We start from the raw sequence: 144,179 nt of genomic DNA, 5'->3' as shown, positions 1-144,179 counted from the left end.
CATTGGGTTCAAAAATATGGTGAAAAACATGTCCCGTGACCTTTCACTCATGAAAGATTTAAAATAGTCAAGAAACCCCATTTAAAATGCATAATTCTACAACCCAAACATTTATTAAAGGGATAGTTCACCCAAAAATGAAAATTCTCTAATTATTTACTCACCCTCATGCCATCCCAGATGTGAATGACTTACTTTCTTCTGCAGAAAACAAATTAAGATTTTATGAGAATATCTCAGCTCTGTAGGTAAGTGAATGGATGCCAAAATGTTGACGCTCCAAAAAGCACATAAAGGCAGAATAAAAGTAATCCATAAGACTCCAGTGGTTAAATCCATATCTTCAGAAGGGATATGAGACAGTAGGTGTGGGTGAGAAACAGATCAATATTTAAGTCAATTTTTGCTAGAAATTTCTCTCCCTGCCCAGTAGGGGGCGTATACATAAAGAATGTGAATCACCAAAAACACAAGAAGAAGTGGAGATTTACTGACCAGGGAGGAGAATTTTTAGTAAACATTGACTTTAATATTGATCCGTTTCTCACCCACAACTATCAATTCACTTCTGAAGACACTGATTTAACCACTGGAGTCATATGGATTACTTTTATGCACACTTTTTGGAGCTACAGAATTTTGACACCCATTCACTTTCATTATATGGACCGCTGAGATATTCTTCTTTCAAAATTCTTTATGTTCTGCTGAAGAAAGAAAGTCATACACATCCTGGATGGCATGAGGGTGAGTAAATTATGAGAATTTTCATTTTTGGCTTAACTATTATTTAAATAATATGAAATAGTTTTACAAACTTTTATTTATTTATGTTTTTTAGAAAATATATTTGAATTTGACAATTTTCTGAAGAAAAAAAAAAATGTTCCCCTTCTTCTGGTACACCATTTCTATAACATTTACAGTTGTGTATCTGTTTATTTTTTTTTCCTAATTTTGTTTTCTCAGGTAAAGCATTAGTGCAACGCCTACCAAGTGTGCAAAAACACAAAACAAATTAAGTAGATAATAATTTAAGTAATTTAAAAAGAATGTTCGTCCCTTGATTTCATGTCATTGGTGTTATCAATGTTAAAAACTTGTATTTTGAAAATACAAAAAGTTGTGGAAAAGAACTTCCAAGGTCAAAGATCAGAGGAAGAAGAGTTTGCTCAAATGTGCATATAGTGGTTTCCCCACCATGTTAAAAAAGTTATTAATTTACATTTAACTGTAATTTTTTTCCATTGATTCATTCATATCTGTCATTGGTGATACATTGTTTATTGTTCATGTGAAAGATTTATTTTTTTTATTTTTTGGTGAAAAAAAAAATCAAATAAATACAATGATATTGTCTTTGTACTGAACTGTAATTCCAAACTCGGTTCAAGTAAATCAGCTATTCCGCATTTATTATTATTAATTATTATTTATCTATCTTTCATACACATTACATAAACAGTGTTCTCTCAGGATTCAATCTGTTAACATTTTCAGTGCATATTGTCAACATTAAAAAGCCACTTTTAATGTTACTGGTCAGAATTTTAAGTACTCTTAAAGGGACAATTCACTCAAAAATATAAATTCTGTCATTACTAACTCACCTTTGTGTTGTTGCAAACCTGTATGACTTTCTTCCGTGGAGTAATGACTACAGAAATTTCAGTTTTGGGTGAACTGCCCTTTACCTGTTGAAATATTTGTTAAAGGTATCTGCCAAGAACAAAAACAGAAATGTAAGGGAGAAATCCGTTTGATTTTCAGAAATTAATTTTAGGCCCTGTCGTATGATTTATTGATTTTAGTCTGATCAGTGGTGTACGTTTTGTGATTCTATTGACACAATCTATTGAAAATTGATCTTTTAAGAGAATTTGTAACTGATGTTTGTTACAACCTCATTCGTGAAACAAAATAAAGAACAAAAGTCAAGTCCTTTAAGGATAATTTTTTTTACCTCAGCTTTTAAGGGCGAAAAACTGAATTGAATATTTAAATATTTTAGAAGTCATAAAGTCAAAATGTTTGAGAATTCCGCCATTAAACTTACTACTGGCAGATTTTTAATGTGGAAAAACTCCATCGATGACTCTAATCATAACTCGAAGTAGCAGACTATCAGGACAATAGCAGTTTGAAGACATAAAAATAATACATTGAAGAAATTATGATTTATAAACACTGACCACTTACTTTTATAAAGAGTCGTAATGCGTACAATGGCAGCAGAACACACTTAACACAATGCCATCTATTTGATCAACACCGACTGTTTCCCATTTGTTTTTAGTCTCATTCCTGTCAGTTATTATAAGAGCTTATACCTGGTTCGTCTGAGTCTGGGTCTGGGTCTGAATCTTGCTCTGAATCGTCTCCATAAGCCGCGAGAGAAGACAGAAGCGCACTCCTTTTACTACTCGTCATGATCCGCTCTCGCTTGCGCACACCGATGACGCTGCTTTCAATTCCGTGTGCGCATGCTCGAAGTTCTGATATTCGCGTCGCGTAAAGTACGTAAGCGTGTGGGGTTGCCATAGGTTACCGCAACGCTTTTGGAAACTTTGGCTGGACATCAAACTTTGGTTGGAGTGAACTCTCTGAAAATAATAAAACACAGCTTATTGGCAGGATTTATGAGTGACGACGCCACATTGACTGTGTAATAAGTGAGAATTCAAGAGAAAATGCCCCCCAAGCGCACCAAAAGTATTACTCCATCTGCTGTTGCTCCAACTGGGGCAGCTGCTGTTAATAAGGGCTGGGAGACAGCTCTTACCGCTGCTGTATTTGAGGAGGTAATTTATTAATTATGTAAAAGTTGTTTATCTAAAACTTTTAGCTTTATCTAGTTTATCTCTGGTTTTTACCAGAGAGAAAATAATATTTCTCATTTGAATCATTTGTGACTCCAGGTTAACTGGAGGGCCAGTGTGTCTTTGGTGCAGGTAGAGAAAGCAGAGGACGAACAGCTCATCTCTGCTCTCCTGCAAGCCGTTCAGCAACCCCTGCGCAAGCTTTTCAGTGTGCTGTCCTGGGAGAACACTCTGGAAAAGGTCTGAAATATGGTTTCGGTTCACAAGGCTGAGACTGTAGTGACAACTTAATATATGATCTTTTATTGACATAAAAAAGAAATATCATAACCAGTTACTGTAAATAAACCAGTATTCTGTGTTGCCACAGATCAATGAACTGGGAAATCCAAAGACCAGAAAGACCAAGGATGTTCCCATGTTTTTTGAGGTGAGCATTGTTATTCACGACATTTAGAAATCTATAGGTAATATGTATAGTTGTGGAACCGTTTTTGAGAAGAGTTTGGTTGCAAACATATTTACAAGTTTGGATTAATTTCAGAATCGTCATTATACCTTTTAAGACATTTAACCAGTTTGAAAGTTGTAATTTAAGCAAGATCTGGTTAAAGGGTTAGTTCACCCAAAAATGAAAATTCTCTCATCATTTACTCACCTTCATGCCATCCCAGATGTGCATGACTTTCTTTCCTCTGCTGAACACAAACAAAGATTTTTAGAAGAATTTCTCAGCTCTGTAGGTCCATACAATCCAAGTGAATGAGTACCAAACTATGAAACTTCAAAAGCACATAAAGGCAGCATAAAAGTAATTCATATGACTGCAGTGGTTAAATCCATATTTTCAGAAGCGATATGATAAGTGTGGGTTAAGTTATTATAAGTTAAGTTCTTTCTTATTATCAATCTCCACTATCACTTTCTTCTTCCTTTTTTTTTTTTTTTCCTTCTTCATGCATATCGCCACCTACTGGGCAGGGAGGAGAATGTATAGGAAAAATGGACTTAAATATTGATCTGTTTCTCACTCATACCTACCATATCGCTTCTTAAGATATGGATTTAATCACTGGAGTCTATGGATTACGTTTATGCTGCCTTTATGTGCTTTTTGGAGCTTCAAAGATTTGATTATCGTTCACTTGCATTGTATGAACCAACAGAGCTGAAATATTCTTCTAGAATTCTTAGTTTTTGTTCAGCAGAAGAAAGAAAGTCTTAGACATCTGGGATGGCATGAGGGTGAGTAAATGATGAGATAATTTTTATTTTTGGGTGAACTTTCCCTTTAATTGTGTCTGTACAAAATACAAAGATTATGTTTTCTATCTGTAATAACAATATTCTATGGTTTGTGCTCCTCTAGGTGACTGAAGTTGCAAAGTCTCTGATGGATGCTGGAGAGGAAATTACTTTAGATCTGATGGCAAAATTAATAAAGTTTCAGCTTCTGGCCATCAAAAACAATGACATTCAAAGGAGGGCTGCTGAACAGAAGGTGATTGCTCTTTAGCTGAAGTACAATAACAGTGGCTCAGAACAAATTGCACACTTAAAGTGATAGTTAACCCAAAATGAATATTCTTTCATTATTTACCCACCCTCATGTTGTTCCAAACTAGTATGACTTTCTTTCTTCAGTGGAACACAAAAGGTGATGCTGTGCAGAATGATAGGGACTGACAGCCTCAGTCACCATTTACTTTCATTGTATTTTTTTCTTCCATATAATGAAAGTGAATGGTTACTGAGGCTGAGAGTGCAAAACATCTGCTTTTGAAAAAGATGATAACAATGTTATGCAGGGGAGAATCACATTTACACCTTATATATAGATGTACTGTGTCTAAAATAATTTTGAATCAAATATGCATACAGTAGATTTGTACACAACCACATGTGTCTGATAAACACTAACACAGTGTATGTATCTCTCAGGCTTTAGAGGAAAATACTTGTGTTAAAGTCAATTCTGCCAGCAAAGATCAGGGAGGTAAAGGAGCAACAAAAGGGAAAAAAGCTGAGCTTCCGGTTCCAACCAAAGACACCAAACTCAAACGCAGAGGAGAGGAGGAGAGCACAATCAAATATATAGGTGAAACATGATTAGAGTTATCTAAAAGGTTAAAAGTACAAATTCAGATTAGTGGAACCAACTGTACTGTGCATAGAAATGTGCAAGAAATTGAAGTAAATATGAAATCAAAATTATCCTGTTTGTTTTCTTAATGCACGTTCCTGGTGTTATTGTACACTATACGGTGCATGTTTTTTTTTTTTTTTAAATGGACATTTTGTCTTTATAATTTCTCATCAAAATGTGTAACTGCCTCTGAAATGAATTATCTAAAATTAGATTGCCAGAGTAAAATAGATTGCGAACAGCCTTCTGTTCAAAATGCATGCTATGTAAAATGAGAATAAGTGTTATTATGATTACCAAACTTTAAAGCATACACTAAGCAGATTTTTTTTACCTCTGACCTGCCCTATCTGTGCAGATGATGAGCCAGACGATGGGCCACAGCACTACATCCTGATGGTGGGCTTCTACCAGCCCCATCTTATCCCTGCATTGGACTATCTTGGTATCCATGTGTCCAATGTTATTAAATTGGGCTTAGAGAGAGAAGAAGAGGAGACTCCAGAGGAAACAGAGGCAATGGAGAATAGCCACTCACCTGAAGATCAAGGCAAAATGCTTATGATTATATTGGGCTTATACTTTTAAAGCAGATGAGACAATGCATGCAGAATATGCTGGAATTAAAATCAACCAATTTTATCTTATCTGTGTTCAGAAGTTTGGACTCTGAATCAGAGGAGGCAGCAAGAGCTAGATGTGTTCTGGAAGCAGTTGGAACCAGTCTTGAATAGTGGCAGTATGGGATCCAGACTCTATGATGTGGCCAGGCTGAGCTACAGCGTAAAGACGCATTTGCTGCACCAGGACATAGGCAACACTGATGCCATGGTGAATGGAGAATAAGTGTACTTGCATGTACCACATAAGGCTACTGATTCAGATTTGTGTGATTTTATGCTTTTTGTTTTTATTATTTTTTATTTTTTTTTAATTCGGTTATGATTTCTGGTAAATTAATTAAAAAAAACATGCACTACCATTCAAACATTTGGACAAACCTACTGGTACTCATTCTTTATTTTTTACTATTTCCCACACTTTAGAATAATAGTGAGTAAAGTAATCAAAACTGTGAAATAACACAGATGGAAGTATAGGAATTATGTATTAATTATTGAAGAAGATTCCATGTATGCAGAGCACTTGTTGGCTGCTTTTCCTTCACTATCTGGTCCAACTTATCCATTTTGGGGGGGAAAAGGAAAATTAAAATGCTAGAGTAAGACTCCATTTGTTAACATTAGTTAATGCATAAGGTATCAAGAACAAACAATGAACAATATATTTTTTACAGCATTTATTCATCAATTGTTCATTGTTAGTTCATGTTAGTTCATAGTGCATAAACTAATGTTAACATATGCAACTTTTGATTTTAAAAATGTATTACTATATGTTGAAATTAACATTAACAAAGATTAATAAATGCTGTAAAATTATTGTTCATTGTTAGTTCATGTTAACTAATGTTAACAAATGGAACCTTATTGTAAAGTGTTACCAATGCAAGTTTTGTTAAGAAATTCACACATAGGCACAATGTATATTTGTCCACAAAACTAATTTCAAGAATTTAAGCATAAGCCTTGAGATCAAAAGGTTTTTAAGATCACAAGAATCATAAATTCAGTGAAGTGTGTCCAAACTTTTGACTGGTAGCACAGTAAAAGTAAGCATTTCTGATGCTCTCTTCTTATTGGGCTATCTGTCATTGTCTAGCTGGCTTTTGGAGCTGCTATATTTGAGGGTGTGGCATGTCTGCTGTATGACAGTCTTGACTGGAAGAGACAGTACTGTCATTATCTCAACTGCATGAGGCTGATCCAAGTGCCATTGGCCTGCAGACCCAATCAGTATTCCCGACAGAGCTCCTCTGAGGTACATGACTGCTCTCACAATAGTACTGCTGCTGCTAAAATGTCAGATAAAGCAACAAGTGCTTTACATATGCATTTTTTTCCAGATCAGCACTCATTATGGTTTTATATAATGAGTGTTATTTGTAATAGAGCTGATATTGGTCATGTTATATGTTTTAGGTTGTACAAACTGAAAGGAAGAAAGCAGTGACAGAGGAAGAGGAAGGTACAAGAAAAAACACACTGATTCTGCAGAAATTTTGCAGAGCTTTTGCACTTTTATTTATTTTTGTAATTTTGCCTTTGTGTACAGCTCATAATGTGTCATTTATTATAAGAGCACAAAATACTTTTCTCATTCAAATATTGTTTGCTCTATTATTTCAGCATTTGCTAAGTTTGTGCTTTAAATCCAAAACGCCCAATTTCTGGATGTAAAGTAGCATTAAACTAAATCATTATGTTTGCGCTGCAGAGTTGCAACCTAATTCTTTGGGTGCAGAGGTTGATATGAGATACTATTGTGACCTACTGGACAAGATTCCTCCTGAAATTACATCTGTACCTCTCGTACTGCACTGCATGCTGGAGCAGGTGAGCACATTTCTGACCTTAGCAATTTACATGTCTTACATTTATAAACCATTTTGACTCTGATGTACTTTTAGGGCTAAAATATGTGGTTACTACTGCTTTTGCATGCATAAATTCCTGATATACATATATTGTATGTACATGCTTTGGATGGGATTTTGTTACTTGTTTTTTTCATTGCATGCTTCTAAATAGGTGGATAGGTTGTCATTTCTTTGAAAATGTGGCTGCTTAACTCTTCCCATCACTTCCTGTGTGCTGTCTAGGTGGTTGCCTCAGAACAGGAAGTTAAGACAGGAACAGCTGATTCAGCAGAGCAGACCTTTGATAGAACAAACCAAGATCTAATCCATTACATGCTCTCATCTGTGCTGAGGCTGCCACACCCAGAAGAAGACAAGGAGGTAAATGTCTTTATCAGACCAATGCAAGAACAGAGGCTAAACTAAACTTCTAAACTCTAAACTTCTAAATTAAAATTTACACAATTGTGTGTGTGTTATGACAGAGGCTGATAAAGGATCTTGGGGTCCAGGACAGCCTGCTCAATACTGATCAGAAACCCCCACTCCTGATCAATCACCATGATGAGAGAGCGAGGAGACTCCTGCAGCTTCCTGTGAGCGTGCAAATCTACACACTCACATTCATGAAGCTGGTGATGGCCTAAAATGTCACAATCAATGGCTGCAAACACAAAGTATCTCTCATAAGGGTTTTTTTTATTTTTTATTTTTTTATTCTATGCATTTGCCCTATTGGTCCTGAAATGTTTCTACATTTCATAAGATGAATGTTGTTCAAACAAGCACATTTGATCCCTTGATCCCAAATTGTTCCCTTGTAAATTGAACATTTGTAGAAAATTCCATTTGGATGTTATTGACACAGTCATGTGAATGATATAAATATACATGAAAATAATAAACATTAATATCATATAAACCTTTTGCTAATGTTTGAGGTCCGGGGTGGCTTTGATGCAATCAGAATTGAAGCTGAAATAATGAGTCAAAGTCTTCTGTGGACCAGCCTGATGTCCAGACGCATTGAGAGTACTACTGATAGACTGGCCAGATCTCAAGAGCTTATGCACTTCTGCACTGATGGTGAGAAGGAAACCACAAACTCTTAAAGAAACTGATAAAATAACATGCATTTGCTTTTAGTGTGTTTGCAGTGTTCTCTCGGGTGTTGCTTCCACATTAGAACAACATGTGTCCCCAGTTTTGCCAAAGTACTATGTGTTTATTATTCAGTTGAAGTCAGAAAATCATAGAAAACATTCCCAGTCTTAGGTCAGTTAGGACCACTACTTTATTTTAAGAATGTGAAATGTCAGAATAATAGTAGAGAGAATTATTTATTTCAGCTTTTATTTCTTTCATCACATTCCCAGTGGGTCAGAAATTTACAAACACTTTGTTAGTATTTGGTAGCATTGGCTTTAATTTGTTTAACTTGGGTCAAACATTTTGGGTAGCCTTCCACAAGATTCTCACAATAAGTTGCTGGAATTTTGGCCCATTCCTCCAGACAGAACTGGTGTAACTGAGTCAGGTTTGTAGGCCTCCTTGCTCGCACACGCTTTTTCAGTTCTGCCCACAAATTTTCTATCGGACTGAGGTCAGGGCTTTGTGATGGCCACTCCAATACCTTGACTTTGTTGTCCTTAAGCCATTTTGACACAGCTTTCTAGGTATGCTTGGGGTCATTGTCCATTTGGAAGACCCATTTGCGACCGAGCTTCCTGGCTGATGTCTTGAGATGCTGCTTCAATATATCCACATAAATGTCCTTCCTCATGATGCCATCTATTTTGAGAAGTGCACCAGTCCCTCCAGCAGCAAAGCACCCCCACAACATGATGCTGCCACCCCTGCGCTTCACGGTTGGGATGGTGTTCTTCGGCTTGCAAGCCTCACCCTTTTTCCTCCAAACATAACGATGGTCATTATGGCCAAACAGTTCCATTTTTGTTTCATTAGACAGAGGACATTTCTCCAAAAAGTAAGATCTTTGTCCCATGTGCACTTGTAAACTGTAGTCTAGCTTTTTACGGTGGTTTTGGAGCAGTGGCTTCTTGCTTGCTGAGCAGCCTTTCAGGTTATGTCGATATGGGACTCGATTTACTGTGGATATAGATACTTGTCTACCTGTTTCCTCCAGCATCTTCACAAGGTCCTTTGCTGTTGTTCTGGGATTGATTTGCACTTTTTGCACCAAACTACATTCATCTCTATGACACAGAATGCGTCTCCTTCCTGAGAAGTTTGATGGCTGCATGGTTCCATGGTGGTTATACTTGCGTACTATTGTTTGTACAGATGAACGTGGTACCTTCAGGCATTTGGACATTGCTCCCAATGATGAACCAGATTTGTGGAGGTCCACAATTTTTTTTCTGAGGTCTTGGCTGATTTCTTTTGATTTTCCCATGATGTCAAGCAAAGAGGCACTAAGTTTGAAGGTAGGCCATAAAATACATCCACAGGTACACCTCCAATTCAGTACACCTCCTATCAGAAGCTAACTGGCTAATTGTCTAAAGGCTTGACATCATTTTTCCAAGAATTTTCCAAGCTGCTTAAGGGCACAGTTAACTTAGTGTATGTACACTTCAGACCCACTGGAATTGTGATATAGTCAATTAAAAGTGAAACAATCTGTCAGTAAACAATTGTTGGAAAAATTACTTGTGTCATGCACAAAGTAGATGTCCTAAATGACTTGCCAAAACTATAGTTTGCTAATGTTAAAACTGTGGAGTGGTTAAAAAATGTGTTTTGATGACTTCAACCTAAGTGTATGTAAACTTCTGACTTCAACTGTATGTATCTGCAGACTCTCTGAGCTGGTCTGAGCTACAGAGGCTTCTTCAGGTCTTTGTGTTTGAGAGTATGCCATTGACCTCAGTGGATGAGAACGGCTGTATTAGAGGATCACAATCAGGCCCTCCGAGCCCCACACCGTGGGACAACCCTGTCACCTTCGCCAAGAACCTTTATTGGAACAGCAGCATGGCAGCAGGTGTGACAAGAGCACAAGAGCAGACATGACAATTTTATATCTACTGTACATACAGCATTACAATTTGACTTTACAGATAAACACAAATACATATAAATTCAAAATAATTATTTGTATATCTTTAAAGAAGTGTAAACATTTTCATCTTGTACAAATCAGTTGTTTTATTGTCAAAGGATCTGCAGAAAGCTGTGTTGGGACAGAGGACCAAAAGGTATTGCTATTGTCATGTGAAAACAAGAACAAGTTGAATGTTTAAATTGAACATTTTGTGCAAACTCTTAACATACACTTACACTATCATGGGCTTTGTAAGAATTAGATTTTTAATATTCCAATGAATTGCATTAAACAGGGGAATGAAGTTACTATAACATATCTCCAAAAGACAATGATTCGGAAGCTAGAAGACTGGAACTGTGTAGAGAAGCACAGTGCGGAGGTCTTCCCTCAGGTATCCACATTTAAAATGTATTATGTCCTCTATCATTATACTGAATCATTATAAATATGGAGTGACTATTTGCACTAGGTGTAAATAGCACCTGCCACACAGTGTGGCTATTTGCACTCAAATAGTCTGGTGGAAACACAGAAATTGAAGACAAACTGCATCCCCGGTGTTGCTACAGTGGCAAAGTGTGTTAAGATGGTGAGAATGTGCTTTTTTTCCATGCGGACGACCCGGGTTCAATTCCCCCCTTTTCCCATTTTGTTTTCTGTTTCCATTCTTAATATTTCCTTTTAATACTGCTTATAATAATAAGTAAAACAAATTAATAGAACATTAATATAAAGGTTGACTGCCTCGTAGTGACTCGGTCATTGTGACAGTTGGGGAGTTGAGAGAAATCTTTGATCTGGGTAAAATTAACCATGGTTTTACTATAGTAATATTGTAGTGACCGTGTTTTTAGTGGAAGCCATAGTTTTAATGCAGTTAACCATGGTGTTACTACAGTAATATTCTGTTAATATGCAGTAGTAGCCATGTTTAATTTTTTGGTTACTATGATTTTACTACAAAATACCATAGTGATACTATGTTTACTGTAGTAAAACCATGGTATATTTTTGTAAGGTTAGGTTTAGGGAAGGAGTTGGAACTCTAAATAAACACAATAAACACACTGCAGTGATACTGTATGTTAGTATTTAATTAGGGTGCAAATAGCATCTAACACTACTTGCACTTAATGCAAAGAAGATGCTTTTTTTTTTTTTTTTTTGCTATTTACATTTAGTGTAAGTAGCATCTGTCTTATATCATTATATAGAAAGCCTATAAAATGTAAAAAAAAAAAATAATAAAAAAAAATATATATATATATATATATATATATCTGCATATCTCTCAGGTCCTCCAGTCTGCATCTGAGACCTACAGATATATAGACACATTTTACTGTAGCCGAGATAGTGCCATATATGTCATCTGCCATAATCCCATGAGCCCTCACAGGAGTTTCAGAGAATTCTGGAATGCGTCACTTCACACAGATGTTGGATTCAGGTACTTTGTCTCTTTTAAAAACTATTAGGCTACATAATTTTTTGGGGGGCAAAATTCAGTAATCACTTAGCACATGACCGATTTGTAATTTAGAGATTTAACATGATCACACAATTACTGTCTTCCCATAATGCTGAAAGATATCAGAAATACACTGCAAAAAATTATTGACAAAATCATTTATGTCTTATTTTTCAGAAGGAAATCTAAACATCCTTAAACTTAGATATATCTACTGGATAAACTAATACTGTTATCCTGTATAAACAAAAAATAATATATCTTGAATTACGTTTTTTTAGCCCATTGGCAAATAGTTTTTTTCTTGTTTTAAGTACAAATCTTATTAATTACATTTTATTAGATTCATGCTTAAATGAGTATTCCGGGTTCAATCAAAAATTTTGATTACTACAAAGGTTAATTTTGACTTGCCCATTCTTTTCTTTAAAGAAAGCAAAAATATTGGTTACAGTGAGGCACTTACAATGGAAGTGAATGGGGCCAATCCATAAATGTTAAAAAACTCACTGGTTCAAAAGTATAGTCACAAGACATGAATGTTAACATGATTTTAGTGTGGCAAAATCGCTTAATAACCTTTTCTGTGTAAAGTTATAGCCAATTTTACAGCTTCGTTGCCATGACAATGTAATGTCAACAAAGCTTAAAACCCTAAAATTACTATAAAAATGACAATTTAAACAACTTTACAGCTCACATAATACATGATTTTTAACAGAATAATTAATATAAGTGCTTTTATAAAATTATAAGCTTCACATTTCTGCCTTCAAACCCTCCAAAAATTGGCCCCATTCACTTCCATTGTACGTGCCTCACTGTAACTTAAATATTTGCTTTTTTTTTTTTTTTTTTAAAGAAAAGGAGGGACGAGTCTAAATAATTTTTTGTGGTAATCAACACTACACCACAAATGCGATTAATCTTAACTTGTATTGAACTCAGAATATTCCTTTAAAAAAAGAAACAATATGACAATGGGGTAAGAAAAATATGCAAAATTCAATTATATATTCTCTGAAAAAGTCAACAAGACAAGACAAAACATTAAAATAAACTGAATAAGAAAAACTATAAGAAAATAGTTTTTGCAGCCTACTGGAAATACGCAATATGCACTGTTCTGTACATTTTTGCTTAATTTACAGTAATGTATCTAAATAAGTCTGTAAATCAATTTGAAAATGTTGATTTTGGTTACAAAGATTAACACAGTGACATTTATATTGTTATAGGAACTACCTGGAATATGTAGCAGACTCCATTAGTGAATGGACCAGACAGGAAGAGGAAAAGTGGCAGATTGAACAGCAGAGGAAGGAGGCAGAGAGAAATATCATCCAAACCCCTTCAGAGTCCGACAGGAAAAGAGGCAAAACAGCCATTCATATCTGTTGTCTAATACATGAGTCTCTGAACATGTAGATAACAAATCAATACATCCAATTTTATATACATTTTTTTGGAAAAAGTTCAAGGTGCTATGAATGGGATATTTGAGCAATTGTTAATATTGAGTTTAACACTTTCTCACTCTCTTTTAGACTCACCAATAGAGTCTCCAATGTCAGACACAGCAGAGCCATACATAAGAGAGGACTCTCTCAAAGTGAGTTTAAAAACATCCTTTTTAATGAATGCTAGTGAAATAATGTGCAAATATATTGTGTAGTCTACAAATCTGCTCTTGGAAAAGCCTCACTTCTTATATTGATTGGAGTATTCTTATGTTTGGCCTGTCGTTTACTTGTTTACTGTAGGCCTGGAAAATTGAGCAGGATAGATTGATAGAGGAGGAGCAGTTAAAAAAGATGAAGAAGGAGAAAGGAGGAAAAGCAACACCAAAAGTAGCAGAGACAACAGACTCTGCAAAGGACAACAAGAAAACCCCACAGTCCTCAAGAAAGAGCAGAGTTTCCGAAACATCCAACTCAGCAACACAAGCTAAAGACAAGACCAGAGACACTCCAGAGACACCTCAAGAACTAGCCAATGAGAGAAGAACAAATGTCTGAAATTGATATTGCATTATATAATTGTTTGTCAAATAATTTTTAATAGTATTTAATTGTTATGAGTGTGAAGTTATTCGCCCTAAATAGATTCAGACTAACAGTATTAAATCGGTTCTTTGTAATTAAATGGAAATATATATTTTGTGCAGGTATTCACAGGCTACTGTTTAAATGGGAAATTGGCACAGGTCACCGGTAGTGTTCAGTCTGTTTATCCCTGTGACGGAGGACAAATAGACGTGGAGAGTTTTCACTTCATACAAGGTTTGAGAAACTAAAATTGCAAAATAAAATGTACATGCACACATACTGTGTATACACAGACATTTTTGTTGTGTTAGAGCTTGTATACCTTAATTATATAGGTTTGGTTTCCATCTTCAGGGTTGAGACAAGTGAAATTATGTGTGAAAAAGGATGGCCATCACTTTTACACACACATTTCAGAGCGTAAAACAGAACAGGACAAACTGATTGACATCAGTATGCTGGATAAACAAGGTATGTGAATCTGTGCAGTTCAATATTTGGTTACTTTGGTCATTTAGTGTGAGCTACTTGAAGGGACAGTTCACCCAAAAATTTAAATTCTCTCATTATTTACTCACCCTTATGCCATCCCAGATGTGTATGACTTTCTTCTGCTGAACCCAAATGAAGAATATCTCAGCTCTGTAGGTCCATACAATACAGGTGAATGGTGACCAGACCTTTCAAGCTCCAAAGATCACGTAAAGGCAGCATAAAAGTAATTCATATGACTCCAGTGGTTTAATATATGTCTTCTGAAGCGATGCAATCATTTTGGATGAGAAACAGATCAATATTTCTATCCTTTTTTACTAAAAATCTCCACTTTCACTTTCAGAACGTGAAAGTGAAAGTTTATAATGTATTGTAGAAAAGGACTTAAATATTGATCTGTTTCTCACCCACACCTATCATATCCCTTCTGAAGACATAGATTGTGCCTCTGGAGTCATATGGATTACATTTATGTTGCCTTTATGTGATTTTTGGAGCTTGAAAGGTCTGATTACCATTCACTTGTATTGTATGGACCTACAGAGCTGAGATATTCTTCTAAACATCTTCATTTGTGTTTAGAAGCAGACAGAAAGTCTGAGAACGATGAGAGAATTTTCATTTTTGGGTGAACTATCCCTTTAAACTGTCTTGCTCAAGAGCAAAAAACCCAGTTCTTGGATTTAACCTGATTTTGTATTATCAGCCCTGATTCATGACCATAATTGTACAAAACACTCAAGTTCATTTGTGAATTAAATTTCCTGTGAACACAATGGAATTTAGGAATTGTTTATAACTTTGTTTATACATTTATGTAACTAATATTTATCAATATTGTTTTGCCAACTCCAGCTTCTCCAGGAGTCAAATCAGATTGTGAGACAGAGAAATGTGTCTCTTTCTATGCTGTCCTGGCCAATGGCATTCAGATCTCCTGCAGTCAGAGCAGCCCAAACAAAACAGGAGCTCAAACTAAACAAAATGAAGCCACCAGCTTTTCTACACACCAACAATTACAGGAACAGGTGACTGCACAAAGAATAGTGATAGTACAATTTTATTATTTGGTTGTTAGTTAAGTTAGTTAGTTGCCATTAGTTAAAGGAATGTTTTGGGTTCAATACAAGTTAAGCTCAATCGACAGCATTTGTGGCATAATGTTGATTACCACAAACAATATTTTCGACTCGTCCATCCTTTACTTTAAAAAAAGAAAAAATTTAAAGTTACAGTGAGGCACTTACAATGGAAGTGAATCGAGCCATTTTTTGGAGGGTTTAACGCAGAAATGTGGAGCTTATTATTTATAAAAGCACTTACATGAATTCTTCTGTAAAAACGTGTGTATTATATGAACTATAAAGTTTTTTAAATCTTAATTTTTACAGTAATTTTAGGATTTTAATGTTTGTTGACATTACATCATCATGGCAAAAAAGTTGTAAATTTGGCTATAACTTTACACAGAAAAGGTTAGTAAGCGATTTTATTACATTAAAATCATGCTAACATAGATATTGTTTAAATCTTGTGTCTATACTTTTGAAATAGTGAGTATTTTAATGTTCATAGATTGACTTCCATTGTAAGTGCCTCATTGTAGCCCAGATTTTTGCTTTTTTTAAAAAAAATGAGGGGCAAGTCAAATTGGATTTTTTTGGTAATCAATATTATGCCACAAATGCTGTCGATTGAGCTCAACTTGTTTTGAACCCAGAATATTCCTTTAAAGGAGGATCTGTCTATATTATTTACATAAACATTGGCTTATGATCAGTATATAACTGATAACCTCTATTTTTCCTCTATTGTATCATTTTAGCACAGAAGTAGTCAAACAATATATTACACTGATCTTGATGTTTTTCTTCTTTGCCTTCCCAGCCAGCAGGTGCTGAGGTCGAGTCTGAGTCAACAGACAGTTCCGCTCCTCCTCCGGTTCTAAATCTACATGTGTCAGTGCCCAATGGACTCATCCTGCACTTTGATTTTGAAGATTCAGCAGGTGAGCTGTTTAAATTCAATTACACAATGTCTTTGGCAGCATGCATCATATACAGGGCATCACTTTTTTATATAAATTGTCTTTTTTTATATATATATATAATATATATATACAAAATAGGTCTGACTGAACAATTTATTGATTTCTATGTATGTATAAGGTGATATCTTTGTTTGCAGATGGAGATGCCAATGGTCGGTCTCTGCTAGTACGGCAGAGGTTCTACAGTGTTGAGTCCAATACAGTTCTCACTCCAGACATCAGCATACACACTGAGGTCTCCAGGGTCATCACGAGCAAAGGCACTGTCATAAAACACATGAGAGATAGATCTACTGAGGTATTCATACATATATGTGTGTATTAGGGTTTATCTGGTATACACACTGTGCAAGTACATAGTTTCAGAGAAACAAAACATGCACAAGTCCTGAGGGTACAATCAGGGCTGGATCTAGGGGAGTGCTGGCGTGGGCTTTGCCCCCCAAATGCAAGTGAAGCAAAGGGTCGAATTGTATCGTCATGTCGCTAACCCTAACAAAATGTGCTGGAACTCAAAACACATGAACTGGGTTCATCCCCAGTGCCGGCTATTGTAGCTTAAAAGGTACAGTTTAGTACTTTTTTTTTTCTAAAGGTGTATGGGTCTACACCACACACAATATGCATGAAAAAAGAATTAGTAAGTAAAGGTAATATTGCATAATAAGCACACTCCGTATGAAACCAAGACTCAAGTCCCTAACAAAGATAGTTTGTGGGGGGGGGGGGGGCAGGTTTATGTGGTTTACTAGGACTTTTTTAGGTTACAAACTGGTAATTACAAGGGTATTATGCTATAAATGTGGTTTATGAGGACATTTCTAGAAATGTTCTAAATTATGTTTTTAGGAAAATGTAAAAATGCAGTTTTTTTGTGAGGGTTAGGTTTAGGGGTAGGGTTAGGGGATAGAATCTATAGTTCGTACAGTATAAAAATCATTATGTCTATGGAGAGTCCTCATAATGATAGCTGCACCAACTTGTGTTGTGTGTGTGTGTGTGTGTGTGTTTTAGGTCTTGTTTGCAGACAGTACAGTCAGTAGAAGCCCAGACTCTGGACCAGTATGTGTGCTGGTTCCTCACTTACCAACAAAGGAGGCGGAGCCTAACAAAGAGCTGACTGTGGACAACAAAGATACTAAAGACAAGAAAGGTAACAAACTTCAGAGAAGAACAAAGAAATACATTAATAAGCCCTATTAATCTCTATTCACACTGACAGCTATTAAATCACTAGAGTTCGCAAAGTCTCTGTGCTGTTGGTTGCTAGTTGGCATCCTTACCCGACTGCAGTATCCAACTCTATTAGGTGGCGGATCACTCTCTGCATTCCCATCACCAACAGTAGCCATCGCTCTTGTTGCTAGAAATCAACAACCCTCATCTAAAATGAATGACTTCCTATTGTTTTGTCGCTGCAAATCACTGTCAGGGTGAACGCCTTTTTAGGGTTATCTTTTATTTGTCCACACAATGTTTAATATAAATTAAAAGAATAGACTGTGGGAGGTAACAAGTGCATAGCTAAAAATAAATATGCAGCTTCTGTCATTCACAGGCAAGGTTAACTCTAAGGTGAATGTGGAAGTTCTTCCAGAGCCAACAGTAAATGAAAAGCAAAACTGGTGTCTTGAGGTTACTGGAGGTTCCTGGACCACCACCACCCCCTCTGGCCTCAGGATCGCCTCTGTAGGAAAAAAGGAAGTAGATGTGCAGCCCATATTGACCTATCATGCTACAGACCCCTTTAGTGGGACAGTGAGTGCTTTGTTAGTCAAAACTACACCTTCTTTTGTGTCCATAGCAAATTAGTCAACCAAAGAATGGACCACTGCAATGTCAGTTTCAGCCAATATTTAATGTATTTTTTAAGACTCACATATTGCTGTAATGAAATGTGTAGGTTGTGGTCACAAGGGAGGACAAAGTGCTGTCTGTGTTGAGGACTGATGGAACAGTGATAGTGGATCATGCAGATAGAACACGTATTACCACCTTCTACCAGCAGAGGGAGCCACAACATCTGAACTCAGGTACAAAGTAGGGATGGATGATACCAATTATTTTCTTTTCAATTTGATACCAAGTACTATCAAGGCCAATATCGCTGACATTGGTTCAGTACCGATACCTCTATGTAAATGATTTATTTTTTGCAATTTCTCGTGATAAAAATGGGTAATTTTAGCCATTTGACATTATATTTTAAGCCATTATTATTTCTTTTTTTGCAAATTATAAGACTCCATTTTTAATCTATTTTCAACTATCAATAAATTATATAAAAACAACAGAACATTTTCAATATTTAAATTTTTTTTTAATCAAAATTAATTTTAATTTTAATACATTTATAACAAACGAACATTTGCTCTGTTCGTTCTGAGCAGAAACTGTATTTTTTCTTTCTTTTTTCTGGTTCCAGCATTCCCCAGCCTCCTTTACAATTGGTGACCGGTTAGAACGAAATAAAAAACGTTTAATAACTTTCTTTTTAAAATGACAGTACTCTGTGCTAGGGGTGAGTGATATACCAGTTGCAGTGTTGCCAGATTTCACAAGAGAAACAAGTGACCTGGTCTGGAAAAACATGCTCAAAATAAGGGACTTGCCTCAACCAAAATATGCAATAATTAGCATTTAGGCAAAGAAATGTGTGATGCAGCAGTTTCCTTCAGGATCAAAGCACATGCTTATCATGTTCCAATTAAAAGAGTGAAGCCCCATTTCTTGGGCACCAGAAAGTGGTGTAATCCTGAAAATGTACTGTGATAAATCCTTTGGTCTTCAGTTATATGGAAAAAAAATTATCTGAATGAAATTAACCAGTTATTAACAGGTTACCAGCATTTAAAAATAAAGTTTCCGCACAGTTTTCGGTTACGTTCTGCAAAATAAATAGTTTGTTTTGTTTCCTTGAATCGTTTTTAGTCCCTTGATCAATATCGTAAGTATCAATACTTTATTATCAATCTGTCCATTGCTTGTACAAAGACATAAATATGGTATGAATAAGGTATTACCTTATTTATAAATAAGGTAATGCTGTAAAATTACAAATAGGTCTTACCACATATGCAGTTTTGATAGCAAATATATGAAAATACTTAACAAGATGGGCCTGATGCTAAAAAAAGTAATTTTTTTTACACTCTAACTATAGTTTAACCATTATTTCCCTGTTTTAAGCAAAGTAGACTATCAGTGTAAAGGCCTTCTCCATCCCTCACTCTGTAAAATCTGATTTCAGGAGACAAGCTGGTTAGGGTGGAGAAAGCTGAATTTGCCACAGTAATAATGGACTATGAGAGAAGAACTTGTGATGTTCTCTTTGGGGATGGCACTTCCATTAGTGCTACTGCTCATGGATCATATAAAGTAAGAGGATGGATGGATGAATGGATGGATGGATGGATGGATGGATGAAAATAATTGTCAGCCTGTCTCACTCTCTGTTTAATGTAGATTTATCCTTGCGGAGGTGGTGTCCTTTACATTGATAAGGATGGTGGAGCAGTGTATTCATCTCAACAGACTAAAGAAGGACCAGAGAGTGAACATCTAAGCCAATATGTGATGAACCATAGTGCAGATCTTCTCTGCCACATGACGGACCCAGAGGGGAACCAGTTTCAAGTACTGTTCATGATATGTTTATAGTAAACAAAATTTCTCAAACGCTGATACCATTCATAATAATTAATTTAAACTTTAGCAAACAAAGTTCTATGGGTACTGTAAATGATGTTACAAAGTTGCAATTGTTAAATACAGCTAAATGTAATATTTATTTATTTTTACATTTAAGATCAAGTAAATACATTATTGCCAAGTAGAACAGACTCTTTTATCTAAGTCACTGTGAAAATGTTAATGCTGTGTGCAGGTTAATAAAGATGGGCAGATCAATGTCATGGTTAATGGATCAGAACAACAGTCAATGAGAGAGCTAGCAGAGCTTCAACAGAATGCTGACTTTAAAACACACCCACCCAGGTAAGTCCCTCTCTGCCTGTATAGTACTGAACTACCTCCCAAGAAAAATCTATAGGGTAGGATAAAAATATCCAAGAAAAACCAACAGCAACTGAAAAAAAAAAAATTACAGCTAAATGCCAAAGCATTTTTTATGCATTCAAAGGGAAGCTAGGAAATCAACTAAAATAAATATGTTGCTTTTTCTTTTTTGTGTCTTTGAGGTTGTTTGTGGTGCATGAGGATGTATCAGCCTCAGAGTTGCTGAGAGCTCAGGATGTTGAAGTTCTGCTGCAGAATGTTTATTGTGACTCCTCCATCGCTGTTCTGACAGATCCACTACCAGATTCACAAGGTGAGGACACAGTTTCCATTCATCTGGTGCATTATGTTACTGGCATTTATTCTGCCAGCTTAAAAACACTATGAAAAGGCTTGATGAGTGCAGTTTTCTCTTTTGTGTTTATGTACACTCACTGAGCACTTTATTAAGAACACCTGTACACCTACTTATTCATGCAGTTATCTAATCAGCCAGTCGAGTGGCAGCAAGGCAATGCATAAAATCATGCAAATACAGGTCAGGAGCTTCAGTTAATGTTCACATAAACCATCAGAATGGGGAAAATATGTGATCTCAGTGATTTTGACCGTGGCATGATTTTTGGTGCCAGAAGGGCTGGTTTGAGAATTTCTGCAACTGCTGATCTCCTGGGATTTTTACGCACAACAGTCACTAGAGTTTACTCAGAATGGTGCCAAAAACAAAAAACATCCAGTGAGCAGCAGATCTGCGGGCGGAAACACCTTGTTGATGAGAGGGGTCAACGGAGAATGGCCAGACTAGTTCGAGCTGACAGAAAGGCTGCCATAACTCAGATAACTACTCTGTACAATTGTAGTGAGCAGAATAGCATCTCAGAATGCACAACATGTTGAACCTTGGATAGAACCTCAGAAGACCAGGCACTTTTTTAGGACCATAGTGTTCAGTGATTGTATTTGATATTGAAACATTTTAAAATAGCCAATAGGCTTTAGTTTACATCACAGCCCTGAACCATGATTTGCTGCATGCTATTGCTTGTCGGTGTAATATGGTATTGAGGGGAGGGACATTCACATTCTAGAAAGCATTTTTCCCAGAAGAAAAATACGTAAAAAGTGAGAAGTAAAATTTTAAATGCATACAACTGCTTAAAGTTTACTTTGTCAACTTTTAGGAGTACACTTGCATACAGACGCCCTCAACACTACTTTACTTGAAGTACTTTTTAAAGTAATAATTTTAAGTCATGTATTTTTATCAAACCCAATATGGAATGACCATTTTTGCACAAGTTCAGGCAGCAAGAATAATATGTGGTGTTTAAATTTATTTTAAACCAATCTGTATTAATTCTAAACTTCTTTATCCAGAATCACTTGGTATTACTCTGCTAAGGCCCTGCCCTCAAGACATCAGCTCTCATTGGCTCTTACCCATGCAAGATGATGACATCATTCCCACCCACCTCAAATCCAGGAAATGGGACTCATTCTCTGCATTTGAGGTAATACATAATCTATAGGTAATCCATCTCAAATGGAAATTTTCTGTTAGTATTAACAGCAGTTTGCACAAGTTTTCTTTGGAACTGCTTGGAAGGCTTTTATTTTTTCAAAACAAATCTCAAATTGCATACCCCAGTTGTTTTGTCATTAAAAAAAAAATTATTTTTATTTTTTATGGCTTTGCCAAGGAGTCTTTATATGTATATAAAATGCCTATAAATGAATGACATGTCTATAAGGCCTATTCTTGTATGACAAATTTGTTGCCTATATCTGGCCCTTAGAAGAAGACTCCAGGCCCCCCTTTTGGAACCACCCTTGGTTGTGGTCTTGAGTTCAAGGAGAAACCCAAGTCTAGTGCTATCCGAGTCCAGGCAGTTTTAGAGTGCCCTGATGTGCTACTGGTTCATCAGATTACCCAGCATCCACCTGTCACTGAATCACTGCGCAGAAAAATCAAGGAGAAAGTCAAGGTGCTCTTCTTCCCATTGCAGCAAACGTGTTTCTTTTTAAATTTAAAGGGATAGTTCACCCAAAAAAACAAAAAAAAACAACAACAATCTGTCATCATTTACTTAACCTCATGTTGTTCCAAACCCATGTGATTTTCTTTCCTCCTTGAACACAATATAAGATGTTAGGTAGAATGTTAGCCTCAGTCACCAATCACTTTCATTGCATCTTTTTTCCATACAATGAAAGAGAATGGTGACTGAGGCTGACATTCTGCCTAGTATCTCCTTTTGTGTTCCATAGATGAATCTCATACAGGCTTGGAACAACAAGAAGGTGAGTAAATGATGACAAAATTTCCATGTTTGAATATCATCCCTTTAACCTACTTAACCCTCCTACGATAACATAAAATGTCAGTGAAAACCTTCACGTTGCTCTCACTTCCCTTCGAAAATGTTTGTTCTGCAATTGACAAGTTACTAGGTATATTTACAAAACTGGGGATCCACCCAATGAATTGCATATAAACATGGAATATTTAATTCAACAGGCATATTTGGACCAGCTGCTACAGAGAGAGAATCAGTGGGAGAAGATGCAGTTGAAAGATCCACGTACAGCAGAGGAACGAGTTCATCAGACTGATCTACTTCAGCTTGTACTGGTCTGACAAGATCCAACATCATATTTTTTTAAAGGCATAGATCACCCACAAATGAACATTCTGTCATCATTTACTCACCCGTATGTTGTTCCAAATCTGTATGCTGGTATCTTTTTTAGAATGGAACATAAAAAGTGATTTTATGAATGTACTGGTTGTTCTTTGCCATGCAATTACAATGAATGGGGAGCTAAACTTTTAAATTCAAAGAGGATGCCCCCTAAATATATTCTTAAAGTAGTCCATATGACTTGTGCTGCTGTATTCCAAGCAGTGTTGGATACTTAAAAAATAGTAATCCTCTACAAATTACTAATTATTTCTCTAAAATTGTAATCAGATTACTTTAATGATTACATAATTGAAAAGTAATCACAATACTAATTACTTTACTTTTAAGTTACTTTCTAAAACACTTTTCCGCTTTAAAAAATTAAATATTTCTAACTTCATTGTTACACACAAGTCATACTGTACACTCAGCACCTCACATTTCTCCTTCACTGCATTACCACCATCGGGCCAGTAACTCCACAGCATTGCCCAAAATCCTGCCCTTAATACACCGCTGCGGTGCCAACATCACACACATTTCACAAGCAAGAAAGAAGCTCAAGCTAATGTATAATATTATCTAGTACAACCCCAATTCTGAAAAAAGTTGGGACAGTATGAAAAATGCTAATAAAAACAAAAAGGAGTGATTTGTAAATTATATTCACTCTTTGCTATATTGAAAGCACTACAACTACACATTATATGTTTTAACCTGTGAATTTCATTGTTTTTTTATGTAATTTCAAATCAGATGATTGCAACACGCTCCAAAAAAGTTGGGACAGTCGAGTGTTTTCCACTGTGAAACATCACCATTTGTTCTAATTAAGCATTTGGGCACCGAAGACACAAGTTTGTTAAGTTTAGAAAGTGGAATTTTCTCCCATTCATCCATTATGTAGGTCTTTAGCTCCACAATTGTACGGGGTCTTCGTTGTCATATGGTGTGCTTCATAATGTGCCACACATTCTCAATTGGAGACAGGTCCCAACTTTTTTGGAATTGGATTGTATCTAGAATATTGAGTTTATATCAAAACTAAACAGCAAGAAAAGTTAGCGTTGACAACTCACAGAGTGTAACTGCAATGGTGTCCCGAGTGGTCTCTCCAAACTGACCAAACCATGGAAAGTAATTTCTCTGGACATCGCTTTGTCCATTGGCCATTTTAATGGATTTGTTGTGTGCCCACATTTTTTTATTTCTTTTTTCCCAAACCTGTACTATTGTGCGCTGGATACACAACCTGGGATGTCTAGTGAAACTCTGCCTTTGACATTGAACCCGCCTGAGTCCCTGGTTGGCCATTGGCCCCGAGAAAGCCCAGAGGAGGCACAATGAAGCCTCGGAATTGACAGTGGGAACGCAACTGGCCCTGGCACGCACTAGCACGCCCTCATTTGGCCCAATAGTGGAAACATGGCTATTGGCTCGTTATGGGCCATAATTTATGTATTCTACATAAATAATACAGTATATTAGAAATAAGCATAACCTTATAATGTACTTTAAAGTAATTAAATTAACTGAAAATCAATAGCTGTAATCTGATTACAAGAATTTAAATGTAATGCATTACACTACATTTTTGACTAAAAACTAATTAGATTATAGTAACTAATTAATTTGTAATTGGATTAGACCCAGTACTGATTCCAAGACTTCTGAAGGCATATGAAAGCTTTGGGTAAGTTTATTAAATTTAAGGAGTTTCATTTTAGGGTGAACTATTCCCTTAATATAGCTTTTAGAATATGTTAATGCCTATTATTTAACATTTCGTCATTCAGAGGTGATATTTTACTTTATGTCTTCAATACTAGCTTGGCTTAAGCTAATATAAATTTAAACCTTACTTTTGTTTTAGTCCCTTCCTGATACTGAAGGTCCTCCAGTTGCCGTGGGGATAAGGCCTCTGTCAGGTGAGAACATTTATATGAGTAATGTTAATAAAAATTAGAAATTTCTAAGTTAACAAACTGCATAATAATGCCAAAAATGTTTAATCAGGAAGTTTTAACATTTTTAGAATAAAACTTAATTTGAAAAGTAATTTGTGTCTGCACAATTAATTGACAATAAAATAAGCATTTTTGATGTTTTAAATGTACTTGTTTAACAACTCACTGATGTCCCTTAGACATTTTCTAAAAACAATTTCTAAACAAAAATATATTCCCCTAAAAACCTACATATAGTATAAATCAGCTCAGTTCCCTCTTTCAAGTCTATTTTTATTTTCATAAAGTTTTATATGCTGCACCTATACTGCCTTTGTACACCTCAAGTCTTTAAGATCCTCCTAGTCTGCTAAGTTGACTGAAAGCTGAACTGTCATAAACAGTGAAGATCTCATATTAAGGTTTATTTGTGTTTTTGCTCTTTTCCCAGCTGATGTGGCATCTCTTTATACTCAAGCAGTAAGAGCAGCCCAACATCCTGACAAGCTAGAGGAAAAGACAGAAGGGAAATTTCCTGAGTGGTATTGCATATTTACTCGTCTTCTCCATGGTGCATCTGTCTGTGCCTCTGTACACATTACAAAGAAGTTTTTTTGTTGCATTAGTAGACCAGAAAAAGAGATATCAAAAGCAGCCCTCTGATAAGCAATGTGCATATCACATCAGCAAATGTACTGGAATTTATAAATAGAAAACAAACCACAGGTAAAATGTTACTGAAAAGTGAGAGTTTGTGGTTATTAATAGCTTTTATATCATTACTCTCACTTCTGCCTTTACAGCGTCAGTAAACAGAAGCAAAACTCTTTGTGGGAAAAAAGAATTAACCAGCGCAGGTAAATAGTTATTCTGTTTGAAAGGTTTGGGTTTCAAAAGTTCAAAGAGGGTGATGCATAAACTGGTTTTTTATTATTATTCAACATTCAGGCAAGAACTCCAAAAGCAGAGAAGTCAAAGAAATGCAATCAGACACCAGATCGTTACTCCATACTTTCATCCTGAGCTGAAGGAGCTGAACTCATTCTTCAAAACTGTCTGTATATTTCATTAAGACCTTGCTATTCTCCAAATAAGTGCAATGAGGTCAATTTTTTCATAGTTTATAGCTTATTTAGAGTATTTTTATGAATGCAAATTCTCAGATTGAAATCTGTAATGTTTAGACTCTTGTTCTAGATCAGAGAGATGTGTTAATGATTTAAATGTTATTGTTTTCTGTTAGGATCTAGACTTGAACTCTCTCTCCATGGATCTTCCACCGTTCCCTCATAAAAGAGACTCCAGGGTGCACAGTTTTTCCAAGAACTCTTCATCAGGCAGAAGTAGTTCAATTTCCTTTTAGCATTAGAGAAAAACAATGATACTTAAGTGATTTTTTTTTTTTTTTAATGAAAAGATCCTAAACTGATTTTGGGTAACTTTTGGTATTGATTTTAACAATGCAGATGTTTTTAAAAACATTTAATAGCTTTGCCATTTCTTTCTTCTTTCAAGTTTCCTTGCATCTTTCTATGCATAAAAGGTATAATGTTTAATTACCACTTCCTGGAAACATCCCACTCCAACCTGTTCTCTTAGTCATACAGAAATTCTTAATTTCTGACCATATCAGAAATAAATGCCTAAAATAACTATTTTTTACTTATTTTATTAGGTGTACAAACAACCAGTTTTGTATCCATTCTTAAGAATTTATGTGCACATATATTTTTTACAAATACAAAGGCTAACGTAGAGTAACAGAACATTTTGCGATTTTCAGGCTGATTACCTGACACACCTTTACACAGTATTTTATTAATGGAAGGAGAAAATAATTACAACACCTTCATTAAAAAATACTAAGAGAGAATTGATAATGAAGGTGATAATGAAATATATATTGTATATAATGATAATGAAATCAGCAAGTTTCACTTTAAAATTTTTCTTTGAAAAATTCTTAGCAATAAACTTGAAGGTGTGTGGGTGGAAATGCTTAGTGAGCAACATGTGGTAAAGAATGATTCAGCAAATGTCACATAAAAACTGCCCTTATTATGTTTTATGAACCAGTCTGTGTGCTTTGAAAAGACTTCGGTGCACAACCAGCTTTTTTTTTTTAAATATTGCAATTAAAACCAAAATTTGTCTTTCTCAAATTTAAACCATGGCACAATATTTGTATACTGTCATTGAACAAACTTTGGTACAGATTTGCTACAGTAAACATATCTGACTGACACTATCAGCCTCATGTCCTTAGTAAAGCTTCATCTGTACACTGAAAACCCTAATAAGTTAACTTTACTGAATTGATTGAGTAAACTTGTTTCTCAATTGAACAGAGTAATGGCGTCTCCAAAACGTGTGCACTTAAGTTCACCTAACTTGGTATTCATAAAGAATGAACTTAACTATTTAAGTTAAGGTAACTAAATGCAAGTAGACTAAACTCAGATTTGCTATTTAAATATTGTTGTTTCTACTTAATTTAATTGACTCAGATTTAGATCATACAATAACACAGCTCAAATTAAGATTATAACTGATTCTAGGTGAATCATAAAATATACTCAATTCTCCACAAATACATACATGCCTGTACTTCAGTTGCACATGTACAAGGAGAACTGAGTGTTAACAAGGTCCAAAATGTCCAAAGGGGACACAGATCACTCGAATGGGACATCATACGAAACAACTATTTGGACTAAATAAATAAACGAAAAAACAAAACTAAAATAATACTGCAAAAGAGCTAAAACCTCTATTAATTTTTAATAACAATTATTTAAATGCCCCCATATGTTCCCTTTGACCAAGGAAACAATTAAATATTTCAAGTGCAAGGGATTATGGGTATTCCCATAGCTTCAGTTTTTTTCTCAACTGTTTGAGTTATTAACACTTAAAATCGAGCTGAGAGCCCAAAACTTGACATTTCAAGTGATATTTAATTAAAATGCTCATTTTTATATATATATAGTTTTATTATCTTCCCTAAGGTCCACTGATAATGTTAGTAAAGTTTTCTTTTGTACCAAAACAGTCATAATTTAGTAATATATGATAATTTTGCACCCTGTCTCTGGCCCTTTGTGTGAAATGCTCAGTTTTGGCCTAAGCACCTCCTTTAAACTTCAGCGTAAACGCCCACTGTTATGATTGGCTAACATCATGCAGCCCCTTGAAAATACAGCCATATTTGAAACTCAGTCGGAAGAGAATGAACAACCCCGGCCCACAGTATTATAAAACTACATTTCAGGGTTTACACATAATGCACATCCAACACATTGCATCCAAATATATTAAACTGTTCATTTCAAGCACAACTGTTAAAACTCAGCACCATAAAATATCAAACAGTCATGACATTTGAAATATTCATGAATGGAACTGTTTACTTACTGTTTTGCATTGAGTCCAAGTGTTTTTAACTCCCCCATCCTTCAATAACAGTTCCTTTGAATCGTTTTATGACTGTTCACAAGCAATCCACGAGGATATGAGCCGAAAAACATACAATCCACGCTGAAATACGCAGAAGACACATCCACATGACGCAAACACATAGTCCAAAGCACGGTGAAATAAGACGCACACATATAGAGTATCATCCTGAACTGATGCACACATCACTGGAAAAGCATCAAAAAGGTTAAAGACGTCCATCCAGTCTATGTTTACATACACAAACAATTAAAAATAGCGCAGATGGGCGAAAGAACGCATCCAGGACCAGATGGGTCCCCTTTGGTATTCAGGAATAGTTAGGCCAAGCCTGTTTGTTCTGCTCTCGCGCCAGTGTGCAGGGCCAAGGGTGCAGTGATGTAAAAGTAGGCGTTGATGTTTTTGAGCTGTAGAGGCCGTCATGAATGAATGTACACCTAGTGACGTAGGGTAGTCACGGAAGTAGAGAACAAGGCATTTTTGCAGCTTTGTTGTTATTGCATTGGGGATTAAGTTTTGACTTCTGAAATTTACAGTATGTTTTTACAGTAGAAAGACCTCTTATAGCTCAAAATATCAAGGAAAATTTTATTTCTCATGACATGACACCTTTAAGACAACTTGATTTTTTTCAGGAATGACAACATTAGGGTTTACAGTGTAGATGATACACCTGTAGCAGAGAAGGCTTTTAAGCATCAGTATGTCAAATGAGGAAGCCCCCTCTTACGCTAAGTTTGCTTCACTTCTCCTGAATGCTTCCTCTAATGAAAGCAGAAGCAGGAAAGCAATTCAAGACTCATAATTTGAAACAAACACACAGTGTGCATTTGCATAGTGACAGAAGGAGGGCAAAGACTGAATACAAGCAGTTTAAAAAGAATCAAAGGCAAAGTAGTGAGTGACTAGCTGCAGGTGGGTTAGAGCAAAGTAAATACTAGAAACAGGTTGATCAGGTATACAGGGATGTTACAACAGTGCTATTGTCGACCGATTTTTGACTCAGCGAGGTGATGTGGTGAATATTTAGACAAATCAAATCAAATTGAAGTTTGACGACTTTCTTAATCTACAACAAAGAGGGACGCAAGACTTTGCACTGTGGTAAGTCACCAGTTTGTGTTTCTGTACTACAAAATGCATAGCAGTGAGTGACATCCTTTGATGTCTCATGATGCATACTTTCACTTCATAGAGACACCTGTTAGCACACTTTCAATTCGCTGTACTGGCTGTATTTGAATCTGATAAAGATGTTGAGAACAGGAAACTTTAAGGAAATATGAGCAGTTGCACAGTTTTTGAATATAAGACAAACAGGTGTACAACATGTTTGATTCATTTGAATTTGCTCAAAATGCAGAGGTAGGAATTGTACTTAAACTTGCATGAGCATTTTCATTTGTATATGATGTCTCAATATGCAAGTTATATTAAGTATAAAAATGCATCATCAATATATAGATATAAAGAAAGGAAATGTGGGTAGCATTTGAATTTCAATCTAAACAATTTTTCATCTGAACAAAAAATTAGATAAAAGGCTTAAGGGCAAGTTAGGAAAATGGAAATGTTACCCTTAGTGTAAAATGGAGACAAATATTTGTATCTTTTAAGTCTCGCTGCACTTACGGAGAAAAAGTCTGTTGAAAGACTTGAGTTTCCTGCTTTTGGTCAAATCAAACAAGTAAAATTGACTTATGCAACAGTTTCATAAAAGAAAACGCATAATAACTTGTGGTTGTAAACATGGGTGAATCTTAACACTGTGGTGAGAACAGTGCATACTCACACCTAAAGAGCTTCCTTATAAGACTAAACATTTTAGTGTTGATCTATAGTATTCTTGTTGTGAACTGAGATAGTGATTTGCACAAAATTGCGTCTTTATTTCTCAATAATATGCTTGCTTTGCAATATATATTCACATTATTACTTTATATCATTCAAAAGCACTAAAAATTAAGTAAACAAAAATTAACTCTGTTATATGGTGCTAAACTGCCTTCTAGAGGGCGCACCAATGTCAATGACAACTTAAGAGCACCATGTTGATAGTGTTTAGGGAAGTGGTCTTAAAAATGACAGTCATTTCAGACGTCTTCTTGTTCCGAAAGGTTAATAAGAGCTTTTTGTAAAGAATTTACTAGCCTGGTCATTTTATGACTCTAGTGGCAAAGAAAAATTGCACTGGAGTGTGATGAAAGAATCATGTTCTGGTACAAGCATGAATAAACAAGTGCTTTTAAAAGCTTCAGTTAGCTAATAACTGTACAAAAGTAGCACACAAACTGACTTTTACTTGATTTCTTCCCTGTCTTGTCGAAAAATGCAACCCCTCTAGTACAGTACAGGAGAAACTGTCATTAAATAATGACCTGCTTTGAAGGGAAGGGTGTGTACTTCACTCGTGTTCATGCTTGTGTGTTGGCAGATGACAGATTAAGTCATTTTATAGCTGTTATCAAATTCCAAGTGAGTTTGTCTTGATTTTACAGTTCTCGCTAAATCTCTACGATCAGGCTTAAAGGTGCATTTAGTCATTTTTCCTCATTAAAATGTTTTCACTACCAAAGAAATGAATGGTAATTTTGAAGCATATGTATAAAATCATGACCACTCACATGAGATTTAGAATCAGGTCATCATCAGTAAGATGTTTTTTTCTACATGGAGAGGGTCCCCTCATGGGGGCAGCCATGTTAGGATCCCATGGCCAGGGGCGCATTAACACGCAGGCTTATATAGGCTGAAGGACAAGTGCCTACAACTCCCATGGGGCCCAGCAGGAGGAGCACGTTTAAACGCTTTTTTGTTGACATGGTAACTGTGCCCCCCCCCCCCCAAACAAAACCTTAAAGGGTGCCTTAGTGGACCAGCGAGCCCCTATGTCCAGAGGCACCCCTGCACATGACCAGACAAATACTACTCACTCAATCTCAGTAACCACACTGTTGATTAACACTTGAACTCATGGATTAAATTAATCATAGCTAACTGTGTATAGTGAATTTTTACAATGGTATCAGTAACCAAAATCTCTTGGTTTTGAATTATGCAACATCCACACCTCTAGGTGTCAGTGTAAGTCAAAAACAACATATGAAAAAATTACTAAGTGCACCTTTAAAACTCACTTCAACTTTTAGGAAATCTGTTGCATTTGTCAATCACCCTCATGTTATTTGAAACACTTTCTTTCCATTTTTTTATTTAGAAGAGATATTTAGCAGAATGTCCAGAGTGCAATTTACCATTAAATGATAATGGCTGGCAATTCAGACTGTCCAAAAAGAACAAAAAAGCACTCTAAATGTAGTTTGTACTGCTTGTTTGTGAAGTTCTAATCTATATAAAAGAAGAGACGCTGTTTTCTAACTTGATTCCCATAGAAAGTTAAAATACTTTCTCCTATCCCAGCTAAATACCCATGTATAGATGACTGCAGTCCAATGAATGCCCATCTCAGTTTCTTTCAAAATCTTATTATCAAAAAGACCAAACTGGGATTCTTTGGGTTCTTTTTATTTGTCTAACATCTTTATTTACTTTAAGAGATTCAACAAAGATCCAAATTCTACTATAATAAAAGCCCTAAGACAACTATAAGGGAACAAGACAAAAAAATGCCTCCAACCTCTAAACTACACCAAAATGAAGGCACTCAACATCAACATCAATACATGTGCAACTAAATGGATACATTTAGCTCTGAATCTTTACTAGGTTAAAACAGCTGCCCCATAAAAAGTTATGAAGTGCATCGTCCAAATATTCCCACATAACTGCTGAGACGGAGTCACTGGGGCAACAGGAAGACCTACTGCTGACCTGAGGTCATCCTGTAGGGAATATATTATGCTATAAAAAGACTCAGAGTACACTACGACCACGTCTTTCACGAAAACATGGCAATAAATGTATGTGAGAGGATGGAGATTCCTGTTTAAAATCGTTTAAAGGCAATCTTTCAGGCATGGCGTTTCAGTGTTTGGTGCATGCCCATCATACTACATTTCATACAGAACATTAACAATATTTTACGGTAAAAGTATATTGTTCAAATATATTTTCAATGTAAATTACAAAGTAATTCATAATTTTACTTAAAACATATTTATGTACTATATTTTAGAGTAAAATTACTTTTATATTTTTTTTCATTTATTCAGATACAAATATTTTTTAAATATAATATACAATAAATTCTTTATATACATATACACCAATGAGCTAAAACATTATGACTAACTTTGATCATCTCCTAACAAGGCCACATGTCTGAGTCAGAGCATCTCTGAAACAGCAAGGCTTGTGGAGTGCTCCCGGTCAGCAGTGGTGAGTACCTACCAACAGTGGTCCGAGGAGCAACAAACCACAAACTGGCGACAGGGTGTTGGGCGCCCTAGGCAAGTCTAACCCATCTGGTCCGAACCAACAGAATGTCTACTGTGGCACAAGTCACATAAAATCATAATGATGGTTAAGGGAGGAATGTGGCACAACACACAGTGCATCACACCCTGCTGCATATGGGGCTGTGTAGCCGTAGACCGGTCAGAGTGCCCAGAGTGATGGATGACCCCTGTCCACCATCGAAAGCGCCTTAAATGGGCACGCGAGCATCGGAGCTGGACCTTGGAGCAGTGGAAGAAGGTCGCCTGGTTCCGGTGAGTCCAGTTTTCTTTAACATCACGTGAACGGCCGTGTACGTGTGCGCTGCTTACCTGGGGAAGTGATGGCACCAGGATGCACTGTAAGAAGACGACAAGCCGGTGGAGGAAGTGTGATGCTCTGGGCAATGTTCTGCTGGGAAACCCTGGGTCCGGCCATTCATGTGGACGTCAATTTGACACGTGCCACTTACCTAAACATCATTGCAGACCAGGTACACCCCATCATGGCAATGGTATTTCCAGAATACCATTTCAGAAGGATAATGTGCCCTGCCACACTACACACATTGTTTGGGAATGGTTTGAGGAACATGATGAAGTGTTCAAGGTGTTGCCCTGGCCTCCAAATTCCCCAGATCTCAATCCAATTGAGCATCTGCGGGATGTGCTGGACCAACAAGTCTGATCCACGCCGGCTCCACCTCACAACTTACAGGACTTGAAGGATCTGCTACTAATGTCTTGGTGCCAGATACACTTTTAATGTGACAATATCATACAGTATAGTCCATATACTTCTCTTTCATGCATATTGTTTTAACATTTTATATGGCATCATAATACCATCATAACAAGATAAGAATATATTGCCATCTCTGCTAAAAAAATAAAACTGTTTGTTGTAAAAAATAAATGACTTTTTCAAACTATGAGCTCTGATTCTGGCTTAACTATAAGCACTAACCGCATTTGACGCAACTGTTATTTGACCTCACAACAAAACAACCAAAATTCTGATACTTCCTGTTGTTGTGTGGCATCTGATGTTTGAGGCTAAAAGGAGCCTAAAAGTTCATGTCTCTACAGCTGTGCAAAGGCACTGCCACTGTTCATGCAGTATTTGTCAAAATACCATCTCTAGATCTGTTTTGGACACATATCTGTATATATTAAAGTTATTTAGTAATGTGTTTTCATAAATCAACAGAATACAATATCATATGAATGTGATAGCAGGTGTCTATGTCTATGTACAACACAAAAGCTAATGGGAAAATATACAATAATTGTATTGCTCACTTGGAATACAATTGACATTTATAGCATAACTGACCAACATGGGAATAATGGAGCGGGTCTGAGCTTACTCACGCCTGTGATCTCTGATTACCTGAGTCCTTTGCTCAAACAAGACTTCTTACCTGTCTGTGATTTAATATTTACTTAAGGAGTCAAAGGACTATGACCTTGTACTTGGTGAAAAAAGATTCAAGTTTCTCAGATTTAAGAAACAATGGCAACCTTAACATATAGGGCCCAGTTCTCTCCGATATAATTTTAGCCAACTGTTGTAATTGAACCTGAGACTCAAATATTTAAGAGATATTATCAATATGATCATGATGGAAGTCGACTGTGTACAGTGACTTACAGTATGTTTTCTTGTAGACTGAACATTATGACATCACCGAGGAGAACCTGGACTTTCTCATCCATGCGATTTAGGTGTAAGTATACTAAATAAATTCAAATGCATTTTGATAGATTAACATTGTTGTTATTTTTTTAAGAATAAATATTGTACTCTAAGGTGTTCCAAATCATTATACTGTAAAACAGACATATTCAAACTTATCCCAAAACTTCTAATCAATTGTTTCTTTGACTACTGTAGCTAGACCATCACAGGATGAAGGGGAAAATTATTTCAGAAGGCGATTATTTTCCTCTTTCAGAGGTGAATGGCATGAACCTGCATCACACAGATTTCACACCTCTCTTTACATTAGCCAAGTTTACTTTGTAAATAAACTGAAAGGCGTACAGATGAATTACACAGTAGACTGTCTTTAGACTGTAGCTCAAAGTTCTATTCTCTGCCCTGGCCTACAGAAAGGTCTAAAGGACCAGAAGAAGATGTTTCCAGTGATGTAGATATGAGACGAGCTTTCTCAGATGGAGGGATTGAAACCAACAAAGGTAGGACTTTCTACTGAGGTGAAACAGGCAGTTTTCCCACCAATGCATTTGTTTGGACTTATCAGTTTTGGGTAATTTTTTTTTATATGTGCAACAAATGAATACTTTCAGATTCTGAATACAAAGCTATTTTCAGACGTCGGTGTTCAGTGTGTCCTGTGTATTGACCAACGCTGTGTCTGGTTCATTCTGAGGTAAAGCTCTTGTGGTCAATAGTGCATAAATAAAATTAGTCTATAATTTCTATGCCGATGCTGAGGGGATGAAAAAACACATAGTACTCGACATCTCTCCCCCTGTTAATGTTTTTATGCAATTGAACTGAAACCAAGTTTAACTGAAGCCAGCAGTTAAATCATCACAGATGTATTATCCACAAGCAGTGTTGGGTAAGTTACTCTAAAAAAGTAATTAATAAATAGCTACTAATTACATCTTCTACAGTGTAATTAGATTACTGTGCTAATTACTCTGTCTCTAAAATAATTGCATTACTTATTACTAATTACTTTTTAAAACCCATATCAACCTCGACCAGATGAAAAATACAAGGATAGACATGAAACTCTTCTTTTAATTCTTTCAAATAAATCATATAAAATCACATAAATTATTCTTGAACTGGCCAAAGAATTTAAGGGGGCAGCGTTAAATTAAAAAACATAAATTTTAACATCAGAATTTACATTTTAAATTCGCTATTGTTTTATATAGAATTGTTCTATAGTCTATATAGTATTTCACGCAATTTCATCAGAAGTAACAGTAATTAAATTACTGAAAAAAGAAGAGTAATCCCTTACTTCAATTTTTTCAAGGAAAAAGTAATTTAATTACTGTAATTAATTACTTAGTAATGCATTACACCCAACACTATCCACAAGTAACTGCAGTTATATGTTAAATATACATTAACCTTGAATGACATTTCTATATTCTCATGTCAAGTCTGTTTGGTAAGTCAGCATTTTATATTCATACACAAACTTTGCACATTCAGTTCTTACATTGTGAACTTCTTAAATTATAGATATTTTATTCAATATTTTTTATAATGTAAGGTTATATAAAATTTACATTTTAGCATGGCATGTTCTCAAATGAACTTTTTGTCTTGCATAATTGATTGTTATTGTACGGAAGCCCTGAACCGCAAGGTGGAAAAAAAATTCCATTCCTGAATCTCAGTTCCTTCCTGAGCCTAAGTCTTACATTTTTTTCTCTCTTCCTACATTTTTTTTCTCTCTTCAAATTATTATTTTTTCTCTTCATAAATTGTTTTTCTCTCTTCAAAATTTTTGAAGAGCATTCGTAGAACACATTAACAGTGGCCACCTAAACCTCGAGTTCAAGATTACCCCGAAGTCGCAAATAACCCCTCCCTATTTACTCACGGCGTTTTCGCAATAACAGCCAGCCAAATATTTGGATATTTATTTGACATTCCTCATCTGGAACTCCTCACTTCTGCAGTAGACAAGTGTGTTTCAAAAGCATAGACAACTTGTTATATTAAAATATATTATTATAATTAAATTCCACCAAGAAAGTCTGCACATGACATCCCAGTTCAGTTGCGAGGATTTAATTTATAAATTATCTTTTTGTTTAGAAATTAGATTACTTACAACAATATTAACATTACCAGATGTACCCCTAACACTTCAAAAGGACAGACATAATAATTGTTTCCCGTTTTTGAAGAGAGAAAAAAACTTTTTTTGAAGAGAGAAAAAAAATTTGAAGAGAGAAAAAAAATTTGAAGAGAGAAAAAAAAATGTTAGGAAGAGAGAAAAAAATTTAAGACTTAGGCTCAGGAAGGAACTGAGACACAATTTTTTTTTTTTTTTTTTTTTACCTTGCGGTTCAGGGTTTCCGTATTATTGCAATATTGTTAAGAAAGAAAGATGGCATGAGAGTGAGTATATGATGAGAGAATTTTCATTTTGGGGGGTGAACTATCCCTTTAACAGGTCGGATCATTTGAATCCTTAGTGTGAATTCTCTTTGAACCTGTCCTGCAATACAGCAAAGCAAGTGCTCAGGGAAATATACAGTATTTAAATTATACGCAGTTGTTGCTAGAATTGGAAAGTCCGATTCATTTTTGCGACTCGGTTCGTTCGAACAGTTCATTTCAATGAATCATCTTATGAAAATCGGAATCATCGATCATGGTTCAAAGTCCAACAATATTGACTTTGAACTATTTGTATGTATACTTATCGTATATATATGTATACATGTCGATTTCATTTCAAATATCCCGTAAAATCCCCGATTTTGAAGTGAAATCGATATGTATACATACTTTCACATATATGTGTTCGATAAGGTAAAATAAATTAGGGTGTTTTTAGTTTGAATCTATGCATATTTATGTCTTCATGTATGATGCTGTCACCATCGAGGAGGAGATTCTGGTCGTAATTGTTTATGCTGTTTATAAGCCCCGTCTGAAGAACATTTGTCAAATGTTGCATAGTTCGTAGTTCTAATTAGTCACCCACCTTCAGTACCCTGCTAAAAACAGCCTTATAAGCCTAGTTTTAACTGTTAAGTGTGAATTCAGCTGGGTAAACAAAGTTCTCTCCCCACAGTCGAGTGATTCACGAACGTTTTACTTCGAATCGGTTCGACTGAATCACCAAAAGGAACCATTTCAAACGAGCGATTCGTCCTGACTTCATCCTCGCAGTTCTCAACCTTATTTTCGATGAATGCTGTGATCTTTCGCCGTCGTGGGAAAGACAGCCATTAGATCTCGACATACGGTAATTATCACATGAATTCACAACATTTAGAAAGCTAACAGTAAGATACTCGAGCATGAACGGAATTACTCTCTCTGGTGTCAAAGGAAGAGGGACGAAGACAAAATCTTATAAACACAAGAGTAAATTGCATAGTGTGTTTGTACATATCGATTCTATGTAACGGGTACATTTTGAAAATTGCGCAATTGTTAATGTTCTTGTGGTATGTAGAGCTTGAGCTTTTTTTCTTTCTTTTTTTTTTTTTCTATAAACCTTTTTTCTTTCACATTTATGTGTCTTAGTATTAGAAAAACTCTTAAAATATTTTTAAAGTCTAAACTGATGGAACAAACAGTCATATACATAAAATATATGTAGATCATGCGTAATGATAGTCTTATTCCAGCATATACTGTTATATAAAAGACTTTTGTATTAAAATCAAAAAGATTTTTCACTGTTACTGGCATGTTGTAATGCACTTTAATAGCATACAATGCAGGTTAAGATATCATCTTGATGGTTTTGGTGATCTAGACTTAAGCTTACCAGGAGTAACTCCTGAAAACATTGTCACGAGAGAACATTAAGAGAGCAGAATTTGATTTCTATTTCAACTTTTAAAACTAACTTTTTTGGCTGAGAAATGGAACTTACAGTGGGGCTCAAAATTCTGGGTCCACATTGAAATTCTAAATCTAATTGAAAGCAATTAAAATACCTTTTCATTATGCAGTTTGATCAACTATTAAAATGTAAACATTTTGTGCACTATATGCAAGTGGTTCCTCTGCTGTAGGTATTTCGGTGAACAATGCATTCTTGAGCAACTTTATCTGATAAATTGATTGTTCTGTTTGAACTTTTATTGCTCAGGTGCCTTCCTTCCAGTTGAAGATGAAGACCAAGAGATGGGAGCCATGAAGAGGTTCAGTACCTTTTTTACGTCCTTCCGTGGGAAAAACAGCAGAGACAGTGAGAAAACGTTATTTAAGTATTGCTTTATAACCTTTACAAGCAGATAACTTGCTACTTGAATAATCTATTCAGACAATTATTTTCCCATATTCTTAAAAATTCTGTTGCATTATAAACCGCACTGAATATACTGTATGTTTATGTTTGTTTTAAGTGGCAGAAAGCATCTAAACATGTCTTTTAATAAGTACTTTAATGAATGCAAAAAATTTTGGTGTATCACAACATTTTGGTGGGTAAATTAAACTTTATAATCTTTAGCTGTGGTCATTGGCTTTATAGTGCATATAACAGAAGTTCACTTAAAACATTTCACCATTAATGTCACGAATGAGTCTTCAGTCGTGCAATATTTTTCTTACTTAAAGGAATATTCTGGGTTCACTAAGTTAAGCTCAATCGACAGCATTTATGGCATAATGTTGATTACCACAAAAATGTATTTAGACCCGTCCCTACTTTTCTTTAAAAAAAGCAAAAATCGAGGTTATAATGAGGCACATACAATGGAAGTGGATGGGGCCAGTTTTTTGGAGGGTTTCAAGGCAGAAATGTGTAGCTCATAATTTTATAAAAGCACTTAAATTAATTCTTCTGTTAAAACTCATGTATTATTTGAGCTGTAAAGTTGTTTAAATCGTCATTTTTACAGTTGTGTTAGGATTTTAGGTTTTGTTGGCATTACATCGTCACAGCAAAGAAGTTGTTACATTGGCAATAACTTAACACAGAAAACGTTAGCAAGTAATTTTATCACACTAAAATCATGTTAACATGCATATTGTGTATATCTTTTGGCTATACTTTTGAAACAGTGAGTATTTTAAAGTTTACAGATGTCCTCATTCACTTGCATTGTAAGTGCCTCACTGTAATCCAGATTTTTGCTTTTTTTTTTTTTTAAGAAGAAAGAGGACAGGGGCCTGGGTAGCTCAGTGAGTATTGACACTGATTATCACCCCTGGAGTCGTGAGTTTGAATCCAGGGTGTGCTGAGTGACTCCAGCCAGGTCTCCTAAGCAGCCAAATTGGCCAAGGTGGCTAGGGAGGGTAGAGTCACGTGGAGTAACCTCCTCATGGTCGCGATTAGTGGTTCTTGCTCTCAATGGGGCGTAGCATGAGCCTCCACATGCGGAGTCTCCGCGGTGTCATGCACAGCGAGCCATGTGATAAGATGCGTGGATTGACGGTCTCAGAAGCGGAGGCAACTGAGACTTGTCCTCCGCCACCCGGATTGAGGTGAGTAACCGCGCCACCACGAGGACCTACTAAGTAGTGGGAATTGGGCATTCCAAATTGGGAGAAAAGGGGAGAAAAAATGAAAGAAAGAAAAAAGAAAGAAAATGAGGGTAGAGTCAAAATCATTTTTTTTTTGTGTGGTAATCAATATTATGCCACAAAAGCTGACGATTGATCTTAACTTACATTGAACCCGGAATAGTCCTTTAAGGCAAAAAAGGCTAAATGAATATCTTTTACCTCTAAATTTCAACTTAGTGCTTAAATATTGTATTTCAAGATGAATTTAGAATTCATTTATGAAGTCACAAGGAGGTTCACAAAAGTGTGTCAAAGCACTTAATTTGCATCTGTTCTTTAGTGCATTTCTTGTCTTTTCAGTTACAAGCAGCAGTAATTGTTCTGTCGTTTATAGAAAGGCACATTGTGGGGTTACCATGGTGAGGCAAGTCAAGCTAGAACAAGACTTTGTGACTTAGTGGAGTCCTGGTATTCCTTTCAATTTGTTTGCTCTGTGTTGGGGGAGGCTGCCAAAAAAGCAGGCTCAAAAGGAAATTTTAAGGAAACACACAGATGAGCTCAGATTTTCTGGACTGTAATTTGTTTGTACTTGTTCATGGTTTGTATTTGAGCGTAGCTCGGTTTTCCTTGTTTGATCAGAGTTTCAGCTTTCAAAAGGTTTGATATTACGCCCTTTATAAAGAGAAATTTCCTAAACATTAAAGAATGTAACATTTATATACAGTTGGTTTGGTAGCATATCCTCTGAATTAAAAAGAAAAGACTCTATCCCTTAAAGGTGAAGTGCAATTGGTAAGACTTTACAATAAGTTTCCCTTCTCTAACATTAGTAAATGTATTATGTATCATGAAGAAACAATCAACAATATATTTTTCACAGCATTTATTAATCTTTGTCAATGCTAGTTAATAAAAATACAATTTTTGATTATTAGTTCATGTTAGTTTAAAGTGCATTAACTAATGGTAACAAATACAACCTTTGATTTAAAAGTATATTACTATAATCAAATTAACATTAACTAAGATTAACAAATGCTGCAAAAGTATTGTTCATTGTTCATGTTAACTAATGTTGTTTACCAATGTCAACAAATGGAACTTTATTGTAAAGTGTTACCGTGCAATTATAATTTGTTTTTTACATACTGCAGTACTTTTTCTTATCCAAGCTTAATATGCAGACTTTAAGTACAGTAGGTCATTCATAGGTTTATTCCACTGAAAAGTGTAAACACTGTGACGCTATTAAAGCATTGCTTGTACTAACCCAACATAGCAACAATGGATCAACCAATGGAGTTTGGGATATCTGTTTCTGTTTGGGTGACCAGTGGCAGATGGTTTTGTGTTGTTCTCTTCTTTAAGAAGAGGCAAACATATCATGGAAGCTGATATGTGTTTGTTTTTTTAGGAGCATCTAAGGAACCAGACCTACCTGTTAGCACAGAGCTTTCTCCTGTGGAAGAGAAGTCCAAGGATCAACGCTACACTAGCGGACAGTTTTTCTTCGAGTATCTGGTGGTGGTGAGGCCTAAGCAGACCAAAGATAAGACATATGAACCACAGATCATCTATCAGTTTCCCAAGGTGATACAGACAGACCATGTACTCTGCATGATGGCACATGTAGAAAAAAACACATTTGATCATATTGTTTGATCGTTACAATGTTTTGAAAATCTCGCTGTGTTCCCCATTCACTTACAATTAAACACATTTATGGACAAAAAACAACAAAAAACAGGCAGGTGGTATTACGAGGAGGGACATTCTCATTTTTGACCGAGGTTTTCATTTTCACATTTTCAAAAGCTCAAAATTCCAATATTTATTTAATAAGGTCTTTAAAAACATTAATTGTAACATTTACAACAGAATTTTTTTTAAGTGCTGTAATACAGAAGGGATAATGTACAGTAATGTACTGATCACTTGGGGTGCTGATCACCCAATCGGGGTTTATTGTGCTGACTTCACATTATCCTGCTTGTTACATGGCTACTAACCAATTGAATAGATGCATAGAAATAAAATATTGCTTTGCGTTGAAATTATGTAATTTAAGAAGAAAGAAATGGCTGAACCGCTGAAATCCACCTCCGGTTGGTTGGTATTTCTGTCTGTATTTATTTTGTGAAAATGACCGTTCAACTCCTCATTACAAGACTACTTGCCAAATAAACAAATAGATGGGCATGAAACATTGATTCGCATTGAAATTGTGTAATTATGTGAGAAGAAATAAATCGCTGAAAAGCTGAAATTCCACCTCTGGTTTGGAGTTCGGTTGTTTATTTTTTAATTATTGAGCACCTGACTGCTTAGTATGCATCTTATAACAAGACTACTTGCCAAATAAATAAATTCACATGAAACATTGATTTGAGTTTATTTTATTAGCTTACTTGTAGAGATCACAGAGTGATACGAGAAGCAGGAAAGGTGGCTCAGATACCCATGTTAACAGGTTAGAGCATTCATATCGGAAGTGTCAGCAGCGTGTCAGAGTGGTGCGTGAGCTGCAGTGCAGCGGGAGTTTCGGCTCCAAGTCTATTTTTGCAGCGCTGCTCACACTCAATTAAAGTGAAAGTGCACCTTTGATGGACAACATGAATGTAATTTGACAGAAAAAAGTACTAATTGCACAGAATAAGCATAAGTATATTTGTAGTCTAGTGTGTGTTTTACATCGCTATAATTACATTATATCGCTATATAATGGTTGTATAAATGTATTTCTGTCTATAAAGCCGAGTGATTGATCCAATCCGAGTGATCGTGTTAACATTCAAAGGCTCATCCTCTCCCCCTCCCCCTCATGAACAAGTCTAGTTTCTCCACTGAATGATGATGTATGTAAGGATCAGGGCTGATAGTGTTGGCTGCCACTAAATGAAATTATTCCACAAGAGCACGTTCGGTTACACCAGTATTATGTAAATAAGATTTTATGATGATCGACTTTTTTATACTTATAAGTCACCCACTCCTGATAACCATTTTATGAGTTATGATGATTATGTAAGGAAATTACATAGAAATCACTTTATTTTTCTGTATAGAGCCTCTGCTGTGACGCTTTAAAAATGTTTCCAGTGTGAAAGTCCTGGCGAGTCTGCTGCTATAGTTACGAAACAAACGTATAGATATGAAGGTGTGTCATAGCAACATCTTTTTGTGGGTTTAATAGGAAGTATAGTAGGTAGATCAAATGCTATTAAAATAGTTGTGTCTTCGTGCGTTTCTTGAAGATTGTGAGGGTGGAGTTTCATTTCTCCACATTTAAAGATTTAGGCTTTTTTTTGGTTAAAACAGAGGAGATAGATTATAGTTTTATTAGATTATAGATTTTAGTTTGATAGGTTATAGTTTTAACCTAATTCTAGTAAAGCTATACTTAGAAACCAAGACAAAAATTACTGTATAATACCCAACATGGTATGAGCAGAACATAGTTCAATTTATTTGGATTAGATGGGTTTATTACAATGGTAATCTCTACGGGTAATCTCAGCATACTTACTGTAAACACATGATTTATATGGTAAATTGTACATTGTGATATAAAATTATTTTTTTAATTGCAGCCAAAGATTAAATGATGAAGTTGAGGAAGAAATGAGTGGGGGAAAAAATACATATTAGATTTATTTAGATATTAGTTATTGTCTGTATTATATTGATCAGTGTGGTAACTTTAGGAAACTATAGTACAGTTCTAATAAAGAGATGATTGCTGAAATAAGAATTCATCACATTTAACACTTTACAATAAGGTTCCATTTGTTAACATCAGTTAACAACATTAGTTAACATGAACTGACAATGAACAATATGTTTACAGCATTTATTAATCTTGGTTTATGTTCATTTCAACATATAGTAATACATTTTTAAAATCAAAAGGTTTATATGTGAACATTAGTTAATGCACTATGAACTAACATGAACCATCTAACATGGCATCATTTTGAAAACATCCTCACTGCAAAACATTTTGTCTTATTATCTGTTTCTTTATTTGTCTCTAATGACCACAGAAGGATGGAATGGTGCGATTTCAGAAAGAGGAGGAAGAGAAGACATTGAAGGCGCTCACACTCTTTTGCTTTCCCGAGGGTGTTAACTGGGCTCCCTTAACAGAATATCGCAGGTATTGTTCCAATAGAACACTTCTTCATTTCTCCCAGCATGATGTGTGTGCACAGAAACCGTATTTTTATGTTCTCTCTCTTTCTCCTACTTCACAGTGAAACATTCTCTTTCGTGCTTACAGATGTTGATGGAACCAGGAAGAATGGATACTGTAGGAGGCTGTTGGTAAATTTTGACTGGGTTTATTAATGCAACTTGATAAAGCAATCATCGCTATTACTTTTTTCCCTATTCGTATGTCTGTAATGGTTACCGTCGATTCACACTGGATAAGATGTAAAATGTCTGTAAAAATCACAGTGATGGGTGTGTCTATTGCATTTATACACTGTTGTCACTGACTTATTAGAAAATGTATACTGTGCTGATTAATTATACAGGAAATGCTACACATGATCATATACTGTATCTGTGATTATAGGACACAGATACAGTATATTAATATACAGTATACTGTAGATAATTGGAATATCACAGAACTAGTGACATTAACAAGCCTTTTATCTTATATTACACTCTTGAATTAAAAAAAAGGACAATCCAGTCACATTATGTAATTTTATTTGCGTGCACAGAGGGACAAATTACGTGCATGTGTACCTTTCTAATTATCCTAACTAAAGAAAACACGCTAGCTTCTTTCTCTTTAACATGGGTAAAACAACATGTCCCCACATAAAACTAATCCTGTCCGAATAGAGCTTTACTTAGGGTTAGGGTTTTTTCAAAAGACATGAATGAAATCTTACATTTTGTGTCTTGTTGAGGAGGGGTGTGCTATTACTTTTTTAAGTGGCTGAATTTACAATTTTAATGAAAATATAAATCCCATAGACTTGCATTAAAGGAGGGACTGAGACCATAGAGGGGCAGGAATATCATAGAAACATGGCGGTGGCCTCTTTTGACTTGGCCTAGTAAGTAACCACCTAACAACCCCCTAGAACACCCTAGCATCATGTCAGAAAGTTTTGCGTGGGCAAGCACCAGGAACCTAGTTATTCTCAAAGGCATAAAAAGACAAAAAAAATTGTCATAACTTACTAAGTATCATGCATATAGAATTTTAGTTGTTTGTGTTTCTGAAGTCAAGTCATTTTTATTTGTATAGCACATTGTTTCAAAGCAGCTTTACAGAAGATCACGCATTAACAGAAAATGAAACTGAAATATCTATAAAGTCTTAGAGTCATCATTGTATAGTTTGATTAAATATGATTGTAAATTGTGTATACAAATAAATAATTAAATAATTAAATAATAATTGTATTTAGAACCCCAGTGAGCAAGCTGAAGGCGACTGTGGCAAGGAACACAAAACTCCATAAGATGTTGGTTAATGGAGAAAAATAACCTTGGGAGAAACCAGGCTCACTGTGGGGGCCAGTTCCCCTCTGGCTAACAGCATGAATATAATGCTAATATTACTTATTTATGTGCAGTGCAAGTCATGGTTTAAAATTAGTAAACTAAGTAAGTGTTAAGGGCCAGTGTTTAAACAAAGATTTTGTAAGAACTGTAAGATTAATTACTAATGTCTTTGAAGTTCATTCTGTATTAACTGCAGAAGTTCACATTGATGCATTGTCCTTTGTTAGTTGGCTGACGAAGGCTTTTGTTGGCAATTAACTGATAGTCTATGTATTACATTTTAAGAGTGTAGTCCATCATTAGACCGAGGTGATGTAGGCAGAGATCAGTTAGGTGCATCGCAGTTCAACCGGCCGGTAATTTTGGTGAGGTCTATCCTAAGTCCAAGGTTCAGGCAGTGGCATATGAAGTATCCCGTCTTATGGTTGGTGCTGGCATCAGTTCATCCTCTGAAGTCCATCGTAATAGACTGAAGTGATGTCTGGCTGGCACCGGCTGCATTTAGTTGTCATCACTCAGACACATGTAGCATTGGAGTCTAACACCAAGCATAAACGGAGCTGGATCTGGCCGGCTCTGGTAACCTCAGTATATGAATCCCGAGGTTGAGACAGGGAAACAAATAGAATAATATTAGCGTAGATGCCATTACATTTTTTGCAGAGTGATAGATCATGATACATTTTTCTGGTTCCAGCAGACCTAACTAAAGCAGCCTAATTGTGAGCTGAAGGATAAATTAGGTGTATGTCTAGCTAAATAGATGAGTCTTTAGTCTAGACTTAAACTGAATGAGTGTGTCTGCATCCCAAACAGTGTTAGGGAGACTATTCCATAGTTTAGGAGCCAAATAGGAAAATGATCTACCTCCTTTTGTGGATTTTGATATTCTAGGAACTATTAACAGGCCAGAATTTTGCGATCGTAATGAACTTGATGGAATATAGCGTGGTAGAAGGTCACTTAAGTACTGCGGAGCTAGACCATTCAAAGCTTTGTATGTAGTTAACAAAATTTTAAAATTAATATGAAATTTAACAGGTAGCCAATGTAATGACGATAAAATGGGGCTAATATGATCATATTTCTTGGTTCTAGTCAGCACTCTGGCTGCTGCATTTTGAACCAATTGAAGTTTATTTATTGAACTTGCTGGACATCCTCCCAGTAATCCATTATAATAATCTATTAAAGAACTTCTGTTGTTCTGTCTATTTTCTTGTCTAGCCGGATGGAAAGGGTGCTCGTCCTCCTGAAGCCTATTGTATCATCAGTAATTTAGCCTGCTTTGGACTCTTTTCCAAGGTAAAATATCCTCAGTCGTTTCCTGGCTCATGGACGTTTCTTTTGTGCTATGTATGTCAACTGTAACTGCCTCTGCACTTTATGTCTTGTTTTGCAAATATATAACTGTGCATTTATGAAATTTACCTTTGGTTTTGCTGGCATAGTTTTAATTCACATACATACAGACAGACAAACAGACAGAGTTTGTTGTCTTTGCAAATATAAGTAATTTATGAGTTTTGTGAAATGTGTGTTTCTTAGTTTTCCAAATTATAAGATGCACTGAGTTGAGCTGTCTGTAGATACATTTACCATTCACTGTGCGCTAAAATGCTACATTTGTGGGTGAATGATTTGTTTGTTTGAGTTGAACTTTGAGCAGGTACTTTTTTCAGTGTGTGCTTGTTTGTTCAGGACAAACACCAAAAACAAGCTAATGTTACCTTGAAGAAATGAACTCATTCAAAATTGAATGCTTATTTTTTGTATAATAATAATATATTATTCAAAAAGCTGATATATCAAATTTTTATTGCTCAGAGGTTACTCCATAGTTTAGGAGTCTTAATAGAGTTCTCATTTAAGTATGAGTTTATATTGAAATGTATTTATTGATTTATGAGGTCTCTTCTGAAACTCTAAAAGAGACAAACTAGGGCTTGTTTCAAAGTCTCCCTGTATTTCCATTGCTGTCTCAGAGAACAACTGAGAAGTTTAATAGATCTCGTGTGTTATTTTTATTTCCTGTCGGTTTAAACAAATCAGTTGAAAAATTTTTAATAATCAAAGTGATTTCTCTCAGTGATCTTCACTCCTTGTCTGTTGAGAATACCATGTGCTTCCAGCATTGCTTAACTTATCTGTTTGCTATTTTAGATCTTTGATGAGGTTGAGCAACGGAGGAAGATGTCCATGGCAATGATCTACCCATTTATGCAGAGCCTGAGGGAGGCTCCATTTCCTGCCCCGGGACACACTGTTAATATCAAGAGCTTTATTCCAGAAAGAGGCACTGAAGTAAGAACCATTTTTGTGTGCAGTATAACACCAATGTGTTTAGAGCGGAACATCAGTGAATTACAGAGGCAGCGTTGAGCAAGCCAGCAACTGTTACACTTTCCATTTACAGCAGGTCAACTCAAGTCAGCTGATTACAGCAAAACACAGGTCAAACATAAGTTCTGAAGAACAGATATTAGTCAATCAGTTTCCTTCAAAAAAATAAAAATAAAGAGGAAGAGGAAATCAAATGTGGGTGTAAACTGTTAAAGAGAATAAAGGCTGGTTTTGTATATTTCCCAGTAATTATAAACCATAGAGCAGTAAAATTGACAGTACATTTTAGGGTGTAAGGTAATCTGTTGCAAGCGTACAGGCAGGCAGAGACATGCGATCCACAAAACAGTAGGCACTTGAGCAGAGCTAATAGCTCAGGGGAGAAGGTCAGACTTTTATGCAGGCTTGTTCTTGTGCTGTGTAAAAACTTGACTCAGTTCTGGTTGAATTTCTCCTCCAGCATATTTTTGTACTGTATGTAACATTCCATTCAAGTGATCTCCTCACATCAGTCATATCTATATATCTATCTGTCTGTCAGTCCTATCTATATGCCTGTTTTTCCTATCTATCTATCTATCTATCTATCTGTCTCTGTCTGTCTGTCTGCCCTATCTATCTATCTATCTATCTATCTATCATCATCTAGCTGTCTGTCTGTCTGTCCTATCTGTCTGTCTGTCTGTCTATCTATCTATCTATCTATCTATCTCTGTCTGTCTGTCTGTCTGTCTGTCTGCCGTATCTATCTATCTATCTATCATCATCTAGCTGTCTGTCTATCTGTCCTATCTATCTATCTATCTATATATCTATCTGTCTGTCAGTCCTATCTATATGCCTGTTTTTCCTATCTATCTGTCTCTGTCTGTCTGTCTGTCTGCCCTATCTATCTATCTAGCTATCATCATCTAGCTGTCTGTCTATCTATCTATTTATCTATCTGTCTGTCTGTCTGTCTATCTATCTATCTATCTATCTATCTCTGTCTGTCTGTCTGTCTGCCCTATCTGTCTATCTATCATCATCTAGCTGTCTGTCTGTCCTATCTATCTATCTATCTATCTATCTATCTAGCTCTCTATCTGTCTGTCTGTCTCTCTGTCTATCTATCTATCTATCATCATCTAGCTGTCTGTCTATCTGTCTATCTATCTATCTGCAGAGATCTGTTACAAAACCAATGAGGTTCTCAGTTAGGGTGAAAGTATCTAACATGAACACTTTACGCTAAAAACAACTAATGAAAAAAACTGCCTACTTTACAATAAAAAACATAATGATAAACATAATATTTTTCTAAATATCTTTATTTATATAATATCTATAAACAATAACATCTGTTTTTCTACATGTAGATCATCAGTTTGACTCGGCCAACAGACTCGTGGCTAGAACACGTGGATTTCCGTACATTGTTCAGTTGTCTGTCGGATGAGGAGGTGCTCCAGGTGTTTGCTGCTACAGTGCTAGAACGAAGGATCATCTTCATCGCTGAGGAGCTTGGGTAATTACCTGCACATTCACCAGTGTTACCTGCACCACTATTATTGAATCTACAAGGCAAAAGAGTTGTCAGCTTACAAACGGAGTTTGTTAACTAAACTTTAATAATAAAACTTGTTAATAAAACTTGGCACCGCAAAATAATACAAAGACAGTTTTAAAATTATTGTGTTTTTTTCGCTGGCTGCATACAAAAAAAATATACAGTTTGACCAGTGTGGTACAATTCACAGACAGTGACTTATGAGCCAGTTCTTTTAATGAATCACTCCAAATGTTTGAATCAGTCTAACAAATCCCTTGTTACTTTCAGTGATGTCCGAATTAAACAATTAATAAATAAACCTTGCAGACCTGAAAGATTATTGATTATTGGTAGGTGTAAGACATCAGCTATTATAAAAAAAAATATATTATAAAAATGTAATGTAATTGGAACATTTCAGACACACAATGCATTTATAGTAAACATCAAACGTGGCTCATTCAATCAGAATTTAGAGTCAGAACTATCCATTTTATAATAGTATTTTTAATATGTGGAATGATGGAACCTCAAAGAAATGTCTAGATTACATGTCGATTTCAGTTCCCTACCTGTCACTCACTCGACGTTGTGTCGAAATAGTGACACTAGAGATCACTCTTGGGAGCCCCAAACACCTTTGCTTTTTTTAAAAAAGGCCAATGAGAATTGGCGAGTGGAATTTGCATGCCACTCCCCCGGACATATGGGTATAAAAGGAGCTTGTATGCAACCACTCATTCAGATTTTCTCTTCGGAGCCGAGTGGTTGTATTCAGTGCACTGAATTCAATTCCCTCCAAAGATGCACCTCAAAACTGCTGGATTTACGGCGCATTTCAGCGGCTTCTCCCCCTCTGCACCCATGGAGTACAGAGAACGCCCCTGGGCGCTTCAGCAGAGTGAAAATAAGAGAGTATATTCTAAATGTAAATTCAGTGGCGGCCACACCGCTCGGGTTGATGCATTTGAGACTGGCTTCAGATTCGAGTCTGAGATGGGCATGGCGCCATGGGACACATCGCGTTACCATCACGTTGATCTGTCACCGCCCCTTCAGCCCTTGGACCGACTTTGCATTTCTACGGGGGTTCCCCTAGAGCAGGTCTCCAGGCGCGTCGTGGTTACAACAGATGCTTCCAAGACGGGCTGGGGCGCCGGATGCAACGGGCACACAGCCGCCGGCTCCTGGACTGGCCCGCGGCTGTGTTAGCACATCAACTGCCTGGAGTTGGGCAGTCGACTTGTTCCTGATGGACCGTTCGACACTCATAAGAGCGTTGGGGGAGGTTACGTGATGGCCTGGTGTGCTGGCTACGAGGCACACAGCGGTCTGCCCGTCACACACTGCCAGTTCACGTAACACAGTTCAGATAGTTGTGGCGTTTTGTATAGGGACCCCTAGTGTCACTACATTGACACAACATCGAGTGAGTGACAGATAGGGAACGTCCTGGTTACTTTCGTAACCTCCGTTCCCTGATGGAGGGAACGAGACGTTGTGTCCCTCTTGCCACAACGCTGAACTACCCGCTGAAATGGCCGGGACCTGGTCTCAGCTCCCCAGCACAAAACTTGAATGAGTGGTTGCATACCAGCTCCTTTTATACCCGTATGTCTGGGGGAGTGGCATGCAAATTCCACTTGCCAGTTCTCATTGGCCTTTTTTCAAAAAAGCAGAGGTGTTTGGGGCTCCCAAGAGTGACCCCTAGTGTCACTACATCGACACAACGTCTCATTCCCTCCATCAGGGACGGAGGTTACACAAGTAACCAGGACGTTTTGATTCGGGAACGTGCCACTTACAGAAGTTCTCGGATGACTCCTCCATTGTCGGCTGTATTACAGATGATAAGGATGAGGAGTACAGAGATCTGATTGAGACCTTTATAAGATGGTGCGAAAGAAATCATCTTCAGCACAACACTGGGAAAACCAGGGAGCTGGTGGTGGACTTTCGACATAGTAAGAGTCCCCTCATTCCTGTTACCATAAGAGGAGATGGAATGGAGGTAGTGGATACCTACAGTTCCTTGGGGTGCAACTTAACAACAAATTGGACTGGTCAGACTATACCGAGGCCTTATATAGGAAAGGGAAAGCAGGATGTTCTTTTTGAGGAGTGTATCTTTTAATGTGTGTACTAGGCTACTAAGGATGTTTTATATGTCTGTAGTGGCCAGTGTTATCTTTTTTGCTGTGGTGTGTTGGGGGGGTGGCATTTGGACTTGTGGTGCCTTTTGACCTAATATTGACCTTAAGACATGCCAGTCTATTGCGTACTGTGGCAACTCAAAAACAAACACAAAGACAATGTTAAGCTTCATTTAACGAACCAAATAGCTTTCAGCAGTGTTTGATATAATGGCAAGTGATTTTCTAGTAACAAATTAGCAATTTAGCGTGATTATTCAAGGATAAGGTGTTGGAGTGATGGCTGCTGGAAATGGGGCCTGTCTAGATTTGATCAAAAATAACTTTTTTCAAATAGTGATGGTGCTGTTTTTTACATCAGCAATGTCCTGACTATACTTTGTGATCAGTTGAATGCCACTTTGGTGAATTAAAGTACCAATTTCCTTCTGAAACAGCAAAGTCTGTACATTATTCCAAACTTTTGGCCACCGATGTATATATTCTTTTTATTGATTTTTTTAATGTTATAGTTTTATTATTTTATTTATCTCATATTTTGATTTTACATTTGTATAGGTATTTATGGAAATTTTTTATCCATTCTGTTATATGCTCATACTTATGCTGCTACTGTGTCAAACAAAATTTCTCCTATGGGGGATCAATTAAGATACATCTATCTATCTAGTTTATAACAATGATCAAACCCATACTGTATAATCTCTCTCTCTCTTTCTTTTTAGTACATTATCACAGGTGATTCATGCAGTGACAGTTCTCCTCTCTCCATTCATCTGGCAGCACACACTCATCTCCATCGTACCAGAGATCCTGATCGACGTTGTCATGGCACCTACGCCATACCTTCTGGGTGTCCAGAAACGGCTTGCTGATCAGGTCACTGACCAGACTGATGTGAGTGCCTTATGACACCTCAAAGGGCTAGTTCACCTAAAAATGAAAATTCTGTCAGCATTTACTCACCCTCATGTTGTTTCAAACCCATATGACTTTCTTTGTGGAACACAAAAGGAAATGTTAGACGGAATGTTAGCCTCAGGGTGCTTTCACACTGGCAGTTTAGTTCGAAACAGAGCACAGTTTGCATGAAAAACTGGTAATGTGAAAGCTGTCATGCGGACCGGGGAGCGCACCGCAGTACCAAACACGAGACTACGTGTAGGAGGTGGTCTGAGTTCGGTTGCAATGGAACTGTAACACGATTCGTGTGAATGTGAAACTCGGATTCGGGTGCGCACTCATTCAGGAAGTAAAGTAACCTGCGCATGTGTTTTAGCCGATGACGACATCATTAGTTTCGACTAATAAATATAGGGTATAATAGGAGATGATAGTGGTGATAACTTCACCTTGGACATAAGCGTAAGCGTGCAGTGTAAACAAAGATGCAAATGAATTCCTTGCAATCAGCTGTCTCCTCAAAAAACACCGTTTGCGAGCAGCAGCAAGCCGCATTCCCCTGGACATCTGATGAGTTACACCATGAAGCACACATATACGCGGTTGTCGTTCACTTTGCTGTGCCTAATGGCACCAAAAAAAAAAAAAAAAAAATTTATGATGAGTCACGTTGTGTTCTCCATGCGTGTTTGTGATGATGTAAGATGAACGCAAATGGACCGGGGTTCGATAGAATGAAGTGAGTGTTAAACCAGACCAAAGCTGCGGGGGGCCCCGGGAACAATCGCACTCGGAATCGGACCGCAGCAAACGTGCCCACTATGAAAGCCCCCTCAATCACCGTTCACCTTTATTATATTTTTTCCATACAATGAATGTGAATGGTGACTGAGCCTGTCAGTCCCTACCATTCTGCGCAAGATTTCTTTTTATGTTCCACTGAAAAAAGAAAGTCATGCGGGTTTGGAACATGAGGGTCAGTAAATGACAGAATTTTTTAGTTTTAAATGAATTAAACATTTCAAACATTACATGCAATCTACATTTCAAACATTGTAAACTGACATTTACATTTATCCACTCGCCCAGCTGCTTATTGTTGACTTGTCAGAAGGCAGAAAGGAGACATTTATCAAGAGGGTAAGTTTGAGCATCCAAGTTCATATCATAGAGAATGTTCATTTTGAAATGTGTTGTCATGAAAAGGGACTGATGCGTACTGGGGTTAAAATGTTTCTCCAAACAGATGGGAGATGAGGACACAATATTACCTCACAAACTCAAAGACGAAATCAAGCAGGCTCTCAGTGCCAAAAATGAGAAATCAAGTAAGCAACAATTCTGTAGCCTAAAGCCGTGTGCACACTGTATGAAGATTTCTGTTATCCCAGGCAGTGTTATTATAGTTTTGGATTTTTAATTTAGTTTTTATTTCTATTTTATATTCAATTTGTCATTACAATTTAGTTTAGTTTCCGTTACATTTCAGTTTGTCTGTTAGTTTTAGTTTTCTCAGTGAATTGTAGTTTCAGTTTAGTTAGTTTTTATTTTAGTTTTTGTATTTTTGTGGCTGCCAAAGCTGTGTTTACTGGTATAATTTAAAAAGTCTAACATCATTACATTTCTCAGGGCAGTCTTGTGTTACCTCTACCTAGCTGTATTTTCATGTTTAATGTGGATTGTAAATGTTGCAAATTTTATAATATATGATGAATATAGGTAAAGTGACAAAGGACATTTAAACTTGATCCACAGTGTATCCATTTGCATTTCCTTAAATGATTATAATTTATTAGTAAACTAATCTTTGGGGAGTAAACAAAACAAAGGGATTGTTCACCCAAAAATGAAAGTTCTCTAATCATTTACTCACACAGATATGAATGACTTTCTTACTTTTGCTGAAAACAAAGATTTTAGAAAAAAAATTCAGCTCTGTAGGTCCATACAATGCATGCCAATAGGGGCCAAAATGTTGAAGCTCAAAAAAAGCACATAAAGGTAGCATAAAAGTAATGCTTACAACTCCAGTTGTTAAATCCATGTCTATGATAGGTGTGGATGAGAAACAGATCATTATTTAAGTCCTTTTTTACTGTAAACCTTGACATCACCAGTCTCCTTGGCAATCATGATTTCAAGCTCAATTATATTTCCCAGCGCCATTTAGCGCTCTGCGAACTGTACTAGTAAGTGTAATAAAGCTTGAAATCATGATCGTTCCTGTACACTGTAATTGCAAAATGTACAGTTAAAAAGGAGTTACATTTTGGTCTGTTCTCACCCAAAACAGATTAGATCACTTCAAAAGACATGGATTAAACCACTTATAGATGACTTTTATGCTGCCTTTGTGTGCTTTCTGGAGCTTCAAAGTTTTGGACCCTGTTGACTTGTACTGTATGGACCTACAGAGCTGAGATATTCTTCTGAAAACCGTTGTTTGTGTTCAGCAGATGAAAGAAAGTCATACACATCTGGGATGGTATGAGGGTGGGTAAATGATAAGAGACTTTTCATTTTTGGGTGAACTATCCCTTTGTTTTTTTGAGGTTTAAAATTAATGATTTTATTTTGGGATGTGTGGCAGAGCTCATTTCATGACCAATAGTGGTAAAAGCAATGGTAAAGAAAATTACAAAGGTTGAAGGTTATAAAAAATAAACTTAATGTTAACTTAATGTTGTAAAATTAATTCCAAATACTTTGTAGATATTTTATAGAGAATCATAATCTCTGTCCCACTTTACCAGTACTGATAAAAACAAATCTGGGATTTTATCAAAAGGAGGGTGTTCAAAAGATCTACTTCCCAGTATTGAATATTTCTTAATTGTTTATTTTGACTAAGGTAGAACACATCCTAAGCTTTTTTCAAAGGTATAATGTTAGGTTATGTGGCGTTTGGATAATAATTCAAAAGTACAATTTCCAACAGTCCCACTTTCCCCATATTGCCCATATTATATCAAAAACTAAAACTAAAATGTATTCAAGATTTTATTTTAGTTAGTTTTGGAGTTATGAAGAGGTATTTTAGTTTAGTTTCAGTTTTTTCCAGCAATTTCAGTTTTTATTTTAATTTTAGATTTTGATGATTTTAGTTAGTTTTCGTTAACTATAATAACACTGATCCCAGGTCAAAATCATTGATCGCTTATATCATTTCTCATCACTTCAGGTCTTGAGGAGTTGAACCGGGTTGTCCCAGAAGCATTTTTGCCATTCTTTATTAAGACTGTCGGCCACTTTTCTAAGTACATTGTACAAAATGGCCAAAACAAGCAGGTCGAGTTCCAGCAAAGGAGTTTCTGTAAAGCTATAGAATCAAAGAGCACACGGCGGTTTGTAAAGAAATTTGTTCAGACACAGATGTTTGACCTCTTCATTCAGGAGGTCGAACAGAGACCAGCCTCTCAGGATGGCACAGGTAAGGAACACCCCCATTCTATTACTGCTAAGACCAGGAGCTTGGAATCTTCCTAATTGTTAACGTACAATCATTTCCTAAATGTATTTATTTAAAAATCATTCGCTCTGTTATACACTGCACATTTTGGAAAATGTAGCATGTCCTCCAGGTATACCATGCATGCAGAACATTTGTATACTAGGTACAGCAGACGTACTGCAGAAATAGTATGGGTAGTATGTTAGTATGCTATTCCAAATATAGCCTTTTTAAATATAGAGTTTTCATCTTTTCTGCCCGTTTGAGATATTAAAGGGAGACTCTACCCTTTTTTATTTCTTTTTTCCAGTATGCACGAACAAAACTAAATACATTCCATTTTAACAATAATCACAAAATCTTGTGCATGGACTCCACCTACAGGACAGAATGCAATATAAAGAGCATGTGAGAAGTTTCATAATTAATGTTCATAATGTGCAGTTAGCAAGGTCAACAATTTAGAAACAATGTTCATTATTGGTCACACATACATGCACACCATTTTCCTATTTAGGAAGCATTTATTCCCAAAAAAAGAATGCTTGAGTATTGGAATATTCTAATGTATTTATCGAACCAACTACGGGGCCGTTCACACAGGATGCGTTGTTGTGTCCGTCTGAACTTTTTAAAATTGTTTTACTATGTAAACATGTACTAGATGGACGTCTTTGACCGTTGTGCTGCATCTTGCTTTTTTAATGCAAAAACGTGTTTTGTGTGAACACGCCACAAAGATGTGTGCATTCTTTCATTCATTATGCTACATTTGAAGTAATTTGGTCATTCTCAATTCAGTCTCTTCTAACACAATGATGCGTGCATGATTTCATTTGCTGTACACAATAACACTTTAAAAAAACAAATAAATCTGGGTTACAGTCAGGCACTTACAATGGAAGTGAATGGGGCCAATTTTTTAAGGGTTAAAGACAGAAATGTGAAACATTTTTTATAAAAGCACTAAAATATATGTATTATTTGAGTTGTATAGTTGTTTAAATCATAATTCTATCATGTTAACACGCATATTGTTTATGTCTTCTGGCTATACTTTTGAAAAGTGTGTATTTTAACGTTTACGGATTGGCCCCATTCACTTCCATTGTAAGTGCCTCACTGGAACCCAGATTGGTGCTTTTTTTTTTAAAGAAAAGGAGGAGCAAGTCAAAATTTTGTTGTAATCAATATTATGCCACAAATGCTGTCGATGGAGCTTAACTTGTATTGAAACCGGAATATTCCTTTAAGATCTTAATTTAAATTTGAAATCAGCAAACTAGAATCAGAATCCTTCTTGCTTTAAGATACACTTAATATTTTGTACTACAGAATTGTATTTTGCCTCTTGCTTGACAAGAGGATTGTTTCTATGTTCCCATAAACATCTTGATAGATAGTGTTCTCTCTATTTTTTCTTTTCCAGGGTTTTTTGAGAGAAAGATCGCTGAATACCAGAAAAAGATGAGAGAGAAGGCAAAGAAACACTAGTGGCAATGCTCACTAACGGGGCTGATTGTAAATCTTGTGTGAAATAAATGAAATGGTAGTAAAATAATTTTAAAGAATGTAGATAGGATTATATTTATGATTTTCTTTAGTTAGTTTTGATAGACTTTTACTGCTGTTTTTCATTGTTGGGTCATTGGGTGTCGGGGTGTTTGTATTGTGATGAGCTGCTGTATTTAATGTAAGGCTTGTTTCAGATAGACACGCTGGACAGTGATTTTGACCATACGGTTCAATGTCGCAGAAGCTGAGCCAGTGGAATTTAAAAAAATACTGTATCATTCTGTGTTTTTTAAAGTCTTTTTAAATGAAAATAATACAAATTCAGTCTGATACGGAACAAAAAATACATTTCATCGCCACACTTTGCAAATGCCTGTAAAAGCACTGACTGAAAGATGTCAATATATGTACAATAGGTTTAAAATATAATATTAAAAGGGGAAAAGACTTGCATAATTTTACATTTGCAATTTAAATGTTGATGTAAAATACTTGCACAACTCAAAGCTCAAGTATTTAGTTTTGTTGTTGTTGCTTTGAGGCCATCTTTATACTATTGTACTCTTAAAAAAGTTCACAAAATTAACCTTTAGTTGACACATTCAATATGGAAGGCCATTTCCACCACATAGAAATAAAACTGTGCTTTGGTAAGTCAACATTATGAGATAAGAAGTCTTAATTATGAGATACTAAATAATTATCATGTCATAATTCTGACTTTTTAAACTCATAAGTATGACTTAGTATCTTATTATGACTTAGCATCTCATAATTTTAACTTAAAATTTATCTCATAAATAGATCATTTTTACTTAGTATATCATAATTATGACTTCTCAAAATAATGACTTTGTATCTCATAATTTTGATTTACCAATGCACGATTTTTTTTTATTATTATTATTTTATGTGGCAGACATGGGCTTCCATACATTTAAAATATACAGTCTTTATTTTACAGGAAAATGGGACAAATTTTAATGCCTTATCTTGCACTCAGGGGCATTTACATTCTTGTCCAATAAAATTCTCTCTAGAATGAGAATATTCCCGCCCCCTAATACCACCAGACTTCGACAACTAGCAAATACTGGTTCACGGCGGTGGTGCAAACTAAAGGCTATCGGCTATTTAAAGGTGGAGTAAATGATTTCTGAGAAAGACTGTTGATATTTGAACTCAACAGCCAAACAAACACACCCCTCCCTTCAGTGCTCCTTCAGAAGCTCCGCCCCAGATTCATGCACACGCAATAGTGTTGTGTGGATCGGTCCGATCCACTTTGTTTGTTTTCCCATTTACAGAGCCAGGGCTGTGTACAAACACAGGATTTTTTTCAGCACACACAGAACGGACAGCTAGCGGACCGTGAAGAGATATTTGCAGAATTTGACAAAAAGTGTTTTGGATTAAAATGACTTACTCCACCTTTAAAGGTGCACTCAGTAACTTTTGTCTTCGTGTCATCTTGGACATACACTGACGCCTAGCGGCTTGGATGCAGCATCATTTAAAATCAGTAGTTTTCAGTTTCAGATACCATTGTAGAAATGTAGTATTCACAGTCAGCCATGATTACTTTAATCAATGAGTGAAAGTGTCAAATAACAGGACGGTTACTGAGAATAAGCGAGTAGTATTCAGCTGGTCATGTGATTCTAACATGGCAGCCCCAATGTGCGGACCCTCTCCATGTAGAATAAAACAGCTTTTATAAGGTTACTGATATGACTGGAATATATCCTACATACACTATATTGCCAAAAGTATTCACTCACCCATCCAAATAATTGAATTCAGGTGTTCCAATCACTTCCATGGCCACAGGTGTATAAAATGAAGCACCTAGGCATGCAGACTGCTTCTACAAACATTTGTGAAAGAATGAGTCAGTGAATTCCAGCGTGGTACTGTGATAGGATGCCACCTGTGCAACAAGTCCAGTCGTGAAATTTCCTCGCTACTAAATATTCCACAGTCAACTGTCAGTGGTATTATAACAAAGTGGAAGCGATTGGGAATGACAGCAACTCAGCCACGAAGTGGTAGGCCACGTAAAATGATAGGGCGGGGTCAGCGGATGCTGAGGCGCATAGTGCGCAGAGGTCGCCAACTTTCTGCAGAGTCAATCGCTACAGACCTCCAAAGTTCATGTGGCCTTCAGATTAGCTCAAGAACAGTGCGTAGAGAGCTTCATGGAATGGGTTTCCATGGCCGAGCAGCTGCATCCAAGCCATACATCACCAAGTGCAATGCAAAGCGTCGGATGCAGTGGTGTAAAGCACGCCGCCACTGGACTCTAGAGCAGTGGAGACGCGTTCTCTGGAGTGACGAATCACGCTTCTCCATCTGGCAATCTGATGGACGAGTCTGGGTTTGGCGGTTGCCAGGAGAATGGTACTTGTCTGACTGCATTGTGCCAACTGTGAAGTTTGGTGGAGGGGGATTATGGTGTGGGGTTGTTTTTCAGGAGCTGGGCTTGGCCCCTTAGTTCCAGTGAAAGGAACTCTGAATGCTTCAGCATACCGAGAGATTTTGGACAATTCCATGCTCCCAACTTTGTGGGAACAGTTTGGGGATGGCCCCTTCCTGTTCCAACATGACTGCGCACCAGTGCACAAAGCAAGGTCCATAAAGACATGGATGAGCGAGTTTGGTGTGGAAGAACTTGACTGGCCTGCACAGAGTCCTGACCTCAACCCAACAGAGCACCTTTGGGATGAATTAGAGCGAAGACTGCGAGCCAGGCCTTCTCGTCCAACATCAGTGTCTGACCTCACAAATGCGCTTCTGGAAGAATGGTCAAAAATTCCCATAAACACACTCCTAAACCTTATGGAAAGCCTTCCCAGAAGAGTTGAAGCTGTTATAGCTGCAAAGGGTGGGCCGACGTCATATTAAACCCTATGGATTAAGAATGGGATGTCACTTAAATTCATACGCGTCTAAAGGCAGATGAACGAATACTTTTGGCAATATAGTGTATATTGCAAAATTACAATTCATATCTTTAGGAGATAAACTTTTTTAATGGGAAAATAAATTACTGAGTGCACCTTTAAAAAAGGATGAGCCCGTCGATATGTCCCACCCTAACTACCTGTTTAGAAAATATGTAAATACAGGAAAGAAAACTGCATTTGTCTAACTTTTTTTTTTTTTTTTTGGAGTCTATATAGTTTCTTTTCTGGAATACTCAGATTTGTGAGGGAAAATATGTCTCTTGAAGCTGAATGTCCACTGCAGTGTTGCATATCAGACACAATGTGGCAGAGTTTCTCAGATAGTGCTAGCCAGTAAGGGTGAGCGTTCGCCTTGTTGGACATGCTCTCTCCTTCATAGTGAGGAAGATCATAAAGATGATTACTCTGAAGTATAGGCTGAACACGCAGATTAATTTTCTGGTCAAAATAAAGATGACATGCAATCAAACAGGTGATAAACTGTATGCAAATTAGATCAACTGTAAAAAGAGAAATGCACATATTGTAAATCCATTATAAGCAAGACAAAAATACATACAATTGTAAATGGAAATCATTATGAAATAATTACTTGAATGATTCATGAGAACTTGTACAGAAAGATACCCCCTTTGCTGAAGTGTTATTGAAATGTGACATCTGACATAGTGTACCATGAACCATCATAGCAAAAGAGCCTACCTGGAAATCGTGTGTAAATGAGGAAGAAACCAATGAAGTAGAATGCCAGAGACCACTCAGCCGCAGCTCTGACTTGGTGTGCTATGAAACCCTAAAACACAAAATATCTTAGACACTTATCCATTAGCAATGCTACAGAGCTACAGTTTTAGGCCAACAGCTACAGACATTTGATATATTTAAAGATGCTGTGAGGAAGTTAAAGGGATAGTTCACACAAAAACAAAAATTCTCATCATTTACTCACCCTCATGCCATCCCAGATGTGTATGACTTTCTTTTTTCTGCAGAACACAAATGAAGATTTTTAGAAGAATGTCTCAGCTCTGTAGGTCAATACAATGCAAGTAAATGGTGACCAAAATGTTGTAGCTCCAAAAAGCACACAAAGATAACATAAAAGTAATCAGTATGACTCCAGTGGTTTAATCAATGTCTTCTGAAGCGATCTAAATGGTTTTGGGCGCAAATAGAACAAAACATCCTTTTTCAGTTTTTTTAAAACTCCTTTTTCACTGTACATCTTGCCATTGCAGTCTGTAATAATGATCATGATTTCAAACTCGATTACACTTCCTATTGCTTGACGCGTGCGCAGACCACTAGATGGTGCTAGTAAGTGTAATCGAGCTTGAGATTATAATTGCCATGGAGACTGTTGATGTCAAGATTTATAGTGAAAAAAGACTTATATTTTAATCTGGTTTTACCCAAAATCGATTGGATTTCTTCAGAAAACATGGATTAAAACATTGAAGATTTATGGATTACTTTTATGCTGCCTTCATGTGCTTTTTGGAGCTTCAAAATTTCAGACACCATTCACTTGCATTTTGTGGATATATTCTTCTAAAAATCTTAATTTATGTTCTGCAGAAGAAAGAAAGTCATACACATCTAGAATGGCATGAGGGTGAGTAAATAATGAAATAATTTTGGGGTCGACTATCCCTTTAAGATCAAGTTTATCAAGTCTGCCTTACTTTCTCTGGTCGCCCATTTACACCAGGCAGGTCATCATACATTAACACAGATGATATGAATACTTTGATTCAGGTAAAGTAGCAGCATGAGTAACATACCATGTCAATTTCATTTATTTGCAAAGTGCTTTTCACAATAAATATTGTTCTAAAGCAGCTTCTCAGAGAATAGTGTCTCAAACTTCAAACCAAAGGTGACAATGGCAAGGATCTTTAACCACTACACCACACTCCATATTATTATATCGAAGAATGGATACATGTCATTTTGCTAATGAGTAACCACACTGCCACAGCCATACATGCCCACAGAATATCCCTGCCATGGAAACACGGCTGCATGCGGTATGACATGCCAGTCTGAACCAGGATATAAAACGTCCCTGGGCCAAAGGTCAGCCCCGCCCCCAAAAGATGCATGGATATCATATCTGTTTCTGAAAGGAAAGAAAAATGTTCTATTGACAGTTTTAGAATTCAGGTATTAAATTCACAGGTCATTATAACTGTATCATCAACATCAAGTCAAAAGTAGAAGATTAAACTTTGGGTGTTACCTGGAAGTTGGCAACAACACACATCCCCACAGTGCTGAAGATGCCCAAGAGGAGACCTGTGTAGTTAAGCAGCTGTAAGCCCGACTAAGAGGCTGAAATCAAAGACTGAACTTGTTTATATCGCACGTATATAGTGCCCAAATCTGCAAGTACATATACACTTAAATAATGCACCATATTTACTGTATAAATGACATAGTCGAGTTATCAAAATGCACCCTTTACTGCAAAATATCCTTTTGCTTCAGGGTGCTGATCACCTTGTTCAGGTTTATTGTGACATAATGACCAGCTAGCTGTATATTATCTTGCTTATTACATGCTAACTTACCAAATAAATAAATTGACAAAAAATATTGATTTAAGATAAAACTAGCACAGCTATGTATATACAAGAGTTGCCTGGGACAACAGTTAATTATACAGTTAAGCAGTGATTATATAAAATATATATTAGATCCATTGATCTATAAGATAGAACTGGATTACTGACTAAACAGCAAACCGATAGCAGTAGGTGAAGTGTTCAAACGGCCATATTGGTATTCCCTAATCATCAAAGGTCTCATTGACTGATAGGTGATACCACAACATTTTCATTATGATTCTGATTTCTGCTGGATTGTTTCTGGTTTCGGTCTCCGGATGAATGAGTGATCCAGATGGAGAAAAGTAACCATTATAAGTGTTAGTTGGAGAAAAAAATGAGTTCAGGCTCAACTTGGTTTAATATTTTACCCAAAATGTGTGTGCTTTGTAAGGGTTCATTGAAATATTGTATCAATCTAGCATGCCTTTCTTTCTGCCAAGGAACACAAAAGATGTTAGACTGAAATTTTTTTCTTTATTTTTGACTATGTGGTGACTGAGGCTGAACTATGCCTCCAAGTGTCAATAATATCTGGGCTTATATATTGTAACAAGGTTTGTTGTTGTGTGGGAAGGAGGAAGCTAGGACCGGGTTGAACAATACACATAGACATTTATTGTTGCACTTTTCATTCACACACAGCTTCACGCTGACACACACACACACACACACACACACTGCCGCTTGTGTCTCTCTCTCTCTGGCATCCCCCGCACCTCCTTATCGCTCTCTCTCCTGCTGATTGGGGCAACTCAGCACCAGGTGTGCACCCTCATGGCCCGGCCACACCCTCCTCCTCGTCACATCCCCCAACACCTGATTCAGGCCGGGGAACCAACTGGCCTGACCTCCTCCCTCCCCCCCACTATATATATATATATACTGTATACACACACACACACACACATATATACACTGTATATACATACATATATATACAAATTTAAATTTAAAAGTTAATTTAAAAAATAAAAATTATTTTTACTTTAAAACATTCAGCTTTGGAGTTTCTGGAACCCCAAATAATATAATGAAATAACTAAATCTTGACAGAACATAAGGGTTAAACAATGCACGATTCCTTGTGGAATTTATATCCAGTAAAAAAATAGAATCTGAAAAAATATTGCAATGCAAAAGAAGTAACTATTTTTCAGGAATTCTGTAATAAAGGCAGAACTCACCTAATGTATGGAATGAGCAGGTCGGCATGGCCCAACACCACCGCTGTGGCATACGAGAGGAGGGATGTGGCTGAAGACCACATAACCAGAGCCACAGGAAGAGCCACAGCCCTCGCTGAAACCACCACATAGAGCCGGTCCAGAGAAACGTACAGAGGAATTAACACCTAAATATCACCTACACATCAAACATGGACCTTAAAAAGGCAAATCCACCCAGCAAACAGCAGTTCACTCGTATAAATTATACAACACCACACATCACATATATATCACACATCACACATATATCACACATAACATATATATCACACATCACATATATATCACACATCACACATCACATATATATCACACATCACACATGCTGCTTTATTAAATATTTTGGCTAATTTGATCATGCCATACTTTAAAAAGGAGGAGGTGCAACACTCACTCCACAGGTCAATTCCACAGGTTTTGCCTAAAGATCAGCACTGAATATATAGGGTCACACATATATACACAAAGGTCAACACATTGGGTGGAGGAAACATAACAATAATCCAAACCACAAGACTCAGAACTGTCTTATTTTCACATGCAAACACAGAAATAAGGGAATGTAAGGTCAACTGAGGCTCAGCCCATCTGGCACCAACAATCATGCCATGCTCCAAAACACTGAGATCACATTTTTTCCCCATTCTGGTGGTTGATGTGAACATTAACTTAAGCTCCTGACCCGTATCTGCATGATTTTATGTACTGCACTGCTGCCACATGATTGGCTGATTAGATAATCGCATGGATGATTGTTGGTGCCAGAAGGGCTGGTTTGAGTATTTCTGTAACTGCTGATCTCCTGGGATTTTCACACACAACAGAATTTACTCAGAATGGTGCCAAAAGCAAAAAACATCCAGTGAGTGGCAGTTCTGTGGATGGAAATGCCTTGTTGATGAGAGAGGTCAACAGAGAATGGCCAGACTGGTTTGAACTGACAAAGTCTATGGTAACTCAGATAACCGCTCTGTACAATTGTGGTGAGAAGAATATAATCTCAGAATGCTATTCTGAGATGCAGGTTGGCGCTGTTTTGGCGGCACGAGGGGGACCTAAACAATGTTAGGCAGGTGGTTTTAATGTTGTAGCATATCAGTGTAAATCCACTACAGACTGGCTTCAAAAAAAGAAAATCCACTTTTTGGAGTGGCCCAGGCAGAGCCCAGACCTTAACCCAATAGAGATGTTGTGGAAATACTTCAAAAAGAGCCGTTCACACCAGACATCCTCAGAATATGGCTGAGCTGAATCAGTTCTGTAAGGAAGAATGGTCCAAAAACGTTGTGCAGGTCTAATCCACAGCTACCAGAAACGCTTGGTTGATGTTATTGCCGCTAAAGGAGGATTGACCAGATATTATATTCCACTTTTTCCAAAGCGCTGTGAATGTTTAATGGGATTTGATCAATAAAGACATGAAAGATTATAATTGTTTGTATGCTATTAGCTTAAGTACATTGTGTTTGTCAATACTTGTGACTTTGATGAAAATGAGATCACATTTTATGTCCAATATATGCAGAAAACCAGCCATTTTCAAAGGGTTCACATTAAGGTTTCTTGCCACTCTAACTGTATACAGATATGGTTGCAAGGAATTTTCTCAAACTAAAATAATGTTATCATGTATGTTTATATATGTTGAATCCGCATGTATTTTTACGTTTATGAACTCTCCCATTTAAATTCCATTGTACATGCCTTACTGTAACAGCTAATTTTTTTTTTTTTTTTTTTTGGAAAATTAAGTTACATTTTTTTTGTTGTTGTTGTAATAAACATTATACCACAAATGCTGTTGATAGAGCTTAACTTGTATTGAAGTGAACCCAGAACATTGCTTTAATGGTCCTAAAACAGGATTTATTTTCAGTATGCAAAATATTTTTCATTGTGATTTTGGGGTCAAAAAATAACCGGACATTTCTTCACGAGATTAATCCATTAGTTACCTGACAGTGATGGTATCAGTTACTACTTAGAGCCCATGGTACTGAATGATTACCATATTCTTTTACCATGGCATTAACATAGTGCTACTATGGTACATGCCCAAAACCATGGTAGCACCACGTTACTTTTTTCACAGTAAAGAAAATGACATTAAGACAAACTGAGACCGTCATCAATAAATCTGTTAACATAAATATAATAATCTTTATTTTATGTCCATTAGTCTATTACAAAGGTATTTGCTGTAAATCAACAGAACAACAAAATTCTGGCAAAGATACAAATGATACATGTAAATTAGTTGCAGTGGCAGACATCAGTTTCTTTATTTAGATGTGTATTGCAGCATTGGTTGACCTTAGATCGGCCCCTGTGAACGGATGGCGTTTTAAAAGAGAGGAGTAACATAAATACATGAAAAACCCACTTAAATAACATTAGCAAATTCACAACAGGATTAAAAACATTTCCAATAAAAGTCTCATTATATAAGTGCTCAGAGGTAGATGCAAAACAATGAAAATTTTGAGAAATATACATGACTCTGGCCATTCTTTTTATATTTTATCCATGGAAGCTCACAATGTGGACCTGTAGAATTAATGTCCTTTAGTTTGCTATACAAAAAAAGAGCATGAATGAAGAAAACTAATGTAACAGATCAATGTAATCATACACCGATCAGCCACAACATTAAAACCACCTGCCTAACATTGTTTAGGTCCCCCTCGTGCCGCCAAAACAGTGCCAACCTGCATTTCAGAATAGCATTCTAAGATGATATTCTTCTGTACAGAGCGGTTATCTGAGTTACCACAGACTTCGTTGGTTCGAACCAGTCTGGCCATTCTCTGTTGATCTCTCTCAACAACAAGGCATTTCCGTCCACAGAACTGCCGCTCACTGGATGTTTCTAGTTTTTGGCACCATTCTGAGTAAATTCTAGAGACTGTTGTGCGTGAAAATCCCAGTAGATCAGCAGTTACAGAAATACTCATACTAGCCCACCTGGCACCAACAATCATGCCATGGTTCAAATCATTGAGATAAAAATCTTTCCCCATTCTGATGGTTGATGTGAATATTAACTGAAGCTCCTGACCCGTATCTGCTGATTTTATGCACTGCTGCCACACGACTGGCTGATTAGATAACTGCATGGATGGTTGTTGGTGCCAGATGGGCTGGTTTGAGTATTTCTGATCTCCTGGGATTTTCACGCACAACAGTCTCTAGAATTTACTCAGAATGGTGCCAAAAACATCCAGTGAGCGGCAGTTCTGCAGATGAAAACGCCTTGTTGATGAGAGAGGTCAACGGAGAATGGCCAGACTGTTTCGAACTGAAAGTCTATGGTAACTCAGATAACCGCTCTGTACAATTATGGTGAGAAGGATAGCATCTCAGAATGCTATTCTGAGATGCGAGTTGGTGCTATTTTAGCAGCACGAGGGGGACCTACACAATATTAGGTAGGTGGTTTTAATGTTGTGGCTGACTGATATGACTGATTACGCTTTTTGAACTCAATGACATTAACATAACATGCAGGAATATGAATGGTACTATGAACAGAATTCACTTAGAAACAAAATACAAATTACGTGAGACAACTTAGACTGGAGTGAAAAATGAACAAAATTGCTGAGCCCAACTTTTACTGTGCATAGAGGATTAAACCGACACTGAAAAATAAAAGGCACAAAAGTCGCACAGTTATGTAAGGTATTTAGACCACAAATAGATTTTTTACGTTCATGTTATCCATAATAAAGGGTTCATATTATGTACGGTGTAATCTAACTCGCATATAACCATTCTAGACTTTTATCTCCTATCTTGGCCCCAGTGATCATATGGAAAATTATGGCACAATCAAAATCCTGTTACTAATATAGTTTTTTTCATTTAGATTCATGGGCATTCCTAAAATAATAATAATCTCCAAAACACCAGTAGATGAAGAAAAGCATATGCATAGAAAGAAAAATTATACATTTATACTGTGTAGATTTTTACTGACTGAATAGATGAGAGCCTTATGAATAGGTTTTATATAATCAAAATTTGAAAATGTAAAATTGTTTTCTTGCACTTCTGTAATGGAAACTCCTCTGGCTGTTTTTCTTGTCAAAAAAAAAAAAAAAAAAAAAAAAAAATCCTGTGATTTTAGCTCTTACCTCACTGGCTGCATTTTGTCAAAAGACAACACCACTGTTTTGTATGGGCAACAGTCACTTGTACTGGCCAAGTTAAAGGGATAGTTCAGTTCGACCCCCCCCCCCACCACTAAAAAATAAGGGACATCTTCACAAAATCTGTCAAGAAAATGTTCTGGTCATATTTAACCCCTAAACAAAAAATTATATTTTGCATAAAGAAAATTAAGCCTGCATTTAAGACCATACATTTTTTTGCATTGTGACATTATTTTACTCCCCAGTTCTCATTACCGTAATACGTCCAGACGTTTAATTCTACTATTCCAATTGTTTTCAATGACGATTCTCATTACTGTAAAAAAGATGCTGTTGTACAATGATTTTAAAAATTAAAATCAGCAAAAATAAAAGGCAATACTAAGGGCGTACTACTATGATGTATGTATTATGACTTTACAACTTAAATAATACTGTATATAATTTTTTCACATTGCGGTAATGACAATATCATACTGACCATCCTTTTCGTGTTTCGGTAATAAGAACTGCTTAAAATGCACATACAGTCAACAATAATGTAAAAATGTTAATGGTCCTTAATGTTTTTTGTTCATGAAAAATATAATTTCTTGTTGGTTTTGATTTTAAAGTAAAATAGGACCAGGACATTTTCTTGACAGGTTTTGTGAGAATCATCTCCCACTCTCATATCGTTCCATACCTGTATAACTAACTTACTTCCGTTGAATACAAGATAAATACTGAAGAATGTCGGCATGGCTCTTCTTTCCATACAGTGAAAGTTAATGGTGACTGAGGTTAACATTCTGCTTAACCTCTCCCTGCATGTTCCATGGACAAAATAAAGCAATTTGGGTTTGGAACAACACGAGGGTGAGTAAATTATGACAGAATTTTTATTTTTAAGGTGAAGTATCCCTTTAAGAGTCTCACAGATTATCATTTAAGCTGCAAAATTCTTAACACCTATAGCGTTCCGTAATGATGTCTTAACACTTTCAGATGGATGTGTGCATATGTCAAATGCCAAAACTGGTCAATCTAAATAAAAAAAATACATTACAACTGTGAAATATAGCATATCTTTGCACATTCTTTTCTGTGGCAGATATTCTTTTGCAAACAAACTTTCCAAACGTAACACTGAGAACCGAATGGAGTAACACACGTGGGTATGTTCTTTTTAATAATTCCCTTTCGTCCTTCAAATAATTCTCTCTTCACTATGAAAACCCACATAATAGCAAAGTTCATTACTGCAGCCATCTGGGCTGTGTCTCTGTTAGTTGCGTTTCACATTCACTCAAGTACGTGACCTACTGGAGGAGGGGTTGAAGGAACAGGTGACGAGCTGTTAGTGGTGATTTCTGCTGTCTGGCTGAAGTGTGGAAGGAGATGGAGGCTGGATACTGAAGACACAGATGTTTAAGTGTGTGGCAATCTGGTTACATACACTCACACAGTACCGCACCAGGTCAAATCCTGACAGCACCTACAAACAATCCAAAAAGAGTAAAGAAAAACAGAAAAAGGGACAGTTCACCCAAAAATGAAAATTTTGTCATCATTCACTCCCCCTCATGTTGTTTCAAACCTGTTTGAAATTCGTTCTTTCTTGGAACACAGAAGGAAATGTTAGGCAGAATGTCTCAGTCACCACTTACTTTCATTGCATCTTTTTTCATACAATGGTGACTGAGGCTAACATTCTGCCTAACATCTCCTTTTGTGTTCCACGTATGATAATCATTAGTCATAAGGGTTTGGAACATAATAAAGATGAGTAAATGACAGAATTTTCATCTTTTGACGAACTACACATTCATAGCATGGCAAATGCATTTCGGATGGCTTCAAGATCAAAACTATAAATGCAGCCAATTGCTCCAGCTTTTTTTTTATTTTGTCCTGTTTCCACCTGGTTTTAAAGGGATAGTTCACCCAAAAATGAAAATTCTCTCATCATTTACTCACCCTCATGCCATCCCAGATGTGTTTGACTTTCTTTCTTCTGAGGAACACAAACAAATTTTTTTAGAAGAACATCTCAGCTCTGTAGGTTCATACAATGCAAGTGAATGATGACCAGACCTTTCAAGCTACAAAAAAATATCACATGAAGGCAGCATAAAAGTAATCCATATGACTCCAGTGGTTTATATGTATATCTTCTGAAGCAATGCAATAGCTTTGGGTGAGAAAAAGATCAATATTTAAATACTTCTTTACTATAAATCTCCACTTTCACTTTCAGATTGTGAAGACATGGATTTAACCACTTACGTAATATTGTGTGTGTATATATATATATATATATATATATATATATATATATATATATATATATATATATATATAATGTAATATGGATTACTTTTATGCTGCCTTTATATGATTTTTGGAGCTTGAAATGTCTGGTCACCATTCACTTGCATTGTATGTTATTACAATCTTCGTTTGTGTTCAGCAGAAAAAAAGAAAGTCATACACATATGGGATGGACTGAGGGTGAGTAAATGATGAGCGAATTTTCATTTTTGGGTGAACTATCCCTTTAAGATGCGTTTTTGGTGATCCAATCAAAAGTGGTTAGCGCTAAATACAGGTGAAAACAGGGTACAAAACGTTTTGTATGCGGATCACTGCAACCACATACAGAGGTAGTCAAAAACGCATGTGAACACATTGCATTTGAGGTGTGAAACGCAATCCATCCTGAATGCGCCCCCAGACAGAAGCGAGGAACTACCCCTCACCTGTCAATCAACCGCTGCGCTAAAACAAGAGTTAAAATTTTGCCGGTTATGTGCGGCTTTACATCTGAAGCTCAGGTTAATACTGGAAATCCACCGAAATAATGGAGAATCCAGCTCGAGATGCTGCGTTTGTGCTTAAATCAAATTTCAGTTGCATCTGGGAGAAGCAGTACGCCGTTTGTTTCACACTTTCTTTGTCTTTTATGACTTTTTTTGCAGTTTATTTTAATGCAGTAACACACTGACATAGGACTGATGTCGTCATGAAATCACATACCCCCCCCTCGAAATCCAAACACAAGTGGTCACAGGAGATGCATTTTAGATGCCTTTTGTGGCCCCGAAGTCCACAAATAATGTTGGTCAACGTTTCGTACACTAAAAACTAATTTGTGTTTCATAATTATTTTCCACCATGTCTCTGACCCTTAGAATTACACAGGCCGTTCTTGCTACTGTTCCTTTAAAATTTCTATATGCACATATATATATTTTTTTTTTATAAACAGATGTTTTTTACGGGAACGTTACTCTCCTAGTCTATGAAGTAAATTAAAGTATTTTATTTTGAAACAGCAAGTAACATCCTGATTTCCATTTGTCCCATTCAAACATCACATTTAACAGACAGTTGTTATACATACCAGAGCGACCCAGAGAAGACAGTATTCATTAATGAAACTGTTGAAGTACTGATTCAGGAACAGCAGCGCTGGTCCAAGGAAGGCCAAATCATTACGATGCATTTCACTTTTTGTCATATGAGCAACCTGGCAAACAAAACAGACATGTGGTGACATTTAGATTAACGGTTACTAATGCTGTTTGAGGCTGAAATATTGTTTTAATGCTATGAACTACAGAGAACAAGACAGTATTTACACTCCATAGTGCAGAAAATCTTACAAATAGCATTTCGCAGCCTTTGTCAAAACCCTTACATTTCCTACCAGCTAAGTTCAAGTAAAGTAAAATCAATAACATGGCAATGGTATTCATATTGATCAAGAGTCATTTATCAGTCATCACTTTTTATTCATATACTGTATAAACGTTTGAGCAAAAACATGATTACAATAGATGAAATTAGTTAATGTTCTGGCTTCATCCTTGAACTTACCACCAGTCTGTTGGTGAGTTTGGCTGAGACGAACCCAAATGCTAAGATGTACAGACAGGGATGTTTCTCGAAGAGCTGCACCGAGGACTTCTTATAGATCATTAGAGCAAGTGTAATAAGCACTCCTATATGGAAGGACGGAGATAACACACTTGTTCCCTGAAGAAATAAAAACAGTTGTGCCTTTGATACAGAATTCACATAAATACATCATTCTTTTAAGTTAGTTATGCATTACGTTAATATCATTTTTTAATATGCCATTACAAATAAACATTTGAACTGTTGAATGTAAGCTTAGAATGAAAATTAAAAATAAAGTGTGTATTTTCTGTTTAATTTCATGCTTTACTTACTGCAATGGTGGATCCGTTTTTACCCATTCCACCTGTGAATATAACCCTGAAGTAGTTTGTGCAGGAAAATATGGCACCCATAAGAGTGCAAAGGGCGGGTATTATTTTTATCTGGATATTTATCACAGGGATCTGGAAAGATTAAAAGCAACTCCTTTACATCCCATTTCAAAATATCATGACATTAAATACAGGTCCTTTTCATTGTAAATGTTTAAAATGTAAAGAATACTGCCAAGATGGTCATGGAAATTCTGTCACTTTATTGAACACATGCAGCATGCTAGAGAATCAGATTTTCTAACCATGATTATATGACCATGATATACAGAATCAGCACATTTGACCACATGCATATGGTCTAATCATGTGATCAAAACATGTTAAAGAATTAAGATCTGTTTTAATTACCACAGATTGCCAAAAAGCTGTTCCCCCAAATGCAGCCAGTAAGTACAAGCTTATAATGTAGATCTGCACCTCAGTCACATCAATTCTGCACAAACAAATACCAAAGAGAAATTACAAGAGGGGACAAATTTGTAACTTATTCATCTCGCAATAATACTATTAATAATAACAATAATATATAAGAGTATATTTTTTGATATCTAAATCTCCATATGAAAATTAGATGGTAAACCCAACTTTAAAATCAAGATCCCTTAGTCATAAAGGACAGTTGTCACTCACATGCCAAAGCGCAGCGTTCCAGAAACATATGTTTGCCAGTGGGCACAATAAAACATGAAGATGCCCACAAAACAACAGAAGAACATCCAGTCAGGGTGGGTACCCAGCTGAACTGCTATACATGTGCCAAGGACCACAAACACTGCATCAGACAAAGAGAAAACAGAACAATAATAAAGACTTCAGTCTTCAGTCAAAAAGGCATATACAGTTGCAATCGAAATTATTCACCCCCCCCATCCTGAACATAGCCAGATTGTAATACTATAGTAGTAACCTGTTCTTGCATAAACAAACATGAGCAGACCTGTAGAGAGAGAGTCACAACCGTGGTCAAAGAGCTCGCCCAGAGGTGTGCTGCTATTGGTCCGTCTTGCCTGCTTCCCATCTATGGCATCCAATGATTGGTAGATGAACAGACCCAGAGCACAGGCTAAGTATGCCCACGTTGGTGCCTGAAAATGACATTAATCAGATAATTGATAGCAAGTTTTAAAACTCTATAAATGCAGTTAGTAGCTCAGGTTTATTTAATACCAACAATCACAGTAATTACATCTTTAAAACCAAAGAGTTTTGTTTTTGTATTTTAAGGTCTAATTTTCTATCCACTTGCATCTTTTTCGCTGACTTTCACAGACTGACATACAACTTCATATTTAATGCCACAAAGGTATAAATGTATTAAGTATTATCTCTTTAGGCCTAATTGTAGATACAGATGCCACTGGTTTTGCCAGAGAGGTGGCTATCATAGACTGTCATAGCTGATAAATGAGGCTGTTACAGCTGACAGAATAAGCTGTGTCTACAACACATAGTATCTGATTGCACTCTTTAAACAGTAGTTATCACCTTCTGGAGAAAGATGGCCTGCTAGACTACATGAGGCAGGTTAACACCAGCATTAACCCTAAAATGACTGTAAAAATGAATATTTAAACAACTTTACAGCTCAAATAATACATGAGTTTTAACAGAAGAATTCATGTAAATGCTTTTATAACAGAATCATTTTTTGTGTTAATCATTATTATGCTACAAATACTGTTGATTGAGCTTAACTTGTATTGAACCTGGAATAATCCTTTAAGGTGACCACTGCATTAGCTGCTAAAAATTCACAACTGGACTGAAAAGGATTAAAATCAACAGCAAAAACTACTTCCTAATAGTGACTACTGCAATAACTGCTAAAAATTAGACTAAAACTGCTAGACTATGCCCCTACGGTGACCAATGTAATAACTGCTTAACATTCATAATTTATAGATTAAAAACTGGTATGGAAATAAACAGCAAAGACCATCCTTATGGTCACTATTAGTGAGGCATGGTGCGAGCTGCGAGGCAATCGTCTGTGTTCCACGACTGCAATCGGGTCATTGAATAACGTATAACATGCAAGGAAGGGCAGCCGGTGGACTTTCTGGTGCCCCCCTAGGGAGTTGGTGCCCTACGCCATATAGGGAGCGGCGGTACTGTTTGTGTTTTAACACAATTTTTTCACAATCATTTAAAAAATATAAGCAAAAGCTATAGTTAAATAGGTTGTGAATCAACCAAAGGCTGAGTAAGGAATTCATTTTTTTTTTTTTAAAGCCCTTGGCTTGATGCCGCCCCTATTCTGATCAGCTGCATGTGTGTGCGTGCTCCAAAAGAACATCACATAGGTAAATGACATGGAGACTAATTTAAAAGGCGGTAATATTTCAAGTGCAACTGTACAGTCTGACTGTCTGTTGACTTTGCCCATCATGCTTGTACACGCAGGTTTAATCAGACAATAACTGACCTTGGCGTTGTGCGCATGTTGATGGACAAAAGGGGTTTCTTTCTTTAAATACCCATAATGAAGCGTTAATTACGTGACAGTTACGGGCACTTCAAATGGATAGTCTATAAATGGGAGAATCAAACATCCACCTCTCCTCCTTTTAGCATTATGGTTTAGATAGATCAGTTATTACTGTTTTGTGACGTTTAAAGTGTATTGCATCTATAGCCAACATTTGGGAGGCGATCATTTTGACAAACTTTGCGAGCTGAATTATATTGATAATCATTAATCATGTCATATTGCAGCGCTGCTGAGCGTGTACCGCACATACTCGCTAGAGGGCGCTGATCGCTTACACAGTTCTGACTGAAGTGGTGAATGCAGACAGAGTTTAAAACGCAGCCTTTTGCGTGATTTAATAATCACGGTTTAATAATTGCGTGAGCCCATATTGTGAGTTCAATTTTAATTCAATCAATCGTGCAGCCTTAATGGATTGTGGATACCATACCAATTTCTCAGAGGTCAAATTCAGCAGGTTTCGGGGCCTGGGTAGCTCAGTGGTAAAAGACGCTGGCCACCACCCCTGGAGTTCGCTAGTTCGAATCCCAGGGCGTGCTGAGTGACTCCAGCCAGGTCTCCTAAGCAACCAAATTGGCCCGGTTGCTAGGGAGGGTAGAGTCACATGGGGTAACCTCCTCATGGTCACAATAATGTGGTTCGTTCTCGGTGGGGCGCGTGGTGAGTTGAGCGCGGATGCCGCGGTGGATGGCGTGAAGCCTCCACATTGCGCCATGTCTCCGTGGCAACGCGCTCAACAAGCTACGTGATAAGATGCGCGGGTTGATGGTCTCAGACGCGGAGGCAACTGGGATTCATCCTCCGCCACCCGGATTGAGGCGAATCACTACGCGACCACGAGGACTTAAAAGCACATTGGGAATCAGGCATTCCAAATTGGGTGAAATAAAAAATAAATAACTAAAAAAAATTCAGCAGGTTTCACAATGTTTTGTTTTATTCCTTTTTCCATGTCCATTTTAAACGTTTGTAACGCAAGTATTTTTATTTATTTTTTCATTCTAAACTGGAAAAAAAAACTTTTCTAGACTGAAAATGTTCAGATGTCTGGACTCTATCTGCAGGGGTTTATGATTATACATATAAATGGTTTGATATGGGCCTACTAGTAATGAGTAATTTCTAGATAAACTTCATTTCAGGATAACTTTCTAGATAGACATAATTTTGATAAAAACGAACACCTACATTGGCTAAGAAGTATTTTTTTCTTATTGTATACTATTATTTCTGAACATCTGGTCATTTTAAATAAAAAAATATTTCGACAATTTCCTGTGTGGTGCACTTCTTTTCATTATAGAATGGTTTCTATAATGAATAGAACTTTGATTTCTCAAACCAAGTTGCCTTGCATTCTAATAAAGAACATGTTATTTGCAACATGTTGAACGTACTTTTTAGTTTAGTACATTTAAAAGTAAAAAATAAATAAATAAATAAATAAAGATATCAACATGAATCATTAAATGTCCTTAAGTTTGGAAAAAATAAATAATATACATATAAAAAATATTTATTTATTTATTTTTATTTTTTTGCCATATCATTCAGCCCTAGTATGGGTAGTTTGCCATTCCAAACTCAGCTATTGATTAATTGTTGATCAGTTTTAAAAAAGTAATGGTCCATTAATCTAAATCACTGAAACTATAGAATACCTGTTCGGTGGCAGTTGGGCAGTAATACACCAGTATCAGAGTCGTGATAATATTGGTAGCGAGTCCCACTATGGTGATGAGGTTTGGGGCCATCCATAGAGGCACTTTACTGACCAGCCAGCACCAGTATGCTTGCATGAAGGGCTCCAGGAGGGAGCATCCAGCACTTCTGTACCGATGCTCCTCCAACCTTTTCAGCTGCTGTCGGGACATGTGGGTCACAGGCAACTCCATCAGTTTGGTCAGGAGACTGGCGCCATCCTCCTGACATGGTCCGGTCGAGTCGCGGGTCGAGGAGGAGGAACTGGCATCAGAATCCGTCCTAGGCCGAACAGGTCTCTTGTGTGAGCTCATGGCTCTATGGGAATTTGTGTGGGTGTGGCAAGTGTCTGAATCCACTATAAATTTATTGGATTATATCTACTGGAACAAAGAGATTACCACCCATAAATTATCATCAATTTATATTACTATTAAACAAGTCTAACATCTTCAACAACAGGAACAGCATTCTATTATTAACAACATGTTTTGTGGGGTGGTGTATAGTTCCTAAAAAGCACCTATTATGGTTTTTAAACGTGCCTAATTTTGTTTTAAAAGTCTCATACAATAGATTTACATGCATCCAAGGTCAAAAAACATTTTAATTTGCTCATAATTTAAATTGCAGCATTACCTTTTTTTCCCAGTGTCAAAAACAACTCGTTCAATGATCCGTTCTAAAGGATTCATTCTAAACTCCTTTCAGAGAGCCTAATCTGCTCTGATTGGTCAGATGTCCCAGTCTGTTGTGATTGGTCTACCGCTTAGTGTAGTGTTTGAGGGTGGGTCAAAGATGTTCGCGAGCAGCCAGTTAAGACCAGAGGCGGATTTTTTGTTACCAAATTACATAGGTTAGTACAGGAAGTAAGTCTGGAATTACTACCGACTCTTTTCAGGTGTTCAGAATCGGTTCTTTCTTTAGGGAGTCAATAACTCCATTTGTCGTGCACTTTGATTTTTGAAACTTTGCAGACTTTTTTTTACATTCACAAACAGCTATATAACACACTACATGAAAGGTAATATTTGAAAAACCATAATAGGTGCTCTGTTAACTTCTATTTAGTAAATTATTTCCATACAAAGCAATAGAAATATTGCTCAAGGATGAATGTACTTATAACTCTAAAGACCCCATTAAATGGCTTTACAAGAACAGTGACCTTTTACAGAAACATCCTAGCTCTATAATCCTTTCTTATCAGTTAGTAACCACAGTGATTTCAATTATGATCTATATATGTTCTGTTTACCTTGTCAGGTCTGAACTTAATCCTTAAGATAGGACGTTTCTGTAAAATGGCCCCAATTTACTTTTTAAAAAATCATAACGAAGGTTTCATCTTTTTTTTATTTTTATTTATTGCCAGTAGGCTTTAGTTTAAGTCACAGCCATGTACCATGATTTGCTACTTGCTATTGCTAGTAAGGTACGGTGATTTTAGGGGAAGGGACGTTCTCATTCTAGACAGATTTGATTAGACAAAGATTTGGATATGACCCTGAGTGCAAGATGAGTCATCAATATTTTTTGTTCAGTTTTCCCAGAAGCTAAATATTGTACATATTAAATGCATATATGTGCTTAAAGTTATTTTGATCAAAATTAGGACTACACTAGCATATGCATGGTCCTTAAATCTAACAGGCAGGGACTAAAATCCACAAATGTCCAATCTGTCCAATCCCAACACCCCAAAATACACCTGCTACTCAAGGAAGAGGGCAGAAAAGATAAGAAAGATTGTGCATTGGTTTCTAATAAAATCAAACTCATGCACTATGGCATAAAACTGCCTTAGATCGGTTTCTTCAAATACTCACCAGCAGACTGTAGACTGTATTTTACGAGATCCGCAACAGCCCATGTAAAAATCCTCCTACTGAATGATGACGTCAGCTTGACAACAATCTGTCAAACGTGTCAGGCGACATCATAAATGTGATATAGATTATTAATCACAATAACACAGCGTGTAAAACCGTCATTAACACTATTTTTAGAGCCAATGTGCTTGATATAGTTCGTGTCTGACCAACAGTACCTTTGTTTACGCGGTGCAGATGTCTTTGCTCCACGCAGCATTGGAGGTGCCCGTGTGATGGCGAAAGCTGAAATGTTAAATAAATTATAAATAATTCAGAGGAGAAAATGTCGCGACAAAGGTAACCGAACAAACGTTCACGTTAACGAAGAAGAAGCGGTATTTTGAAGGATTACTTGTTAATCGACATCACCGCGAACAGCGAGAATGAAATGCAGAGACGTGAAACACGCTTCAATAATGCGACGACAACGCCTTCCGGAAGTACAAATTTCAAAATAAAAGTCATATTTTATTTTTATATATATATATATATATATATATATAAATTCAATAAAATGGTTTTACATTTGTACACAATTAAATATGAAATTATGATAAACAAAAAGAGATTATGTTCAAACACATGGAAAAGTTTCTTATGAATTATTCGAAATGCACATCCTGGATGAATAACATAATACCAGAAATAGCTATTGATTTCACTAACTTTGTGTTATCACTACTTATGTTGTTCATTTACCAGTACACCCGTATGACCTTAAAGGGATAGTTCACCCCAAAATGAAAATTCTCATCATTTACTCACCCTCCTGCCGTCCCAGATGTGTATGAATTTCTATCTTCTGCTCAACACGAATGAAGATTTTTAGAAGAATATTTCAGCTGTGTAGGTCCATACAATGCAAGTGAGTGGTGATCAGACCTTTGTAGCTCTAAAAATCACATAACGGAAACATAAAAATAATCCACGGGTTAACTCTATGGGTTAAATCCATGTCTTCAGAAGTGACATAAGTGTGGGTGAGAAACAACATTTAAGTCCTTTTTTTAACTCTAAATCTCCATTTTCACTTTCAGATGTGAAAGTGAAACTAAACAGGCACCTCATGTGACTGGGGGAAAAAAAGGACTTATATTTTGATCTGTTTCTCACCCACACCTATCATATCACTTCTGAAAATATGGATTTAACCACGTAAGTCATATGGATTACTTTTATGTTGCCTTTATGTGATGTTTTGAGCCTCAAAGGTCTGATCATCATTCACTTGCATTGTATGGACCTACAGAGCTGAGATATTCTTCTAAAAATCTTTGTTTGTATTTGCTGAAGAAAGAAATCATACACATCAGGGATGGCATGAGGGTGAGTAAATAAGATATTTTTTCTAATTTTTTTGGTGAACTATCCCTTTAAATTCAAATACACAATACAAGAGCAGTATTTGAAGACACTCTTTCAATACGTTTTTTTTTTTTTTAAGTCTTGTTTATAAAAGATAATCAGTCTAGGTTGACTGTAAATTGACATTTTCAAATGTGGTTATTTAACTTTAAGTATTCAATGCTAAGATCTAAGTTTATATATGCATATATGCTTGCCTGAAACTCAAACTTTGTGGAGATGGTTGTAAAATTAACTGGTGGCAAATCATCCATTTCCCAGAAAGAACCAATAATCTCACCCTTTAGGCCCAGGTCATCATAATCTTTCTCATCTAAAAATAATACATTCTTTCCTAGTTTTAGAGAGGCAAGAAATCACAGTTTAAGGACTCTTAAAAACAGGAAGCAAAGATTAAAAAGAAGCAACAAGGAAAGCCAGGAAACAGGATAAAATGCAGGATTTGTTGAATCATTCTTTATTTAGCAACCGAGAGGTGCCAACACTGAAAACATCAGCAGTGGATAAGTGGCATTCCCCATTCATTTGCAATTTGAATCTTGCTGTAGTTTCACATGTAGTTACAAATTTTATTAGGTAATGTGTAAATGTTGAAAGTTTGAAAAATAAAACACTAAGAAAGGACTGTTTTGGTAAACTGTTAACTTTCTTTCCAATGGGAAACATGATATGGCACAAAAGCATTCCACAAACTGATCAGAGACGTCAAAGACAAGATCATGTGGAAGGGGACAGTAGTCAAACCAGCAAAAACTGACAATGACTGCTGACAATTCTCACATTCATTCACACAACATTTCTCTCCCAGTGCATCATACGCTTTTTTGAGAACATCTTAAAACTTCAATTATTATGCTTTCAATAAATGGCAAGATGAAACGGAGTAAAATGCTATAACAGCCAATCAACAAAACAGCTATACACAGCGCCAAGTACAGAAAACAAACCCCAAAACAAGGTTATTTAAAGTGCAGATGAACCAAGTCAGCCATGCTAGAAACGGAGTGGTAATCAGTTACTGAGTGTACATGCATACGATTTAGAACAACTTCAAATGAAGGATTTCAGTGGTACAAAAAAACAAACCCAAAAGGGTAGAACATGTGAGTATCAACTGATACAAGTCTGTACCCTTGACCTACAATGAAAAAGTAAATAAATAAAATCAATACTAATAATAAAAAAGGAAAACAATTCTAAAGCTTTTCTCCTCAAAATCGTCATTCATCAAGAGTTTTAACGACAAGCAAATTCCTCTTCTTTATTCTCTGCAGATTTGTAAGAGAATTATCTAACGCTTTAATTTTTTTCACATGGAAAAATAGGAAAGAGTTTCTTCAGAACACTTGTGAATACTATCAAGAAGCATACAGGTCTCTTGTATTTGTCATTCCACTGCGAGAGTGCGTTCCAGACTATAGTGCACGTGGCCGCTTGGGATTAATCTGCTTGCTGGCTTGTTCCTCCTCTTGGAGTGCCGACCGGAACGACCTTACTTTATCTGATAATTTGAGCAGACACACACATATTAAACATTAAACTCATTCAACACTGAGCTCACATTTGGATCATAAAGTTCATTCTAGAAGATTAATTACCTCTTAGCTCAATAAGGACCTCGATCTTCTGGTCAAGAATCTGCTCGAGTTGGGCGGAGTAGGAGTCCACGTCATAGTCCACCTCCTCTGTCATCTCCAGGAGAACTTTCTCATCCTCAAGCCACCTGATAGACTCCTGTCAGTCCAGAGAGAATCAACATCATCATTAGAAATCCCCCCTATTCACAGTTCAATGCATGTTTTGGGAAATCATACACACATGAAACACAGCCCTGTGGTCCTCCAGAACCTGTTCCTCCATCTCTACCAGCTGAGACACAGCCTCATGGAATGTGAAGAGTTGAGGGGAGACTTCTTCTTCCTGTCAATATATGAACAAAAGCTTTTAATAACTTAATCTGATTTGAGAGCGGACTTGGCCAAGGAAACATACATCAATCATATTTGCATATATATCATTTCTTTCTTAGACTTTTTGTCTTTAAGGAAAAGTTCACTCAAAAAATGATAATTTTCTCATCATGACTTACTTTCTTTTGCGGAACACAAAGGTTTTTTGAAGCACATAATATGTTATTGTCTATACAATGCAAGTCAATGGGGTCCAACACTTTCAAGCTCCAAAAAGAGGTGAATGCAGATGGCAAGATTTATATTGAATTATTATTATTTTTTTTACATTTTGTTCTGTTTCTGACCCAAAAACTGATTGTATCGCTTCAGAAGACATGGCTTAAACCAATCGAGTATGGATTACCTTTATGCTGCCTTTGTCATTTTTGGAGTTTTAAAGTTTTGGACCCCATTGACTTGCACTGTATGGATAGTAACACATAATATCTCCTTCAAAAAAATCTTCGTTTGTGTTCCGCAGGAGAAAGTCATTCAAGTTGGATAAGGATGAATAAAAGATGAATGACATTTTAATTTTGGGGTGAACTATCCCAATAAATCAATAATTCACCCAAAAATGAAAATTCTCTCATCACTCACCCTCATGCCAACCCAGATGTGTATGACTTTCTTTCTTCTTAAGAACACAAACAAAGATTTTTAAAAGAATATCCCAGCTCTGTAGGTCAACAGGAAGTGTACTGAGCTTGAAATCATGATCGTATCTAGAGACTGCAAAGACAAGACTTAAAGTGAAAAAGGAGTTACATTTTGGTCTGTTCTATAAACCTACAGAGCTGAGATATTCTTCTACAAACCTTAATTTGTATTCTGCAGAAGAAAGAAAGTTGTACACATCTGGGATGGCATCTGAGAGAATTTTCTTTTTTGGGTGAACTATCCCTTTAACTAATAAAGACTTTAGTAAACAGAGCAGATCTGTTTTTACATTTTGTTCACAGAGTAGCTTGAGGTCATCTCTCTGAGGGGAATTCCCCAAATCCCACTCCTCATCCATGATGTCAAGTTGGTTGATGGCGTTGGCATTGGGGCGACCGCCTTCCGTCACTGCATTGGTATCCACAGTCAGCTCCTTCACTCTAAAGACACAGGATGACATTGTGTTTAAATGGATGTTATAGAAAACATGCTGACCTGAATGACACCATGCACAGCTCACAGAATACCATCAACTGGGCAGAGATGATTCTTTTGGCTATGAAAGTCTAAAGGATGTTTCTTTAATATAATCTGGGATTTTAGTACACAGAAAATTCCATGCGTCTAAGGCTAACCTAAAGTGACACTCTGCAATCCCACTAATATGCAGTGTGTTGGTCATGGACACAGTTATTTTAAAATAGCAGTGTCATATATTGAAATATACATTTTAATTAAAAATGCCGAAAAATTACAATTTTAACCTAAGGTTTTAGGTTTAACGAGCATGCTATGATTAAATGGAGTATAATGCTAATTCCAGCATATTTTCTAAATGTCCAAACCATACAACCCTATCCTCTCCTACAAACAGTGAGAACGTTTGCTTTTTAATACAATCAAAACAAAAATAATCTAACATTTTGAAAGGCCTGCAAACATAAGTCTTCCGATCAATGCAACGTGGCATAAAAACAGTGAGAAATACATTGCTGCCATTTGTGCAAACACAAACACATTTCAAAACAACATGAACTGTTTGTTGTGACTGTTTATGGTGTCATCACATTTTACTCTAATTATTTACAGTGTTCATTAGCATTAATAACCATGTGTTATTCTGTTGTGAGAAAGTTGTGAGACAAAACAGCACCACCAGATATGCCACACATTCCCAGGGTTAGAAAAACAAAATGTCAGCAGATCAGGGGGGAAATGGAAATGTTTACGCCAAGCACAACCTTTATCATGAGTGCAGCCAATGTGTCTAATATATAACGCAACAGACTGTGGTTATATGCATTGCAGTGCATGAGTCTTTTCATGCATTGGTTGCAAGCCAACAGGATGTTTGTTACCAACTGAGCAGTGTTGGGGAGCTACTTTAATAGCAGCTTGCCAAGCTACAAGCTACTATTTTTTTTTAAACAATATTATAATATATACTAAAATTATAATAACAATACAAAATAATTATAATCAGATCTATATAATTACATAATCAGATCATACAATATACTTAAAAACATGGAACAGTATTTATCTGACACAAAAACTATAAGGATCTAATTTCCAGTGAAAGCATCAAACAATTCTACTAAATGCAACTAATAATAATAAAAAAAGATTATATAACTAAATCAGAAACATAGACCTGCATAGCAGTTTTTAAATATTTTATTGCACAACAAAAGATGTTTTAAAAAAAATGTGAGAACACACTCAAATGAATCAGTGAATCTAAACTCAAATGAATAGGTTTTCTGAACTGATCTCAACATAATGACTCGCTAAAATGAATCGGTTTTCAAATAAGACCAGAAATGTGTATTAAAAAAGTAAATAAGGTCAATTTTGATTTCATGTTAACTTAAAAGACTTTTTTGCTAGTCTCCCCCCCCAACACTGCTATTGAGGGTGTATCTGACTGAAAACAAGGTGATTAACTGCAGGCGTGTGCTCATACTCATAAGTGGGAGAGGGTTCAGAGCGACTTCCTGCCCCCTGAGAGAAGGGAATGTCAGAGGGGCTAATACCAAACTCCTTTACTCTGAAGACAGTCAAGAACAGCAGAGAAGAGAGAGGGAGAAGAGCACAGCCAATCAGAAGAGGACAAGACACGTTCCCATCAGTGAACACCAGCATTTTGAATCACTAGTAAATACAACAGTCGTATTTAGAGGAACTTTTATTAAAATTCAAACAATGAGAGTGACATTTTAAGATCTCTTAATGTTGGTATTTACTACTATTTTCATAATTGTAAACAACACAGTGCTCTGTCCTCACCTGTTGGCATATCTCAGAGTGTTCAGCGTGTTCTCACAGGAGGCCATACCAGGAGAGATGGTGGCGATCTGGGCATGTAACGGTCACAATTAAAGCTGTGCAAACAGCCAAAGGTAAACTTGGCCAAATCCTAATGAGTGACAAAGAGGGCTTAATCAAACTTACCATGCATGTCCTGGAGTTCTCTCCGATAAATGAGTCTCTAAGGACCTGTGTGAGCTTGCTCGCTCTGAATGGGGTGTGAGGTTTATTACGGCCCAAAGCTCTGATACATTCCTGATAAATCATGTCAGAAAAAGTACAGGTCAAGTCAATCATAGCTTTTTATAAGCTCATTTACTAACTTAATAATGTTTATTTGGTACGGCTATTCTACGGTTATATATCTATACCAGGACTAGCCAACTGGTGGCCTCTCAGTCAAATTAACAAACTTAAAAATGTATGTATACAGCAGTTGTTGCAGAAGTGATGTCAGCGCACATGCACAACCTTTTTCAACTATAAAAATATAAATCGATGCTGAAAACCTAACTTCAAAGTGTCACTGAACCTTCACACATGCGTATATCCTGGTTGTGTTTGGGTCTCTGTCTTCATAATCTTGCCCCAGCAAGAAAGTAGTTGAAAAGTTCTGATCTATACTATCTAAAGCTTGTCACTAATACTCCAGGGTTGCTTTTGGATGGTGCTGACCTTTAGAGCCAACAGACTCTTGTTAATCTCAGCTCCCTCCAAACGAGTCTGCCGGTCAGCACTGGACGTGTCCGCTCCACGCTCGTTACCAGCCAGATCAATGAGTGAGAATTTGCCATGCATTTTGCCCTTCCTTCGCAGAATGATCTGGAAGACGGCGTGGCTACGGGACGAGTGGGCATTGGCTGAGGTCTGACCTGACGTTCTGACATGGAAGAGAAAAAGGTGAAATTTAAATCAGGGGTTTCTGATGAATGTAGTGACAACTTGGGATGTCAAAAGTTCTGGGACTTTGATACCAAGGTACTTTGGTACACTCTTTCTGCAGCATCTGAAGTACAGTTTCAATTTGGTACTTGAAGGCTGCCAATGTGGTCATGCCAGTCGCAACGAAAATATTGTTGTGTGCAAATTACGATAATTATGTTAATCTCATTCTCAAGACGGTTTGATTATTTCTAAATATTTTACACTGACTGGCTAGCGAGTCTTGTAGTCTAAAGTTGCCATCATTTTCTGTTTGATCCATATGCGTTGTTTAGTAGCAGCATGTAGTTTGAATAACAACAAACTAAATAACAACAGATGGATTATTTTGTTGAGATTTCTTCTTTTCTTTCAATTTTGTAAAATTTCACTGGAATTGGCATCCACTACTGAAATTTTGGTATCGTGACAATCCTAGTGTGAGCTGATTCCAGATTAAAGATCACAAAAACATTAAGGAAAAGCTATTGAGAAGTATATTCATCTAGCTACAGCAGATAATTACAGCAATATTCAATGTACAGTATATGATGGCTGATATGTATATATCTATTTGTTTATATGATATGTATACATGTATATATTTGACTTGAATGCTGATGTGGAAGTGGCAGTGGTAGCCCTCATGTGAAGCCCTCCTCGTGTGAAGCTCTCCTCCTGTGAAGACCTCCTCGTGTGAAGACCTACTTGGTAAAGACCAGCGAGTTTACCTGTGCGAGTCCACCGAGCAAGGACACCGACAAGGTGCCACTCAACATAGCACTTAAGTATCTTGTTATTGTGTCTCTTTTCTTGTTTTCCTTCTATATACTAACATGTCTACTTCACGAATAACACATGCCTTCAAGCACATCCCTGTTATCTGTTACAGACCATTTACACGATATCGATGCAAGACCAAATGCAACCCACACAACCTACGGCCACTTTGCACTTCAGCACCTGCTCCGCTCTCTTTCTCAGTGGGACTCTGGAACTGCCAGTCAGCTGTGAACAAAGCGGACTTCATTCCAGCCTTTGCCATGCAGTCCACCCTCAGCATCCTGCCACTGACAGAAACATGGATACGTCCAGAGGATACAGCAACACCTACTGCTCTCTCCAACAACTTCTCCTCCTCTCACACCCGTAGGGGTGGGGGAACAGGTTTGCTCATTCATAACAACTGGACTTTTTCACCACACTCTTCACTATGTAACAATACTAGCTTTGAATTCCATGCTATTACTACAATGCAACCCACAAAAATACATGTTGTCATCTATCGCCCTCCAGGTCAGCTGACAAACTTTCTTGAGGAGTTGGATGTCCTGCTGTCCTCCTTGATTTCAACATACACCAAGACAAGCCCCAGGCCACTGAACTGAATACTCTCCTGGACTCATTTGAAAAACTACACACCACAGCAACTCACAGATCGGGCAACCAGCTGGACCTCATTTTTACATGTAAATGTACCAGCTCAAATATTCTTGTTACTCCTTTACATGTCTCTGATCACTACTTTGTTCAATTCAACATGACCCTCCCATCTACATTAAAATAGTCTCCACCTTTGGTTTCCTTTCACCGTAACCTCCATTCTCTTTCACTCTCACGCCTTTCCACTGCTGTCTCTACCTCTCTTCCCACACTAAATGTATTTACAATGCTTGATGTGCCACAGACACACTAAGCTCTACTTTAACAACCTGTCTAGACAACATCTGTCCTATCTCCTCTAGGCCAGCACGTGCAACACCACCCAGCCCCTGGCTGTCTGACGTCCTTCGTGAACATCGGTCTGACCTCAGGGCAGCTGAGAGGAGATGGCGGAAATCTAAAGATCCAGCAGATCTAGGTAAATATCAGTCTCTGCTTGCAACTTTTTCAGATAACGTTAAATCTGCAAAAACCTCCTATTACCAGAACAAGTTCAACAGCACCACAGACACTAGCAGCTTGTTTAGAACATTCAACACACTTCTCTGCCCTCCCCCTCCACCACCAGACACATCACTGACAGCAGATGTCTTCGCCACATTTTTTACTAATAATGTTACAACCATCAGCAATACATTCTCAACACCACACCCTGTCAAACACCTGTTTCCTGTATGCAACTCTTCTGTCTCTATGTTCTCTCCTCTGACTGACACTGAGGTCTCTAAACTCCTCCTCTCCAACCACCCCACCACCTGTTCCCTTGACCCCATTCCTTCTCACCTTCTCCAGGCCATTTCTCCATCCATCCTACCTGCACTCACACACATAATTAACACATCTCTACTTATAGGCAATTTTCCCAATACATTTAAGCAGGCTTGAGCAACCCCGCTGCTGAAGAAACCTGCACTTAATCTCACACAAATAGAACACTACAGACCAGTCTCTCTCATCCCATTCATGGCAAAAACACTTGAAAGGGCAGTTTTCAATCAAATCTCTGCCTATCTCTCACAGAATAAGCTGCTGGATGACAATCAGTCAGGCTTCAAAAGTGGACACTCCACCGAGACTGCCCTGCTGTCTGTCACTGAGTCACTGAGATGGACGAAAGCTGAATCCAGATCATCCGTCCTGATTCTGCTGGACCTTTCTGCAGCCTTTGACACAGTCAACCATCAGATCTTACTCTCTACCCTCTCCTCGCTGGGCATCACAGGAACTGTGCTTGACTGGTTTAATTCCTATCTCTCAGGTAGGTCCTTCAAGGTAGCCTGGAGAGGTGAGGTATCCAAGCCACATCAGCTACTTACTGGGGAACCTCAGGGATCAGTGCTTGGGCCACTTCTCTTCTCTATATACACAACATCACTGGGACCCATCATTCAGGCACATGGTTTCTCTTACCACTGCTACGCTGATGACACGCAACTCTACTTGTCTTTCCAGCCCAATGACACCACAGTGACCGCTCAAATTTCTGCCTGTCTGGCAGACATCTCGGCCTGGATGAAGTAGCACCACCTGCAACTCAACCCAGCCAAGACTGAACTCCTTGTCTTTCCAGCCAACCCTGCTGTTGAACACAACATCATCGTGCAGCTGGGTGCAACTACAGTAATGCCTTCCAAATCAGTCAGAAATCTAGGGATATCTATTGACAACAGATTAAATTTCACAGACCACATCTCAAAGACCGCAAGATCATGTAGATTTACACTCTACAATATCAGGAAGATAAGACCCTTCCTCTCTGAACATGCCACACAACTGCTTGTCCAGTCACTTGTCATAAGTAGACTGGACTACTGTAACGTTCTCATTGCAGGCCTCCCTGCATGTGTAATTAGACCCCTACAAATGATCCAGAATGCAGCAGCACGTCTGGTCTTTAATGAACCAAAGAGAGCACTTTACACCACTCCTTTATTTATAATTTAATTTATTTATTTATCATACATTATACATTTGCACATATACAGTGAAATTATTTTTTGCACATATCCCAGCTAAGCTGGGGTCAGAGTGCAGGGTCAGCCATGCTACAGTGCCCCTGGAGCAGATTGGGTCAAGGGCCTTGCTCAAGGGCCCAACAGTGGCATCTTGGCAGTACTGGGGCTTGAACCCCTGACCTTCTGATCCGTAACCCAGAGCCTTAACTGCTGAGCCACCACTGCCCCAAGGCTCTGATGCTGGCATACAGAACAGTCACTGGGTCTGCTCCAGCATACCTAAAATCATTTATGCAGAGCTACGTGCCCACTAGAAGCCTGTGGTCGGCTAAGGAATATCGCCTTGTTGCACCAACACAAAGAGGCACCAAAACACTTTCCCGGACTTTCAGCTTCATCATACCATGTTGATGGAACGACCTTCCCAACTCCATACGTGAAGCTGACTCACTCTCTGTCTTCAAAAAATGACTAAAAACACATCTTTTCCATGAGCACTTAACCAGTCATAAAAACAATAAAAAAAATAATAAAAAACAATTTCCTATTGCACTTTATTCTGTTTTGAATATTATTATGATGCTAGTGAAACTTTGTAATACAGCACTTTTCATACCACTGTCTCCTTAAGATGATTAGCTTATGTTTTCCTCTTATGTAAGTCGCTTTGGATAAAAGTGTCTGCCAAATGAATAAATGTAAATGTAAATATGTACAAACAACCGAGTGAAGCATAGTTTTACCCATCACTGTCCATTACCTGCAACTGTTACCCATTTCAATGAGTTTGAGGACATCCTCTGTGCATTTGACCTCTCGCTCCTGAAGCCCAACCACCTGCACCTGCTGTTTCCCATCCTCTAGCACACGCAGCTTAGCCTTACGATTCAACAAGTCAAACACCTGCACAACACAAAGACCCTGAAATAACATCACTGATAAACAAAAACACACCAGTGAATTGAGACTTTGTGAAAATGACCACCTTAGCATATGGGTAAAATTCTTGAGATGATATTCATACCACTTATTTTATTGACAAAAATACGGCGTAAACCAGATCCACTTGCCTTTCCACTGTAGATTTCAAAGAAAGTTGCATAAACCTGAAGATCCAGCTTCTTATAGTTTGGTTTCTTCAGCATGAGAAAAACATCTCGAGCTGTGTGTATAAAAAGTACATAAAAAAGCTTGCTTGAAATAATAAACAAAATAATTAAAAGATCTAACAAACTCCAATTACCAGCTAATGCATAGATTCCTTTTGAACAATCCTGGTTCTTTCCAGAAAAATCTCCACCCATGGTCTAAAACACAACACAATCATTGTGAGTTTTATGTTATTTTACAGTGATATATAAAAATAACACAATAAAGTTGTGGAAGTTTTTAAAGCAAAATGGTTAAACTATACAGACAAAGTGGTTCTGATTATGTACTTCAGTCATGTATTCATTACCCTATTGTATTTGTACTGATTTTTCTTTTTTTTCCCTTATTACTATTTCTCTGCACTAAAAGTGTCTAGCCGTCAGAAACAGCAAATCATTTTGCTTATCAACCTGCTTCTTCTAAATGCAAAGCTCAAACTTTGCTAAACTTCGACATGTAGACATTAAGGATGCATGTTAAATTTTGTCCAATTCTGACCATAGAGGACGCTACAACTAAAAAACTGTCATAAATCTGCAAACGTTTTATCAAAAAAGTTACAATTTGACATATTTTCTTTGGTTCACATGCTAACAACAATCAAATTTCAGCAGTTTATAAGCTGTGTCGTGAACAGCTGATCGTCATGAAATTTGGTATTCACTTACAGGTTCCTGAAATTAGGCTGTATACAAGATTTTGTGACTATCAGCCAAAAGGTGTAGCAATAATAAGTGTATTCATGATTTTGCCAATCCCTTTGGAACCGTACTGGCTAGAATAAAATGAGTATTTCCTCAGAATACTTTACTGCCCCTAAATCATATGGTCATGTGGATTTCCATTTCAGCATGACATTTTTTCACAACTTTGATTAATACAATTTTTTTTTAAAAATAATTTGCTTTGTCTGTGTTTGTCAGATTGTGTCGTTTCTGGCTTTACCTTTGTTATCAGTAACATAATTGGAATTTTATGATGAAATGTGCCTGTGCTAAAAATAATTTTTTTAACTCATCCTAGGCCATCTGTCCGATTCGCATGAAATTTGGTATGTTTCATCTAGAGAACTTCCTGACAAGAAGTTGTGCAAATAATTTTGATTCGTCAAATTATGACTAATTGGTCTGTATCTTGTGAGCACAATATTCAAACTTAAAATGTAATACACCTGGACAGCAGAACATTCTACGGTCACATCCCAAATTTCATCAATTTCGGATGCTAGGGGGCATTATAACTTAAGAAAATCAGCAGCTTTGCATCAAAGCAGTTGGAATTTGACAGCAAAATAACTGCATCCACAGAATCCACTGAAACTAATCTGTCGAATTTTATTATTTTGGTCATCTTCTCTTCAAATGTGCTTGGACTCTGATAATTGCCACTTGCAGCTATACTTATTTGTACTTTTACCCTGATGATATAAAATAAATGCTTCTTACATGAGTTTTTCCACTTCCTGTTTGGCCATAAGCAAAGCATGTGGCCATTCCTCTATCAAAGATAGTTTCCACAAGAGGTCTTGCAGTAAACCTACAGAGAGGTTAAAAGTTACAGAATTTTTTTTTCCCTCTGACAGCGAAATTACTAAATTCTGACATCCAGAGAGATTTAGCAATAACAATTAAGAATACATTTATCAATAAATGAAAGCATCCTCTACCTGTAAACCATTTCATTTGTTGTACTGTCATCAAAGGCATAATCAAAGCGAAATGTCTGATTCTCTAGGTATCGAGTCAGGTCCACCTTCTGTTTCGGTTCATGGACCATGACAACATCTTTACTTGGAATAGTGATCACATCTAGGTCCTTTACTGTCAACTCTAAAACACACATTTGAGAAATAAGTAACAATCCAAGTACATCCAAGTCAACCAAAAACCACCTTTTAAAAAAAATTGGTTTTTACCTTTTTTATTAAGGGGACGTTTCCTTACGCATACACATATTCGGTGCTCTTCAATCTGTCAAATCAAGAATCACAGATGAACATTTTTGCACTTTTTTGTAGGTAGTCACAAAATACATGTGGCACTTAGGAACGCAGTTTGAATTTTTAAACATTAAGAGTTACTGAAGTTTTTTTTTGTTTTATTATTAATAATATATTACCTTTTAAATAGATTTTATTCTCAGAATTATTATTATTATTATAAGGTGCATCACACTAAGCCTCACAAAATCTAAAGAAAATGTAAATGTCAAATTTCACCCCAAAAATCAAAAGGAAAAGAAATAAACATTTTACATAAAGCAAATGAGGACTATTTTAGCCAATTAAGCTCCAAAGCTCCTCAAGCTCCCTCAAAAACTCTCATTACTGTAGTGCAGAAAAATAGTGTAGAGCCGAGGAGGGCGGGGTCGGGCTGGAATGACGCAAGCCCAGTCCCCAATCAGCCTGATGGGCGCGTGAGGGATAAAGGCGGCCGGGGATGTCAGTTCGAGAGAGAGAGAATTACAGGCAGCTGCCCTGTGTGTGTTTATGGTTGTGTGTTTTTGGTTAAGTTGTTCGTTAAATTATTATTTAAGCTGTCAAGCCGGTTCTTGCCTCCTCCTTTCCCTCTAACCCCCCTTACAAATAGTAATATACTTAAGTTGTAAAAATTATACATCATGGAATTATTTGTTGTACTGAATTTTTATTTATGATTAAAGTTTAAAAAAAATAAAAAAAATAAAAAAATAAAATCAGAACAGGATGATTTTCATTACTGTATTACAGTAATGAAAATGATAATTCTTAAGAATTTGGGCTTTTTGATTTTGGAGTGAAATACAACCTAGACATGTTTTCACAATATTTCCCCTTTAGCTCCATTTTTTAATTGTCAAAGCAATTCCGATGAAAGCTTGTGGTTCATTTAATGAGATTCACTCTATAAACCACTTCTGTCAATACTTACCAAATCTGTTGTGGTTAAAGGCCGATAGTCCAGGCTTGCTCTGAAGTCTCTGATCATCTGCAGTATTTCATAGTTTGGAATGGTTGTATCAGTCTCCTTCAAAGCAAAACAAAAGCACATTCACAGGTGAAAAAAACGATTAGTCAAACCTGAGAAACACATTATAAATTAAAGCAGAGAACAGAGATGAGAAAACAAGATGAGAAGTCTGACCTGTGCTTTCTTCTCTCTCAATTCCTGTTGCTGTAGCCTACGTCTCTCCCTCTTCTCCTGCAACTTCTCCACTTCCTTCACACAATTCGACTTCCTCCTCGCTGCTACAGAACGACACACAATACCATCTTAACAAAAGCAACAATCGCTTCCTCTCTTTTGGCCCGCTTCGTTCCCATTCTGTGTCTGTCTCTCCCAATGTTCAAGCGTGTGTTTGTAAAGACAGAGTGGCTACAGAAGCAGACCAGAGTCTCTGGCACCTGGCACATGGTAGCTGCAACAACAGCTCTCTCCATCTTAAAAAGCTCTATTATCTAAGCAGAGCTTTTACAAAGTCGTTTATCTGTGTGCTTCTGTTGTCTACAACATACCAAGCATTACAATTAATAGCATTAGCATAACACGAAATAAATGATTAGGTCACATAATAGATGTCATTAATATTCATCAGATTCAATGCAATTTCATGTACCCAAGAACAGTGCTTAATTCTGTATAAAGATTCTGCATAAAACATTTTAGTAAGTTTAGTAACAAAGAAATAGAATAAAAGGATATAATAAGCTAGTATCAGAGTCAGCTCTGCTTTGTTCGTTGTGTGTTAACGACATGCTTCTTCAGAACAACCTTAAAGCTTAAATATTTCACACAAAAATGATTTTTTTTTATTATTTACTTACCCTCATGCCGTTCCAAACCCATTTGACTTTCTCTTTTCTGTGGAACACAAAAGGAGATGTCCCACTTTATTTCATTGTATGGGACAATTCAGAATCAAAATAGTTCAAAATGTCTCCTCTTGTGAGCTCCATGGAAGAAAGAGAGTCATACGGTTTAAGAGTATGAAAATAATAAGATTTATTTTTATTTTTTTGGCTTAACTATCCCTTTAAACGTACACATTTTCATTTAAGCATGCGGCTTCTTCAAAAATGGAACTTCTCTCATCATTAACTCACCCTCATGCCATCCCAGATGTGTATGACTTTCTTCTGCTGAACACAAACAAAGATTTTAGAAGAATATCTCAGCTCTGTAGGTCCATACAGTGCAAGTGAATGATGACCAGAACTCCAAAGCTCCATAAAGAATATAAAATCAGCAGAAAAGTAATCCATAACACTTCAGTGGTTTATTCAATGTCTTAGCTGGGATATGTGAAAAAAAGAATTTCACTGTATATGTGCAAATGTGTAATGTGTGATAAATAAATAAAATTATTAATTATTAATTACAATTGAAGCGATCTAGTTGTTTTTGGGTGAGAACAGACCAAAATATAACTCCTTTTCACTGTACATCTTGTCTTTGCAGTCTCCTTGGTGATCATGATTTCAAGCTTGATTACACTTCCTATCATGCCATCTATCACTCTGCGCATGCGTCAAGTGCAAGGAAGTGTAATCAAGCTTGAAATTAATGGCAAGATGTACATTGAAAAAGGAGTTATATTTTGGTCTGTTTTCACCCAAAACCAACTGGATCACTGCAGAAGACACTGATTAAACAACTGGAGTCATATGGATTACTTTTATGCTGGCTTTATCTCCTTTTTGGAGCTTTTGGAGTTCTGGTCACCATTCACTTTCATTGTATGGACCTAAAGAGCTGAGATATTCTTCTGAAAATCTTCATTTGTGTTCAGCAGAAGATAGTCATACACATATGGGGCGGAATGATGGTGAGTAAATAATGAGAGAATTTTCATTTTTGGGTGAACTATCGCTTTAACATTCAGATGTATTAATTTCTGTGAATAAATCCAAAATCATTTGAGAAAGAAACACAATGCATTAGGGAATTGATTTTACCTCCACCCCTAAACCGGACAAGCTAATCAAACATGCTTGTGGTTCCACCCAGTGGACAGAAGGCACAACCAGTTTGAGCATTTTGATTCCAGGTTAAGTCAGCAACCAGATTTATGTAAGCTTCATGAATTCAAAGCAAGAGGATTAATCAGGGAAGTTCAGAGTCAGATCAAAGCTTCCCAGTCATAGAAAGTCTAATGAAAAACCACACTAGCATTCAGAGGGGTGGCCAAACCACACCCAATGAGACAGAGCCAAGACATGGCCAGATGAAAAAGGTTTACTTCAAAATACAAACTCTAAAAGGATGCTTTCTCCTTCTGTCACTCCCTCAGTGCATGACACGCATCCTCGGCAGGAGGCCTCCATTGGCTTTTAACGTTTTCCTGTGGGATTTAGAGGTTGATAGGAACAGACTAAAAAGGGGCGAGGAGTGTCATATTACCATTTTGTTGTTGCTGAGTTAGCTGACTTTGGGTCTGGTTCTGTGTGATCTGAGAGGGCTGTTGTGCTGGTGGAGGAGGTGCCGATTCTGCCTGCTGCTGGGCCGGCCGTGCTCGACTCGAGACAACTATAAAACAGAAACACATGAGTCAGCAAATCACACTTGTCCAAACCAATGGTATGTCAAAACCTTAGGCATCACAGGAGCATTCGAACATGTCTATGATGCACAAAAATGCTGTCTAGGTAGGCAGCACACTGAGTTTTGAAACATAGCCAGAGTTTGTAAAGGGGTCATCATGAGGAAAGCCCCCCTATACTATATAAAGCACTTTGAGAGTCTAGAAAATTGATCATTCATCATACATTTTTTATTATTTAATGTTTTTTTCCTGAGGTCCACAATAACATTTTAAAGGTTTTGAGTTCTAAAAGTTACAGTATGTTTCTATAGTACATCAAGCTCTTCTATCTCAAAAGACCAAGGAAATCTTTATTCTTTGCAAGGTCAGAAATTAAGGGGGGCTCAGGACAAACATGCCACTGAAATGCCCCCAAAAATCTAAAAATAGGGGCAAAATATGTCCCATAATGAATTCCTCATTTTGGTCTATTAACTGTATACATAATATTGTATACAGTATGAGTTGATGTTGTTTAAATTTTTTGCGTAAGAGGTATATAAAAAATAAATAAATAAATAAATACAAAAATTAAAAACACATTTTTGTTGACATTACATCATTATGGCAATGAAGTTGTAAAATTGGCTATAACTTTACACAGAAAAGGTTAGTAATTGGTTTTGTCACACTAAAATCATGTTAACACACTTATTGATTATCTTGTGGCTATACTTTTGATATAGTGAGTATTTTAACATTTATGGATTGGCCCCATTCAATTTCATTGTAAGTGCCTCACTGTAACTGCTTTTTTTTTTTTTTAAGAAAAGGAGGGGCAAGTCAAAATACATTTTTATGGTAATCAATAATATGCCACAAATGCTGTCGATTGAGCTTAACTTGTATCGAACCCGGTATATTCCTTTAAGTATTTTACATCAAAGGATGTCACCTTGTTTTTATTTGACTGGGGAAAATATGCCCAATAAAATGCCCCTGAAAATAAAATCCAAAAGGGCAAATGGTGCACCTTAATGGAAAAGTTAATTTCGGATCCCTCGTCATGTGGCCCCTTTAAAAGCAATATCTTGGTGCATTGTCACTACAAACCAATCAATAACAAAAACCAGAACAATACAAAAACAGAGAAGATTACAAGCAATGGACCAAATACTTAAACATATGAATTACAAATGAAGATGTGCTGAGTCACATAAGAGCAAAAATACCTCTGTTGTCTCTGGATGGTATTTCGCTCCTTCCAGGTGCAATAGTTCTACGATTCTGCATTGAACAGATCCATTCAAAAAGGTTAAAAAGATGCAATTAACAATCAGAGGTCAAGTTTAACATGTAAATTTGACCTCATACTAACCTTAGGGATTTTGTTGACCTTTACAGAGCTGGGTGTAGGAGGTGGTGGGGTTACAGGACTCAAAGAAATCTCCTCCTCTGGGGCAACATCTGGATTTAATGAGAATATGCACTCCAAATCAATCTGTTCCAAAAAAAGGCCACTATTTAGAAAAGAGCTATGAACAAGACCAGAACAATTTTTTGTTCCTGCTTTTTAAAATCCAAGTAAAGCACAATTTCCAATCTTTAAAAGTAAACCAGTACAAGTTACATAATAGCAGAATACATATTTAAAAAGGAATACAAGTCCATTAATATAAGTCCACTGACTGAGAGCTTGTAAAATCCGAGCACCAAGTTTCATACTGCATCCTTACACGGTACTGTGGTTCCATCCATTATTAACAGTACAGGCAGCTTAGAGACTACTAGACTTACCTCTTTTCCTTTAGTGTCTCCATTTTCTATCCATTCCACAGTAACACTTTCATTATCTTCATTTAAGGAGGTCACCATGGCCTGATGTATTCGCCCTGTAAGAATTCCAACACAGACGGGCGAAAAAGACAAATAAAAAAAAACATACATGTACCTACTTCAAATTTGACACAAGTTTGGAGATCTTGAAAAGTGAGGTTATGGCAAAGACAGCATGACAGCAGAAATCCTGTTCCCCAGGATACTTCAGAATCTCTTGACTACTGAAATGTCCCTGAGCAGCACCAAACACAAACAGCCATGTTTCCATATCATTATTCAGAGCTATTCCTCCTCACACGTTTCCATCCCTGCAATTACTGAACAGCAGCATCAGTAGGAAAATGCACATATTATTAACCTGCCATAAAACAAGCTATTTTAAACTCCCATATGCGGCATTAAGTTAATAGAAAAGTTAAGGCCCAGCATCTACTGTAGCTTTGAGACACTTCTAGATTTTGTTTCAGCAAGTTAAATTAATTCAAATGCAGGGAGAAAAACATATTCTGATATGCACTATTGGCATCAATCTTATTCCAACCTGAAAAAAGCCACATCTCTCTGACACTTAAGGCCTCCTTTAAAGGAATAGTTCACCCAAAAATGAAAATTCAGTAATTACTGACCCACCCTCAGGTCATTCCATACCTGTATGCTGCTATTTTGTCAACAGAACACAAAAGGAGAATGTCTGAAGAATCTTTATGCAGTTATTTTCATTACAACAGCTCACAGTGACAAAAATAACAGCTTTGCAACAAAATTGTCCTTTTTGGGTGAACGCTCTTTAAAGCCTTCACAAGTATTGCTTCAAAAAGTATGTCAAATGTTACCACTATTACATAATACATTTTAAACTCGAAACTTTCCTAGGCTTTGTTCACACAGGCAGAAAAAAATCAGATTTTTTAAATGAAGGTAATTCAGTAGCAAAACTCGAGACCTTGCATATGTGAAAACTTGTAAAATAAAATTTAAGTTGAATGTTGCAATCTGCACTCACAGACAATAATTCAAAGCTAGTGTTTTGAAATCACAATTGCAGACAAGTTGTCACAAATGTGTAAAATGTCATTCACATAAATACAACTACAGACACAAACTTGTATTACACATTAACTTCAGTATTTTAATTCATTTTTGCAGTACAACCACAAACTGGCACTTATAACCTCTCAAATCTGGCACCGCTACTTTAAATCTTCACGCCTTGACTTTTGCAATAACTTTTGCGAAAAACCTGTAGCAAAACCCACTTGTGCACTTCCGCAATCCTGATGACAGAGAGCAAGACCAGTGTTCGGTGGGGTAGGGGTCAATGAAGTCGTTTTATTGGTTGATGCCTAGCCAATGATATGGGACGTTTTTGAACACGATGACGTCATGCCACAGCCTTAGTTGTAATGGATCATGTTAACTGGGGATGTGCGCGTGCATGTGAATAATTTCACTTGGCCTTTCAGCAGATTTGTTCAATTTGAATTACCAAGGCACAAAGAAAAGGCGTTTTGCACATTATAAAAAATATTTGCTAACATTATTAACCCGCTTTGTTTCATTGATGTCTGTTCTAATGAATTTGACACAGTTTGAGAGCAATTTTAAGGGTTTCACAGGGTTTCCCCTATTAACGTGGGACATTGGTTTGAATGGGAACTGGTGATTACACTTATTAGAGCAGTAAATCGCAAGAGGAATTATTTTACTTGCAACATTAAAGCATCATAGGCTGATATGTTTCAATAATATACTTTCAATTGCCTTTATTTCTTTATAATGAATAATGACTTGATTAACCTGAAAATCAACAAAGTGATGGATCTAATAGAGCTGGGATGTTGATTCAGTGGTTAATCCTACTGACAGTACATCCTAGTTTGCCTATTAAAGCCTGTAGACTGATTTTTATGCGAAAGGAGGGGGTCAGTTTTGCCGGGAAAATCCAAAGGATGTGACATTTAAGCGTGCTGCCGAGAGCCTTGCCTCAGTAATAGCTTCTCTTCCGCTATTCAACAACGACAACAAACTGAAACACTAGGTAACGTTAGCTTTATCCTGTCTGGCTAAGCGGGAGCGGGAACACGATTGTGGTCATGCGAAAACTAGAGTGAACATCGGCAGGGCATTTGATTCCTGGAGGGACCTTCGCTCAGTTTTGGAGATCAAAACTGACCCTGAATTGGCATTCTTCTTATTGGACAGGTAATCTTACATAATTGCAAAGCATGTAAAATATAGTGCCATAAGGATTGATCTGTGTAATTTTAGCTAACTTGATCTTGCCTGCTAACGCTGGCAAATTGCAAGCTACCTTGTTTTGTAACTTCCAAATAATTTCAACGATCTACTCTTTATACTAAAAGTCAGGTATACAGGATAAATTGAAGCAAATACGCTGGTTTCTTGATCATAGTACAACATATGACATCCAAAACATACAATAGTGCAACATAACTGCAGTGCAACAGTAAACTGTCTGGTATAGTTCAGTAGTATGTAGCTGTATGTGTGTATATCAGTATGCTATGTTAGCTGATAAGTAGATTTACTTTAGTCTCAAAGTTTGTAGTAAAACAATCATAACTGTGTAATTTTAATTATGCTACCTCATCTGTCAGCATGATGCCGGTGGATCACGTTCAGTCTCTTTGTACTTTACGTAATTGTTTTGGCCGATGCTCGCTCACTCGCATCCCTATGGAGTGTGTGCACAAGCTTGAGCACGAGCAACAGGTAGCTGGCTGCAGTACACTTAACAGCCACAGGTGTCATTAATAACAAGGGTTTCTGAATCATACATACTGAACCTTCTGTTAACATAAATACTGTATATTGAAATTTTAAAATTATATGAATTTCCCATATATCTTACCATAATAGGGTGGACATGTTATGCTTGACCACATATGACTAACACAACAAAATAAAGGAAAACATAAATAAAACAATAGAGTTTAAATTTCAAATAACTCAAAGTATTTTTGAAGGATGGCTGATGTACACCTCCAGTGTGTGTGATGTCATATCCTAACATATATCTTCAATGAAAGGTCATAGTATGACATAACAGGATGCACAATAAATCAAGGGACACACAAAAAACCTCCACGATCAGTGTTAAAATTACACATTTACCACAAATGAATACATGTTAGTGAGAGAATGTAACACTAAACTCTTAACTGTATGTGGGGGAAAAAAATTAAAAAAAGCCAATGATTTAGAATTTATTTTTGTCAAAGATGTCTGACATGCAGTTTTTGGGACATGAGGAAGTGACACAGTGCAATAGAAAAGGATTTTAATTATTTAACTTTTAAGCCCACAGAAGTGTGTAACAAAAAATCTTCATCAAAATTGTAATCGGGTGAAATTAATCAATATAAATACCACACACACTTGTAATGGGGACTTAAATGTCAAAGAATTGTAGGAATGACCCATATTTACAGGCGTTCCTGCACGAGATGCTGCTTAACATTGAAAAACAGCATGGATGGACGCAAAAACGTGTTCAGTGTGAACGCCCCTACTTAAAATGAAAAACTCTTTAATACAACGACCAGGAAGAAGACAGAAAGGGAGAGAAAAGGCTTAACATGAAAATAGTGTATTTATCATTGGATTAGTGTCATTGTTTTGGCAGTAAATAGTGTTTATCATAAGGGAAATGTAAGAAAATCATGTTAAGTGTTTTAACTAAACCTGTACTACTGTACTTTTATTTTGAATTAATGCAGTAATGCAGTTTTTCTTACTTCTCTCTCTCTCTCTCTCTTCCAGAACGAGCTCTGACATATACAATAAAATGTAATGGCATGTCATGAATAGGTGCATTTACTGGTGTTTTAAATCCCAATGGTGGGAAACAATTAACATGCACTCGAATGCTATATAATTTTGACAAAATTATATTGCTTATGACAAAACACCTGACAGAAGACGTCCACTGATGGTCACTGATCTTTCCCCCAGCCGTTTCTGTAAAGTGTGCCATCTGTGTAAAGCAACAGCTGATATCTCACACAACTCACGCGAAAGGTGTGTGTGTGTGTTTCAGGTACATTTCTCTCGATTTGTGAAAAATTCTTAGCAGTTTGGGTGTGTGATGCTATAATACGGGACAAACGGCATCGCGTATGGATTTCATATGGAACGCAATTTTTTCCCTTAATTAGGGATGACTCATTACTTTACAGGACGTTTGGCATTTTTCGTTAATTAATTTTACCTGATACTGCTTCAGCATGAGGGTGACTCTCTCTCTCCAATCACTGGCATGAATTCCCTCAGTCGATGATGCCAGTGACAGCAGTTGTCAGGGGAGGGGAATGATAGAATTCAAGTGATAATACACCAATTACAACAAAGAATCTCCACTTTCACAAAACAACATTGAATACAGTTAAAGGGAAACTAACACGACAGTAGATTATGGACTTCTGAAGCAGCAAAACAAGCAAGTACACACAAATATTGATCCTTAGAAGTTGTTATACACAAACAGCCCTGGGAAAAAAGTAAGCATATAGCGTATACATGCGTATGGCCCCAACTACACCACTGGTTTGAACCTTACTTGGGGAGACTCATAAACCAGTGTGCATTTGCAATGTACTGTATGCCACAGCTGCAATGTGGGTCCTATGGTTCCTGTAGCTCAGATTGGCCTGTAGGCCCTTTAATTGCTGCATGCAGCAATGTTTAATAATTGGTTTAGTTGGCATCACAGAATGACTGTCATATACTCCTCATTATAAAAGTCCCAACCAGGATGAGTTCAAACACTGGGACAGAGGATGCCAAATCATAAAGTTTCAAAAGACTTGCTGTTCATCAACAAATCATGACACTTGCAAAACAGTAACCTGTCCAGATAAATATGCCAGATTATCATAAATATGGAAAATCTGGGGATGCATTATCTCATGTCAGTGACTAAGGTCAAGTTAGGGCTTTGGAGTGGTGTCAAAATCTTATTGTTGGTTTAAAGCTCATGTCACTATACATACCAATCTAATGTAACCAGCTTATTTGGACAAATCCAGCATCAATCTCTCTAAACTGATTTACACACAATTTATATAGCAAAACATTCATTTGCCAGTAAAAGATAGCTAACATACATGCATCCAAAACCATAAGACTTAAATGATTGTATTCTTCATCAAGAGGGTCAATCAAATATGATCTCACACAAACTAAACAAACTCCACCCGGGTTTAGCAGGTGGCTAACGTAAAGCGCCATTGTAGTGTAGATTGACCCACCAGCTCATTTTGCTACCCCGGCAACCAGCATCAACAGACCAAACTAAACGTCATGTATCGATTTTTAACAGACCTGACCACCAAACCCTGTAACTTCTGTGAGGTTTATGTGTGAGGTAACGTTAGCATCCGTTAGCCGAACCAGGGCAACGACTTTAACGGACGGTTACAAGCGACCCAAATTTGAACTCACCATCGCTGCGCTTTATCTCCACATAAATCCCCACGACGATCTTGCCAAAGTTCACCGCCATGGCTCATTTATGGGGCTGATGGAAATACTCAAACGGACGGGCGTGTGGGAACTTAGAAAATAGTGTTTGTGTTTGAATTTTTCATATTTGTTGTTCCGTGTTGCTCGAAACCGGGAGGCGGCCACAGCGCGAGACATAAAAGAGGCAGGGCGCGTGCGCGGGGGACGTTCAACTTGCGACACCCCCCCACTCCAACAAGTCCCGCCTCCTGCGTCAAGATTGGCTAGTATGAGTAGAGATCTTCCATAAATATTGTACAACCGCCTTGTTTTTAAACATTGGAGAGAGCGTAACGGTGAACTAGCATGTTACGACAACGGAAACCATACAAACGAATGGGGAGAGCCGTAAACTGACACCTACCTGTCACAAAATTGGGGCAGTTCAAACTTAAAACTGCGGACGTGGTTGTTGCGCGAGGTGAGAGGAACTGCGGCCGGATTCACGAAAATATTCAGAAAAAAAGAAGAACTTTCTTAAGAAGTTTTTTTTTCGGGAATACAAAATATTCTTATCTTTTTTTAAGTTAGAAATTAAGAAGAAAATGGTAGTTAAAAATAAATTTCTTCTTAAGAACGTTTCGTGAATCCGGCCCCTGGTCGGTTTTGATGTTAAATAACCTTATGACACTTATAGACATCAGTTGTTATGGTGTTGACTCACATTGTTCCTAGATTATTGTGCAGAGTGATCAGATGTATTTTAAATAACTGCAAAAAGCTTCATTGGCCAAAAAAAATAAAAAAATAAAAATAAATAAAATGTAACCCAAATTTCTATGTTTTTTGGACTTGGCACAAAATGACCAGCTAACATCATTCCACTAATCATATCAGCAGCACCTGGGAAAGTGTGAACGAGTACTAGTCAAGTGAAATCACTCTATCATTCGGAGTGGATTATAAGAGCAGACTGATTGCTATTAAAGGAGGGAAGAAGCGCTTTCAATCGTTGTGTTCTTGTTAGTTATGTTAACTCCAAAGAAAGACGTGCAGCCATCATCGCGTTGCATCGAAATGGCCTCACATGCAAGGAAATTGCTGCAAAGAATATTGCACCTGAAAGAACCATTTACCGGATCATCAAGAATTCAAGGAGGGAGGTTCAAAATAGTGTGGGTGCTCTGTATAAAGTGGAGACGTATCATAATTAAAAAAATTTTTTTCTTAAATAGATTAAATGATGTTTAACTGCTACTTAAAGAGGTTTTTTTTTTTTTTAATTTACGAAACATTTATTGCTTCAGGGGTTGGGTTCCCCCCCCCAAAAAAATGACAGCAAAATTCTGATTAGGACATACTGATTTCATTACCATTATGCGATTGCTTTAAGTTTTGCTGCTATACTTTCTAACATGTGTTCGTAAAACTAAATAAAGGCTGAATAAAATTATTAATTGATTATTTTACCATACTGCAATGCAGTGGTAATTTAGAATTCAATTTAACACTCTATATCAGGAGTCTGACTACTACTACGGCCAACAACACAAATGAACTGTTTCGTGTTTAGAATGTTCGCGTCCAGTGTAGACAACCTCAAACTATTGCGGCGCGGTGCGGCGCGTCAACTGACGCGCTCGGTGTAGACAGGGTTATGGTTGTTGCAGACGGAAATCGTAGTTGCTCAACACGGCACTACTATGGCGGGAACTCTGTGCCAAAACCCAGCAGGCGTCCGACAGACCGACCTAACCTCTGACCAAACATATTATTCTTTGAAGGTCTAACAGATCATGTGACCAGTGTTGCCAACTAATTTCAATGAAAAGTAGCTAAAAGTCGCTAGATGACGTCATGCGTTAATTAGTATATTCATGATGTCATCACGTCCTATTTGCATTCTGCCTTGTGTCAGCCCTTTACATCTGTTTGCTTCTCTCCTACTTTCTGTGCCCACATACTGTATTTTAATACAGCCGAATTCCCAATAAAGCTGTTCTCATGTACATATTTGTTCTGTTTCTGTTGTCAGACAATGGAACGAGTATGAAATAGTGACTGAAACGCTGCCCATTATGACTACATGTTAACCAGTAGTCACTTCCAAGCAATTTCCAAGCTGCTGCTCTGCACTGCTAAAATCCTGATTTTATAACATAAATTAAAGACAAAAGCTGTGCTGTGATTTCGGCTATATTTACATGTAAAATGATCACTCGGAGAGAAAGTTAGATGCGACAGAATGTCTTATTTTTTCCTCTCACACAGTGCACAGGCTCCATCTGTGTAACAGTGAGTGATAAGCAAGAAAAATAATGGTCAAATTAAATTGTTTAAATTAAAACAAAGGAGGAGCAAACCATACAGATTATTGATTGGTCCTTGGCAACTCTGTTTGCACATGTGCAGCTCATTCACGTCTGTGACAGCTGCCGTGCGGTGAACTGAATGTGCTTCTCCTCTGTCTGCCACTCACTGAACAGAGTAGACACAGAGAGAGGTATGCCTGCGGCGGGAAAGCAAGAACTCACGCTCGCACGACAGTACTGGCGACTCTTCTACGGAAAGTAGCTAAGATTTGTCCAAAAAGTTGCTAGATTTGTCGCTAGGTGCTTTTTAGAAAAAAAGTCGCTAAAGGGGTCTGAAAAGTCGCTAAATCTAGCGACAAAGTTGCTAAGTTGGCAACACTGCATGTGACCCACGTGATGACCTCTTGTGACATCAACGTCTTGAAATTAGCTGGGTTTTTAACTAAGCTAGTAAGAAGCCAAGCTGTTGTTTAAAGCCTATAATGGACAATACAGGCACTAGATGTAGATATTTTATACTTAAAATAATACTCAATCATTTTTCCTGTGTCCTACTGTACTTCCCTCAATCAGCATTTAGAGGAAGGTGTTGTAGGCTATTCTAAGTCATTCTGAGTGATGAACTGATATACTGAGCTATAAAAAAAAATAAAAAACACCTATATGCCATGACTTTCTCTGATAATTTTTACTGAAATTTACATAACACATTCCGTGACAAAAGGATCTAAGGTTCAGTTTTCAAAGGCAACCTGTGTGTGTGTGTGTTACTTAATAAGAGCAACATACATCTGTCTTAATTCATGTCTTTTTATTTTTTCATATTTTATTATTCATACAAATATTAGTTTTACTCATTTTTCATATTGTTAATTCTCATACTGTTTAATTTTATGTTGTGTGCAATACTGTCTTCACAAGTTAAGAGTTTCAATTTCAAGGTCTTCAACATCATGGGATTATGTTGTGAAGAAGTAATTGTCCATTGACTTTGCTTGATTTAATAACACTTGTTGATTTGTTGCTGGTCAGATGAGGTCAGACTGTTATTTAAAGATGGAATTAAGATTATTCAATCAACTCATTTTTACCATCACTTCGTCTCATGCCTTCTGCTATATTCCCCTGCTGACTCTGCTGACACTTGGGCTGGTAGAAGAACAAGTTAACATAACAAGCTGTTGATGTTGACTTTTGATGTTAAATCTATCAGTACGCTTCAGAAGACATTCACTGATCGATTGGAGTCGCATGGATTACTTTTATTCCGCCTAAATAACTTTTGGACTGTCAAAGTGCTGGCACCGTGTACTTCTGTTATAAGGACCTGACAGAGCTCTATCTTCTTCTAAAAATCTTCATTTGTGTTCTACTGAAGAAAGACAGTCATACACATGTGGTATGGCATCAGAGTAAGTGAATAATGAGATATTTTTCATTTTTGGGAGAACTATTCCTTTAAACACATTTGCATTTCCCTAACCATTTCTTTGTTTTATATTCCATTGTGCATTTATTGATGCATTTTATTTATTTATTATTTTTGCAGGTTTTGTCCTCCACATATACAGTATATGACATCAGAACCACATGACTGCATTATGTCAAAATGTGATTTAAAAAAAAGCTTGTTTGTTTGTTTTTATATCAACAAATAATATAATAAAACTGAAACAGAGACCTAACTTTGAAAAGTGAGGCTTTATATGTGAAACAGAATACTGGCTTCCATATACAACTTTTATAATAATTTTTTTGGTGTAGTCTCAAAAGATAAAAGAGTTAACCGTTTGAAATGCTTTAAACTGTTTATTATATACCTGTTTTAGAATATAAGAATATTTACTTAGAATAGAAAAGTTAAATGTAACCAATGATGGAAATATATAGTAAACAAATATTCATCAGAAAATGGGGGTATATATGAATATGTTTTGTAAACAAAATACCTGAGGCTCTGAAGAAAGAGAACGAAAATCATCTGGCCAAGAAACTTTGAAAGAAGACTGTAAAGGCTCTCTTAAAGCTGTATGTAACATCATCTGGAGATTCTCTTTATATATGACTATATAAAGACTAATGGATTTATAGACATCAATTTGAGATGTAAAATGATCAATTTGAATACCAGTGACTATGCAAATAACAATTATCAACAATTTATTAATTTGGAGTGTTTTGTATGGAGTGTGAACTTTGTACAGTAGGCAGTACCTGCAATTTGAAAATCTTGAAATTAATGTATGTATGGACTGAGGTGTATTTGTATTTTAAATGTTATCTATTTATTTATTTACTTTATTTTATGTACCCTTACACTGCAATTCATTCACCGACAACCTATGTATATAGCCTTTAGACAGAGATGTGATGCTATATACAGTATCCAATGATACATCCAATGCATAGAATACGAAAACATAAAAAGCAGTGAAAAGGCATGTTAGATCCTTTGTTCACAAGACTTCTCTCTCCCCGTCAGAATATATCCATATATCGGAGTTCTGTCTGATATCCAAAACCAGTCAACATCAACAGCTTGTTATGTTAACTCGCTCTTCTACCAGCCCAAGAGTCAGCAGGGGAATATAGCAAAAGGCAGGAGATGAAGTAATGGTAAAAATGAGTTTATTGAATAATCTTAATTGCATCTTAAATAACAGTCTGACTTCAGCACAAACTCAGCAAGTGTTATTAAGTCAATGGACAATTACTTATTCAGAACATCATCCCATGATGTTGAAGACCCTGAAATTGAAACTCTTTATCTCTAACTTGTGATACAATATAGCAACACAACATAAAATTAAACCGTATGAGAATTAGCAATATGAAAAATGATTAAAACTGATATTTGAATAAATAATAATATATGAAAAAATAAAAAGACATGTTTGCTCTCTTTAAGTAACACGTACATTTATTCATTTGACACACACCCACCCACCCACACAGGTTGCCTTTGAAAACTGAACCTTAGATCCTTTTGTCATGGAATGTGTCATGTAAGTTTCAGTTAAAATTATCAGAGAAAGTCATGACATATAGGTGGTAGCTTTTTTTATAGCATAGCATATCAGTTCATCACAGTTCATCAATAAGCCTGTTTTATCCATTTATAGTCTTTAAACAACAGCTTGGCTTCTTACCTAGTTAAAAACCAGCTATTAGGCTAGTTCGAGATGCCAATTGCCTCGCCTTGAGAGTAGGCAGCTGCAGTCAGGGGAGGAGTGAAATAAGAGCTGTCAAATCGGACAGTTCTCACCTCTAGTAGGGGATCAGACACCTTCGAGATCAAAGGCAGATATAGTGGGATTCACGTTCGTACTGTTGCTTCGGTGGATCGCAACTTAACAGTGCATTACCGCCACCTGCTGTTACGCACTGTTGCTGATAATGTGGATATAATTTAAATTCTGTTTCTTTAAAATGAAAAGAAATATGAAGAAATAGACACTCAATGTACATGTTTTTTAATTCCCGCCATAAGACATATCTTTACATCCATTTTTAGTTTAATAAAGACACATATTTTAGATATTTCAGAAATATGATAACAATCACATAACCCATACAGAGATCGCACTGTCAGAGTGTTGGGACTATTCACATATAGGCTCATTTATACACATAAAAACATGATAATAGAGATAAAAAAAATCGAATATTTTAAAAGAGAACAAAACATCAGGGTTGTTTAAGCCAGTGAGCATTACGCTGTGTTAGCAAGTCGTTTCCCATCATGCCTTTAGTCAGTGTAGTCGGGGGAGAGCAACTGTGCCCGACTGCACCGCCTGGCACAGCTGCCTCGCCATGGCCACAGTTTTTTTGCATACTCAGCATGACATCAGAGCAAGTCAGACCACACTTGGACATATTTCTAACTGCCGTGCATCTCGCGGTGATCACCGGTGATCGCTGCTGCATAGATTTTGCTCATCTCGAATGAGCCTAACTACAAAATGTTGAGGTCACGCGAGGACTTCACGTGGGTCACCCACTCTGTAAGATGTTCAAAGCACAAGACATTCAGTCAGAGATTCAGTCACATGTTAGGTCAGTCTGTTGGTCGGTCGGACGCCCAGGTTTTGGCACGGAGTTCCCGCCATATATATACACGCAGTTTTCGCCATACACTACGGGGTGCGTTTCGGAAGCTTTAGCGTTTGCTTCCTTTATTTTTTTGCACTCTCTAACTCAGGAAATCCTAGGATTGCAAAAATGTGTTAATTCTGGGCTTTTACTTTCTTTTTGATATTTCTGCTTATTCTCATTCGACTGTTAAAGCTCTTCAGTCTGCAGGGTGATCTGAAGAGGAGATGGCTGACGGTCCCGATGAAACCACCGCATTAATTAATAAAAACACATCAGCCCGAACCAGGTGACTTATTTCAACTTTAATATTTTATTTAATTAGTATTTTCAGAATTTATTTTCAATTTTCATTTATATGATGTTTTAAAACACGTATTTATGTTTTTGTTTCCAGAAATGGTAGACTCTTCCTTGCTGTGTTTGCTGCGGTTCTGGGCAATTTCAATTTTGGGTTTGCCTTGGTGTTTTCCTCCCCTGTGATCCCACAGCTTCAAAAGGGTGATGACCCTCGGCTGCAAATGGACATCCATCAGATATCATGGTTTGGTGTAAGCTCAATAATGTCTTTCAAAGCTTTTTGTCTCATTCATCAATGAAATGTGGATATGAGATATAGAGATACAGAAGTTTGTGTGTTCTGTGTTTTTGAGGTATAAAGTACATAATCGCATCTTTTTAACTGTAACTAGTTTCTCTGTTGTGTTTCTCTTTTATCTATTAGTCAGTATTCACCCTTGGAGCAACTGTGGGGGGTCTTAGTGCCATGCTGTTGAATGACAAGGTTGGAAGAAAGCTAAGCATCATGCTGTCAGGAGTCCCATCTGTTGCAGGTCTTCTTGTGATGGCAGCCGCACAAAACTTTTGGATGTTATTATGGGGCAGATTTTTGACTGGCATTGCTGGTGGCATGACTGCTGGTTCCATTCCTGTAAGTCTGTCTGATTTATTGATTGATGGAACTGGTTTTCGTTTAGGGGGTCATATCATGGGGATTCAACATTTTCTTGATCTTTTGAGATGAATAAACTAGATGTATTATGATGAATTACTATAACTTTAAGAACTAAAACTTCCTCTCCATTTTAAAACAAGCATTTATTGCAAAATGCTGCTCAAAGGATCAATGCATCAACACATGAACGTCCACGTTTACATGTATAGTAAATTATGTCTATTGGTTAATCAAAAACTTATCTTGTCAAGTCACAATGAGGTACTTGGATGATATATTCTTAAACTTTGTGCTGTTCCTGGCTGTATAGCACCTGCTGCTCTGCATATCCCTCTGAAAGACCCCATCGTTTGGAACAAGCAGTTAGAAAGAACCCTGTTCCATTCATATAAATAGGAAAGAACATTGACAGTTAGAATGAAACAGGGGGATCCTGACCAGTGGCCTGGGTGATATAATGTATATGTTACTTTTTTCAACACTGCTAGGGACTGACCAACAGGGGCACATTAAGGTTCCGCGGGTTGCTGGGGTTTACTGCTCTGCAGGGTGTGGACTGTTATTGTATGAATATGCACTACATGGTCACCTTTGAGCTGTTGCTCCCACCTGGGAGTTGCCCATGTAAGCCCTTGCATTAATGTGCACATGTGTACCAATCACAGTCATGTGTGATTACAAGATGAAAAGATGAAATGGAATCCGCATACCAAACCAATTTTTAAATTCCAAAAAGAATGAGGCTTGCAGTCCAAGATCCACTGAGAGAGAAGTTTTACCAAAGATATCAAATATACATGGTGACCAAAAAAAAAAAAAAAAAAAAAAAAAAAGAGAGACAAAAGTGCACAACAGAAAAGTGAATGTGTGCACAAAAAAAGGAAAAATAAAAAATAAACAAACGTTTCAGTCCAAAACAATTTCTAGAGATTGCAGGGGACATATTTCTATTTATACATCAGGTACCACTCCTTGCAGTAACTAGATAAAAAAAAAAAAGTAATACTTTTAAAAAAATATGTCTTAAATAAGACAAAAACGTTCGGTCTATAAGTCTTTCATTAAGAAAGACCTTTTTGTTTTATTCATAGGAAACATTGATAACCGTGGAGTCGCGTCGCACCATGCGAGGGTCGGACGTGTGAACGATGAGCTCTGCGCACTTTGCTAGTTTTTAATTCTTTTTTTATCATAACCGGTGAGATTCGATATACTCTGTTACATAACTGTTCTAAGAAGTCAACATGTCAAAGAATTCAAAATCCTCGGGCTCTGGAGATATTAAAAGACACTTACATGCTCGCTCAAGCTGATACCTCAGACAGGCTCGCAGACCAGTGTCTCGGTTTGGACGGTGCGGTGGGAGAAATTCAGCAACAACTGGCGAGCATGTCTGTAATGCTGACGAAAGTTGTAGCGGACCTGGAGGATCTTGCTGTAATACGTCGATCAATTACGGCGATGGAGACAAAAATTCTCTGAGTTGGTTACAGGAATCGGGGACGTCGAGAGACTGATCGATTATCTGGAGTCATTGGAGAGGGAATTAGCTGCTAATCTGCTAGCGACCAAGATAGACTTGGAACGCGTTTGGGAAAAACTGGAGGATTTGGAGAATCATAATCGGTGAAACAACGTCCGAATTTTTGGAATTCCTGAGAATGAAGAATGTCGAGATATGGTGAAATTCCTAGACGAGCTCTTTCCGAGTCTGCTCGACATAACAGGCCATAAGCAAAGGAAATCGAGCGAGCTTCACAGAGTCCCAGCTCACAGATCCGCTGAGGGAGACAGGCCCCAATCAATTCTGGCCAAATTTCTGAGATCATCCGATAAAGCTCTTGTGTTACGCGAGGCGAGGAGTAAAGGAAGGCTTTCTTGGTAAAACCACAGCATTTTCTTGTTCCCAGACTTTGCGAATTCGACAAGAGAGAAATGTGATCGATTCAAGGAGTGCAAGAAACTCTTACATCAACGGAAGATCGCTTTTGCACTCATGTTTCCGGCCAAAATGAGAATAGATACTAAGGATGGCTGCAAAATATTTACATGCCCACAGCAAGCATTGTCTTTCATAGAGACAATGGAGTGAGTAAGCCATTTGGTGTTTCTCATGTGGCCCCCCAATTGAGCTTGTCTCGCTAAACATACACTTGACTGTCTGAAGAAGCTGGGCGCCTTTTTGTTTCTTTTTGTGTTGGTTCCGCCTAGCGGCTGGAGTTCGTTTTGTGTAATAACACTCCTTCAAGAAACTTTTGCATCGACGGAGGGTCACTTTTGCACTGATGTTCCTGGCCAAAATGAGAATAGATACTAAGGATGGCTGCAAAATATTTACATGCCCACAGCAAGCATTGTCTTTCATAGAGACAATGGAGTGAGTAAGCCATTTGGTGTTTCTCATGTGGCCCCCCAATTGAGCTTGTCTCTCTAAACATACACTTGACTGTCTGAAGAAGCTGGGCGCCTTTTTGTTTCTTTTTGTGTTGGTTCCGCCTAGCGGCTGGAGTTTGTTTTGTGTAGTAACACTCCTTCAAGAAACTTTTGCATCGACGTAGGGTCGCTTTTGCACTGATGTTCCCGGCCAAATTGAGAATGGATACTAAGGATGGCCGCAAAATATTTGCATGCACACAGCAAGCGATGTCTTTCATAAAATCGATGGATTGAGGAAGTCATGGTGTTTCTCACTTTGCCTCCAAGTGAGCTTGTCTCGCTGAGCATACACTTGACTGTCTGAAGAAGCTGGGCGCCTTTTTTGTTTGTTTTTGTGCTGGTTCCACCTAGCGGCTGGAGTTTGTGGAATAACACTCCTTCGGACAGTTATGGATGAATCTGCACGTGACTTGTGTTTATTCCTCTTATTGGCTGGAGTTTGTTTTATGGAGTATTTTTTGCAGGACATTGGAAGGATTAGGTCATCTACTTCATTCATGAACAGCCAGCTCACTGAACATTCGTTTGACTGCCCGAGTAAACTGAACTGATTTTTTTTTGTTGTGTTTTTTGTTTTGTGCTGGTTCCGCCTAGCGGCTGGAGTTTGTTCTGTGGAGGAACACACCTTCGATACAGTTTTGTGAATGAATCTACACATTCTTTTTGTTTATTCTGCCTGTTGGCTGGAGTTTGTTTTGTAGATTATTTTCTGTTATGTTATTCTGTCTCACAAAATTTGTACAGGAGCACCGGACTTGAGGAGTCAGATGGCAAAGTTGTCGCGGGGTCTTTCGTAGGCGTACATGGACTTTTTGATTTTAGAGGGATGGACGCCATTTGGCGCTGTCGTGCGTGGGGTTAATGCGCACGTTTTTCTTTTTTCTGTTTGTTTTGTTCTGGGGGAAGTTTGGGGGTTGATTGTTGCACCAATGTGGAATGTGGTCTTTACAATTTTATTTTTGACACACAATCTAATTTTTCTAATATGTCAAAATGTCAATTGTTAATATGAGTGGATTATCTCTTACCACGTGGAATGTGAATGGGTTGGGGCACACCATAAAAAGAAGGAAGGTTATTTCTTTTCTTAAACGTAAGAAATATGATATAATGTTTCTTCAAGAAACGCATCTTTCCCCGCAAGAAGCTGAAAAATTTGGGAAGATATGGGGTGGACATGTTTTCTTTAGTGCTGGCTCAAGTAAAAGCAGGAGAGTCATTACATTGATAAGTAAACATCTACAATTCAAATGTCTCAAACAGATTAAAGATAAATTAGGAAGAGTCATTATTGTTTTAGTAGAAATTCAGGGGCAAAGGTTGATTTTGGCTAATATTTACGCAGCTAACGTTGATGATCAGGGCTTTTTTATAGATCTTGAAGGGATGTTGCAAGCCGCTGGCACCTCTCATGATATAATATTGGGAGGAGACTTTAATCTTTTGATGGACTCACTCCTTGATCATATTGTAGCAAAAGTGCGTAAGCCCATTAGAGCAACATTGACACTTCACAGGATATGTAAAAATCTTGGTCTTACAGATATTTTGGAGACTTTTGAACCCATCTGGTAGGGACTATACATTTTTCATCTGTCCATAAGATCTATTCTAGAATAGATTTTGTTTTTATATCTAAGTCCCTCATTTCATCTGTTGTGGATTGCTCAATTGGAAACATTTTAGTCTCAGATCACGCCCTGGTGAGTTTAGAGGTGTTGCCACATATGGAGAAAAAGATATCACATAGTTGCCGCTTTAACGCATCCCTTTTGCTAAATCTTTAATTCCAACAAATGTTAAAGGCTGAAATTAATGTTTAAATGGAGACTAACTGGTCCTCAGTATCCTCTGTAGGCGTGGCTTGGGAGGCACTTAAGGCGGTTCTTAGAGGTCAGATCATACAGTATGCCTCTTTCATCAAAAAAGCACAAGCACGAGAACTCGTGGAGTTGGAAGGGAATATTAAAAGTGCCGAGGCAGAGCTGAAATGTAGAATGTCATCTGATGACCTCAGAGAATTGACCCAATTGAAATACAGATATAATGCTATTTTTTGTTTTGTTTTTTTTTGCGAAAGGTGGAGTTTTGGCTATTCAGGGCAAGACAGTCATACTTTGAGTCGGGGGACAAAGCAGGGAAGCTTTTGGCTAGATATATAAAGCAGAGAGAGTCTTTTTCTACCATTCCCTCAGTGAAATCTGCTGGTGGTGAAATTTTTACCTCGGCCATTGATATTAATAATGCTTTTAAAGGGGAGGCCTGGGTAGCTCAGTGGTAAAAGACGCTGGCTACCACCCGTGGAGTTCACTAGTTAGAATCCCAGGGCGTGCTGAGTGACTCCAGCCAGGTCTCCTAAGCAACCAAATTGGCCCGGTTGCTAGGGAGAGTAGAGTCACATGGGGTAACCTCCTCGTGGTCGCTATAATGTGGTTCGTTCTCGGTGGGGCACGTGGTGAGTTAGGCGTGTATGCCACGGTGGATGGCGTGAAGCCTCCACATGTGCTATGTCTCTGTGGCAACGCGCTCAACAAGTCACGTGATAAGATGCGGGGGTTGGCGGTCTCAGACACAGAGGCAGCTGGGATTCGTCCTCCGCCGCCCGGATTGAGGCAAATCACTACGCGACCACGAGGACTTAAAAGTGCATAGGGAATTGGGCATTCCAAATTGGGGGAAAAAGGGGAACCCCCCCCCCCAAAAAAAACAAAACAAAATAAAAATAATGCTTTTAAAGAATTCTATCTTGATCTTTATAGTTCCACATCTTCGTCTACTGATGAAGATATTAGAAACTTTGTGGAACCATTAGAACTCTCAAAACTGACGACTGAGCAAAAAAATTCTCTTGATTATAAGATAACCTTGGACGAGCTTGACGAGGTAATTAAGATGGCTTTGCCGCTGAATTTTTTACATCTTATGCTACAGAATTGGCTCCAATTTTGCTATAAGTTTATACGTAATCATTAAAGAATGGAAAGCTTCCGCCAACCATGACCCAAGTCCGGATCAGTCTGATATTTAAAAAAGTTACCGTCCAATTTCCCTGATCCAGCTAGATGTTAAAATATTGAGTACCGACTGAGTAAAGTTATGACATCTCTTATAAATATAGATCAGGTGGGGTTTATTCAGGGCCGCAGTTCTTCTGATAACATTAGGCGTTTCATCAATATCATGTGGTCAGTGGCGAATGATCAGACTCTGGTCGCTGCCATCTCACTTGACGCCAAAAAGGCGTTTGATATGGTAGAATGGGATTATCTTTTTAAGATTTTGGGAATATATGGGTTCGGGAATACTTTTATTGGATGGATTAAGTTACTTTATAGACACCCGGTAGCAGCGGTAGAAACAAATGGATTAATTTCAGATTATTTTAATCCGGATAGGGGTACCCGGCAGGGTTGCCCTCTTTCCCCAATATAGTCTGTCTTGCCGTGGAACCATTAGCAGCCGCGATTAGAAGGGAAGATGATTTTCCAGGGGTGGTGGTGGGAGGTGTGGTACATAAGCTTTTGCTTTACGCTGATGATATTTTATTATTCATCTCTAACCCCACTAGATCTATGCCTTGCCTTCACAGAATTATTAATATTTTTTCTTAAGTTCTCGGGATACAGATTCAATTGGTGTAAATCCGAAGCTTTGGCTCTGACAGCGTACTGCCCAGCCCGGCTTTTCAGCCGGGCGCCTTTCAGTGGCCCAAACTGGGCATTAAGTATTTGGGCATTTTATTCCCAGCAAATTGTCTGATTTAGTTAGAGTTAATTTTGTCCCCTTAATAAAAAGGTTTTTGAGCGATGTGGGAAGGTGAGCTTCATTACATTTATTGATGATTGGGAATGTTAATGTTATTAAAATGAATTGTAATCCAAAATTCAACTACCTGCTACAATCTCTCCCTGTAGATGTCCCCCTCTCTTATTTCAGACAATTTGATAGTGTAGCAAAGTCCTTCATTTGGAATGGTAAGCGTCCTAGATTACATTTCAATAAGATACATAGGCTGATTGACAAAGGTGGGCTAGGCCTACCCAAGATTTTGTTTTATTATTATGCATTCGGTCTCAGACATTTGACAATTGTGAGGATTAAATGTTGATTCTGTTTGAATGTGTTTTGTTTTTCATTGTTTAATAGTTGAATCAATAAAAAATGTTAAGGAAAAAAAAATATTAAAAATAAAACAACAAAAAAGAACACATTGATAACCTGACAGAATTTGCTGCTCTTCAGCATGAATTGTTTTTTTTTAAACCTGTCAAAATGTAGTACAGGATTAGCAAAAAGGCTATTTTTAAAAGACGTGGAGTTTAAAAGTATATTTAACATGTCAAGAAACCCACAAGCCTGTGTGTGAGCACTGGAGCATAACGCTCATGCTGTTGCTCATTTCACATATAAAGGGGGTGTTTTTTAAAGATGCAGCAGCAGCAGCAAAAAACTGACCATTTAATTCTAAGGCTCAGAGAAATGTGTAAATGGTACTGAGCAACTAAAACATGACTTGTTTGGTATAAAAAAAAGAAAACTTTGCTAACATTACAAGTGGACATCAGCAAAAAAATAAAATAAAATAACGAAATCAGTATGATATGATGCCTTTAACATTAGCTCTTGTTGACATTTTTACATACAGGTGTATGTGTCAGAGATTTCACACCCATCTGTAAGGGGTGCGCTGGGTTCGTGTCCTCAGATTACAGCTGTCTTTGGAAGTCTAGCACTCTACGCTCTTGGTGAGACTGCTTCTTGTATTTCCAGGGGTTGTTATGGACTGTAAAAGGTTGTGGCATTTGATACCTTAAAGGAATATTCTGGGCTCAATACAAGTTAAGCTCAATCAAAAGCATTTGTGGCATAACATTGATTACTACAAAAATGAATTTGGACTTGTCTCCCCTTTTCCCCTTTTTTATGCGTGTAAACATGATTTTAGTGTGATAAAATCGCTTACTAACCTTTTCTGTGTAAAGTTATAGCCAATTTTACAACTTCATTGCCATGACAATGTAATGTAAACAAGCCCTAAAATGACTGTAAAAACGATGATTTTAAACAAATCTACAGCTCAAATATTACATGAATTTTAAGAGAAGAATTAATGTAAGTGCTTCTATAAAATAAGCTTCACATTTCTACCTTTAAACCCTCCAAAAAATTGGCCCCATTTACTTTCATTGTCCCCATTTTCTTCTATTGTAAGTGTCTCACTGTAGCCTTGATTTTTGATTTTTTTAAAGAAAAGGAGGGATGAGTAATTTGTTTTTTTTTTTTGTTTTTTTTTTTTTTGGTAATCAACATAATGCCAAAAATGCTGTCGATTGATCTTAACATGTATTGAACCCGCAATATTCCTTTATGGATATATTTCTACTTTAACTAAAAATAACCTGTTGGTGTAACCTTATGTAGTTAGATTGATTTAGTCATGTTGAATAATAATTTTTATTTAAATAAAACCAGATAATTTGAATGCTATTAAATATTTTTTTTCTGATGAAATTTTTGTTTTTGTGTAGCTACAGCTACGTATAAACAATAATAATATTAATACACAGTCTCTCTCCAAAACATCAAATAAATTCCAAACATTCTTCACATACAATGTACAATAGTTGTTTTGCATAATCAGACTACATTTTTGCTTTCTTTCTGCAGGCTTGGTTCTGCCATGGAGGTGGCTGGCTGTGGCTGGGGAAATTCCTGTCATGATCATGATTATTTTGCTTTGCTTCATGCCGACCTCCCCACGTTATCTTATCATGAAAGGAAACAAAACGAAAGCAGTTAAATCGCTTGAGTGGCTTAGGGGCCCTAACTCTGATTACTTGAATGAGTTTAATAAGATCGAGCGAAGTATAAATTCTCAGGTAAATGGCATATTACAGTGGATTGCATCATGTTATCCAGACAGTTTTGCTTTAATTTAAAGCTCATACAAACAGAATTCAGCACTCATTAAAGCTCAGACTGACAATGTTAAAGATACACCTTTTCTCTACTTTAAAGGTTAATTTCATTAGGAATATTTTGATGAAAACAAACAGTAAATTTCAGAACTCAAAGCTTGCTTCCCAAAAGAGCATTTATTGAAACCAAATAATCATTTGGTAATTAATCATATGATAAATTAATCATTCTGAACATCTGCAACTGACATTATCCATTTGAACACATGCACGCTTTACCACACATTTACATGTGTGGTAAATGATGACTGTTTGGCCTGCCTTGTCACAGTTAGATAACAAGGAGAAAGCCAGATAGATACTATTTTTCCTAAACATGATAAGAGTAAAATGCGGGACATTTCCTGACAGCAAATCTGCAGCCTATGTCATAGCAAAGCGCAGTTTCTAATGTCACATTCAAAGGGGGCGATTTGTAGGGTAGAGTAACAAAAATGACCTCTCTCTAAAGTTCAGAGAAATGTCAGCGAAAAACTAAATTGACTGTTTTGGTGCAAAAAATTTGCTTGCATTGAAAATGGACCTCAGGGAAAAACATTATTATAGAAAATGTATGTTATCACCCCCTGTAAGACAAAACTTCACAAAAATAGCATATCTGCATGACTAAAGCAACATGCATACTAGGTTAGAATCTGCTCTTTGGTTAACCACTATTTGAAATGAATTACTTCAGGCTATTGAATGACTTACATGTTCTATCCAACAGCATGCAAAATGGAGTGATCTTAAAATGCCTTCGTACTATAAACCAATCCTAATCTCAGTGTTTATGAGATTCCTGCAGCAAATGACTGGTATAACCCCAATTCTAGTATATCTGGAACCCATCTTCCACATGACAGCTATATCACTGGTATGTTACATAGAGTATATTTATTTATTCACACTATGAAATAACTGAAAGCATGTGTAACCAACCATGTTTTTTTGTTGTTGTTGTTTTTTTATTGGCATCCAGGAACCAAAATATGATGCTGCATTAGTGGGAGTTGTAAGATTGATCTCTGTTGCGATTGCAGCCAGTTTGATGGACAAAGCAGGCCGAAAAGCTCTACTCTTTACATCAGGTTTGTGTAGAACTACAGAACAAGTGTTATACAAGTGTTATAAAAAAAAAAAAAAAAAAAATTATAATAATAATTTGTCAGGCACTTTTATTTAAAGTGACTTAAAGGTGACTTCGTTGAAATACCCCTTCCGGAGTTTGAACATGCAACCTTTTGGTTACTAAACCACAGCAGATATTATTTAATATACATTCTCACTTATTTGGATGTTATAAATGTTTAAGATAGTCTCAGGTCTTACTAAGAATCACTGGTAATTCATTGGAAGCACATCACTGAAAAAACAAATCACTATTGTTTTCCTTCAGGGTTTTTGATGTATCTGGCCATGCTCACAATGACCATGTACACCCACAGAACACCATGCAACCAAGGCAATCTTACTTTAACAGAGGGCATGAGTGTCACCTATGGAGCCTCAGTGGGCCCTGCCTTTGATCCAGTTACTCTTATCCCTCTCATCAGCACTATGGTCATGATATTTGGTGAGTTTGCTTGGTTTCAGGGAGTTTGTTTATGTAGAAGTGTACAACTTTGTTGATTTATAGTCACGCTTAAGTTTAACTTATGACAGGACTGGACTATTTACAGTACTTCACTTTAAGAAATATTAATTATTAACATTAAAATTAGAAAATGTTACTTTTAGAATTTTAATTACTTAACTTTAACAATTAGAAAATATTACTTTTATTATTATAGTTCTTCACTTTTTGAATTAGAACCTATTACTTTTAGAATAATTCACTTTTAGAATAAAAAAAATATTACTTTTTTTTTTATTATTATTTTCAACCCCTTTTCTCCCCAATTTGGAATTCCCAATGCGCTCTAAATCCTTGTGGTGGCGTAGTGCCTCAATCTGGGTGGCGGAGGATGAATCTCAGTTGCCTCCGTGTCTGAGATGTCAATCCGCGCATCTTATCATGTGGCTTGTTGAGTGCGATACCACGGAGACATAGCGCGTGTGGAGGCTTCACGCTATTCTCAGCGGCATCCACGCACAACTCACCACGCGCCTCACCGAGAACTAGAACCACATTATAGTGACCAGGAGGAGGTTACTCCATGTGACTCTACCCTCCCTAGCAACCGGGCCAATGTGGTTGCTTAGGAGACCTGGCTGGAGTCACTTAACACGCCCTGGATTCGAACTTGCGACTCCAGGGGTGGTAGTCAGCGTCTTTACTTGCTGAGCTAACCAAGCCCCCACAAAAATATTACTTTTAAAATGATTACACTTTTGGAATTAGTACTATTTCCTATTAATTAGTTTCTCCTTTGCAGGCTATGCTATGGGTTGGGGTCCGATCACATGGCTGCTAATGTCAGAGATTTTGCCTTTGGGTGCGCGTGGAGTAGCATCTGGTTTGTGCGTTGGTGTTAGCTGGATCACAGCCTTTGTTCTGACACAACTCTTCATGCATGTGGTGGTGAGCAAGTATCTTTTTTTTTTTTTTTTTACACACATAGGACCAGGAAAGTAGGAATGCTTCTTATATCTTTATCCTTATCTGATATACTCAATGTATATATATAAATTTCTTCTTACAACTTCTGCACCTACAACAGCAGGCTTGTACAAGATCATTAAAATATTTTAATTAATTCTTAATAATTTTTAAGCATTTAATCATGTTCTACAATTTATAATATTTTTCAAATGCATGTTTGTGTGGATTTTAAAGAAAAATAATTTAAACCAAATAGTGTTGTATAAGGCTTTTCTTGAATTATCAAAGAACTTTGATTTTGGTTTAAACTTTCAACTTGATCAGCTTAGACACATCTTTTTCTACAGGATGCCTATGGACTCTTTGTACCTTTCCTGTTCTTCTGTATCATCTCAGTAATGAATATAATATTCACTGCTAAATGTGTGCCAGAAACCAAAGGCCGAACTCTGGAGGAGATTGAGAACTATTTCAGGACTGGCAGAAGCTTTACCATTCATGATCCCTGAAATGGCCATATACCTGTACATTCATCCACTCAAGCTGGCATGGACTCCTCAAGTTTTGTGTAGAACCTGATGATCTATGTTATCCCAGCATGATTTGACAATGTTCCAAAGAGCATCTTGTGTGCTTCAGTGGAAGCAAGGAGATCTGACCTCTCAGATAATGGAATTAACAAGGCCATTGGCACATATTTTTTATATATTAGAATCTGAAATATTACTTATTCATTTTATTTAATAACGTTTCTTTGTTTTTAAATTTTTTCAGAATTCCTCCCTCCAAAAATTATAATGATGGGTAAATGGCATGCAACACTCATTTCTGGACTAAAATTAATGAATGCATTGTTAAAATAATAATAATTCTTAGCAGTCAGTAGGTGCAGGAGCAGCTTACTCTTGAGTGTCTATCAATGTGAACAAATGACATGCTTGCCTGCAGCATGCCAGTGGCCCAAGTTATATATATATATATATATATATATATATATATATATATATATATATATATATCATCTCAAGGTTAAATATGTACATTGAGAAAGAGACCGAGGGACAAAGAGAGATTAGATAGAGGAGAGATAGTCAGTTATTTCAACTATGTAATTTCTTTATAATGTTCCTCTGTCTGACTTGTTGTTAAAGTAAGCTTGTGTAAATAGAATGTAGATATCACACAAGAAATCAATTTCTGTAAAAAAAAATACAGTATGTACAATATTCTGTAAATGCACAATAATATGGCATCCACTTACTTGAACGTTAGAAGGACACATTGTTTACGGTAGGATCAGGAGTGCACAAAGTGTTTATTTAAATCTGATATATATATCAATAAAAGTTACAGTACATATAAAGAAACAGTCTCTATCACTTTCTTGTGTCATAAGATCATGATTGGACACTGCACTTCTCTTTAACTGTTCCTCTAACTGTAATTAGAGGAACAGTTCCTATCTGTGAAAACTAAATTAAACCTTTATTGCACAACTTGTGTTAGTCCAGGAACAAAAGTACAATGACATTAGAGAAGTTCCGATGATGTATATGGGTGTAGACCATGCACTGCTAAATAAGATCCGCTAGACTTTCATTCCATTCCAATACAAGATTTTAGACAATTACAAAACACAAACGGCTAAAAGTGCAGTTTGTCAAAGAAGAGGAATCCTGATCTTTTCAATGTTGTTAACAGGTAAAAAGAGAAACATTAAGCAACCACTGAATAGGGATTGTTTTCTATTCTAAAATATACAAACACATCAAAAACAAAAGAACTGATTTTCTGCTAAGCATCCATTTTCTATTTTACTTTAAGACAAAAATTTGTGGAGGGGCCTGGGTAGCTCAGCGAGTACTGAGGCTGACTACCACCCCTGGAGTCGCGAGTTCGAATCCAGGGCGTGCTGAGAGACTCCAGCCAGGTCTCCTAAGCAACCAAATTGGCCTAGTTGCTAGAGTCACATGGGGTAACCTCCTCATGGTCGCTATAATGTGGTTCTGGCTCTCAGTGTGGCGCATGGTGAGTTGTGCATGAATGCCACGGAGAATAGCATGAAGCCTCCACGCACGCTACGTCTCTGTGGTAACGCACTCAACAAGCCACGTGATAAGATGCGCGAATTGATGGTCTCAGACGCGGAGGCAGCTGAGATTCATCCTCCGCCACCTGGATTGAGGCGAGTCACTGCGCCACCATGAGGACTTAGAGCGCATTGGGACTTGGGCATTCCAAATTGCGAAGAAAAAGGGGAGAAAATAATAATTTAAAAAAAGAAACAAAATTCTCATTCATCACCATTGTGCATTTCTGATAAGTTTTATACATGCGGGCCCATGTCTTAAGCCCAGATTGATCCAGGGGAATTGTCCATGTGATAAGTTCTTGGTGGTGTTCTATGGCAATATCAAGTGAAAGTCATGGAAATAAATTCTGCTGGCCCTGGTTGTGTAGCAAAAAACAAACAAAACACTGTACTCAAAGTTATAAATGTTTGCTTTTTCTCTCCTTTAGAAGAAATCTCCTTTTTAGAAGAATATTTCAGCTCTGTAGGTCAATGCAATGCAAGTGAATGATGACCAGAACTTTGAAGCTCCAAAAAGCACATAAAGGAAGCATAAAAGTAATCCATACGACTACAGTGGTTTAATTAATGTCTTCTAAAGCAGTCCAATTAGTTTTGGGTGAGACAGACCAAAATGTAAGTAATTTTTTACTGTACATCTTGCCATTGCAGTCTCTAGGCACAATCATGATTTCAAGCTCGATTACACTTTCTAGTGCTTGACGCATGCGCAGAGCACTGTATAGCGCTAGGAAGTGAAATCGAGCTTGAAATCATGATCACCAAGAAGACAGCAGATGTCAAGATTTATAGTGAAAATTTATTTACACTTTGGTCTGTTCTTACCTAAAACCAATTGAATCACTTCAGAAGACTTGGATTAAACCACTGGAGTCTTATGGATATTCTTCTAAAAATCTTTCTTTGTGTTCGGCAGAAGAAAGAAAGTCATGCACATCTGGGATGGCTTGAGGGTAAATGAGAGATTTTTTGCATTGGGATGTTTACAACAGTTACCTCAACAAACTATTTATACTGTAAATATATTGTGTTGTTATGTGAATATCAAATTGATTCATTTCTTTGTAAATATAATAATTGTAATTTTATACTCATGAATTTGCAAATAAATTGATCATGTGTAAACATATGAATAGAGACAAAGTTATCTTTGTAATTGCTGTTGAACAGCAGTACAAACACTACCAGCCAAAAGTTTGCACTTGACTGAGTGTTTCTTATGATCTTAAAAACCATTTGATCTAAAGGCTTCAAATGTTTGAAATGAGTGGTGCCCACAATTTCCCTGCATACTGTACATGGGAACTCCTTGAATATTAATCAAAAAGCATCTCAGGTGGCACCTCATGAAGTTGGTTGAGAGAGTGTGCAGAGCTGAAATCTAGGCAAAGAGTGGTATACTTTGAAGAAGCTAAAATAATATATTTTTTTAAACCTTTATTTTGTATTTATTTTTTTCATTTTTGGTCAATACATAATTCTCATACTTCTGTTTGTGTTATTTTATAGCTTTGATGACTTAAATAACTAGGTGTTTCCAAACATTTTATTGGTAGTGTGCAAAATAAAGGTTAACTCCTGTTAAAAGTGACAACATCATCTACTTTGTGACCTGCTTTTCACAACCCCATGTTTTAAATCTGTGCAATCAACTCAAATCTATCCACTCAACCATTTGTTTTTGCTGTAACTTTGGATGAAACACTTTGGATGTTACCACAAGCACAAACTGCAAATGCAGTGAAGTCATATTACATCCCATACTGTATATGAATTGTGCAGGGCTCAGATTCTCCTTTTGTTAAATCATGTACAGCCTCTGAGAAAGTCTTTATTTAACTGATAGTTTATGATTGATTATGGGAAATTGTAGTGCATTAGCAGCCAGACAATAACACTGTACAGTACACAAAGTAGCCTGCCACATGTACTGTCCTGCAGGTATTAAAGAAGGTATACATTAAGGTGCACAACTGACACAACATCTGTGTCAGTCCATCAGAGGAGGCAAGGGAGGCTGAACCTCCAATCATTTTTCAACAAATACATTTATAAACTGTTGTTTTGATCAAATAACCAACTAATGTGAGTAACTCATATAGGCTACATATAATGTAAAAATATACATAAAAAAAAAAAAAATTTAATCACTGCTAAGACAGAATAGACAAATAATAAACTGGTAAAATCAGAATTGACATTCAAAATGCAGCCAAAAAGGCAAAATGAAATTAGTCTCTTTCTGCATTAATAACCAATCATTATCAGACACACCTTTCAAGCCAATTAGGTTTCAGAATCACTTAAAAGGTGCTGTAAGCGATTGTTTATGGAATGGTATGCCTGAGATATCTCACCGTTCTCTGTGACAGCACTAGACCGTGGGCCGCGGACACATTGTTTGACCAGCCAATCAGAAGACTTTGATGTGCTTTCTGCCTGTCAATCATTTTGTGTGTTCTCAAAGTGAAGTAATTCAAGAGAATCATTCAGGAATAATGAATGATCCAAATGATGCAATATTCAGATTCATAACAGGTGTCAACCGAGGGTGCAATTTTGCTGCTGTTGTGTGACAACTGACAACCATGAGAAAACGTACTTCTCTACAGTTTGGTGAAGGTCTCTATGCTATCTTTTGATGGCGGTGTTTTGGAAAGAGGGGGCGTGTCCAATTCAACAGCTCAGTCTCGTGGACATTTCAGAATGGCTAAAATCCCTTATAGCACCTTTAAAGGTGCACTCAGTAATTTTTTCCTCATTTAAAAAGTTTTACTTCTAAAGAAATGAATTGTAATTTTGAAACCAATGTCTAAAATCATGTCCACTCATGTGAGATGAAAACTCACATCATATCAGTAACCTTATAAAAGCTGTTTTATTCTACATGGAGAGGGTCCCCTCATGGGGGCTGCCATGTTAGAATCACATGACCAGCAGAATACTACTTGCTTAATCTCAGTAACCATCCTGATATTGGACACTTTCACTCAGGGATTTAATTAATCCTGGCTGGCTGTGAATAGTGAATTTCTACAATGGCATCTGTAAATGAAAACTATAAACCTTTTTCACACTCTGGGTTTTGGAACGCGGAAGTAAATGTTTGCAGGGTAAACTTCGACAGCGGTGAAATGGGAGATCACAGCAAATATTAAATATAAAATCCACTCTTATGTTTAAATGACTTTCCAGAAGAGGAAAAAAATAGAGAGTGGTGGATTAAGACTTTACTGTAACTCTCTCAGCAGCTGTAATAGAAACCCCCTCGCAGCTGTGGTAATTCGTTTTTTTTTTTTCTTTAAACTAATTCCAGGGTAATATAACACAAAGCATAATGTTATAAATTTACACTCATTATTTTTAAAATGTATAATATAAAACATCTACGAGATTTACGCTGCTAAATAAATATTTATATAAATATAGGCGGAAATGTGTCAAAGTCTGTGAAAAGGGTATTTTGTGTTTGCTGCATCCACACCCCTAGGTGTCAGTGTTCACTACCATTCAAAAGTTTAGGGTCACTTATTCTTTTTTTTTTCTTTTTTTCTCACATTTTAGAATAATAGCAAAGTCATCACAACTATGGAATAATAGAAATGGAAATATGGAAATTATGTTGTGACTAAAAAAATAATAATAATAATTAAAAACTATGTTATATTTTAGCATCTTCAAAGTGGCCACACTTTGCCTAGATTTTGCAGAAATGTATTCTTGGCATTTTCTCAATCAACTTCTTGAGGTATCACCCTTAGATGCTTTTTAAACAGTATTGAAGTAGTTCCCATCTATATTTTGGGCACTTAGTGGCTGTTTTTCCTAATTATTCGGTCCAAGTCATCCATTTCAAAAACTTTTTTTTTTTTTTTTTTTTTTAAATAAAATGTTAGTTTTGTAATTAAATAAATTAATATGGTGGCACAATTATATTTTTGTCTACAAAACTAATTTCAAACATTTAAGCATACGCCTTCAGATCAAAAGGTTTTTAAGATCATGAGAAACATTTCAGTCAAGTGACCCCAAACTTTTGAACAGCAGTGTAAGTCCAACACAACGTGAACAAAAACAACTGAGTGCACCTTTAAGTGCATCATCAGGCATTCTTGCTACCAGAGAATATTTAGCAGAGATGGGCCACTTCTATTAAAATGAATGGGAGAAATTGGAATGCCCAACGGCGGCTAACGGATGTAGAAAGGAAGTCCCGCCTTACAGGTAAAAGAGCCAATCACCTTTTAGATACAGATATCACCTGTCAATCAACTCGACAACACGCATGCGCATTAGTTATACAAGCTGAGAAAATTGTATTTTTTTGCGTAATCTTAGGTAAAGAGGCACAATTTATGATAACAGTGTTGTCAGACGTTACTGCTGTTTTGAATTATGTCCTTTGATCGTAATCTTGACCAACCGTTTTTGAGATTTTGGTCTTTTCCCATTCAAGAAGATAGGAGCTGCACTTTCATGACTGGAAATAGCCTCCCGAGAGCATCCCAAAGATGACCGACAGTGGACTGACTTGCTAGAAAGACTTTATTGCTACTAATGCAACAGGTGAAAAGAGAATTTAAAATGTAAACAAAATATGAATTAAAAATGATCCAAGGAGTGGAGAATGAATTTCCTCTCTACACAGGTGAGTAGATGGAATGGGACCCTCCATTCATATAAATGTTTGTTTGGTCAGTCTGTAGATGGCATTGAATGATTTGTCTAATTTACTATACTTGCAAGTTATTTTAAAATATAAGGGAGATGTCATCTATGTATGAACATAATCATCATCATCATCATCATCATCAACAACAACAACAACAACAACAACAACAACAACAACAACAACAACAACAACAACAACAACAGAGATCCTAAAACTTACTACAATCTTTTACTGGTTTGCTCAATACTGTTTTGCATAAATATTATAGCCTATGACAATTTACACAGTATTCCAGATACTGTATATAATAAACCTTTATCATGACTCAAGAGACATTTTTAAATATGATAATAATATTGTTCTCCTGTATCAAAATTGTGTTGCTGCCAGTGGGCACGAAAACATCCGTGCTTGTGTTCGGATTTTACCTCAGGCTAAGCGGCTCCATCTCTGACATGTGTGTGCCTACACATTCATGTGGAGCAGTTGATAGCACTGGTAGAACATTAAAATGTTTGGCAGGTGTTGGGTTTCTTTGGCAAGACCTGTGCGAGCCGTAACACTGACCTTAAATGTGCTGTAAACCAGTGGTTCTCAACCAGAGGGCCGGGACGTACTAGGGGGCCTCAGCACACTTCCAAGGGGGCCTCAAGATGACTTAAAATTAATTTCAAATAAGAAATATTAAAATAATTAAAATAATCCTACTTAATTAAAATGCTAAAAAATACTTTAAGATGTATGCCTACAAATTATAAACAGACTCTTTCTGAAACTTCTAGAATTAAAAATGATCCATGATTAATTATTTTAATCAGACACGTCTAGTTTCGGGCGAGGGGGCCTTCAAATATTGTCTTGGACAGTGGGGGGCCTTGGAGTCAAAAAGGTTGAGAACCTCTTCTGTAAGCGATTTCAGCCGTTCTACTTCCACGAGATTGAGACATTGGATTAGCCACGCCCCCTCTTTCAAAACCTCGCACTCAAAATATAACAAATGAGTTTAATTGAGACCGACATCGTGCAGAAAGTAACGGTTGTTTAAAACAACAGCCCCGGCAAAACCCTAATAAATAGTTTTATTATGCAGCTGAGCACTTTAACACCTCCAACAAACTGTGCCCAGTGCCCTGCACAAATAATCTGATTGAATAGCTCACTCAGTTTTGGCATCAGTTGGTGTTTTCAATACGACCACTAGATGGTGGTCTGTACACAGACTTTAACCCCAAACCTTTCTTCATCAAGCTGAAAACAGTGCTTGTAAATTTACCAAACTGAAGCCTTTTTTGGGATGTGGCATCATTATTCTAATAAACAATCTTGTTAGAAAACTATAGTTGTCTTGGTTCAAGGTTACTGTTTCGTACTCTCGTTGCCATTGCTCAAATTGGCCATTTCTCAGTAAGGGATTGAGTTAATCAATTTGAGTATGTTGAGTATCGATTTTTGTATTTTTATCAAACAGAACAGACTATTAGGGTAAGACAAATCAACACAGAACTTGAACAGAGATTTTTTAGCAGAGATGGGCTACTTCTATTAAAATGAATGGGAGAAATAGGAGCGCCAAAACGGTCAACGGATGTAGAAAGGAAGTCCCGCCTTACAGGTAATGAGCCAATCACCTAGATACAGACAACACCTGTCAATCAACTCTAGAACGCGCAAGCGTATTAGCTGTAAAAGCCGGGATTTTTTATTTATTTATTATTATTATTATTATTATTATTATTATTATTATTATTATTATTTAGCGTAATATGAGATAAAGAATCACAATTTATGATAAAAGTATTGTCAGATATTATTGCGTAATTATTGCATTTCAAAAATGGCCGACAGTAGGCTGACTTGCTAGAAAGACTTTAATTTGACTAAGGGTAGCTTCCTTTAATTTAAAGGATTAAATTAAACAGAGTTTAGAGCTAATCCAGGGTTTTTTGATCCAAGTTTTATTTTAATTCGAGTTGTGTTGCACCACTTAATTTCATATAATTCCCGGACCGAACTCTAATCACGTGATTAAAACTGTCACTTGCGATTAATTTTGTCCGCCATGATGGATTCTGAATTTATCTGTAGATCGTTAGTACATAGGGCCGATCAAGAAGGTTAAGAAAATGTCGCAGCAGTGTGTACAATGTAACAAGCTTTAAAATATGGCATCATAATTCATGAAAAAAGGACCACACGGGTCTAGGATTGACCGCCTCCCCTCGTCAGCGCCACAGATGTTGCCAGAAATTAACAGCACATGCTGCCCACTGAAATGAGTATAAGAGAGGAGGGGAGCAATAACGTTCACCTGTTGCTTTTAGCCACTCTTGTAAATGCTGAAATTACGCTTTACTCTCGCTTCTCCTTGAGAGAACCATTTCTGTCCGGTGTCTCTGCATGTAAAGGTTGGGGAAATGGGTAATCGCGCCGCCACCAAGACATTGCGGCCAACAGCCCAAGATTTCAGACCATAATAAATATAAATAATATGATAAACATCTCTCGGAGAGCTGACAGTACATCCACTGTTCGTTTACCTAGTCATTCATGTTTGATTGTAGGTCCGTTGTTTATTTAAACCACTTTAGCTGCAAGTTTAAAGTTAATCCCTAACTGAGATAGAGTTTAAAGTATTGGAGCAACAGGATAAAAAAAAATTATTCATATTTACTGTAAAATTTAAGTCAGGATCAAATCGATGGTTAAAATGTAACCCTGATTATTTTTAATTACAAAATTATCTGATAAACCTTGATTTAATCTAAATGTAAGATTAACCCTTGTTGGTGCAACCCATCCTAAATTAATTTAAATCCATTGCTAATACTGATTGATCTTTGTGCTGTTTATGTTAAAAAATAGTCTTTTCCTGGAGTATGATGTCATGAAGGAACTGGCTTTTGTTAATTAAAGGGATTATTGAGGACACAGGGAAATCCTATAATTGATTATCAAGATGTTGTGTTTGAAACTTTTCTACAAGATAAAGGAAAAAAAAAAGAGAAGAAAACTGTATGATTGATATTTTATCCAATTTATTAAGACATATATAATGAGGTCATGGAAATGTACTGCATAGTAGGAATGTTCCAGCTCTCCAGTGTAAGAAAATGTTTACAAAAGTAGCCCCTTCAAGGTACAGATTCCAAGAACGATCTGTCAAGATTAATTGTATTAACTGTGTCCCTGTGTCACATTTTCACCAGAGCTGCTCTGACATCTGAAAAGTTCTGAGGACAGCTCCAAATTCCTGCTTTATTTCTATTTAACCCTTTAAGAACACTGATCTGCCTGAAGCGTTGCCATTTGACATAGCCTCTGTCCGAATATCCATCCGTCCCTGCCATATAATGCTCTCTAATCAAAGGAATGTCTTGTTTGGACAGTGTGGTCTTATCACCACTGAACACAGTTGTAGCAAAACCTTACCATGAGAAAGACAAAATGACTTTGGCTGGTGAGGTAACTAAATTTTGCCTGCAAAGAAGGTGTGGGAGGATATCGAGTGGGTGTGAAATTAGGAAAAAAAATATAGTAGGGCTGGGTGATATGGCAAAAAATAAATAAAAAAAATAATAAATTTAACTCGTAAGGGAATATTGAATGCGTGTGAAATCAGCAAAAAAAAAAAAACTAATGTAGGGCTGGGTGATATGGCAAAAAAAATTTATAATTGTTTTCAAACTTAAGGATGATTCAAGTCAAGTATTTTTATTTGTATAGTGCTTTTCACAACACATCGTTTCAAAGCAGCTTCACAGAAAATCATGCATTAACAGAAAATGAAACTGAAATATCTATAAGGTCTTAGGGTCATCATTGTATAGTTTGATTAAATATGATTGCAAATTGTGTATAAAAATAAATAATAAAATAATAATTGTATTTGGAACCCCAGTGAGCAAGCCAAAGTGACTGTGGTAAGGAACACAAAACTCCATAAGATGTTGGTTAATGGAGAAAAATAACCTTGGGAGAAACCAGGCTCACTGTGGGTGCCAGTTCCCCTCTAGCTAAATAGCATGAATATAATGCCAATATTAGTTATTTATGTGCAGTGCAAGTCATGGTTTAAAATTAAGTAAGTGTTAAGGGCCAGTGTTTAAACAAAGATTTTGTATGAACTCTAAGATTAATGATGATAATGTCTTTGAAGTTCATCCTGGATTAACTGCAGAAGTTCACATAGATTCATTGTCCTTTGTTAGTTAGCTGATGAAGGCTTTTGTTGGCAATTAATTTATAGTCTATGTATTCCATTTATGAGTGTTGTCATTAGACCAAGGTGATGCAGGCAGAGATCAGTGAGGTGCATCACAGTAATCAGTGAGGTGCATCACAGATTCACGATTCGATTTGTCAACTTTTAAATGTACTCAACTAAAAAGTAACTCCAATATGGCAACCTGTTCCGAGAAATCAAAGTTCTTTTCATTTCAGGTGTGCAAGAATCTATCTAGAAATCAATAACTTGAAATTATCAAGTTTATCTAGAAAGTACAAAGTACAAACAATTTGCATGTATGAGCATAAACGTGTCAGTTACTGTCGTAACCTCTGTTCCCTGATGGAGGGAACGAGACGTTGGGTCGATGTAGTGACACTAGGGGTTGCTCTTGAGAGCCCTGAACACCTCAGATCTTTGAGAAAAGGCCAATGAGAATTGGCGAGTGGAATTTGCATGCCACTACCCCGGACATACGGGTATAAAAGGAGCTGGTATGCAACCACTCATTCAGGTTTTGTGCTGAGGAGCCGAGACAGGGTCCCGGCCATTTCAGCGGGTAGTATAGCATTGTGGCAGGGGGGACACAATGTCTCGTTCCCTCCATCAGGGAACGGAGGTTACGACAGTAACCAATATGTTCCCCTTCTGTCACTCACTCGACGTTGTGTTGATGTAGTGACACTAAGGGTCCCTATACGAAACACCACAACTAGCTGAACCGTGTTACGTGGACTGCCGGTGCAGGTGCAAGTAAGCTGCTGCGTGCATAGTAGCAGGTTCACTGGTCTGCACGTAGCCTCCCCCAACGCCCCAAAATTTTTTGTATAGTTCCCCACATCCCGGGGGGGGGGGGGGGGGGACACATATCTAGTATGGAAGCAGGCCATGCCAGCCGCAGACCTGGACCGAACTCCAGGCAGGTATTGCTGACAGAGAACGCTTTCAGTTCCCCGACCCTCTTGATGGAGGTGAGTGCAATCAGGAGGGCCGTCTTCAAGGAGAGGGCTTTCAACTCGACTGACTCTAGAGGCTCAAAGGGGGCTCCGCGAAGGCCCAGGAGGACCATGGAGAGAGAGGGAGATTTAGCCTCTGGGTGCCTCTCAGGAACCTGATGATCAGGTCGTGCTTCCCTAAGGACTTACCGTCCACTGTACTGTGGTGTGCCGCTATGGCGGCCACATACACCTTCAAGGTGGAAGGGGACAGCCATTCCTCCAGCCTCTCCTGCAGGAAGGAAAGCACTGATCCGACTGCGCATCTCTGAGGGTCTTCAGCTCGGGAAGAACACCAATTCGTGAACCGATGCCACTTCAGGGTATAAAGCTGCCTCATGGAGGGAGCTCTGGCCTGAGTGATCGTGTCTACCACTGCTGGTGGTAGGCCACATAGGTTTTCTGCGTCCCGTCCAAGGGCCAGACATGGAGGTTCCAGAGGTCTGGGTGCGGGTGCCAGATGGCGCGGGTGCCAGAAAGAAGGTCCTTCCTCAGGGGAATTCGCCAGGGAGGGGCTGTCGCGAGAAGCATGAGGTCTGAGAACCAAATCTGGGTGGGCCAGTACGGGGCCACGAGGGTGACCTGCTCCTCATCCTCCCTGACCTATGTTAGGTTCATCTAAAAAAATACGCAAATGCTATGCAAATGTCTGTTAGAGAGGCGCCACTGGTCAAGGCCCACTCCTGGTAGAATGGGCTCGTAGCCCTGCCGGGGGCAGCACGTCCTGAGCGTGATATGCCATTGCTATGGCATCAATGAGCCAGTGGGCGATCCTCTGCTTGGAGACAGCGCTTCCTTTCCACTGTCCACCAAAGCAGACAAAGAACTGCTCAGAGACTCTAAAGCTCTGCGTGCGATCCAAATAGATGCATAAAGCACGCACCGGACACAGCAACATCAGGGCTGGGTCTGCCTCCTCCTGGGGCAGTGCTTGCAGGTTCACCACCTGATTCCTAAAAGGGGTCATGGGAACCTTGGGCACATAGCCCGGTCAGGGTCTCAGGATCACATGACAGTAGCCCGGACCGAAATCCAGGCACGTTTCACTGATAGAGAACGCTTGCAAGTCTCCTACCGTCCTGATGGCAGTGAGCGCAGTCAGGAGGGCAGTCTTCAAAGAGAGTGCCTTAAGCTCAGCTGATTGCAGGAGCTCAAAGGGGGCTCCCTGTAGACCCTGAAGAACTATAGAGAGGTCCCATGAGGGAATGAGGCGTGGTCTGAAGGGATTTCAACCTCCTGGCGCCTCTCAGGAACCTGATGATCAGGTCGTGCTTCCCTAAGGACTTACCGTGCACTGTATTGTGGTGTGCTGCTATAGCGGCTATATACACCTTCAAGGTGGAGGGGGACAGCCGCCCTTCCAACCTCTCCTGTAGGAAGGAAAGCACCTACCCGACTGCGCATCTCTGGGGGTCTTCGCGTCAGGAAGAACACCACTTAGTGAACAGATGCCACTTCAAGGCATACAGGTGCCTTGTAGAGGGGGCCCTAGCCTGAGTGATTGTGTCTACCACCGCGGGTGGTAGGCCACTTAAGTCTTCTGTGTCCTGTCCAGAGGCCAGACATGGAGATTCCAGAGGTCTGGTTGCGGGTGCCAGATGGTGCCCCAGCCCTGAGAAAAAAGGTCCTTCCTCAGGGGAATTCGCCAGGGGGGGCTGTCGCGAGGAGCTTGAGGTCCAAGAACCACGTCTGGGTGGGCCAGTAGGGTGCTACCAGGATGACCTGCTCCTCGTCCTCCCTGACCTTGCACAGGGTCTGTGCAAGTAGGCTCACTGGGGGAAATGCATATTTGCGTAGTCCAGGGGGCCAGCTGTATGCCAGCGCGTCTATACTGAGAGGTGCCTCGGTCAGGGCGTACCAGAGCGGACAGTGCTAGTGTTGAGGTTGCCCGGGATGTGCTTCGAATGAGAATGAGCTAGGATTAGCCAATCGTCGATATAGTTGAGGATGCGAATGCCCACGTCCCTTAACGGGGCAAGGGCTGCCTCTGCGACCTTCATGAAGACGCGAGGGGACAAGGACAGGCCGAAAGGGAGGACCTTGTACTGATACGCCCGACCCTCGAATGCAGGAAGTGTCTGTGTTGAGCTAGAATCGAGACGTGGAAGTACGCGTCCTTCAGGTCTACCGCCGCAAACCAATCTTGATGCCGGACGGTCGCTAGAATGCATTTTTGCGTCAGCATCTTGAACGGGAGTCTGTGTAAAGCCCGGTTCAGTACTCGCAGGGCCAAGATTGGCCGCAACCCACCGCCTTTCTTCGGTAAAATGAAGTAGGGGCTGTAAAACCCGTTCTTCATCTCGGCCGGAGGGACAGGCTCTATCGCACCCTTCCATAGGAGGGTAGCGATTTCCGTGCACAAGGTAGCGGCATTCTTGCCCTTCACCGAGGTGAAGTGGACGCCGCTGAACCTGGGCGGACACCTGGTGAACTGAATCGCGTAGCCGAGTCGGACGGTCCGGACCAGCCATCGCGATGGGTTGGAAAGCGCAAGCCATGCATCCAAGCTCCGGGTGAGGGGGACCAAGGGGACAATCTCGTCGGACATGCCGGTGGGTGGGGCCTCGCGGCGGGGCAGAGCCTGAGGTGCCACGCCGTGTCGTAGCCGTGCTGAGTTCAGGGACATCGAAGCACTTACCTGGCTCCTTGTGACCACCCCCAGAACAGCCTGGGACGGGGTATGAAGAGGCCTGTCCTCGTATCGGGGGCGGATTTGTGCCACAGCTGGGCACGCAGGGGTGGGGAGACAGCCGCTGGAGCGCCAAACCTGCCAAAATGGAATGGTGGACGGTGGTCATGATGACGGCCGTGCGCACCGGGTATGTGATCTAGGGAACAAGGAAACTGCTCTTTTGCTGAACTCTTGCAGCCACTTGGGCATGCGGCGAAATTAAATGAAATGGTAACAAAAGATTCTCCTCCCGGCCCTCCACCGGGGGATGGAGTGGTCTGCTTACCAGCTCCAGAGCAGTGGGTTTCATCGTCCCTGGGTCACCCGTCTCAGGGGCGCTTCGAAGCCTTTCGTGGGTTCTTGGTGGCCGGCCATGAGACGGGTGGCGTCTGCTTCCTGCGGTGGGCTCCACACCGGGGCCGGGCTGCAGGGGTGGGCTGCGGCGGAACCGGTGCAGTCACCGCAGGGGGACGCCCTTGGCGATGAGCAGATGGGGTGCGGGATCTTGAGCCACGCCGGGGAAGGATGTGCCGGATAGCCTCTGCCGAAATGCGCCATCAGATCCAGCAGAGGTGAATGAACAGCCGTGGGAATTCAGCTCAGTGAGCATCGACCGTTCGGCTCCGAAGAGAAAATCTGAATGAATGGTTGCATACCAGCTCCTTTTATACCCGTATGTTCGGGGGAGTGGTATGCAAATACCACTCGCCAATTTTCATTGGACTTTTTTCAATGACCAGAGGTGTTTCGGAGTCCCAAGAGTGACCCCTAGTGTCACTACATCGACAAAACGTTGAGTGAGTGACAGATAGGGAAAAATAGTTAGGCTATGCACTACTTAAATTACATGGACCTCCCAAATATTTTTGAAAATACCCACTGTTATCACGCATACGGCCACAGACAGCATGAATACTCTCATCCACGGCAAGTCGCACGTTGCCCAGGCACGAAAATTGTACTCTTATGAAATTTGGATAAAACGTAGCACATGGTCATAGCGTATAATGTTGCGCCTATGTTGGGCCTGAAAATAGAGGGTGTGGCAGACAAGCCTCTTGTTCATCGGATTAACAATCAAGAATACCTCCTGGTGGATGGCAGCGGCACCTCCGCCTCCTGGCGAACCGCTCCAGTACCACCGGATCGTGTATCTTTGGCATCGCGATCCTCCATCAGCAGCGAGGGCAATGCACTAGTGTGGCAGAAAAGCCTCTCATTCATCGGAAAGGAGGAAGCGGGAACCGGATTAACAATCACGAAGACTTATAATGCAACACTTTGACGAAGACTTTCAACTCAACATAAACACTGATGCACACACACAGCTTCGTGCATCTCTCTCTCTCTCTCTCTCTCTCTTTCGAACTGGCGTACCTGGCTCCTTTATCCCTCTCCCGGCTGAATGGGATGATTCAGCACCAGGCATCCATCCTTACGGCCTGCCATGCTCTCCTCCTCATCACAGAGGGCTAATGTTGCCTTCATGTGCTATCGTATTTATCGAAAATATAAGTTTCCCACTCGGAAGTTGCACAAGAACGATCCCTCAAAATCATGACTGAGAAACTCTGAGAAAATTTTGATACCCAAATTTCCAAGTTCCTATAGAGGTGTACGGTTTCTGTAGTGAATGGCAAGTTTTATTCATTTTTCTAAATAAAGATAGGGCCTAATTGTTAGCGCTTGTCGTTCCGGTCATATACAGTACATTTACGTATATCAGCAACCATCTGATTCATATTGTACTTTTTTACACCAAGAAAATAACATGTATTTGCCCAAAATACCATTATCATCAGCAAGCTGAGTAATACGTATCATGTTGTCAAAATAAAAGTTCTTCAAGAAATATGCACAAACAAACTTGCCGTTGATCATGTTTCCTGTTCTTTCTGACAACAAAGCACTTAAACGTGAAGTACTTGTAATTACTACTTCAGAAGTGGGAAGTAGGGTAATTCTGAACAGCACATAAAAGCAGCATAACTCCAAACTCAAAGTTGTTGAGCATCGGAACTGTTCAAATCAAGAGCCAATTGCCTGTCTGTTTATTCGACAAATACATTTTATTGCTGATTTGAAAGAGGCTATATTATTTGATTGCAATCTTGACTTTGGTCTTTCGGTCCATCTACTCTCCTCATAATGTCTCTAACTCAACAAAAACCTTATATGGATCACAGTTGGGTTTGAAACAACCGTACTTTATGTAGAAAATTTGGCTCTCGCATTGCTGTGTTTGTTCTAATGAAGTATATTTTCAAGTATATTGCCACACATTTGAATTCAGTGGTAGTGAATGAAATGTACAAATATTCCCACAACTGGCATTTCAGCGTTTGTGCCAAACAGTTTTTCTGGACGTTATTTCTATTTCACCACTGGTGCAATTCACTGAAAAATTATGGGCCAATTTTGAATCATTTTCCAACCTCCTGACTCAGAAAATGATTCAATATTGGCCCATTATTTTTCAGTGAATTGCTTCTGTAAATGGCAACATTCATGCCTCTTTGATACTCTGTGTGACCTGACAAAATGCATGAAAATCAAGTGTTGATGTGCCAACAAAGTAGTCACCCACCACAAGGTCATGGATTTTTATGAAAAAAAAAAAAAAAAAGGATCTTCTAATTGATCTCTGGTGAGTTGTGTGGCATTCTCTGCCCATCCATTTGTGCCATCTAAATCTGCGGTGGATTTGTGAGCACCATTTTATCCTAACTACACATATCTGTATTGATTTTCTTATGAAATTGTAGGTACTAGGGATGTGCAAAACTGTCCATTTTTATAATAGATTAGTTGGTCGGTTGTTTGAATGTTTAGCTGACTAGTCGGTGTTAAGGATAATAATGTACTGTATAATTAGGCACCGTTATGTTCACGTGACCCAGATCAGATGCGTTTTAGAGGGGTATAAGGATGCTAAGCGCTGCAAGCGCAGCACTTCAACATATTCAACATATACCTGTAAATAGGATAAGTAACTATCATATTGCACAAAGCTATCAAAGTAAGAAAATAAATAAGAAAGTCTCCAAAACAGAGCAGCACGAAACCGCTTATGTGCATCCTGAACGCAGAATGACCAGCTTCAATGTAACCGGAGTACTTCAGGGCGATCTTCGCTGCGCATTAAAAAGTGCAGAACTGCAAAATAAAATTGCGGGTACAAATCTAGACGACACCAAGCAGTTTAAACATTTTTTACTGCAACTATTTATTTGAGCAATATCAGACTTTAATCTCTCCACATCACCACATAAATATGGTAACAATACTCACAGCAGAGGATTTAACGTCCGACAGTGATCATCTTGAATGTATTATTGATTCGGCATTTTGACTGCAGTAACAACAGCAGATAAAAGGACTAAACCAAAAGCATTAAAGAGATGAAACTGCTTACTGTGCTGACTGTTATTCACTGTTAAGCAGTTATCACGCATAAAGAAGTTGCATATCTCAGTTAATTTGAGAACTGCGTCACCCATTAAAACCACCACCACTTAAAATGTTAATTTAAGTATTTGACTGACTAAACGACTAATCAGTTGATGGATAAATTATTTGTTATATTTAATTTAATTTACTCTTTTCTAAGCCTTGTCTTAAAGGTGATGTGTGTAATTTCTTCTATGCAAAAATTATTTCTCATATCCCAGCTCAATATGCAAAGACAAATATAACTATGGTAAGCCATTAATAGGCTGATTTCAGCTAAAGGTGTAACACTGTTGCTCTGTGGCACTTTAAAATCATTCCAGTCTTTTGAGCAGCTTGTCAGTGGATTTTGAATAGGTTTAAGTTTAAAGAAATTATCTAAAAATACAGTAAAGCGTTGTTATATTATCAGTTGAAATAGGCTATAACTATCAAATGAGGCTTTTAATTTCTCTTCAGTTGACTGGAATAAGCATTTGCATTTACATCAGTTCTGATTCGCATGCTCCACAAATTTGAATCCTGCTATTGTGTAATTAACAATAATGTGATTTAAATTTAGCTCTGTTCCTCATACAGTCTCTATTGTATGTATTAAAGACTGTAATCATATGGACCACTTGTTAAAAATCTTTTTATGGTTAGTTTTGTCATTTTGGAGCTTGTCTGTTCCATTCTTCATTCACTTTCATTATATGGAAAAGAGTGGCCAGGATATTCTTTAAAAAATTCACCTTTTGTGTTTTGCAAGAGAAAATATCCTAATTCATACAGGTTTGGAACAACACCAGGAAGAATAAATAATGCAGTCAATTTCATTCTTTTAATAGAGTGTCCATAAATATGACATCATATACTGTACTTCAGATCATAGCCAAACACATTTTACAGAAGTTTATTTAAAAAAGTATTACCTGTCTTGAGAATTGTGAGCTTTTCTGTTGATGTTAAGTCATCTTGTGCAGCTCTGTACCAAACCTTTTCTTTCTTCTGCACCAGATCAAATAAGCTTTCCTCTGGGCTTACTGACTGATCATTCTCACCAAGGAGCACATTTCCTGTAAGGCTCACACTTTCAGGGGTATGTCTATGTCCTCTCAGCAAGCAGTAGCCCGCAAACAAAAACAGAGCTACATTTTTTATTTTAGGATGGGAAAGGAAGTAAACTTGTTTTAATTTAACAAAACAAGAAAACACAATTTGCAAATGGGGAGAGAAAAATAAACTTCAACATATATTCTCTGAAAACCGTCTTTCACAATTTTGCTTCTCAAGTAAATTGTTCTTTTTTTTTTAGGATGTTTAGATATTTTCACTGGAAAATAAGACAAAAATACTGATTAAGACATTTTTTTTTAGCAGTGTTGAGATAAGGGATGGGTTGTCATTTGCTTTTTGATGTCTAGTCAAGTTGGGCTTTTTTTGATAACTTGCATTATTGTGTTCACCTAACGTATGCTCAGATGTCATCTAACAATGCAGATCTCAGATAATTGGTAAAAAAAAAAAAAACTTCATGGTTTAAGCCTGAAACATACTCTATGCAAGTACATAAACTCAAACGCAAACTCAGTTTCGTGCATCGTTGCATTCCGAAAAGTCTGATACCACAATTCAGAATACATTGCAAGTACACGTTGCATTCTCAACACTGACTTGAGGGACGCTTTAGTGTACATGAATGTGAACTGTCCACTTCTACTGTGTGTTTTCTCTTTCATGTCAACTACTGTAATGGTGGAGGAACAAATTGAAGAGAATATTGCTGAGAAAGTAAGTTAAAGTCAATATATTAATAGCAAATTACCTGAAAAATAACACTTTTAAAGTCCCTCTCCAGTCACTGTTTTAACCCCTAAAAACTCATCTTTGTTCATCAAAATTACACATTTAAAAGTTTTTCCATGAAAATAATCCCCTCATGCCTTAAAATGGCTTAGATAGAACTCTACATCTTTGCCTCATTTAGTATGCGCGGGTCTATGAATATGCAGATTAGTCCTCATCTCCATCTCCACTCACCCCTGCACCGCTCACCTGCAGATTGGGCTACCTGCTCACCTTCAACTCTGTTCACTGTAAAAGTACTAAATGCTACACAATGGTAAGTGATAATATTGGAGTAATTCAGCCATATATGTTTGAACTGGAAACTGATTCTGAAGAAGAAGAGCGAATTGTACAGGGTCATCTACAAGTTGATGTATCACAATGGTAATGTATTTTATGTAACACTCTCTACAACGTTAGAAATATAAGTTACGTAACGGTAGTAGATAACATGATCCTTCGGCAGAGGTGGGTAGTAACCTGCTACATTTACTCTGTTACATTTACTTGAGTAACTTTTTGGGAAACAAATGTACTTTTAGAGACAAGAGACCTCTCATTCAAGTAAATTTCTAATGAATTTTTTTTACTTTTACTTCTTTACAATTGGCAGCGTTCCTGTTGATACATTACTGGGTTTAATTTTAGTTAATGCATAATTTATTGAGAGATTACTGAATGGGACTTTTACAACAGTGTAAATTCACACAGCTGTGTGCGCTGTCACAGTCACTCAAGCCGAGTCCAGCCTGCAGCAGCATGTTCGTCAAAGTGAAACACTTTCATAACTCCGCACAGTGAAAAAAAAAATAGTTTCGTCATACAATGCCTTCATTTAACACCAAGACAAGCTGATATTTCAAGATTAAAATTGAAGCTCCATTTTATGGCAGAACTCTGATGTAAGTTGTGGCTTTAATGCAAACATGGGCTTTTCTGTGTAATGTGATGGTCATTTTCAGGGTGATTCTGTATATATGGGCTCTTATGACATCAGTTTTTAAGTGTGCATTTTTAAATTAGTGCAGCAATATATCAGTGCACTTTGTCCCGCATGTCATGAGCAGTATTTACACATTTACTCAGCACAGCTTTCGCAGCTATTTCGGGCTGATTAACTGTATAAATCCATGTAAACATCCACGTTAAGTGTAAATAAATGCCTTTTGCTCTGCCTTTCATGTGACTGACAACTGGAGCGTGAACAGACAAGCAGCATTTCTGCACATGCAAAGCGAGGGGCGCGAGGCGCGCGTGAGAGATGTGCGGGTGCGAGGCGATCGTATGGCGAAGAGAGTGGCTGTGTCCGAAATAGTTCACTCGTTCACTCATTCACTATTTCCTATATAGTGAATGGCAGTGAGTGCACTATATCTCAGCAGTGAGTGACCGAAATGAGTGAGTGAATTCGGATGCTGACAAATACACAGAGCGTTGGGGCTCTGGGGCTGTCGCAGAAACAATGTCACATATGAACTTTTAAAATACATGGGCCTTACTTGTTATTCTTATTTAATAATATATTAATACATTAAATCTTCATTTTGTTTGTCATTTTTAATATATATTTTAATATAAAGAGAAAACACATTTTATCAAATGTACATTATTGAATTTATTTGTTATATTTTAGTGTCTTTAAACTCCAATACAAGATGGGTAGCATTCATCCGACCAAATGATCATAACCTACATGTTATTACAGAATATTTAAGTCATCCACAGAATTATCATTTCCGCTGTGTGCAGTCTCCTGAGTTAAAATAATATCACTTTATTTATTATTTAGTAAATAAAGAATTCTTCATCTTAATGGCAAAATTCTGTATAAATATAAATAGAGTACATTTTAAAAATGTATCTGGATGTTTTGCCTCTATGTTATTACGTTATTTTAATCAAGAAATGATTGGTCAAAAAGTAATTTAATACATTATGCATGAAATAAAGTGAATGAGTGCAGGAGTGAATGAAGCAGTAAACTACCAGCTTGTACATCTTCCCTGCAGTGGATTATGGGCAATTAACCGTCGTTGGGTGTACATCAAATGTACACTCGAAGTTAGAGTGCATTGTGGGTAATAATGAGTGAACAAAAGTAGGGAACGAGTGGCTCACTCAGAATTCTGACTCTCCTACAAAATGGCAGACACCCGAAATAGTGCACTATATAGTGGATAGGGGGCGGTTTCAGACACAGGGTTGGTGCCCTACGTAGGCTGCGTACCCTGCGTTTAGAGAGCGGCGGTACTGCTGTACAGAACTAATGATCTAAATTAAAGTTGGCATTAATAAAACATACTCTTGATTTGGTTTATATTTCAACATTATATATAATGTCCCTGTGGGACAGTTAAAAAAAAAAAAAAAAAGAAAGAAAAAAAAAGAA

At 37.5% G+C, this 144,179-nt stretch overlaps 6 protein-coding genes and 1 pseudogene across 17 annotated transcripts in view; 3 read left to right on the top strand and 4 right to left on the bottom strand.

Moving 5' to 3' along the window:
* The window catches only part of LOC127414732 (SAP30-binding protein-like), a 145,352-nt gene extending 142,893 nt beyond the window's left edge, over positions 1 to 2,459 (bottom strand). For 2 of the 5 annotated variants that reach the window (XM_051652966.1, XM_051652967.1), the window contains exon 1: positions 2,331 to 2,443. In XM_051652966.1, coding sequence (XP_051508926.1) covers positions 2,331 to 2,430 — 100 coding nt within the window. In that variant the 5' untranslated portion in view covers positions 2,431 to 2,443. Of the gene's footprint in view, positions 1 to 2,330 lie in introns of all 5 variants that reach the window. The other 3 variants (XM_051652968.1, XM_051652965.1, XM_051652964.1) reach the window with 2 other exon arrangements.
* Positions 2,460 to 2,690: 231 nt separating this feature from the next.
* Positions 2,691 to 27,501, top strand: LOC127414714 (sperm-associated antigen 17-like). Its single transcript, XM_051652921.1, is given in 40 exon segments — positions 2,691 to 2,801; positions 2,919 to 3,059; positions 3,190 to 3,249; positions 4,189 to 4,320; positions 4,761 to 4,917; positions 5,324 to 5,515; positions 5,624 to 5,811; positions 6,688 to 6,846; positions 7,008 to 7,063; positions 7,307 to 7,421; positions 7,688 to 7,825; positions 7,930 to 8,040; positions 8,386 to 8,530; positions 10,266 to 10,451; positions 10,628 to 10,665; positions 10,807 to 10,905; positions 11,810 to 11,964; positions 13,224 to 13,360; positions 13,545 to 13,597; positions 13,749 to 13,997; positions 14,153 to 14,267; positions 14,388 to 14,504; positions 15,384 to 15,556; positions 16,416 to 16,536; positions 16,716 to 16,876; positions 17,593 to 17,731; positions 18,137 to 18,336; positions 18,482 to 18,611; positions 19,829 to 19,956; positions 20,044 to 20,214; positions 20,465 to 20,574; positions 20,778 to 20,908; positions 21,973 to 22,106; positions 22,392 to 22,580; positions 23,114 to 23,227; positions 25,153 to 25,207; positions 25,677 to 25,767; positions 26,029 to 26,082; positions 26,174 to 26,279; positions 26,469 to 27,501. Coding segments are annotated over 40 exon segments (5,181 nt in total). The 3' UTR covers positions 26,589 to 27,501.
* Positions 27,502 to 29,471: 1,970 nt separating this feature from the next.
* On the top strand, positions 29,472 to 58,156 carry LOC127415155 (DENN domain-containing protein 2D-like). Of its 2 annotated transcripts, XM_051653757.1 has the most exons (16): positions 29,472 to 29,785; positions 34,747 to 34,805; positions 34,973 to 35,035; positions 35,191 to 35,277; positions 38,910 to 39,008; positions 41,685 to 41,860; positions 44,314 to 44,426; positions 44,524 to 44,593; positions 47,027 to 47,104; positions 47,963 to 48,103; positions 49,501 to 49,649; positions 52,552 to 52,723; positions 53,819 to 53,869; positions 53,976 to 54,057; positions 55,911 to 56,159; positions 57,610 to 58,156. In XM_051653757.1, the coding sequence occupies exons 2-16, from the start codon at positions 34,757 to 34,759 to the stop codon at positions 57,672 to 57,674; spliced, it is 1,644 nt and encodes a 547-aa protein (XP_051509717.1). In that variant the 5' UTR covers positions 29,472 to 29,785; positions 34,747 to 34,756; the 3' UTR covers positions 57,675 to 58,156. The 2 variants fall into 2 exon arrangements, with proteins under 2 accessions (XP_051509717.1, XP_051509718.1); XM_051653758.1 differs by lacking the exons at positions 29,472 to 29,785; positions 34,747 to 34,805; positions 34,973 to 35,035; positions 35,191 to 35,277 and adding an exon at positions 37,869 to 38,051.
* Positions 58,157 to 58,302: 146 nt separating this feature from the next.
* Positions 58,303 to 64,485, bottom strand: LOC127415361 (DNA damage-regulated autophagy modulator protein 2-like; annotated as a pseudogene).
* A 2,150-nt stretch (positions 64,486 to 66,635) lies between these two features.
* Positions 66,636 to 79,429, bottom strand: LOC127415159 (choline/ethanolaminephosphotransferase 1-like). 5 transcript variants are annotated; one of them, XM_051653771.1, is made up of 11 exons: positions 79,352 to 79,429; positions 79,176 to 79,242; positions 78,955 to 79,042; positions 77,086 to 77,505; positions 73,871 to 74,018; positions 73,564 to 73,705; positions 73,282 to 73,366; positions 72,871 to 73,002; positions 72,515 to 72,673; positions 72,039 to 72,164; positions 66,636 to 70,130 (listed from the first exon to the last, which is right to left on the bottom strand). In XM_051653771.1, exons 4-11 carry the CDS (start codon positions 77,437 to 77,439, stop codon positions 69,993 to 69,995), a joined length of 1,284 nt encoding a protein of 427 aa, XP_051509731.1. In that variant the 5' UTR covers positions 77,440 to 77,505; positions 78,955 to 79,042; positions 79,176 to 79,242; positions 79,352 to 79,429; the 3' UTR covers positions 66,636 to 69,992. The 5 variants fall into 5 exon arrangements, with proteins under 5 accessions (XP_051509731.1, XP_051509730.1, XP_051509729.1 ...); XM_051653770.1 differs by having other exon boundaries at positions 77,086 to 77,508; positions 79,176 to 79,425; XM_051653769.1 differs by having other exon boundaries at positions 79,176 to 79,425.
* Positions 79,430 to 80,805: 1,376 nt separating this feature from the next.
* Positions 80,806 to 103,765, bottom strand: LOC127415149 (kinesin-like protein KIF2A). Of its 3 annotated transcripts, none has more exons than XM_051653745.1 (21): positions 103,559 to 103,765; positions 98,054 to 98,148; positions 97,635 to 97,757; positions 97,489 to 97,543; positions 96,136 to 96,261; positions 93,880 to 93,983; positions 93,667 to 93,762; positions 92,673 to 92,727; positions 92,424 to 92,586; positions 92,203 to 92,293; positions 90,849 to 90,912; positions 90,676 to 90,767; positions 90,366 to 90,508; positions 85,962 to 86,166; positions 85,431 to 85,541; positions 85,266 to 85,333; positions 84,943 to 85,026; positions 83,266 to 83,416; positions 82,183 to 82,284; positions 81,963 to 82,098; positions 80,806 to 81,865 (listed from the first exon to the last, which is right to left on the bottom strand). In XM_051653745.1, the coding sequence occupies exons 1-21, from the start codon at positions 103,617 to 103,619 to the stop codon at positions 81,780 to 81,782; spliced, it is 2,211 nt and encodes a 736-aa protein (XP_051509705.1). In that variant the 5' UTR covers positions 103,620 to 103,765; the 3' UTR covers positions 80,806 to 81,779. The 3 variants fall into 3 exon arrangements, with proteins under 3 accessions (XP_051509705.1, XP_051509706.1, XP_051509707.1); XM_051653746.1 differs by lacking the exon at positions 103,559 to 103,765 and adding an exon at positions 102,327 to 103,552; XM_051653747.1 differs by lacking the exon at positions 84,943 to 85,026.
* Positions 103,766 to 110,012: 6,247 nt separating this feature from the next.
* LOC127415157 (solute carrier family 2, facilitated glucose transporter member 6-like) lies at positions 110,013 to 123,222 on the top strand. Its single transcript, XM_051653763.1, has 10 exons — positions 110,013 to 110,251; positions 110,360 to 110,513; positions 110,687 to 110,893; positions 117,999 to 118,098; positions 119,021 to 119,232; positions 120,041 to 120,187; positions 120,293 to 120,401; positions 120,710 to 120,886; positions 121,689 to 121,834; positions 122,203 to 123,222. The coding sequence occupies exons 1-10, from the start codon at positions 110,190 to 110,192 to the stop codon at positions 122,362 to 122,364; spliced, it is 1,476 nt and encodes a 491-aa protein (XP_051509723.1). The 5' UTR covers positions 110,013 to 110,189; the 3' UTR covers positions 122,365 to 123,222.
* Positions 123,223 to 144,179: the final 20,957 nt, after the last annotated feature.

Source organism: Myxocyprinus asiaticus, chromosome 24 (assembly GCF_019703515.2).
Source record: "Myxocyprinus asiaticus isolate MX2 ecotype Aquarium Trade chromosome 24, UBuf_Myxa_2, whole genome shotgun sequence".
In the NCBI taxonomy this organism is placed as follows: Eukaryota; Metazoa; Chordata; class Actinopteri; order Cypriniformes; family Catostomidae; genus Myxocyprinus; species Myxocyprinus asiaticus.
The sequence above is the reverse complement of the archived record's forward strand: the minus strand, read 5'-3'. Positions and strand labels throughout refer to the sequence as shown.

Excerpts from the sequence above, each read along its gene's own strand:
- LOC127415159 (XM_051653771.1), bottom strand. The coding sequence starts at position 77,439 with ATGAGCTCACACAAGAGACCTGTTCGGCCTAGGACGGATTCTGATGCC. Across the intron at positions 73,367-73,563 it reads GGAACGCTGCGCTTTGGCAT|AATTGATGTGACTGAGGTGC; the intron begins GTGAGTGACAAC and ends TTGTTTGTGCAG. Across the intron at positions 73,003-73,281 it reads CAGCTTTTTGGCAATCTGTG|ATCCCTGTGATAAATATCCA; the intron begins GTAATTAAAACA and ends TAATCTTTCCAG.
- LOC127415149 (XM_051653745.1), bottom strand. The coding sequence starts at position 103,619 with ATGGCGGTGAACTTTGGCAAGATCGTCGTGGGGATTTATGTGGAGATA. Across the intron at positions 97,544-97,634 it reads AGGTCAACAAAATCCCTAAG|AATCGTAGAACTATTGCACC; the intron begins GTTAGTATGAGG and ends TGTTCAATGCAG. Across the intron at positions 81,866-81,962 it reads GGTCCTTATTGAGCTAAGAG|ATAAAGTAAGGTCGTTCCGG; the intron begins GTAATTAATCTT and ends TCAAATTATCAG.
- LOC127415155 (XM_051653757.1), top strand. The coding sequence starts at position 34,757 with ATGACATCACCGAGGAGAACCTGGACTTTCTCATCCATGCGATTTAGG. Across the intron at positions 48,104-49,500 it reads TTCCAGAAAGAGGCACTGAA|ATCATCAGTTTGACTCGGCC; the intron begins GTAAGAACCATT and ends TTCTACATGTAG. Across the intron at positions 52,724-53,818 it reads AGGTCACTGACCAGACTGAT|CTGCTTATTGTTGACTTGTC; the intron begins GTGAGTGCCTTA and ends CCACTCGCCCAG.
- LOC127415157 (XM_051653763.1), top strand. The coding sequence starts at position 110,190 with ATGGCTGACGGTCCCGATGAAACCACCGCATTAATTAATAAAAACACA. Across the intron at positions 110,894-117,998 it reads TGACTGCTGGTTCCATTCCT|GTGTATGTGTCAGAGATTTC; the intron begins GTAAGTCTGTCT and ends TTTTACATACAG. Across the intron at positions 120,887-121,688 it reads CACTATGGTCATGATATTTG|GCTATGCTATGGGTTGGGGT; the intron begins GTGAGTTTGCTT and ends TCTCCTTTGCAG.